The 110,989-nt window shown below is 36.6% G+C and overlaps 2 protein-coding genes and 1 non-coding gene across 6 annotated transcripts in view; 2 read left to right on the plus strand and 1 right to left on the minus strand.

The window, feature by feature from the left end:
• The window catches only part of LOC120634549 (inhibin beta B chain), a 21,043-nt gene extending 11,002 nt beyond the window's left edge, over positions 1-10,041 (plus strand). The window contains exons 2-5 of the mRNA XM_039905240.1: positions 7,082-7,188; positions 8,274-8,492; positions 9,160-9,435; positions 9,824-10,041. Coding sequence (XP_039761174.1) covers positions 7,082-7,188; positions 8,274-8,492; positions 9,160-9,435; positions 9,824-9,979 — 758 coding nt within the window. The 3' untranslated portion in view covers positions 9,980-10,041. The remainder of the gene's footprint in view (positions 1-7,081; positions 7,189-8,273; positions 8,493-9,159; positions 9,436-9,823) is intronic.
• A 10,263-nt stretch (positions 10,042-20,304) lies between these two features.
• Positions 20,305-101,834, minus strand: LOC120634474 (chloride channel protein 2). Of its 4 annotated transcripts, none has more exons than XM_039905089.1 (24): positions 68,419-68,499; positions 51,768-51,930; positions 49,476-49,598; positions 47,973-48,101; positions 47,266-47,399; positions 46,651-46,807; positions 43,890-43,978; positions 42,073-42,194; positions 40,437-40,538; positions 40,151-40,253; positions 38,985-39,113; positions 37,811-37,973; positions 37,155-37,246; positions 35,671-35,809; positions 32,290-32,393; positions 31,100-31,303; positions 29,096-29,189; positions 28,485-28,635; positions 26,338-26,461; positions 24,394-24,510; positions 22,948-23,043; positions 22,606-22,692; positions 21,708-21,871; positions 20,305-20,534 (listed from the first exon to the last, which is right to left on the minus strand). In XM_039905089.1, the coding sequence occupies exons 1-23, from the start codon at positions 68,497-68,499 to the stop codon at positions 21,716-21,718; spliced, it is 2,859 nt and encodes a 952-aa protein (XP_039761023.1). In that variant the 3' UTR covers positions 20,305-20,534; positions 21,708-21,715. The 4 variants fall into 4 exon arrangements, with proteins under 4 accessions (XP_039761023.1, XP_039761022.1, XP_039761024.1 ...); XM_039905088.1 differs by having other exon boundaries at positions 21,687-21,871; XM_039905090.1 differs by lacking the exons at positions 20,305-20,534; positions 68,419-68,499 and adding an exon at positions 101,379-101,834 and having other exon boundaries at positions 21,716-21,871.
• Positions 33,734-33,815, plus strand: Trnas-gcu. The gene has a single exon. It is a non-coding gene; the product is annotated as a tRNA-Ser (tRNA).
• Positions 101,835-110,989: the final 9,155 nt, after the last annotated feature.

Genomic DNA, 110,989 nt, shown 5'->3' on the forward strand with positions numbered 1-110,989 from the left:
TTTAAGACCGATTAGACATTTAAACACAACTTTGTGTCTTATGTGTACTATACTATAGTACACATCAGAAGCTACTCCAGTCATTACCCATTCGCGTCTCTTATCACTTATCAACAAGAAATTTATGAGTAAATTTGGCCAGTATCAGCAATTAAGTACAAAGTTGTTTCAGAGCAATTACCTATTAAGTTTATAAATAAACATGATTAAGTTTTTCAGGCGTGTGAATTGCGTGCTATGTAGACCTTTAATATATTTTTTTTAATTAGACTAGCGGTCCCCCGCTACTTCGTCCGCGTATGAGGCAACCTTAGAAGTAAAACATATGCGGACTTTTTTTTCAAACTTTAAAAGAGGAACAATTCATGTTATATTTATTTATTTATTTATTCCTTAAGAGGACTAACAACATGCATATTACACACACACACATCACCATGTAAACTTAAATTGGTGAGTTTTTGCCCAAAAGCTGTGGATGAGTCATCGATGCCAGGTACCTTTTTTTATGACTCTACTCTTGTTTTGGCGTTACTGCAACAGTTAATACATTGCAGACATTGGAAGCTCTCAAAAGAGTATTTTCCCGTTTTTGCAACACTTTTCATTGATACTCCACTCTTATTGGTTTTAGAGTGATGTTATATAGCTTATAGCCTTCCTTGATAAATGGACTATCCAACACAAAAGATTTTTCCAATTTGAACCAGTAGTTCATTAGATAGGCGCGTTTTACGAAATAAACTATTTGTCTTTATAATATTGGTATACATTTCGAACTTTAATGAATCGAAATGTATAAAAATCGATATCTACGCGGCATCATAATGGAACGCTAAGTCGCTTAGCAGCATGTCTTTTTCGTTAGGGCGGTAACTGGCTGGCCACGAGAAAAGCAAAAAATAAATAAATTCAAAATTCATTTATTTCAAGTAGGCCTATTTTATAAGCACTTTTGAAACGTTAAGTCAGTCTGTTTGTTGTTAATCTACCACCGGTTCGGAATACAGATTTTACTGAGAAGAGCCGCCAAGAAACTCAGCAGATTGCTCTTTTCAACATCATTTTATAGTTTAACAATCTTTAGAATTTTTCTCTTTTTTGAGAGATGGAGTGAGAAGTGGAGTGAAGAGCAGAGTTCCAGCTTCCAAGCAGCCTTGTCGTTAAACCTTTCAGACACGATTTATTAAAAGATTTAAATTACAGGTGTAAGAGATGATGGCAGAGACCAAAAAGCGATCTCTTCAAAGGCAAACTTGGCCGTCAGATTTCCATCTACGACGCTTGACCACCTCAATTTAATATATATGCGACGCAACCTGACCTCACTACGCTTCTCTCCCTCACACTATCACATATACACATAGCAGATATACTATGTTATCTTACTTTGCAATTATTATCACGCGCTCACAACGTGGATTGCCTCAAGCAGCTAGGTACTATATGTTTACAACTGTAAGACCATTTTTACACAACGTTATACATAAATAAGGAAATGTGTAATTTATTACTCTGATAGTGGCTACCTATCTAGTATAATTATATTTAGTTTATCATTTATTGTAGCTTCAGAAATGCGTGCCATGGCAAAATAGCAATGTTCGATTTCTGAGCTATCAAAGGTTTGGAGTAACAGAACTATATACTAAACTAAACTTATTTTATTCAACTAAAATTTAGCCCTAGTAATTATTGACAGCCGACTGGCGCAGTGGGCAGCGATCCTGCTTTCTGAGTCCATGGCCGTGGTTTCGATTCCCACAACTGGAAAATGTTTGTGTGATGAACATGATTGTTTTTCAGTGTCTGGGCGTTTATCTGTATATTATAAGTATTTATGTGTATTCTATCCATTAAAATATTCAACTGCTATCTTAGTACCCGTAACAAAAGCTACGCTTACTTTGGGGCTAGATTGCGATGTGTGTATTGTCGTAGTGTATTTATTTATTTATTGATGGTCTCAGCAGATGGCCCACCTGAGGATAAGTTGAAACCGCCGCCTATAAACACAGCAACACTTCACAGGGTACGCAAGGAGCACGTCCTGCCACATGCCGCCCTGTGTCTATTAATTTGAGGCGTAGGTATTAGGCCTCACGTGCCCAATGACAACGGAAACTACGTCTTTCAGACCGGAACACAGTAGATCAATAATGCTGCTTAGCGGCAGAAATAATCATTGCGATAGCAGGTACTTCCCCGGACGAGCTCTGTCACAAAAACCTATACTACTACTAAAATTCCGGTTGATATCTTTGGGATGTCTCTAAAAAATTTCAAAGTTTGTATTAAGCGACAGCTTACAGAAAAGTTCTGTTATAATATAGAGGATTAAGTAAACGATAAAATAGTTTGGTTGTGAATATTTGCTCTAACCATGTTGCTTATCAAATATTTTCAAATGACAATGTGAGATGGTGATAACAAAAATAACACCCGGCTAAGTTTGTTGTGGCCTTCTTCTAAACCAGGGCGCTTTTGGAACCCTTGTAGCTTTAGTTTTAAGTTTACGAATGTAGTCGTCGCCATCACTACTCACTGCTATGTACACATTTTGTTTATAATCAACGCATCAAAAGTGCCATCTATGTGCCTATTTTAATAAAGAAGAAGCCTTAACCATAGCCACGAAGCTTTCGGCCAGACCACACCAGAGAGAATTCTGAAATAACAAATTAATAAATGGTCCATGCCCGGGATTGAACGCGGTCATCCACTTATGAGGCTGCAGTGATCATCACTGCGCCAGAGGGGTCGTCTAAATCCAAAATTCATTAATTTCAGTCTGTTTGTAGTGACTCTACCAAATTTCAATTTCAAATATCATACCGTAAAACCGGTGGTAGAGTGACTACAGCATAGACAGACTTGACGTTTCGAAAGTGCTTATAAACTTGGCCAACACCAAGACACGAACAGCCAAGTATAAGTTGCGTGATATGAACAAATATTGGAAGCACACCCAAAAATATTCAAACATTATTAGTTGGGTTCGAGAAATGGAACTCACAAGATAAAAAAATTATTACATATATATTTGTTTCATTTGTTACAGTTAACAAACTGTAAAATGATGTTGAAAAAGAGCAACCTGCTGAGTTTCTTGCCGGCTCTTTTCGGTGGAATCTGCCTTTTAAACTGGTGGTACAGTCACTACAAACAGAATGACTTGACATTTTCACTTGACTTGACAGTTTTTTCCTGGGATTAATAATTTTGGTGAAAAGCTGTAAAGCACAGCGATGATAAGAGTATTTTTCAAGATTATTCAACTTCTATTTCTCTAAAAGTATTGAGTTAAGTTGAGTGCAAGGCTTTTTTTAGTTTATTACATCTCGTCAGAGGAAGTTACCGTTAGAGTTAGAGTTAGAGCAAAAGTATTGCTGTGTTGAAACCCCGCGCTACGGAAAACCCCGTGCGCTAATCGTCCTTTTTAGTGTCCTGACAAACAGCATAGAGTTAGTTATAAGGCATTTTAGTTTTGGAAAAACATCAAAATATTATATATATATGTATATATATATATTAGATTTATATTCTAATGTAATGTTTATATCTTATTTATTGCACCACTTATTCCTTTCCAAGAATTTTTCCTTAATCGCCTTTTGTTGCCTGGAAGAAATCGCTATGTAGCGATAAGGCCACCAAATTCTACTCTCTTGGTCTATATGTATATCTCTGTAACTACTTTTTTCTTTAGTGTACAATAAAATTGTATTCATTAATTCATTGTAGCGGGCTAACCTATTAGGAAGTGTGGTAGTCAAACCCCTAATCGGTTTCAACGCGACATCGCATCGGAACACTAAATCACTGGTAACTAGCCACCGTAAAAGCCTTCCACTAGGCCAGACCAGAGAAAATTCAGAAATTATCAATTCCCAATTGCTCCTTCAGGGAATCGAACCCGAGACTTCCTACTAAAATTGACTGCTTTTATTATTTCGAGATCGATATTCTTTATTTTGAAAGCAGTAAATATTAAATAATTAAAAAGAAAAAATGTTTTTGTTATTTTAATTTTTCAATAGATTCAGTTTAGTGAAGCGATATCACTAGATTCGACCACACTCCTGATTTCTTCATTCCCCTGCGACTTTTTGATCCAAATACACTAATCACGTGTGATCCCAGTGATTCTTATTAACATTTATCAGCTGCGGGTTAAAGGCTACAGTTAGTCAGTATTTGGGGATCACCATGATTTGATGATAACTATTGTTTTTAAAAACCCGGGCAATAGGTAAAACTGCTTTCTGCGAAGTGATAAATGTTCCAAGATTTTCATGCGAAAAATCCATAGGCGGTGAGGGTGAACCTGATTGTTGGCGTGGCGATACACGCCGCCGTGGCGGCGCGCGACGCTTCGCCACGCTATATGTACCTACGTAGTCCATACGTACTAGTGTGTATAGTGTATACAGTATTATGAAAATTAAGCTCAATTAGATACACTTTACGAAAATCAGGATAATCTGTTTGGTGTAATTTATAATTTCCGCAATCCTAATACTCTACACCAAACAGATTTTCGGCAATGTACCCTCTACGCATGTTTCTCTCCGAAACCGGAGCATCATCAGGTCATTAGGAGTACAATTATTCATTGTAAAGTCAACATCCCCTTAACTTAATTTTACTTTTGCATGTGGCGTTAGGGCTGTATCTGATTTCTTTCAGTAGAAACTATGGCATCGGTTTACTCAAAAACTATTAGCGTTCCGGTTTCAGAGATCAGTCTCGGATACAGTAAATAATGTACCTGTGAATAAAGTACCAGCTCAAAGCTTTAGATTCGGTGAATCGTCGCGCCAGGAGATTTATAGGTGACAAATCGATAACACAGGCTAAACTATATAGTCTCCAGGACAATCGCAATGTTGCCTGTTTATCGGTTTTTTACAGGATATACTTCTGTGAGTGTGCTCAGGAACTTCACAATCTTGTTCCTCCTTCCCCGTTCTACCAGCGAGACGTCGTGAGCGGTGGCATCTTTATGTGGTTGAAATTCCATCAACACGCGCGAAGCGGTTTATATCCACGTATCTGATACGTATGGAATACACCATATACCTACGATGTGGAACGCCCTCCCGGCAACTGTGTTTCCTGTCACGTATAACTTGAGTACGTTCAAGGCAAGAGTGAATGGGCTTTTTCTAGTCAAGCGTGCTCCAACCTCATCGTAATTTGTCGACTAGAGCTGGCCTATCGTTAAAAAAAAATAAAAACTTCCGAAGCCTATGAAGTATTATTTCGGTTTCCTTTTACACGTTTGCATAAAGCAGCAAATATAAATATCTGTAGAGGTACTCGTGGTTATCTCATCGCCGGCCTTTGGGGTCGCTCCTTGCCCTAATTAGTGCGCGGTCACTCCAATTAGCATACTATGAGCCCCTCTGGCTCAGTGGTCTGCGCAGCGGAATAAATAGACTGGTGCTTTCATTATTTTCATAATGTTCAGCATAGAACTACCACGCTGCTTAAACGTGGGCTGTTGGGCTGGGGATTTCAAGCGGGGAGCAAATTTCATTGACATAAAGCTAACCTTGCTATATCCCCAACCCAACTCCAATCGGAAAATTCAGAAATTATGAATCCACGAGTTGCACATTCCGAGGTTTTATCCAGGGAGTTCCCACTCACAGAAATAAGAACATACAGAAACCGTGAACACGACTAGCGGGTAAACTAAGCTCGGCTGCCTACGCAGTCAGAAAAATTAGACATATTAATGACGTTGAAATAGCTAGGCTTGTTTATTTTGCGTACTTTCCATAGTGTAGTCTTATGGAATCAAAGCAAGAAGTAGAAGAAGTGAACTATATTTATATTGCAGAAAAGAGCTGTACGATCAATATATAAACTTAAATCACGCGAATCCCTCCGTGAGAAATTTAAAGAAATAGGCCTACTTACTGTAGCTTCACAATATATTTATAATAATATACTGCTGAGTTTCTTGCCGGGTTCTTCTACCAGGGCACAGGTCTCCTCCCACAATGAGAAAGGGTTAAGGCCGTAGTCCATCACGCTGGCCCAGTGCGGATTGGTGGACTTCACACACCTTTAAGAACATTATGGAGAACTCTCAGGTATGCAGCATTCGTCACGATGTTTTCCTTTATTGTTGAAGTAAGTGATATTTTAATTACTTAAAACGCACATAACTTAGAAAAGTTGGAGTTGCGTGCTGGGATTCGAACTCGCGCCCCAGAAAGTGAAGCAGAAGTCCTACCCATTGGGCTATCATCGCTTCGTTCTAAAGGTTTATCATAAAATAAAAGTTTTTGAGCTAGCAACATTCCGCGGGCATGAAGTGAGACGTGCGCGGGGCGTTTTCACTGTTTTTGGACACATTGCACTGCATGCAACAATGGCTCAACGAGGGTTCTGTATGTTCTTAGAGTACGCTACAAGAACACCCAAACCCGGAAGTTAAAAAAAAAGTTAAAAACATTTCCTAATTAGCTATCATGGTACACACTGGCCGACATCCCAAGTCCCAATAAACAAGGTTCATCGATATGACCGCTCAGAAGTCAAGACATATCGCTAATTAACTCGTTTATTTTTATATTTTTGAGAAACTACGTTTCAATTTAACCATGTTTTTAACCTAATCTGTGTTGACACCGGAGTGGCACAATCATCATCTATTTTAAGATGCCAATTAATTAATTATAATTACAATATGATAGTTGATGTAGCGGTGATAGCTCAGTGGTAACTACTTCGGCTTCATTGTTGAGGGACCGAGTTCGATTACCAGGACGAACCTTTTTTGAGGTTATTTGCGTTTAAGTAATTAAAATATCACTTGCTTCAACGGTGAAGGAAAACATCGTGAGGAAACCTGCCTGTCTGAGAGTTCTCCATAATGTTCTCAAAGGTGTGTGAAGTCCATATGATGACAATATGATACCGATACATAGCTTAAAGAATTCAAAACAACCCATACCTAACGTTATTTATGTATCAATGCCTTTTTTTGTTCTATTATTGGTAATAACTACATTAGTTAGCTTAAAGCGCCACACAGTATTGTAAAATGTATATTTTATTGTCGTAGGAGAATGCCTGACATCGGGAAGGTATCCTTTCACGTGCCTCCAGTTCGAGCTGCCTCCAGACGTAGAACCTGAAGAAGTCACGGTTGTGGAGCTCTGGTTCTTTAAGGTAAGTTCATTACACAGTGTACTATCCGGAACTTCTGCACCCCTAGTAGGTCTTTTGACATTTGACTAATTCGATCATTAATCTCAGAGCATAGGGCACTTTTTAGTAGAAAAAGATTTTGACTGGTATTAAAAAAAAGCGGTCGATTGGTAAAGTCAAAGTCAAAGTCAAAAATATCTTTATTCAAGTAGGCCCATAGGTGGCACTTTTGATGCGTACATAAGAATTGCACGGTAGTGAGATGATGGCGATAACCACATTCGTTAACTTAAAACTAAAGCTACGAGGGTTCCAAACGCGTCCTGGTCTGCGTCCTGGAGAAGAAGCCCACAACAAACTTAGCCGGGTGTTTTTTTTTGTTATCATAGAAGAGCAACCTGGTTAGAGCAACAATTCACACCCAAGCTTTTGTATCGATAACGTAGTCCTTTTTACTATAATAGGACTTTTCTATAAGCTTACGTTTAATACAAACTTTGAACTTTTTACGAAACATCTCCAAGATGTCAATGGGTAGTTTATTGTAGAATTGTATGCAATTTCCTTTAAACGAATTCTGAATTTTATGTTACCTAGTTTATTGCACTGTAAGTTTATTCTTTATTCTATTTAGTATGAAGACAGTTATGAAGAATCGCTAAAATATTGAACTTATTTAATGATATGTGATTAATGTATTCTGAAAAACGTATTTTTATTTATATGCTAAGCGAGATTGGTATTTTTTTTCAATAAATAAAACTGCAAAGACAGTTTGCAACGCCGAATTCAACATCATGACGTCACTTCTATATAAACGAAAATCTCTGCGAAAATCGGTCAGTGAAACTGTAACTGTAATAACTGTTTTCTTGGCAATACAAATAGCACACCCCATCAATCCACACTGGGCCAGCTTGGTGGGCTACGGCCTAAATCCTTCCCATTGTGGATAGAGACCTGTGCTCTGTAGTGGGCCGCTAATTGGTTGATATGATTATGATGATGACTACTAATACTTAACTATACAATCGGCTTATTATACCACTCAAAATACCTGTCAAAGCGCCATCATAACAATCTCAGAAAACGTTTTACTTCCCCAGGAGCGCGACCCTCTCGACGAGTACAACCAAACGTTCGTGATCTCGGAGGCGGCGCACTGGGACCGGCAGCAGCAGTTCAAGAAGACCAAGCCCATCGCCATCAAGGAGACGGACACCGGGGAGGGCTGGGTGCGCGTGGAGCTGGCGTGGGCGGTGCGCGTGTGGCTGGAGGGGCGGGAGCGATTGCACACGCTGCATGTGGCGTGCCGGACATGTCAGGTGAGGCCGAGAACAACAATGATAATAATAATATAAATGTATTTTTAAGCATTGTTAAGAATAAAAAAAAAAATTAAAAAGCATAAATGATAGAAATATAACAATGTTAATTTCCAAAAGAAATCTTAAGTCTAAACAATATAGTATAAGGTTTTTTTTTATTTTATAGGATGGGGCATCCATGAAATCTAAAATAATTATTTTACTTCTGAAACTTCAAGGAATTCATTTAGAAATTCACTCAGAATTAGAAAGCTATAGTCCACCACGCTGGCCAAATGCAGATTGGTAGACTTTACACGCCTCAGTGGACATTATGGGGAACTCTTACGTTTTCTTTAAGCGTTTCAAACGCACGTATCTCGAAAAGTAAGAGGTTCGTGCCGGAGCTCAGATTCGATTGCCTGAAAGAAAGACCGACATCCTAGTAATAAAATTGTATTAACATTTCTTCTTCCACGAACAATAGCAGAGAAGTAGTAGAAATGATTTCAAACTTCTTCTTCCTAAAAATCAATGGAAAAAGCTTATAATGATCAAACGAATGTAGAATATTATATAAAACTTATAGCATCTCCCCTTTTGGGTCTCCTACAGGTTAAATAAATCTGCCTTAAGCTCCCATTTTGTAAACCCACCTGGTTAGCTGACCTGACTCTTTCCACAGCTTCGCCGAGCCCCGCTCTCCTTCCACGAGAAGCACCGCCCGTTCCTCGTGCTGTACACAAAGTACGCGGGCAAGCGCCGTCGAGGCCGAACCCTGGAATGCAGCGCCACAACCAACGAATGCTGTCGGGAGCCTCTGTACGTCAGCTTCAGGGACCTGGGCTGGGACGACTGGATCATCAGGCCTTCGGGCTATCACGCCTACTTCTGCAAGGGCAGTTGTGCGCCGATATCGGCGGTCTCGCAGGCGGACAGCTACCATCATAATATTATAAGAGTAAGTGTCAGTAACTTTGAAAAGGCTTTTGGGATCATCCAATGAAGACTAGTCGCCAAGTTAGCAAATTCGTTCAGACGAGGATTCATGGTCTACTTTTCCAAGTGAGTGCCACATAGTCCTCATCCTTTGTTATCATGCCGTTTCCCGCTACATAGTTCTTCTGGCCACTGGGTTGGATTAATTCAGAACTGCGCTTACTGTTACGGAGCCTTCTATCCAGAAAACATCTGCTTCAACAATTTATTTATTCTTTATAATTATTATAGCTGATATTTTATCAGCTAGAATCTACACTTACGAGATAATTTATTTCCTCGCCTTTTTCCTATCCCTTTTTTAGCTACTTACTCCAGTAAAAAGCTTACATTTTTTTCTTTTCTTCCAGAAATACTTCTACACAGTGGAGAGGCGGGCGGAGTTCAAGCCGTGCTGTGCTCCCACCACCTTCAGCTCGCTCCAACTGCTATATATGGACTCTAACAACACGGTTACGCAAAAAACTCTGCCCAACATGGTGGTGGAGTCTTGTGGGTGCATGTGAGAGTGCAATAATCTGACTAGAATGTGACTTAAGTTATTACAAGCTGTTGCATTATTTTAACGTATTTTCCGTACAGTGTTCTTGAATAAGTAAACATATTACTTTTTTAATTTATTTTAGAATTTCTTTATATATAAGTAGATATATTAAAAGTTGTATAGCCTATTTATGTTTAGTACGTAAGTAACATATTCATCAACGCATTCGATCAATGCATTAATTTAATATGTTACTATCGTAATTGTAAACGCACTGGATCAATGACAGAAAGTAAAAAGGAAAAATTAACAACAAACAATTGACAATGAGGAAAATTTGCGTTGGTACCTACCCAAGCTGTGTTTATTTTTCTTTTTTTTGTGTTGAAAAGAATTATTTAAGAAACGTGCACTGCTTGTATGTGCAAACTTCTTAGACATTTATTTGTAGATTTGCCAATAAATTATTTTGCTGAACAAAGATATACTTGTAGAATTTGTGCTTGCAATTAATTCCTTTGTAATGCAAATATAAGTCTGAGAGGGATTGATTGGAAACCGAATGGCAGCTGTTGCTTAAAATGTGATAAGTAATGTTTTTATGTTGTAGAAAATGGTGCCGGCTTAAATCAATAGTGTATCTGATGTGCACTTGTCCCCAGTGGCGTGCACTGGGTTTCTTACCAGGGTATGCAAACATCAGGAAAATTGCATAAAACGGCAAAAATCCTCCTCCTATACGAGTTATATATCAATTTTAGGGTAGGCAGTGCTTCTGTGCATGTATGAAATGCACGCCACTGCTTGTCCCATACAAAATTAGAAAGCAAAAGTGCCCCTTGATTTTCTTGTACGTCTTATTATTGTAGTCTTAAGCTTGTGTAGGTTCTTATTTAAAATGATTTGTTACGTCACTATCGTCTATTCTGACGTTACGTTCACATTGTTTTATTATAACCAGCAAGCAAACGAAACAGGGCTCTTGAATCACAGGTGACAAACTTATTGACGACTGACTAGCATCTGGTATATATATACTAGATGCTAGTCAGTGATATATATATATATATATATATATTAATGATCGAAACCGCTACCAGACCGATAAGCACCAACACAAATATCATCCATATTTGTGTTGACATTAGGCTGGACTCCCAAAATTCAACATGCCTATTCTATATCAAGGGCACAATAATTCAAATTTTTATAAAACAAATACTGATTCTTATTTACTACTGTTCCGCCAGTGCTTGATTTCAAAATGCACTCATTTGATCGTTCAAAATAAAAATCTTTTAGACTGACCTTAATGTTTCGACAATAGCGAAATTAGAGTCGTAAAATTACCGTCTTTCAGTGAATATGAAATTTCATTAAGAAGTATGGAATGTATCTACGAAATAATTTATTTAAAACGTATTTTGCTTTGTATTTATTTTAAGTATATCGATTCGATAGATAGGTATATACCTGTTAGATGGAAACTTTCCTATGACTATTCGCATCAACATAAAGGACATGCTTCTAAAGGTGGCTTAAATCCAATGGGAGAAGATTAACACACGCACACACATGCGAGTTCAGCGTTTATACCGCAAACAGCCAACGAATGTCGGAAATCCAAATTCGTATCTTTTGGTTGGTGCTCGTTGTTCATCAAAAGGCACCAACCAAAAGATTATGCACGTATGCACCATTCTTAGGTTTATAATTATAATAATACTAGCTATTGCCCGCAACTTCGTCTGCGTTTGATTTTGTTTTTAAAGTATTCAGTATCACTAAGCCTTAAATGAGTATAGTAGTATATATATATATATAACATGTGACTGTCAATTAATTATAGACAAATAATTTGCAATAAAATAAAATTGCGACTATAATTAAAGATCTAAGCTATCCTATCTCTTAAGTTGGACCAGAATGCTCACGGTGTGCCAATTTAATTTAAAATCGGTTAAGTAGTTTAGGAGTCCATCGCGGACAAACATCGTGACAGGAGATTTATATATATTAAGATTATAGTCATAAATAGATATAGTTAGGTTTATTCGAAAATGGGTGATAAGTGTCTACTTAAGTTATAAATGTGATATTGTTGTTTCGATATTGTGTTATAGATTTAATTAAGTGTGTTATGATGTAGGTATTTATGTAGGTTACTTTAGAATACTGTAACGCGCATTTATGTAATTTAGCTCTTTGAGATAACTTTAATATTTAAGGCGTTTTTCTTTCCTTATTATATTGTTTAAATTATGTGTATACCTTCAAAAAAATATAATTAAGTTCCATTCCAGTTAAACCATACATATATATGTATGTGCGGAATTGCCTGTCGCGTTCGCTATATTAGAAAAATGCTTTTGCTATAATCTACTACCTAGTTTAAAGGAAAATAATTATAATAGGTACGTGACCTAAGTATTTTCCTTTAAGCTATGTACTAGATTTATGGTGCAAAATTTTCACGTTTAGTCCGCCCGGTCGTTATGTAATATGTCAATGGTATTTAAACAAGATAATTTAATAAGGAAGGATAAGTATTGATAAATAAAATATTATGGGCTGATTTTTAAATCCTTGAATAAGTTATAGTCGATTTTCTTAAGAGAAATTAGGATATCGTCAAATTATTTTTGCAATTATTAAAAAAATCAGCCTTTATAAGTAATTTAAGTATTTTGGTACGCACTTAAAATGTAGGGTACTTTAAAAAATTGAAGTTTTTACTCATTTTGCATTTGAAACTGATTTAGCTTTTATCAGCGACTTCATCGATTTCTTTTCGCGCGTTTAAAGAAGTCAAATACAATCTCGCGTTTTTAAATAACACTATGCAAACAAGCACATCGTTCCGCTGCTCCGTTGCTGCATTAAATAGGGGTAAACCAACGAAACGCTTCATCATTTATAATAATAATTACCCATGATTATTTATGAAATATCCCTACTAATATTGTAAATGTGAATGTAAGTTTGTTCGTTACGCTTTCACACAAAAACTGCTGATCTTCATGAAACTTTTTATGCATATTCTTGGAGGTATTAGAAATTATATATATAGTATAATTTTCATTTCGTAAGAAAAAAAAATGTTTGTGAAATAAGCTCAAAATCACATATGACTATAGGTGTAGACTATGTAGCAGTACGCTGCCTCCCAAAATTACGCGGGCGAAGCCGCAGGGCACTTCTAGTAATTATATAAAGTTAATATGACTATAAACAAAAGTACCTAAGTGATAAATCATTTAACCGCCTAATTAAGAAGTTGTGATAAGCTTTGGTCATTGAGCGTCTTGAACTTAAAGCGAGAGGACTTTGCTCCGCCTGTATCTTTAATAGTCTTTATAGTTCCAGTAATATAATTGGTTGTATATTTTGTACTTATAAAATTACGACGAAATATTTTTCATCGACGTTTCTGATACGTACCGCAAAGGCGTGTAAATCTGCCAGCTTGTGTTTTCCTGCCACGTGTAGGTACTCCATAGATTTAATTAAGAGTTGTGCTGAATGTTCGGCCGAATATTCGTATTCAGTACATTCGGCATTTTTTTTCATGTTCGTATTCGGCACAATTTCCAAATATTTAAATTATTGTTAATATTTATTAAATAACATTTTTTTAAACAATAAGGTTAACTAATCACTAAATAAGTGTGGTTTATTCCGAAAGTTGTACAGAGTTTTTTGTAAATGAAAGAAACACTACTTTTCGAATCAATATGTAGTAGCAAAATAAAAATTAATAGCCTATTACAGTCCCACTGCTGGACTAAGGACCTCTCCCAGCGGAAGGGTTTTGATCAGACGAGTTGATGATCGCAGTAGGTAGTAGTAGCACAGAGCACTCGGCTGGCTCCTTTCCGTTATATTCCCTTTGTCGCCTCGTACGATATCTGCGGAAAGACGTAGGGTGGTGACTACTGTACTCTGATCTGCCCTCAGCACACAACCCCCTCTAGTAGTCTGATAAAAAAAAAGTTCTCACAATATTAGTTGGTTAGACTGAATCTGCCTTCCAAACCGGTAGTCACTACTAACAGACACACGATTCAAAAGAGCTTTGATTGAAATTAAAAATTAGAATTTATTGAAACAATAATCCACATAAGCCAATACGCACACACATACACGCGTATATGCTATTTCCAGTCACACAATTAGTTAGGGTTGTAATTTTTTTTTTTGTTTACTTTATTAGGAAAACTGAAGGAGGGAAGTTAAGGGTAGGGTATGTTTTTAAATTATAATCTTTATCTTTAAAGGTACAAAATATTTGTGAAAGAATTTTTGAAATCAAATGAGTATAGTTTCGGAGACTACATCTTAAATCCAAACTTACAAACGTCACTTACTTCTTTATTTTATTAGCGTAGACCCAAGTTTTTATTTTGGGGGCTATATCACCAGGGTTTGTTTCCTTCTGAAATTACAGTATCCTTCATTAAAGTGTGTATCGAAAGCGTTTTAGTATGATAAATTATCAAATATCAATATTCATAAGTAATTACTAGTAAATTAAATTAAAATTAGATATAAGGTGTTTTCGTTTTTGTAAATATATGTTAAGAAATGAGTTACGATTAGGTCTTTTAGGTATATAAGCCAAAATACCTCGTAAATTAAGTAGGTACCTAAAATCATAAACTTAAAAAAAAAATAATAGAACCTCTTTTTCTTTCCATTTTCTTTGAGTTATTAACTCATATACCTACCATTTACCATGAATTTTTTGATATAGAGGTAGGTAGATACTCATTTTTTGTTTTCGTGAAATGCAAAATTCTGTTCATATCTGTAACATTATTTTATTTACAATTACTCGGACCAATTTATTTTATTTACAAATTGAAGTACAATTTTACCATTTAATATCATCCTCTATTCTTAAAATTTTAGGGTAGTTTTTCAAGAACATGCGTAAAGAAGTATTTATTTAAACTATTTGAATCGAACAAAACAATTCTGTTGTGTCTAAAGAAACTAGTTGGTTCTAGAGTCTAGAATAGCAAAGTAGGTACTAGATTGATCTTAATTATTTGAAGCTGTTTATTGCGGTCAGCATAACTTGCGCTATTAAAGAATAGGTTCAGAAAAAGCGGCCGATGTCGTGCGGTCTCATTCTCGCACCCGTATATTGTGTGAAAGAGGCAGCATGATATCTGCCGCCTTTTATAAATCTATTCTTTATTAGCGCGGGTTATACCTCCTTAGATTCTGCCTGTGGACCCAACTTAGTCGAAATATTATCATATTTCCATACTATACCTGTCTTATCTGTCTATCAGACTAAGGCAGTTTCAGTGATAGCGTCAATATTCTACATCCAAGCATCCAAACTTAAAAACGATTGTAAAATATCAATGTAATACAGACCTTGTTGCTTTTTACGTTTAGACTTGAAATACAATAAGACATGCTATTTCGCTAATGCGAACATACATATTGCGCAGGTCCGTAGCAACCAATAAAAAAAAAGTAAAAGGTAAAATATGCTGTGTTATGATTGGCTGAAATATTTATGTATGTGTTTATAAACTGGTAATACTGGTAAGTTAATCAAAGTAGTATTGCTTGTAAATATGTAACTATATAATTTGCTTTATTTTTCTCAATTTTGTCGTACTTAAATTAAAACAGTTTTTTAAAGGTTCACCGGACACTGCTTGAGTATTATCATTATTGAATAATAATAATTATAGCTTTCAACGCAGGCTAAATAAAATGTTCATTTCGTTAGAAACTATTTGTCTTTTATTTCGAACAATTCCTTCTATTAAGGAGCTTTTTTATCCCACGAGTTTTTTTTTTGTGTTCGTGGCAAGTTATTAAAATTCATAGAATTATTTAATTTTAAAAATGGATGCGCCCAAACTGGTTGTACATTTATTTTAAATATTATATTATTTTTTTATTTAACATCTTGTAGAGCGGCCACTTACTAGAAATAACTATATAATTTATGGATATGGAACTATTATTATTATTATTACTACTATAAGACAAATTAATGAAAGATGACATAAACATGATGATAGTGATACATTTAAAATTTCGGAATACCATTAGTTTTATTTGATAAAATGTACCTCATAAATTCTCTGTACAGATATATATACCTATTTATGTAAAAGGTTGTTAATCGTAACGTATTATATGTATACGTAATATCACGCTCCACGTATCCCAACTGTGTGGTCCCAACACGAGTGGTAAAATCGGAGTTCAGATTAAATAGGTCCTGCTGTATATAAAAAGGGGTTATAAGAAAAAAAACATAAAAGTTAAACGCACAACACATTTATTAAATAATAATATTTATTTATCAATAATAGGTATAATGTATAAGCAACAGATCAAAATAGAATGCACTAACGCCTCAAAAGTTCGTACGCGTCAAATACACATTTAAATAGCTACCTTACTATCACTTGACATCTTCCATCAATGGAAAATGTGTCATTAAAAAAAAACATTTATCCTTTAAATCGACAAAGTATTCATTATCGGTCTTCGATGGAACACGGCAGTACGCAGTGGCGTGCATACAGGATATGCACTAAGCGTGCATATGATACAAAATGAAAAAAAACTCGTAGTGGAGATTTTCTTGATTTTATTTCATTTCCATTCCCAGTGCATGCACGCCACTGGCGGTACGTTACGTTCGCATCGTTGGATCCAATCATTGGATTGCCGACCAACGTTTGCTACGAAGGAATAAGACAGAGTAACCAGAGTAAAATAAGTGTTCATAACTTTAAATCCACTGCTGCCCAATGCGAGATTAACCACCTACGTTGTACGTTTCCTTATGCTATCGCGTGAAAGTTAAATACAATTAACAAGTAATTGAAAAGCGCCATCTAGCGGAAATACTGTTTCCCAGTATTGTGAATAATGATTCTATACAAATCGTAGCTAACTTTCACATGATCGAATAAATAAACGGTGGTATTGAAACTAGTCAGTCGTATACACAGAAATACAAGTTAGTAAGACAAGGCAAGGTAAAACTGAAAAAAAGTTTAACAAATCTGACACTTTAACGATTTTAAGGAAACAGACCCCGAATATAGGTAAAGGTGTTTAAAACAATACAAAGTATAAATAATTTCATCAAAGTCAAACTAATTTAAAAAAATGACTATAACAATTATGCAATTTACAGTTTTCGAACTTTGTTTTCGTCATCCAAAAACATAAAAAAATGCAAACTACAAATTAAATATTATATATTTATTACATTAAAATCAATCTAAGGTGAATCGCCTAATTCTCACGAGTAAATAAGTATTTATGGAACAGTTAATAAATTTACCTATAATATAATGAAGCGAAAATAACATAGGTATTTTCTTACTTAAAAATATAGCCGCTTTCTATTAATGTTTTAAACTTAAACTAAAACTATTTTTGGTCTACATTGATTTAAAAATCAAAGTGAAAATAAAGTAAATATAAAAAATTTGCATCGTTTAGCATCAAGGCACGGTCACTGGTCGTTATGCATCAAGGCATGCTCAGAATGCATCAAGGCATGCTCAGAATGCATAAAGGCATGCCCAGAATGCTGCAGCTTTTTGAATGACCCTGCTGATATGCTAAGTCTCTCACTCGTCAACTCGTCTGGACTCAATGGGACGGGATAGTTAAATCCTTAAAAATGGATCTAGCATGCAAAATGTTCAAACTAAAAAGTTTATAACTAAGTGACACAATATTTATATAATAAGTATATTAAGTTTTAGGGTGATTTTTTTACGATTTTATAGCTTGACAATTCACCTTAAATATGTTGACAATTCTTAAAGCATCAAACTCAGTTCAAACTATTTTCGTAAATATAGGATTTAGTACAGATAGTAAATTTTAAGTTTAAATCTTGAAATCTATAAAAATAAGTACCTATAAAAATTATTAAACCGTGATTTACTAGTACTTATTTATAGCAAAGATTTACTTATATTTCACAAACAGGAGTAGTCGGTGGCCACCTATTCCACTAAACTCAAACAACGACTGTTATAAATGGCATAGTGCAAAATTATCACGAATGGTCTGAACTTTTTATGTTAACCTCCGTTTCGTAAAAGCGGTGGCTACAAGCTAGGTTAAAAATTATGAAGAATTGTTACGAGCATATTAACCTATGCCCTGAGTGGTAATCAGCTAACATCAAAACTTATTTTGCAAGAATTGCGGAACAAATGTACCAAGTTTGATGCTAAAGAGAATTTAAATATTACCGTTAAAAGTTGAAAACATCACAGAGTTCGGGCCCTTGGCTAAAAAGTTGCCTCAACAATTTGCAAATAAATCTTATTACTAGAAACGTTATTATAAATAATAAAATAGTCAAGCGTGACGCTGTTGAGTAAATTCACAGTTTAGTTATCATTCAGTTCTGGGCAGAGTCGAGCACGTTGTTGAACATAACTTTGCAAGTTCTTCATTTCGGTGATCGAGAATTGACAATAGTATAAGGCATGTTTGAATATTTCAACATTGTACCAGCAATTCTTTCAGCAAGATTGCGAGCTAAGAATGACCATCCATAAATAGTCGCGTTGTTTCCATTTAACTGTTGAAAATTAATTAAACAGCTATTGTCATCAATAAATTTAGCTTGCACAGGTTTTAATTTTAAAGTTTGTTTTGTTTAAAATTTAATTATTTGAAAATGTCATAACATTGTCATGCAATGCCACTAAAACATGCTGTGCCACTTTTAAAATAAAACAGTGTTCCATATAAATAGACAGATGAACGTGTAAACTCCAGTATATGGCACACGATGGACCGTTTCAGAACTGTATGATTCCTAACCCATCTTTAAATGGAATGGCACATTTGTGTTTGTTTTTTTCCCACATTCCTTCAATGTCTTTTAGACTTGGCAGGTTTTGGTTTTTTTAAAAAATAACTTTTAAATAGTTATATACTTACAAACTAGTTTTTTTCATAATTTTGGAATGATTTCATCGATCACAAGCCTTCGATTTTTGGAAAAATATAGTACTGTTAGGTTTTTTTTATTGAAATACATATTTTTTTAAATTTCCTAGCATTGCGTCGTCCATCACATTTAAAATTGCTGTGAAGCCAAATGATTTATTAAAAGCCGGGATTCCAATTACAATTTTATGTTTTAAGTTTGTTTATTTGAAAAACCAAACAGCATCATATTTTTTGAAAGAATTTGGAGTATTTCACATTATTTTATATAAATAAACGTCTAATACGTACACAACCTTTGTGACCTTGAACAATTCAAGATGGCGATTTGTCGTAATAAAAACTTGTTTCTTACTAGCCTACAATAGTTCGACAATAAATAAAAGGATCATAATTAATAAATACAGTCCAGTCAGTGAACAATGTCAGAAAATATTTCGGAGAGTTAAAGGAATATTATGTTATTAAACAGAGATTTAAAAAAATATAGAACCCTAATTCGGCCATTATTGAATGCAGTGCATTGTGTCCAAAAACAGTGAAAACGCCTTGCTCACGTATCACACCTGCGGAATGTTGCTAGCTCACAAACTTTTTCCCATTTATGTATGTACAAACGTTTAGAAAACTAGAGGTAAAATTATTACATTCCTTTCACTACTTGGTATGAAGTGACTAAACTAAAGTGGAGAGGTTTTTGATGCTTCAATATAAGTCGTCTACACGGTTTCTGTATATTCTTAATTCTATGCTATTAAAGTATGCTATGCTATTAAAAAATAGGCTTTACAGCGCAAATTACTTTCCACGTGGCAGAGTTTGGCAGTACGCCAAACATGCGCGTCATCAAATTGTTTAATACCTCTCCATCTTCTTTTCTACACGTTATCTTTCTTTTTCCTCATGTAAAGAAAGATGCCAAAACATAACGCATCATTAAAATTTCCCTATTCATTTATTCTTGTTGATTTTTTTTAATTTTTCGTCTAAACATTTCTTCTATAGAGAAGATTTGAAATTTTAGAATAAAACAATATTGACTCATTATTCCCCTTGCAGTTAAGATGTCAACTCGGACTCACTATAAAGATAAAAAAACTTGTATTTTACATCAATCCATACATACGTTATTCATAAAAACCCTATATTTTGTAAGGTAACACTCATTTTTAATATCTTATTATGAAAATTAAGCTTAATTTGCTATACTCCGCGATAAGCAGGAGCTTATGGTGTAATTTATTATTTCAGATCTTCGGCATCCCTCTACGGACGTTTCGCTCCGAAATCGGAGCATTTTCAGATGTTGACTTAACAATGAATATTTGTTAAGGATTTGACTTAAGCTTAATTTTATAATAAATCATGGAATTCTGTAAAGTCTTCTATCCAATATATATAATCCCTTTTTACTGACTGGACCTATAATAGATTTATTTATAAATATAGGAAGTTCATTTTGAAACTCGATAGAGTTTAAATTTGTGACTAATATTAAAATACTGTATTCATTAGCTTTCGCAGTATCACGTGATTTTTGAGAGCACCAGCTGCGCGTCTTCAATCTTCTCATTTCTTACTGTATAGTTCGTATTTTGCTATCGAATCTGCAATAAAAAAAACTTGTATTGCGTCTTTGTAAATATAACAGCACAGGCGGGATACAAAAATTGATATCCCCCGATTATATCCACCGACTAGGGATAAAATTTACCCGCCTAACTCGGTAAATTGGTCGGAGATTGGATAAATCTGTGGGAAAAGATACACATTTTGTCCTTTCTTAGCTTACTCAACCCTGGCCACATGAAGTAAGAGATAGACTTAGAGGGCCTATGTTATATACGTGGCATAACGACGGAATAGCTATACAGTGTTCATTGTCCATAGTTTGCAAGGTTCGTGACTATTCCGACATCATATCATGTTTATCTCAATCAGCGGGCTATGGTGAGAGCTATGGTAGCAGTATCTCTGCGTGATCGAATCAGAAATGAGAAGATCCGTAGAAGAACTATTTACCGACATAGCCCCACCAGTAACAAAGCTGAAGTTTCAATGGCAAACTGATGGACGTCGGTGACCCAAGGTGCTGGAATGGCGCCGGACTAGAAAACGCAGCGTTGTTCGGCCCCCATCGAGGTGGTCACACGAAGTTAAGCGAGTCGCTGGAAACAAGCGGCCCAGAATCGTAGATTTTGGAACTCCCTATGAAATATCTATGACAGTAGCAGTGGACGTCCATTCGTTGGCTAGGGGAGTAAGGGGGAGACTAGTACCAATCAGCCTCCCCTAAGTAACCACCGAGTAATGACGGTATAACCATTCTATAAAAGCTGGTACAAAATCCACCGACCAAATTACTAGCCAGCCTAGTAACCTTATTTTTCTAACTTTATAGTAATAATTGATGGGCCAAGTACTTGGCCTACCTGGTGGTAAGAGCATTCCTGTACATGCCGCTCTGGTGTCCATAAACCTGAGGCGTAGGTGCCTCATGTGCCTAAAATTACACCGGCAACCACGCCCTTCAGAACGGAACACAGTATTGCATAATCCACTACTACCAACAAATTAATGTCATCCATAACTGAGAATACAAATAAACAAACATACAAAAAAAACTAAGTTTTAGGACATTGTTGTTACACACACACATGTGTTTTAATATTGGCAATAAACTAACTATCCCAGAATCTTGCATAGAGGATTTAAAGTTTAAGGGTAGATAAAAAAAATTAAAAGTACATGTTAGTTACTTTTCTGTGATGTGGACTCACTCTGTGGGTCAGTGGGTGGTGAGTTTGTCTGTGTCCTTCTCGGACGGCGGCGCGGGCTCGGAGCGCGGCACCTTGATGAGCATGGGCGACGGCAGCGACGGGGGCTCCGGCCGCGTCAGCGGAGTCAGGGCTCCGGAGTTCACGTCCTCTATAGCTTTGCGCAGCTGGAGGGAAATGCCTTCTCAATCAATCCTACTTTTGGATAAAAATCGAATGCTGCTGGTTTTTCAGAGCTGGAGCAGGAGATAAAAATGATATCCCAGCTGTCTAAAGCACGGGAACAGGGAATAGGAGAAGTTTATTATTACACATGGAGTATTTGGATCTTATTTCCACTTGGGTGCAAATGCTCTGAGAGTTAATTAAGCTGTGGGAGAAGATAATTTTTTATGCCCTGCCCATGCGAGGAACACATCCTGAAAAGTGCTGCCCGGTGTCCATCAACGTGAGGCGTAGGTGTTAAGCCACATGTGCCCGCAACCACACCCTTCAGGCCGGAACACAGCATTGCGAAATTGCTGCTTAGCGGCAGAAATAAGCATGTTGGCACTTCCCCGGACGAGTTCTATCACAAAAAGCTAGAAATTGTTTTTGGGCCGGAGAGTGGCTTAGGCTACTTTTTATCCAAGAAAAATGCAAGCAAGAATAACTTTGCTTTTTTCCAGGCGTATCTTCCCACAGGAATGATGCATTTTCAGGGATAAAAATCAGCCTATGTCACTCTCCGGCCCATTAACTATATCTATGCAATAATCACATCAATAGAGCCATCAATCGCCCTAGAGCCTAAACGACAAGCCGTTTAGGGCTTGCCATAGAAATATACATGCATTCATAACACTCGAAAAAAATAACCCTCCTTACGTCGTTGGGTCAGACCAATTCACTACCGACTCACCTCTTTCAGAGACACCACCCCAATAAGTCTTCCTATGGCGGTCACGTAGGCACGGCTCACCCCCAGCGTGGAGAATAGCGAATGTACCTAAAAGTCATCATAGTTATATTATCAATTACTTCTTTAATGTGGAGACCTTATTTTATTTATTTATTTATATTATTATTCGAACGCATATAATAGTCTTTATTTCAGGAATAGCCCATACTTATTTATACATTTAAAAATTAGAAAATAAAGATCTAACAAAATAAAATAATTAAAAACCATCAATTAAATATTAAATAAATAATTTAAGCAATTAATAAAATGTATTTTCTATACAGATAATATAGATATTACCTTGAGTAGTGATGTTCGCTCGACTAGCTGGAAGGGCGCGGGGTCGATGTGACAGATGTATAATGTTTCGTCTTCGTACTCCGAATCATCGTGTAGCTGTAATACAAGATCATTTTATAAAACATGACACCGATGAAAAATGTTATACCAACTAAAATTAAATACTTTTTTGAAATGAATACATAAATCGAGCTTGAATAGGCATGATGACATATTCTGAAAAACTGCCCTATGTAGTTCGGAAGTATGTGCAATAAACAGAATTGAAAACATATAGAAATTGGGTATACGACTAATATTGAAGCATCAACAACCACTCCACTTTAGTAGTGTTTCTCGAACAGGCGGGAATTTATAATTTCTGAATTCATTTATCACACTATGGGGCCCATAAGAAGGCTCAGAGTCACTCAGCGGGCGATGGACAGAGCTATGCTACGAGTATATTTACGTGATCACATCAGAAATTAGGAGATCTGTAGGAGAACTAGAGTTATTTAATATACTATACATAAAACTCATAGTTCGTTTAAAGCAAATTGCATACAATTCTACAATAAACTACCAATTGACATCTTGGAGATGTCTCTTAAAAAGTTCAAAGTTTGTATTAAACGTAAGCTTATAGAAAAGTCCTATTATAGTATAAAGGACTACGTAATCGATAAAAAAGCTCGGGTGTGAATGATTGCTCTAACCAGGTTGCTCTTCTAATAATTTTAAATGTCATTGTGAGATGGTGATAACAAAAAAAAAACACCAGGCTAAGTTTGTTGTGGGCTTCTTCTTAGACCAGGACGCGTTTGGAACCCTCACAGCTTTAGATTTAAGTTTACGAATGTGGTTATCGCCATCATCTCACTACCGTGTATTTCTTATTTACGCATCAAAAGTGCCACCTATGGTCCTACTTGAATAAAGATATTTTTGACTTTGAGTTTGACTTTGTTACCGACTTAGCTGAACGAGTCGCGAAGCTGAAGTGGCAATGGGCAGGGCACATAGCTTGGAGAACCGATGGACGTTGGGGTCTTTAGGTGCTTGCTTAATGGCGACCCCGCGCCATTAACCCGCGTTTTAGCAGGTGGACACGTTAGTTATAACGCTGTCAGGAGATATAATCGGGGAATATAAATTTTGTCTCCCGCCTGTGCTAGCCCTGCTGGTGAGATTGCAGTCTAACTTGTAGTAGAATAAAAAAAACCTCTAATGTTCTAAACATTTATCATAAATGGAGAAAATAGGAGAAAATGGGAAAAGTTGAGCAAGTGTGAGCTAGCAATATGACGCGAGCGTAAAGTGAGACGCGCGCGGAGCATTTTTACTATTTCTAAAGCACAAAGCACTGCATGCAAAAATGGCTGAACTTGGGTTCTGTATGTACTTCCAGGGTTAGCTTGTAGTGAAATAAAAAGAGACGTGCAATAACAACTGGAAAAAACATACTAATTCTCGTTTTCTCGCGATTTGCAGCATCCGGTCGAAGTCGATCTCTTTGGCCATTTCGAGTTGCTCCCACGCCTTTTGGTCTTCAGGCGACATGTCGCATACACGCTCGCGCGGCTGGAAACGAAAATACGGAAAAATAATTTCAAATAACCTACTCACGTCTCAGCAGATTTGCGTTTAGTATCTCTGAACCAAAGTTTTTATACGATATTACACAACGTGTTAATGAAAACCGAAATTATACTTCACAGGCTATAGAGGTACATTATGTACTGTCTTTGAGACTTATCTGTGAAACCAAAAACCTATTAGTTTTGAGTAAACCACTGCCATAGTTTTTACTGAAAGAAACACGTGCAAAATTAGGCAATATAATTAGGTTAGTTTCCTCCGGGAAATGGGATGAAAAATTTTATCTATTTTACTTCATAGCTCCGTTAAATTTGAACCGAGATTAACAATTATACTATAAAACATGTATTGTCTAATTTTAATGAAGATCTGATAAATATTGTCGGCAATAAAGGACATAACTCTTCACAAATAACAGCAAATAGCAAGGCATATGGGATAACTATCGAATACATGCGTACCATACTACTTAATATAAGGTTGCTTGGAAGCATCCGGCTCCGCTTTCATCTCTCATAAGATAGAAAAATGAATGTTAAAATGTAAAATGTAAATTTTTGATGTTGGAAAAGAGCAACTGCTGAGTTTCTTGCCGGCTTCTTCTCGGTAGAATCTGCCTTCCGAACCGGTGGTAGAGTCACTACAAACAGACAGATTTGACGTTTCAAAAGTGCTTATATTAGGCTTACTTGAAATAAATGAATTTAGAATTTAGAATTTTTTGAATTTAATATTGTGTAGTTGATTATAGATGTATTTATGTATATGTCGGAGATTAAAATTAAAGTGATTATTATTAAGAACGCCATCTGTTATAAAATAGTTGTACTACACAAAATTGTGAAGCGCCGTCTATGTGCGAACTCAGGTATTGTTTGTTCTAGTTTATTTAATCGCTCAATTGACTTCGACATTCAAATTAATCACTCAATTGGCTTCAATCGTTCGGTTGAGTTTGACATTCAAACCTGGGTGGGGTTGGTGTGGCGGGGGTTGACGATTCGTTTTAGAGTAGGGCTGGTGCCCGGTGGACAGTTGTTGTTGAGAGCTTAGTGGAGCATGGTCTCTAGTCACACCGCCGCGCCAAACCCATCGTTCGCTACATAGTGCTATTTACCTAGTTATTTACAAAGTGTTTAAAAGTGATATCTGTGTGAACTACAGTGTGTTAATTATTATTCGAAGTGGAAATATTGTGTGCAATAAATCATGTGATTAGCTTCTCGCGTTTATTTGCCCGAGTACCCACAATTATGCAATCGGATCAAGAAGAAGAACTCGCCCACGATAATGAGTTGCCACCGCGGCCTCCGTTATATATATCAAAATCTAAAATAATGACAAATTAGTAACACAGTATACCACGTACAATAATAGTAGGTGATGATGATGTCCTCCATGACGTATCCGTCAACGGCGACACCTTGACTTTATCGTCTCGAGTGTGCACGGATATGACTAGCGTAGCCAAATTTAGTTTAAAAGATTCGATTGCACGACCCGCAGTAAAGTTGACCGCTGTTATTATAACTATACGTATAGGAAGGCTTAGGTCTAATTTTTTTGTTGTAGCGCTTTGAGTCAATGTGCTCTAGACGTTTCATTTCGAAGGTTTTACATTTTTCACTTATCAGTTTGCGCCATGTAGACCTCTGCGTGGCAATTCGCTCCCAATTGCTCCATAGTATATTGCATGATGTTAGATTGCGTTTTAGAACATCCTTAAAGCGCAAGTACTGACCACCAGAACCTAACCCTGAACCGGAACCTGATTGATTTAACTGAACTAACTGAAATGTAAATACTTACCAATTGCACCTTCTTATTGATGGAGGGGCTCCGAGGCAAGCCGCCCAACTGCTCAGTGAGGCCGCTCTCCACGTCGGGCAGCAGAGTCGAGCGCTTGAAGATGGCTTCGAATGCTGCACGTATCCTGGAAAAAGAGACATTTTTTTTAACTTCCCGCTAAGAACATTAAATATGTTCAAAAAGTTTCACCCCGTTTGTCGAAAATCGATGTCGACGTTTTGAAAAGCTTTCCGGACTATTACCGCGATGGTGTCATCGTGTCTGTATGCATGTGTGGGTGTGTGCGTGTTTGTGTGCGAGCGCGCGCACGTTTGTGTGTGTGTGTGTGTATGTAAACCTCTCATAACTTTTGAACGGCTTGATCGATTGGATCGCGATTGACGGCATTCGAAAGGACTTCACTAAACTTAGATTTTCTACAATTTCTATATTTACGTCAGATCTATTCGGACCGAAATTTATGAGAAATTATAAAAAAGCAATGTGTCATCTCTTGTTTCAAACGTGTATCATTGTAATATAGACCTTTGGAAAATAGTTTTGAAACTGCAACTTTCTACATGTTGTTAGTACGGCAGGGCCACTTATACTTACTTGATGGAACTACATTTATGGATAACTATAACACAAATAAAGTTGCTATAAGACTGATGTAAAAGGGATATACGAATTTTTGGGCATCGACGGTAAGAGAGCCGTAGCTTAATTGGAAAAAGCGCTCAGGCCGCCATTGCCAGAGAGTTGCAGGTTCAAATCCCGTCGGTTCCGAAAATTTTTATATACATTTTAAATTTGTAGGTAGATAAAAACACTAATTAAAATAATAAAAGTCCTTGAGAATATTATGAAGAACTCTTAGTCATGGAAGTTTTCTCACAATATTTAATTTACGTGTGATATTTGAATTGCTTATAAAAGTAAGGGATGCTAAAGTTCTAACCAGGCTATCCTAATCTACATATATTAAAAAAGGAAAAGAGTTTGTGCTTAGATCAATAAAATTAACTAATTATGCTGGTGAAAAATGTAGCACTTGTAGTAATTTATTTATAAATATATATATAAATAAATATATTACGACAACACACACACATCGCCATCTAGCCCCAAAGTAAGCGTAGCTTGTGTTATGGGTGCTAAGATGACTGATGAATATTTGTTTTTATGAATAATATACATAAATACTTTTGAAATACATATAAACACCCAGACACTGAAAAACAATCCTGTTCATCACACAAACATCTTCCAGATGTGGGAATCGAACCCACGGCCTTGGACTCAGAAAGCAGGGTCGCTGCAAACTACGCCAATCTGCCGTTATTTAAATAACTTACTTCAAATATTTTGCTGCTTTTTCAATTCTATATGTTCAGCTTTTTTAATTTACAAGTGGAAATTTATAAATTATGTAAAAAGTTATAAGAATTTATAGTTCTCATTTAATGTTTAATGTCATCTTTTATTTATCACCATCACATCAACCTATTAACGGGCCACTACGGAGCACGGGTCTCCTCTTGCTACAATGAGAAGAGGTCATAAACTGGGCTAACTTGAAATAAATGAATTTTGAATGTTTTTGTAATTTATTTATTAATTTCTACATCTTGTTAGTACGGCAGGGCCACTTATACTAACTTGATGGAACTACATTTATGGATAACTATAACACAAATAAAGCTTTGATAGCGCATTGGGTAGGAGCTCGACTTCACTTTCGGGGGGCCGAGTTCGAATCCCAGCACGCACCTCTAACTTTTCTAAGTTATGTGCGTTTGAAGCAATTAAAATATCACTTGCATCAACGGTGAAGGAAAACATCGACAGAAAACCCACATGCCTGAGTTCCCCATAATGTTCTCAAAGGCGTGTGAAGTCCGCCAATCCGCACTGGGCCAGCGTGGTGGACTACGGCCGTAACCCTTCTCATTGTGGGAGGAAACCCGTGCTCTGTAAGCCCACAACAGGGCACGGGTTAATGGGTTGACATGATGATGACGATATCTTTCAAGATGAACTATACAGATAATTCGCTACTAAGCGATAAGGCCGCCTTTTGTAATCTTCTTCTGTATTAGTATTTCTATTGTTTTTTTTTAGCTCAGCACCTCAATAAGCTAAGGATGGTGATGATGAAGAAGTACCTGGTCTCCGCGCCGGTGACGGTGGTGTACACCGAAGGGTGCAGCGCCACGGGGGTCTGGGGCCCGCTGCCGGGCGACACCAACCCGCGCGTGAGGGTGAACGAGTTGGTCTTTTTCAGGATAGACTTCGGACGGAACAGTTGGCCTGGGGCTGGAATTTAGGAAGCAGGTATTTCTCATCAAAATCCATTTATTGCAACTAGGCCAACTTATTAGGCGCTTTTGAAACGTCTAGTCTGTCTGTTTGTTATGCCTCTAGCACCGGTTCGGAAGGCAGATTTTGCAGAGATAAAGTTTTTTTTGATGAAGTCGTGATTTGAAACGCGATGAAAAGAAATACATTTGATAAAGAAACAAACACAAGTGTAAACGATTAGTCAGCGAGAGAATGAGATATAATACACTACACATTTTATTTTTGTTACCATGGTAACTGAATAATGTCTAATCTAATATCTTAAATTAAAATATTAAATATTTTTTAAGCAAGACTAGAAATAATAAACCTAACATTTATTCTCCGGATAATCCACATTCATCTCAATCTCTTTGGGTTGGTATGAAGGGGCGTATTAAGAAATTGAATAATGGAGAAATGGGTACGTCGTTACCTGGTATGAGCCCGCCCTGGTCTTGCGTGGTCAGTGAGCTGCCCCGGGTCATCCCACTGCCGGGGACCTGTAGCATGTCCGGAGCTGGCGTTACCTGGAACGATAAGGTATAGGTTGATGCAGTGGCGTGCACTTCATGAATGCACAAAAGCTCTGCCTACCCTAAAATTTTTGTATAACTCAAAAAAGCGAAGGAGTTTTTCCATTTTGTGGCAGCTTCCTTCTTTCTGCATATCCTGGTCAAAAACCGTGCACGCCACTGGGTTGATGTATAGTATCTTAAGATTATCATTTATATTAAGGAAGAAGAAGGAATTATGACGAACTCCCCTGGCGCAACGGTGAGCGCTACGAATCTAAGTAAGATGTCCCGGGTACGATTCCCGGCAGGGGCAATTCGGGAACTTATAAGTTCTGAATTTTCTCTGGTCTGGTCTGGTTGGAGACTTTGGCCGTGGCTAGTTACCCCGTGGCAGTTAGTTAGTGATGTTGCGTAGAAACCTATTAGGGGTATGATCTACTCTATATACCATACTCCCTAAGCCATACCGGTTAGCCCGCTTCCATCTTAGATTGCATAATCATTTACCACCAGGTGTGATTGCAGTCAGCTTGTAGTGAAATAAAAAATTTAAAAATATCCAGTACTTCAGCCAGGGCCACAATGCCAGCGTATTGTATACCTGTCACTTTATAAGGTACGCTTCGCCTAGCGTAGGTACTATGCGCGTGTCGGTCTTTTATCTTCAGTAGGGTTGTCATAAGTAAACACTAAGAATGTTTTGAATTCGTTTGTATGGAAAAATAATGCTTCTATTGATTTCATAGTTCTACAGCCTGATTCCTTTTGAATTATACTGCTTCCCTCAACATTATTTCGTACTTCGGTTACACGTTGTATATTAAAAACGCACATAACTCCGAAACGTCAGATATCGGATCGACTCGGTCCTCGTTAAAAAGCCGAAGCTCCAACCTAAACTCAAAAGCCTCGTAATTTCCATTCAATACCATATTAGAACTAATCTCGGCCACTACTGGTTAATAACTAGGATAAGTAGATTGTATGAGGAATTGAATGCTAAAAGTGAGTTTATTGATTTGATTAAGGATACACTAGGATAATTTAAAACTAAAATTATTCAAATGTTTGGCGCTTCGCTAGAAGGTGACTCGTTATTTGATGATTCTTTCTTCTTCGTTTTAAAATATTAATATTGGTTTTATAAGTTTCCATTTCAGCTTAAACTGTATATATATATATATATATATATATAATTTAAGTCTACTTTGGGACCGTGGGGGTCCGGAGGCACGAGCTTTTTCTAAAGATTTATGGAAAAGGGTTTTCGAGTTTACCGGTGATCCTAGCGCGGGCAGGCGCCATCTTAGGAACTGTGCCTCGCTGCGGTGGTTTCGAGGACGTTTTAGATTTTATTTAGTTTTAAATAGTTTATTTTAGGTTATATTTATATTTTAAAGAAAGTATATTACTATAATAAAGTTTAAAATTCTTAAAAATATATAGATATATGTATCTATATATATATTTATTTATTTATTTATTTATAAAGGACAACCAACAGTAGATACATTAAAACATGCTTTTTTTTTTGGAATGAGTCACATAGTAAATGTTCAACTATTTACAGGTTATCACAGCATGCATTAAAATGTAAAAAAGTCATTCTTATAAATTATTTACAATTAATTATTAGTCAGTTAATATAAACCTTTAAAAGTATAAAAGTATAAATATTTAAAGCTAAATTACAATAAAAAACTTAATCAATTATTAAAATAAAATATATATATATATATATATATATATATATACATATATCTTTTATTGTTGCTTGTGCCGTATTTGAGGTAGTTTAATTCTTTCATATAAATTCCTGTATTTAATTAAGGTATCGTACATACTACCCAGTGCATGCTTAAACAAAAATATTATCGACGGAAAACTTGGCTCAACCTGCTGATTACTGAAGCCCCGCTCACCTCGAATCTGGAAGGCCGCCGAGTCCTACGTTTCTCCTCGTCCCTCCGCCTCGCCTCCGCCTCCCGCTGCCACAGCGCCGCCACCTGCAGGCGCCGGGAGCGGCCCACCTGCTGCTCGATCCCCCGCACCAGCTCCCAGCGGTGGATGGAGCCCAGCAGGACCATGGACGCCGGGCTGTCCACTAGTGGGAAGCTCTTGATTGCCTGGCGAACGGAACATTTGTTGAACTTTATTACAACAATCATAGTGGATAGAAGCAGGCGTTACTTAGTGGAAATCCCCCAAAGTAATAGCTTGTGTTATGGGTACTGAGGCGACTGATGAATATTTATACGAAAAATACAAATAAATACAATACACATAAACCCGTGACCTTTGGTCCTTGGCATTACTGCCACGGTGCTGCGGCACAGAGCTGAGTAGGTGACCCGAAGACCACAACGAAGCAACATACGCCTAAATTATTATATATTTTTTTCTTTTTCTCTGTCCTCTTGTTGCAGTATTTTGTAATTTATTTATTGTTGTTTTTAAATATTTATTATTATTATTTTATTATTAAATACTTATAACACAGATAAACACCTAGACAATAAATAACATTCGTGTTCATCACACAAACATTTTCTATTTTTGTGGGAACCGAACCCACAGTCTTGAGCTCAGAAAGCAGGATCGCTGTCGTCCACAACATTGTACGTTCCCGGTGGTCATGTGCCTGCAAATTGTAGTGGACTTGTGTGTGTCATGATTTTAAATATATTATTAAGTTTGTCTGGTTTCAAATATATTAAGATGTTATTGTAATTTTAAAATAATTAAGTAAGTAGTTTGATTAAAAATATTTGTATATTGACTTTTAAAAATAAAAGGATTTCGTCTGAGTTCGCGTGGCCTGTTCGGTATTCATTCGGGTCAGTGCTGGGGATTTGAGAGACCGAGCGGAGAACGCGATGTTCGAAGCGACTTCCTTATTTTTAAAACACTTTGATTGGAACTTCGGAACCGAGAGGTGGTGTTAAAGAGTTGTATATTAATTTAGCTTGTCTGTAAAGTGAACTAAAATATATATTATTTACTGGTATTGGATAAGGTGTTTTCATTTTATGTGGAATAAAGAATTAAAAAAAAAATCCAGTAGACCAGCCAGGGCTACAAGGCCAGCGTAAAATATCAGGTCCAGTGGTACCTTATTCTCTTTGAGGATGTCCTTCAACTGCTGGAATGTCATCCTATTCCAAATGTACTTGACGTCACGCACCATGAAATCTTCCACGCAGATGTCGTACATGCCTGCAACAAAACATCAGTTCTGGTCATCAACTTCATCATCATCCTCAACCGAAAGTTGAATCTTATAAATTATTAGTGTAGACTCTGCACACTGCTTCAATAATATATTTTGTTAATGGCTTAACGAGAGCACACGCGTGTTGAGTCAAATTAAATCTTATGGTTATCTTTGCCAGTAGCACACTACACATACAAGTATCTATAGCTGCTGTGTTACGAAAGTGGTTTTTGTGAATAAAGTACCTATACTCTTTTATATTTTTAGTGACAGATCGACAGACTGGTGACAGAGCTCGAAAAAAAAAATTAAAAAATGTTTTACTTTATTTTACATAAGTTGTGTAATAATGTAAACAGGTGTATTAAAGAAAGAGAGAGATTATTAAAAGAGATTATTTTTAAATACATAATAAGACAAGAAAGAAAAAATAGAATAATGCCCGTTTCCACAAAACCGAGGCAATGATTGAGGCAAAGTCTATAGAAAAAAACCGTTTCACCAACTCTTACGTGATGATTGGTGAACGGTTGATGCATGCCTAGGATTCCCCTTAGATTACGTGTTACTTATTTAAGCATTGCCTTGTTCGTCGTTGGTGAAAACGGGTATAAGTTTATTTATCGTGGTCTTAAGTTCCGTTTTCTAACTTTAAATTAAAACTTTTCTAATAGAGTATACAAGTTTCTATAACTACGAGAAAATTGAACTTTACATTAACTTCAAATTACAACGATCATATAAAACAGTTTTATTTTAAAAATACAGCTTATTGGATAATAGAGGCCAAAAAAAGAATTAACTATTGTATAACAAAACGTCAACAATACTAAAAAAAATACTGTATTGGATAGAGGCGTTACTATGCGGAATTCCATGAGATACTTTTCGCGGAGTAGATAGCAAATTAAGCTAAATTGTCATAAAATAATATTGGTTTAAATTAAGGGCATATAGTTTCCATCCGTACCATATAGGCATGGGGACTTTCCGAAACTACAAAGGATCAATGGAACTAATTATTTAAATCGAGCTATGAACTAATGAAATAATATTACTTTTTTGTAGTATAATTTTCTCCTGCCTATGCTAGCCGTGCTGAGGCAATAAATTCAAATACCGAATTCATGTACCATTCCGATACAGTTATAAAATATCCTGCGTTTGCGCATATGTTTTATTACTAGGTAAACCTATAAATCCAGTTTTTAATCTATTTATTTAACGATTTATCATCATCTATGGCGAATTCATGGTTGGCATAAGTTTTTATTGTACAGATAATGGGTAAAGGTGCTATGTTTAAAGCATGTGTAGATATGTTTTCGTTGTTTATCCACACGACGAGGTGGCCGAGTGGTTAAGGCGTTGGACTGCTAATCCAATGTGCTCTGCACGCGTGGGTTCGAATCCCATCCTCGTCGGAAACATTTTATTTTTATATTTTAATAAATATAAAATCGAAAATGATTACTTTAAATGACAGGTAGGTATAATAAAACATTTTGCGGTAATTTATTTTTAATTTCAATATTTTAAATGAGAAAATTTGTTTGTTTGTCCTTCCTTCATAGAAGTACGAAGAGTAAAATAGGCTACTTTTTTCAAACCGTTCCCATGGGATTTGCAAAAGAACCGTAATAAACGAGGACAGCTAGTTACACTATAAACAAGAAAATATAAATATTCGTACTATTAGTTATTATAATTCTCTTAAAAGAAGGCTTCTGCGATATATTGATACCAATTTGTTTCTTACCAAAATAAACTATTTTTTTTTATTTTATTTTTATAATGTAATTTTACACATACATAATGCAATTTTATTGGAATATCGGTAGATTATTGCTGCATTACTGCAGCGGTCAGCAAAAAAGCCAGGAATGGAAATAAAAACTAAACGGAACCTAGGCAGAACTTTCTATTTAAATATACAATTGTATACAATAACTTTTCAAAATACATGACATCGAACAACAAATATTTTCCCGCGTCAAAGTGTTAGTTTTTTTTTCTTTGTTCTAAACAGTTTTCTATTTATTTGCCAAGCCAGTTCGAAATTCAAATAAAAAAATGATAAGATACCTCCTTGCATACCTACTTCGTCGGGGATCCCTCCTGCATCGGGGTTAAAGACCATTTTTTACCGACTTCCAAAAGAAGGAATATTTTAATTTAAAAAAAATTAGATGTAGACGTAATGTAGAAAATCACTAGGAAAAGGGAACGGTAAGCAAAATGTAGTATTTTTTTATTTTACTTCACACAGACTTAAAAATGTTGTAGAATATATTTATTTCTTGCTTTTTAGTTTGACGTCGGTTTTATTTCGTCAAAAAACTTATATATTACACGACAGATGTTATTTATTTGGGTACTAAGCCACAAAACGTTTAGATTTTGCTACAACTTTCGCCGGTCGCTGCTCGCATGTATTTGGCCAGTACGGTACAGTATTAACACTTATTATATAATTGCAACATTTATATATTTATAATGTAATTTATAGTATTTCTGATTTTTTTAATATAATCATAATTTTGCTGCTTTTGTCACTTTTATGGGAATAAATATTTATTTGTTTAAATATCTTTATTTATCTATTTCATTTGCCGTATCGTCACTCGGGTCTCAGCTGAACATCAACGGCATGCACCTAAAATGCATGGCAAATGCTGAGCTGTACACCCTTTCTGTCTGGTGTTACACACAGACATTGTCACTATTGTTAGCTTTTATTAAAATAAGATGTTAATTTTATTGAAACTTTTGAAACATTACGTAAGTTGTATAAAATAAAAGTACTTCTTGTTAAAAATTTAGTTTAAAATTATAAATATTGTTCAAACTTCCGTAAAAATATGTTTAATTTAACTTGTAGATTTTCAAAGAGATGTTTAACGATTTTCATATTTTTAAATCCTTAGTAGCTCAATTTTGACTTCCGGTAATTATGATAAAATAATGTGATTAATCAAAATGAATACTCTTTTAAAATTTCATTTTGGTTTCTTAAAAGAGAGGGAATCAGTCTTCATTGAGCTGCTAAGCTAGTTGGTAGTGTTGTGGTGTAAGAAGAAATTAATAAATATATCTGCAGCCGAATAAGTGTTTTTAATACTATGTTGTTACTATATTATTATAAGATGTACTTTTTGTAACACTTAACATCAACAAATGTATTTTCTTTTTTTCTTTACAGCAATTTCGATGTATCTCAAAAAAGGTTGGCCAAATAATGCTCATCATGTTTAAGAAAAAAAAAATGTATATGCTTACGGCTGGCTGACGACAGCAGATCCGGCAGATAAGGCAGTTTCTTGATGAGTATGATGCTATCGAAGCACGAAGGCTGCAGGAGTGCTGCCGTGGCGTTTGCCGCCAGCACCGCCGCCATGATGGGCAGCAAGTGGGTCACCTGGACGCCATAGCACCAACATTGAATGAAGAGGTAAACTTTTAAGAGGCAGAGAAGATTACAGATTGCTACGTGCTATGGTTCCAAGATTTGTTACAAATTCAAAATTCATTTATTTCAAGTAGGCCTAATTATTAAGCACTTATGAAACGTCAAGTCTGTTTGAAGTGACTCTACCACCGGTTCGGAAGGCAGATTCCACTGAGAAGAGCCAGCAGATTGCTCTTTTCCAACATCATTTTAAAGTTTAACAATCTTTAGAATTTTTCTGTTTTGTGAGAGATGGGAGCGGAGTGGCCTGCTTCCCAGCAGCCATGTCGTTAAGGAATTCATCAATCGCGTAGTAACCACAATTTACGTGTTTTAATATATTGTTTAAACTTAGGTAAAGGTAGATCTAATATTACCTTCGGTATCATGTTATAAAAGCATATACCCATTCCCACAAAGGATTTCTGTACTTACAAGAACAGGGAAAAGGGAAAACAACACTTATCGCGCTGAGTTTTTCTCTAAAATAATATTTATATAGTTATTTAAGTGCCTAATAAAGTGATAGTCAAATATTTCTTTATTCAAATAGGCACATAGATGGCACTTTTGGTTCGTTGATAACATACTAAATGTGTACATAACAGTGAGTAGTAATGGCGATAACTTCATTCGTAAACTTAAAACTAAAGTAACGAGGGTTCCAAACACGCCCTGTTCCAAACTTAGCCGGGTGTTCTTTTTGTTATCACCATCTCACATTGTCATTTAAAAATATTTAAGAAGCAACCTGGTTATAGCAATTGTTCACACCCAACCTTTTTTAACGTTTACGTAATCCTTTATACTATAATAGGACTTTTCTATAAGCTTTCGCTAAATTCACACTTTGAGCTTTTTTAGAGACTAATAACTAATTGGCTTTAAGCTTTGTCCATAATCATGCTTCTGAAGAAAGTTTAAACGTCAATATTATACCAATCATCTTGTAATGTGTTTTAAGGTTTTTTTTCAATGCTATGTGCACTTGTGATGTGTGTGTATTTGTGTGTGTGTTAAAAAGGTGTAAAATGTATGTTGTTAGTGTTCTTCATAAATAAATAAATTAAATTAATAAAGAACAATTTTTTTTTTATTCCACTACAAGTAAGCCCTTGACAGCATTCTCACCTGGTGGTAAGTGATGATGCAGTCTAAGATCGCAGCGGGCTAACCTGTTGAGTATGGTTGTCATACCCCTAATTGGTTTCCATGCAACATCGCACCGGAACACTAAATCGCTTAGCGGCACGTCTTTGTCGGTAGAGTATACTAGCCATGTATATAGACGTAGTGATAACGCTTGCCCACTGACCTGTCCGGTCATCTCGATGCAGATGACGATGGTGGACACCGTGTGCGTCACGGCGCCCGTGAACGCCGCCGCGCCCACCGTCGCGTACCCGCCTGCCACCCACAATAAAGCGTTACGGTCATTTTGACGTGACGCCGACGAAAAAAAAATCCTGCATGTCCGGCGCACGTCCCGCCGATACCAGAACCAAAGGTAAGTGTTCTTTCAAACTCGTTGGATTGTGGACAGGTACTTGGGATATTAAATATTTTACCAAATATTTTTTCGTGGTTAACTATTAACACGTTAAACCACCAGACCAAAGAGAATTCAGAAATTACACACTTACTTCATTATGCTGGGGATCGAGTCCGTGACCTCGCCCTTATAAGACCACAGACGTTCATTTATTTGATACTAGCGGTCACACACGACTTCGTCCGCGGAAAGTGCACTTTAAAAGACAGTCATATTTTTATTGGAGAACATACATAATTTTTGCGAAACTTTAACCGTTTACGCAGCGCACGCCGCGAAAGCTCTTAAAAGAAAGAAAAAACCCGGTTTTGAAACGTTCTTCATTAGTGCTATACTCCTTTTGGTCTTAACGTGATGATATATAGGCTATAGCCTTTCTTTTTTTTTTTTTTATAAAGGGTTTAGTCTACAACACAGACCTGGCAAAATTTTCTGTATATGCCCTCCATAGGCCACGCCCAGTGGACAGAAGTAGTGCATGACTTCTCCCGTGAACCTGCCAAGCGACGCGCCCATCTTGAAAGCCGGCACGAAAATACCGGCCGGTACCGGCAGCGTACACGCTACCATGCTCAGGAAAAACTGAAAAATAAATAATAGTATAAAAAAATATTTTTTTATTAAAATGTTGTTACCTTAACTCGGAGGAAATATGAATTTTATAATTTTGGAAGTATGAATGTCGCATACTGATGAACTGTGATAGTGGGTACGGTATCGGAGGAACCCATTTGGATCTCTGAAAAACACATCTAGCTATTCAGAGTTATGTGTGCTTTAAATGTGTACAATTAAACATCACTTTGCTTTAACGGTAAAGGAAAACCTGCATGCCTGAGAGTTCTCCATAATTTTCTCAAAGGCTTATGAAGTCGACCATCAATAAAACTCTTATGGATGTATTTATGTAAATGTAGAAAAAAACATTAGAGTTTATCAATGCTTTCAATTGAATTTAATTCAAAAGGTTTTTAGGTTTCTATTTTTATTCTCACTAGATTTAATTTAAGTGTATGGTTCTCGCTCCAGAGATGGGCGATAATAAATGCGACTCAGTCTTGCACTATAGCAGTATTATCGAATTTGGGTTTCATGATACATATAACCTTATGTTCGCTTTATTTTGTACTATTTTTAATTTACGGTGTAACTGTTAATTGAAAGAAACTTATTATTATTATTAAATCTGGACTGGGCCAGCGTGGTGAACTACGGCCTAAACCCTTCTCATTCTGACAGGAGACCCATGTCCTATAGTGAGCCGGTAAAGAGTCGATAATGATTGATTGATATGGTGAACTACGGCCTAAACCCTTCTCATTCTGACAGGAGACCCATGTCCTATAGTGAGCCGGTAAAGAGTCGATAATGATTGATTGATATGGTGAACTACGGCCTAAACCCTTCTCATTCTGACAGGAGACCCATGTCCTATAGTGAGCCGGTAAAGAGTCGATAATGATTGATTGATATGGTGAACTACGGCCTAAACCCTTCTCATTCTGACAGGAGACCCATGTCCTATAGTGAGCCGGTAAAGAGTCGATAATGATTGATTGATACTAAAATGAAGATTTGACCTTTGATACTCACGATAGAAAAGAAGTATATGACGAGACAGCCGAAGTGGTCGACTTCAGGTGTCCGCCAGTGGTCCACAATGGCGGCCTGCTCCGCCGACAGCGTGTCCGACCACGTGAAGTTAGCGAAGAGCGACAGCACCTGTTCAGAGATAGTGTTTACATTGGTTACATACAACGAGCTGTGGGCTCCTTCACTATTATGTGGGATGTCGTCACGCGGATGTAATACAAGATATTATTGTATATAAAAATACGTAACATTTTTTTTAAAATTTTTATAGTTTGAATAGTCAAATTACAATTAGTAAACACATAATAATAATTACAAACTATGATTAATATTTACAAAATATATAAATATTGGTAATAAATATAGGTATATTAAATCACAAAAATCTAAATCTAAATTCATTTATTTAAAGTAGGCCTAATCTATAAGCACTTATTAAACGTCAAGTTAGTCTATTTGTAGTGACTCACAAAAAATCATAATCGAAGCTATACTCTGTGTTCATACATTATTGAGCATAAGTAGGAACATTGTGTTCGTATCCTCATTACTATCCACTATGCATTATTTTGAATTGCATTTCGGAATAAGTAGTCGAGCAAAATTTTAGAGATATTTATTGAAACGCTAGACCGACTTTACGGCTTCTATGGTAGACCGCCATTCTTAGTACCTATAACACCAGCTACGCTTACTTTGGGGCTAGATGGCGATGTTTGTATTGTCGTGGTATATATTTATACTAGCGGACCCCAGCGCCATCTGTCGGGCTGATTTGTGAATCTAAACCATCCACTCAAACTCATACCAAAATATTCATTTAAATCGGTCCAGCCGTTTAGGAGTAGTTCAGTGACATACCCACGCACACAAGAAATATATATATTAAGATAATATCCTACTATGGATGGATGGATGGATGGATAGATGGATGGATGGATGTTTGTTACTTTTTTACGCAAAAACTACTGAACCAATTTGACTGAATTTTGAAATCGAGATAGATTTTGCCCTGGATTAACACATAGGCTTTTTATCCCGGGAAAGTGTAGGGTTCCCGCAGGATTCATGAAAAACCAAAAAAACCGCGTTCGAAGCCGCGGGCAACAGCTGGTTTAATGATAAAAATGATGATGAGGATGCTGATGATGTAAGGAACGCCATACCTGCTCCTGGTTGCCCAGGTCGGCCGCCATGTATTTGCCGATACCGGGCGGGAACAGAATCGACATCACCGCCAGAGTCATGAAGCCCGGGTAGATGAAGCGGCTGAAGAAAAACATTTATACTATTAGAATTTCATTTTTTTTTTAATTTATTTCAAGGCTATTGTAATAGACCCAGTCAGTGGATCCCAACATCCATCGGTCTTGTACATGCATTCCGCCCATTGCCTTGGCTGTAGCACTTTTTCACCTATGTGGGGTAGACGGATGTTGGCATAGTGCTTACTTCTTCTGCAGGAAGTTGCTCAGCACTTTGGTGTTCCGCATGAACAGCACGTACTGGCGGTGTAGGAACACCCACAGCGCGGCCATGAGACCACACACGATGCTGGAAACAAACGTTATTTTTTTAAAGTTATACTTCTTTTGGCGCATTAGGGAAAAATGATGAGAGTGAATTTTTATGATTCGCGCGCACCGTCACGAAAAACCGACACCCTGAAGTTAGCTATAGTCAACATTTTAGTTTGTCAAAAAAGTTACCAATAAAGTACGAATAAAGACATCTACGTATGAGGGAATGAGAACTGACAACTGTATTCACGATACGTATTTATTTGTGTTATTTAAATAAACTTTATTTAACTAGATAATGCGTTATAATACAACTTTCGATTTTTTCTATTGTTAGTGTCGTTTTTTCTACAAACGTAGAATAAGGCGGAAGATAAAATTCTTAAAAAAGATTTTTGTCTTGTTACGCCAAAGAAGTGTAACTTCCAACACTGAAATAATATAAAATAGTTGAATTTTAATTTATTCATTTGTCGGTAAATTTATCATAAATTTCATTTGTCTTTCCTTCACACCCTGATTAAGCAATCAACTTGATTTTTGGCATAGAGTAGGGTGAAAGTGCGGAGAGTAATATAGGGGACTGTAACCAAGTGAAACTAACGGTTGCCACGGGATTCGTACCAAAAAAAAATGTGTGAGCTGTCACGGAACGCCTGGCAGATGTGAAACATTGAAACTGTTTTATATAAGTTACTAGCTGTTGCCCGCGACTTCGTCTGCGGTTGATTTTGTTTTTAAATTATTCAGTATCGCTAATCCTTAAATGAGTATAGTAGTTATATATATGTATAACATGTGACTGTCAATTAATTATAGACAAATAATTTGCAATAAAATAAAATTGCGACTATAATTAAAGATCTAAGCTATCCTATCTCTTAAGTTGGAGCAGACTGCTCACGGTGTGCCAATTAAATTTAAAATCGGTTAAGTAGTTTAGGAGTCCATCGCGGACAAACATCGTGACAGGAGATTTATATATATTAAGATATACAAAAAAGAACAGATTACTATATATCGTACTGAATACATAAAGCATTACAGATTTGTGCAATAAAATAATGAATATTAATAAAATTATTTAATTATTATTAAAAACAAATTAAAATGACATTGCGACAACTCAACTTCTTATCGTTCATATATATTCCATCATATAGCGTGGCGATGCGTCGAAAATCAGGTTTACCCTCCGCCTATAGATGTTTCACATAAAAAAAACAACCAAATAGATAAACCACTCCTTTTTGTAAGTCGGTTAATAATGAAGAATTCAATCATATAGCGTGGCGAAGCGTCGCCACGGCCTGTGTCGCCACGCCAAAATTCAGGTTTACCCTCCGCCCAGTGGCGTGCATTGGGTTTCTTACCAGGCTATGCATACAGCCGAAATATTGCATAAAATGGCAAAAATCCTCCTCTTATACGAGGAATATATAAACTTTAGGGTAGGCTGTGCTTTTGTGCATGTATGAAGTGCACGCCACTGCCTCCGCCTATAGATGTTTCACATCATAAAAAAAAGCGTGCGACAGCCAGTAAGTAGTAATGTTATATGTCCTTACCCTAGAAGCACAAACACGGCGAACTCCTGGGGGTCGAAGGGGAAGTCCTGCGGCAGGTTGGTCGGGAATAGCGGCTTCACCGTCGGCATGGCGCCCGACCACACCGACAGCAGCCGGAACATCTGACATTATTAAAACAATACTTTTTATACCATGAAAATTATGCTTAAGATAGATAGATAGATAGAAAGTGCAATAAGCACATTCAGTAAAAAAACAAATTTAACAAAACAAAAGGTAAGTAAATATATATGCGCAAAGGCCCACGATACAGGTCGCCTAGTGTGGGGTCCACAGGTTAAAGTCAAAGTCAAAGTCAAAAATATCTTTATTCAAGTAGGTGGTGGTGGCACTTTGATGCGTACATAAGAATTACACGGTAGTGAGATGATGGCGATAACCACATTAGTTAACTTAAAACTAAAGCTACGAGGGTTCCAAACGCGTCCTGGTCTAAGAAGAAGCCCACAACAAACTTAGCCGGGTGTTTTTTTTTGTTATCACCATCTCACAATGTCATTTTAAATTATTAGAAGAGCAACCTGGTTAGAGCAATAATTTACACCCAAGCTTTTTTATCGTTTACGTAGTCCTTTATACTATAATAGGACTTTTCTATAAGCTTACGTTTAATACAAACTTTAAACTTTTTAAGAGACATCTCCAAGATGTCAATTGGTAGTTTATTGTAGAATTGTATGCAATTTCCTTTAAACGAATTATGAATTTTATGTAACCTAGTATATTGCACTGTAAGTTTATTCTTACTTCTAATGTTTAAATTATTGCAGTCACATTTTTTCTTAAATTTAGAAATGTTTTTATGAACGTACATTAAATTGTCAAATATGTACTGACTATACACTGTCATTATTTTAAAATCTTTAAATTTATCTCTCAATGACTCTGTCGGACCCATTTTGTAGATAGAACGAACAGTCCTCTTCTGCAGCACGAAAATAGTGCTAATATCAGCAGCATTACCCCAAAGTAAAATTCCATATGACATATGGTTATCAATAATAAGAGGCAAATATCAATATAATGTGCATTCAGCTTTCAAATATGTTTACCAATTTATGTGAAATAAAAAAATAAAAAAATGCGGTATATCGCTTGAAGCGATCTCCTCCAGACAACCTTTGGTCGATGAAGCACGTGTGGTACGGAAAACGGGATACGTACTGCTGATTCTACTGATAATTGATATACATTACATGTACTTTACATAATATAATAACAAATCACATATATAGCTAATTCTAAAGTTTAACCACCTTAACCTTAAAAGAAATAGCTAAATATGCTATACTCCGCGAGGAGCAGGAGAATCTGTATTGTGTAATTTATAATTTCAGATCTTCGGCAAAGTACCCTCTACGCAGGTTTCGCTCCTCAGGAGATGTTGACTTTACAATGAATAATTGTAAATATTATATTAAATTTATTGTATATATTCTATTATATTTTTATATTATATTTGCTATAGTGTACGTATATGAAGTAAGTATATTTAATTTAATTTATTATTATTGATCTATTTTTGTAATTTATTATTTAAGTATAATTTTGTGTACACCCTAACGCTTCTTATAACTCTCTTAATACTTTCATGCCATAAATAATTAGATCAGCTCAGTTTTGAATGAGAAAACAGAAATATACGAAAAGCCGTTCTCGAAAAAAAGTCTGTCTGAGCTGTTGTCCCTATCGCACTTTACGTTTGAAGTGTTTGTTGTCTCCATCGCACTTTACGTTGTAGCTAAACCATCGTCTTAATACCAAGTCGCAAAAACAGTTTGATAGCTTTTACTCACAATAGCACTGCAACAAGCAGCGAAGAATCCTCGCCAATAGTTCCGGACTGCGAAGTATGTGGTCGTTACCTCGATGGAGAAAAGAACGCCTGCAAATAACGAAAAATATTGAATAGAAGCAGGCAAATTTATTAGTGTTTTTACCTACACTTGGAGAAATTATCCATTTTTAGAAATTTAAAAAGCATAAAAAAATTAGTGCAACCGACAGGATTTGAACCTGCGACTCTCTGGCAATCGCGGCCTGAGCGCTTTTCAAAAATTCAAAATTCAAAATTTCTTTATTCATGTAGGCCTATCACAGGCACTTATGAAGCGTTCATACATAATTGTTTACATAATTGTAACGGGATGGTGATAACTTCGTTCGCCAACTTAAATCTAAAGCTACGAGGGTTCCAAACGCGCCCTGGTCTAAGAAGAGCCCACAACAAACTTAGCCGGGTAAATTTATTTTTTTGTTATCACCATCTTCCAGTAAATTTAAATTAAGCTATGAAGCTAGAGCAATTCACACCCAAGCTTTTTTATCGTTTAAATAATCCTTAATGTTATAATAGGATTTTTCTGTAAGCTTACGTTTTATATAAACTTTGAACTTATTGAGAGACAACTCAAAGATTTCATTTGGTAATTTGTTATAAAATAATATACAATTGCCCTTGAATGAATTTGCAATTTTGTGTAGCCTAGTAAACTGCACAACGAGTTTATTTTTGCTTCTAATATTTATATTGTTACAGTGCATTTTCTTTTTAAATTTTGATATATTTTTATGGACATAGATTAAATTTTCATATATTTAACTTTTTCCAACTAAGCTACGGCTCTCCTACCATCGATGCCGAAATTATTATACGACTTTTTACATCATTCATGGCTCAGAGTCACTCAGCGGGCGATGGAGAGAGCTATGCTAGGAGTATCTCTACGTGATCAAATCATAAAAGACGAGATCCGCAAAAGAACTAGAGTGACCGACATAGCTCAGCGAACCGCGAAGCTGAAGTGGCAATGGGCAAAGCACATAGCTCGGAGAACCGATGGACGTTGGGGTATTAAGGTGCTGGAGTGGCGACCCCGCACCGGTAAACGTAGCGTTGGACCCCAACGAGGTGGGCAGATGACATCAGGCGAGTCGCTGGGAGCCGCTGGAGGGAAACGGCCGAGGATCGTGTATTGTGGAACTCCCTACAAAAGACCTATGTCCAGCTGTGGACGTCGATTGGTTGAGATGATGATGATGATGATGACGTGTTTAAATAATAAAAAATATAAGTACTAAATTGAAATATGGAACTATTTATATATTGTCCATCACAATGGAACAGTTTATTAATTAAACGCAATAATTTTAACAGCATCCAGAAGTTTCCAGATGCTACCACGACGGGTACTAGGTTTAATTGATGCATATCTGCTCATTTGCGATTGTCGTTAAATATATTGTATTCAGGAGGTTTAATTGCGATACGCCCGTAATAGATGATTGTGATAACGTACAAGTTTATGTTGCACTGATTTGCGATGGTTTCTAAAAGTTTCTGTAAGTGCTTTGCTTTAGGTTTCGTTCTTTGTAATGCAACAGCTGCAGCTCTAGCTAGCGTTTTTCACCCGCATTTAGTTTTTTACAAATCCCGTGGGAACCGTTGTTTTTTTCCGGGATAAAAAGTAGCCTATATTAAGAGTAAAACCCTTTTAACTAACTCTATGCTAAAAATGAAGTTGATTAGTTGCAAAGTAATAAAAGACAAGTAAACAAACAAAAAAATAAGCAAAAACACTTTCGCATTTGTTCAATTAAGTGAGGATAATTGATTAAGAACCTTTGTTTAGCTAACAGTCAATGATTTGATGATGATGTATCAAGAAGTTTTTATAAGTGAGAAAAAAAAGCCATCGAAAACAGTGAGATGTCTTCACTGCTAGCTATATCAATATATATTTTTTTATTGTTGTTCAAATTAAATTAAATTGTTACAAACATTTTCCAATAACATCAGCCATCCTCTTAGAAACTTTGCGTTTATGGTGAGAATGGCGAGTTCGCAAGTATATATATACATATATGTAATTGCAACAGATATAAACGGAGCTTTTAAAAATAAGTAAATATTAATGTGGTGATGGGAATCTAATCCATCATCACATCAAACGATTACCCGCTCACTACAGGGCACGGGTCTCCTGTTAAAATGAGAAGGGGTTAAAGCCCACCACGCTGGTCTAGTGCGGATTGGTGGACCCTACACACATTTGGTTTTCATGGAGAACTCTCACGTATGCACGTTTCCTCACGATGTTTTCCTTCACCGTTGAAGCAAGTGATATTTTAATTGCTTAAAACGCACATAACTTAGAAAAGTTAGAGGTGGCGTGCTGGGATTCGAATGATGCCCCTGAAAGTGAACTCGAAGTCCTACCCATTGGGCTATAACCGCTTCTAATTGGTATGCAGATAAACATAACAAAAGTAGCGGAATTTCATATACTTTAGAAGCTCACTGTTCATTTGTGTTTTTTTCACTGTTCATGTTCATTACATTGTTCTTCATTATCTTATGATAATGAGTAATAGCGGTAATAACCGCTTCAGAGCATAATACCAGATTCGCAACATGGCGAAATAACTGATTTTGTATAGATAACCTAGGTAGCATAGGGATAGCTGCAAAACATAAAACTAATGATCATTTTGGTGATGAAAATGATAAAGGCCATAGTGATGATGATGAAGTAATATTTAGAAATAAATCATCACCTCCAACTGGAGCGGCGAAACACGAAGCGACGCCCACAGCGCAAGCGGCTGCCAACATTTCAGTAGTTCGCGATTCATTGCTGTAGATACCTTGGAAGGTTGTCACGAGTTTGGAGAGCAAAGTGGCTACCATAGATGCTATGTGTACTGAAGGACCCTGGAAAAGTATGTATCTTGAACTAGCTGAATATATATATGTAGGTATGTAAAAACAGCGTTATGATTTCAGTTGAGCACGAATTAACCTATCGGATGAGTTAAATAAGTGGCTAAGAAGATGATCAATTATGAAAGATTTAAAGGTGACTTAGAAGACCATGTTGAGATTAGGAGCACATATAGCTACATCTACCAGCCAGCATTCAACATTTAATAGAAATAAATATAAAACTGTAACAAATATAATAAAAAAAAAATTCAGCCCAATACATTTTCGAAATAGTACATCTGGATTAATACTATATCGCTTAAAGTAGTGTTATTTTAATATCCTTGACTCTCTTGTTACAAAATCAGAATCCTTATTTTAGAAGTTACAAGATTTTCACGTAATACGAGAAAACAAATAATTAAGCAATCAGAGTAGACTCTCAGTTCTTTCGTCTTTAAAATTACCTCTTTTCCAAGCGGCAGACCAGATCCTAGAGTAGCAGTGAGGCCAATGAGTTTTGATATTAAAGCACGAAATGTCAGATATTCTTTCAGGTGAACTCCTCTTAATATTGTCTTCATTTCTGGTATACCGGAACCTAAAAATGGATGGTCATAAAAATATGAATCAAGTTTTTACCATCCGATTTCATCGTTTGTTTTGAGTGTTTATACTTCTAACTAATAATCAACCCTGTAGATATTGCGCGACTAACGCACCCAACGTACTAACGTACCCAAACGTAAAAAACTTTCAAATGTATACTTGTAGGTAAAGAATTAGACAATCTGTAAAACTTTTAGCGACGCTACCAAACACTCGACTTAAACAGTATATTGTACATATGTGTATATTATTGACTAAATTAAATTTTTAAGACTGTACAGGAGAGCACTGACAAGTATGGTGTAGGTGTTTCTCTAGGGCCGCAATTGTTCGTTGTATTCGCTATTAACAAAAGTCATTTTTTTTGTATTTTAAAAGTGAAAGTGAAATACATTTAATTACATACTAAATTAGGTATTTAAAGACACAGAGACACAATACAGTTCATCTAAGATTGCCACTCTGAAGTAGTGAACATATTATCAGAACTAGAACATCAGGGCTCAGACACGACACGTAACGAGAACTGTACATGTTTAAAATAATGAAATGCAAAAACACTTACCTATACTCTGAGCGGCCACTATATGGACAAATCCAGCGGCAAATAGGATAAGACATACTGGGAGAGAAACCCATGCTACGTATTGACTAAAAGTAGACGTGGCTAAATCTTTGTACATCCACATTCGAGCTGAAAAATAAAAGAAATACTAAAATAAAGGAAATACTATAGCACAGGTGTAGAAACAAGTTATTTAAAATGTAAAAAAAAAGTTTTAACGTAATTAAATCATAATTACCAATGGGAACAATGAAAGTTGACTTTAAGGTACCGTTTATAATTTACCGATACAAACTTACTTGTTCATCCTACAGTCGGCATGTAAACATAAAACGTTATTGTTAAATATAAAGTGTTATGTAAATTGAATAAGTATCGGTTAAATATTGCAAGGTAGATTTTAATGTTTAAATTCTTGCTGATTACGTGGACATGTATTACCGCTATTATTCAACAGATGCAAATATTATGTGCACGATTTATTTATGCATAAGACATAACTTTAAAGGATGGAAATGAACAAATGAGCAATACAAAAGAGCTCAACGTATTTGTGCCACTGTTACTGGTATCTTTTCAAGTGCATACTTACTTGCGGGACGTTTGTTTATATGTTAATTTAAGTATAATTTTTATTAGTGTTTTTGCCTACACTGGAGGAATTATCAATTTTATAAATTTAAAATGCATACAAAAATATTCGGAGCCGATCAATCAATCAATCAATAAATTTTTTATTTTGCTTGAATATGGTAGGTACATGCAACATGTTTACATAGGTGTTAATTAAAATTTATAAGCATCACATATCCTGCCAAGATTGGCGTGCAAAAATTATTCGTTAATGATTATATCAATTTTCTACATTAAATAACAAGTCACATTTAAATAATTAATTAAAAGTAAAACACAAAAAAAAAAAGAAAATGAAAATATCAGATATTATCTTGAATAAAAAATAAAAAATTAATACTCAATAAATACCGACTGTTTTATATGCATTTTAAATTTATCATCAGAAGCCTATAACCTGCTGGAGTGTGGACCTGCCCACTGCTGGACTAAAAGCCTCTCCCAACGCCGGTATGCGCATAATCAGCACGCTTGGCAGACGGGTTGTCGTCTCGTGCGACACTCGCGGGAATAGGAGGAGTGGTGACAACGGTATTCTCATTTGCCTTCACCACACAGTATTTCATTTTTTTTATTAATTTAAGTATACCTATATGCGATTGTGTAAGAGCTGTGATAGCCTAGTGGGTAAGGTTTCAGCTTTGAAGAACCGGGGCTTTTGGAGCTATGTGGAATTGAATTAAACGAAATAATATCACTTGACTAACAGTGGCGTGCACATCATACATGCACAAAAGCATTGCCTACCCCAAATTTTTTAATACAATTCGTACAAGAGGAGGATTTTTGCCGTTTTATGCAATAATCCTGCTCAATGCATACCCTGGTAAGAAATCCAGTGCACGCCACTGCTTGTATGGTAATACTTACCATTATTGCAGACAGCAATCCCCTTGTCCATGGCAAAGTTGAGTATGGCCATGATGATGCCCAGCAGAGCCAGGAACACCCAATCCTCTCCCAGCCGCGCGAACGTATGCCTCCACACGTAACCTAATAAACTTTATATCATTGAATAAGCTTTGTATCAGAATATAATAACATCATTGGGAGCACTTGAGCATTGTCCGGGAAACGACGGCCGCCATGCTTATCTCTGAAGCCAAGAAGCATTGCTATGTTCCGCTCCTAAAGACGGGGTTGCCGGTGTACTTTTTTTTTTAAATTTCACTACAAGTTGGCCCTTATTTGCAATATCACCTGTAAGTGATGATGCAGTCTAAGATGGTAGCGGGCTAACCTGTAAGGGAGTGTGGTAGACATACCGCTGCACGGCTAGCATTGGCAGGAGACAATTATTTCCCCGGGGAAAGGATAAAAATTTATCTTCTCCCACAGCTTTATCAACTCTCAGAGCACTAGTGAAATAATATCCAAATAATACATATTAGTAATAATAAACGGGGGTAAAAGTCTCCTACTCCATATTCTGTTGCTTTAGCAGGTGGACACAGTAATAATTGCACAGACAAAACCCTCGGTTTCCCCAAATAGGTCACCGAACTGTAACCAGGATACAGATGCGATTTGATATACATCTGGTCCCGACAGGGCCTTGTAGAAACTGCCATGCAACTACTTAGTAACGGGGTTAAAATTCTCCTACGCCATATTCCGTTGCTTTAGCAGTTGGACACTTTAATTATATCCCTAGTCAGGTGATATAATCGTGGGATATAATTTTTGTCTCTTGTCCGTGCTAGCCCCGCTGATCGGTTTCGACACGACATCGCACCGTAGCACAAAATCGCTTAGCGGCACGTGTTTGTCGGTAGGGTGGTAACTAGCCACGGCCAAAGTCAACACCAGACCAGCACGGGAAATTCAGGATTCCCGCTGCCGGGATTCGAACCCGGGACCTCCTACTTAAATTCACAGCGCTCTCCGTTGCACCAGGGAGGTCGTCAAGGCAAGTACACTATCCTTTAGAAGGCAGTAGGGGTTTTTAGTCGGTAGAAGTCCGAACTATCCATGAGGATTCTCCCCTCCTAATTATAAAAAGCGAGGTCACTTTACACTTTACAGTCGTTTATGCCCTGTAAAAGTCGCTCTGTACGCGATCATTTTCCACTTACTATCATCCCTATCCCTACTAATATTATAAATGTCAATGTAAGTTTGTTTGTTACGCTTTCACGCAAAAACTACTCAACCGATCCTCATGAAACTTTGTACACATATTCTTGGGAGTGTTAGAAGTAATATAGGTTACTTTTTATACCGACATTAGTGTTTGACGATTTTACACCATAACTCCGACCAATTATAACCGATTTCAATAATTATTTTTGTACTATAGAGGTTATAATATGTGTTTAATCTTGTCCAAACTTTGGTTGGAGATAGAGGGCAGAAATCTTCAGCGAACAGCAGCAAACCCCTCATTTAAGGCTTAGCGATACTGAATGCTTTAATTTTTTTAGATCTACAACTAAATTTAATGCCACATCAAAAAACAAAATCAAACGCAGACCAAGTGGGGGGCAACAGCTAGTATGATATAAAATATAACTATAAAATAACCTGATTGGGATGATACAGAATTCAGATATTACCATCGAAAGAGCAATTATTACCGTACTGTAATAAAAACGACGATTATGTTTTTTGTTTGTTTGTGCGTTTTAAGTAATTAAAATATCACTTCAACGTTGAAGGAAAACATCGTAAGGAAACCTGCAGGCTTTTGAGTTCTGTATAATGTTCTCAAGGGTGTGTGGAGTCCACCAATCCGCAACAGACCAGCGAGGTGTGCTATGGCCTTAACCCCTTCTTATTGTGGGAGGCTTACTGTAGTAGGCCGGTAATGGGTTGATATGATACGATGTACAAATCAACACACTACTTCCGTTGGTAGTTAAGAACTTCCATGAGATGTAATCACTTATGCACTAAAAATGTTTACTCATTGAGAATTAAATCAAGCTCCAAAGGGGCTGGCTATTTTTGATAAAGTTTTGACCATGAGATGTAATCACTTATGCACTAAAAATGTGTACAGTGTGTCATTGAGAATAAAATCAAGTAGTTCCAAAGGGGCTGGCTATTTTTGATAAAGTTTTGAAACTTAACCTTTCAGTTTAATATAAGGTGTAAAGAAATGTCCTTCTATAAACCTTCCAAATTTTTCCGAAATACGAATAACTGTAATTTTCAACTTACCTAATACCTTAAAAAATTTCCCTCTAGGTCGATGTTTGCCCGTCGCTTCTAGCTCCTTCTGCCTGAGTTTGTCGTCTTTCCGTCTTCTTTTCCTTAACCTTCTGAGTCTTCTGGCCTCTTCTCTCGCTGCTTCACTAAGGTCGCGTTGATAGCGACCATACATCTGGAGAAGCCAAGAAAAATTGTCTTCAAATCAAGATATCGTTATTTATTCTTTTAATTTCTAGAATTTGTAACAAATAAATCTTCCTACGACTACACTAATATTATAAATTAATTAAAAAAAATTAAAAATTTGCATGAATGTTTGTTACCGAGGCAGCAGTGGCGTGCATAGAGGGTACGCACAGGGTATGCAGACGATATAAAATTAAGAAAATCTCCAGTACGAGTTAAAAAAAACTTAAGGAAAGGCATTGTAAGAGTTATAAAAAGCCTACCCTTAAGTATTTATTAATCGTACTTCATTTTATATTATCTGCATATATACTGGTACGGCTAGCATGGGCAGGAGACAATGAAAGGATAAAAATGTATCTTCTCCCACAGCTTTATCAACTCTCAGAGCAAGTGGAAATAATATACAAATAATGTAGGCGTTTTTTATCCCGAACAAATGTACGGTGCCAATACGAAAACAACTGTACCCTACAGTTGTTTCCGTTTTTCACAGTGCAAGATATCGACATGCTTTTGCATAGTGAAAGTTCAGGGGAATTCACATTAACGCAGAACGCAGTCAGGAAAAGTAACGGCATATTCTTAATAACTTCATTAACAAATAGATAAATTTAAAATTGGAAAACCCCGACTTAAAATAAAGTCCACTTTCTTCTACTAATCAAGCGCTTTTATTTGAAACCCATATTGTGGGAAATGCGAAAAAATATGAATGTAATTAAACATAGCTAAGAAAACTCCCTACTAATTTGCCTTTCGAAGAAAAAAAAGCAAAATCAAATTCGAAATATACAGGCACACACGCACACACAAACACACAGTTACGTCAAACTTTAATCCCCCGTTGTAATTGCGTCAGGGGTGAAAATAAATGGGTGTGGCTTTATTGGATTTTTATTGCACGTTTGCTTTTCATCTTATCGCTAGAATTTTCAATTGCCTAATTAAGTTAGAAGAAATTATTTTGCTTTTTATTTTATTGTCAACTAGCGTACCCAGCCCGCTTCACCGGGCTAGATTTGCTTTATTTTAATTAGACAAAAAACTTACATCATTAAATTTTTAATTTAAGTCTCATAATATATTAAATCATTTATTTCTCTCCGTATTCATTCTCTTCTCGAGAAAATTTATAAATTCCCAAATTGCCCCACTTAAATTCACAGCGCTCACCGTTGCGCCAGGAAGGTCGTCACATGTTAAATGATATTCCCTACCAAGACTCTCCTTCCTTTTTTTATAATTTCTTCTGGGTCCATTTGTATTTAGTAATCCATTTCCTTTTGATTTATAGTTAAACGTTTAGTCACGACACTTATTGTTTTCTTAATACTACTATTTAGGACAAATAGATTATATGTTCACAGTTATTTATTTGTCCTAAATAGTAGTTTTTTTTTTTTTAATTTTATCACATAATTTTACCAGCATCTTTAACAACCACAAGTAATGGTTTTTTTAAAGGTATAATAAATATCACTTCAATTATATACTTATTGTGCAGTAACTGCTACTGTTCCTTAATATCATAATATAACAAGAAAAAAAATTAAATCTACATTAAGTATAATTTTCTTTAATGCTTGTGTGTGACTAAGTTCTTACTCTAACCACAGTTAAATCGTTAAACTAGCCTTGAATACAGTCTCTGTTTGCTATAGATAACCCGATAATCTCAGACATGTTTATCAAAGGTAAACATTTAGAAGCCTATGCAATTATTTATATGCAAACTAGTATCTAGAGTGAAATTGCAACTGCATATTGTGTTCGTTTGTATATTGTATGTGTCTTGATCACAAGACTAATGCCTAGGCATCGACTAAATGAAATACCTAATGATTTAGGCGTTACCTATAGAAAAATTCGTTTCAAATTCCTTATCGTCATATCAACCAAAGTGCACTGCTGGACAAGTCTTTTGTAGGGAGTTCCAAATTCCACGGTTTTATGGCGCTTGGATCCAGCTTCTATCTGCGACGCGCTTAATGTCGTCTGTCCACCTCGTGGGGGGTCGACCCCGTGGCAACGCCGCTAGATGGGCGCCTACGGCTACTACTTGAACCGCCTCCCGGCCCCGCTGCCCTCACCCAGCGCGTCCTGGCAAAAACAAGTCCTCGCTGAGGAGGGCTTTCAGCGACCCCAGCAAAGCTGTCATTAAGGAATCATTGAACTTGAAGAAGCGAAGGAATTCCAAATCTGTATGTTAATATGTCGGTAACTCTAGAGAAAACGGGCGTAAGTATTATAAGATGTGGTTTTAATAAAACTGCCATACGCCGTAACGCAACCATCTTTGAGTGCATCACTTACCACCAATGCAATCTTACAGCACTCAAGAGCTAACTTGTAGTGGTATAAAAAAAAAAGTACTGAGAAAAGTTCTCATTTATGCATATATATATTATTACATTAATTATTTTATTTAATTACTAGCTGTTGCCCGCGACTTCGTCTGCGTTTGATTTTGTTTTTTTATGTGGCATTCAATTTAGTTCTAGTTCTTAAAAAAATTAAAGTATTCAGGATCGCTAAGCCTTCTCTATGAGGGGTTTGCTGCTGTCCGCTGAGGAGTTCTGTCCTCTATCTCCATCCATAGTTTGGGCAAATTAAAAACATATTATTATCTCTATAGTACAAAAATAATTATTTAAATCGGTTATAATTTGTCGGAGTTATGGTGTACAATCGTCAAACACTTTCATCCCCTCTCCCAAAGGAACCGAGCTTAATGTCGGGATAAAAAGTATCTTATATTACTTCTAACACTTTCAAGAATAAGTGTATAAAGTTTCATGAGGATCGGTTAAGCAGTTTGCGCCTGAAAGCGTAACAAACAAACTTACATTGACATTTATAATATTATGAGGGATTTATGTATTTTTTATACAATTGCGATTTCCCGTCTCTCATTGCCTTATTCCACTAGTTAAGGTAGCCTGTAGAAGAGATCACTTTTAGTGATAAGGCCGCCTTTTGCACATAATTAATGTTAAATTAAGTGTTCCTGTGTGTTTCCTTTATTATGCAATAAAGTTGTTCAAATAAATAAAAGTTTCTCTGTACTGAACATGGCTGGGAAAATCCCGATAAAATTGTACTGTCCCGATGCTACCAGGGTAGCAGGACGCGCAGCCCACGTCTACTCTGCATACGGCCAGCTTCTCGCGTGAGCTTGTGTTGCTGGAGTGAAATCCGCCGAACGGCTGGTTTCGTCTACCAACCAAGCATAGAAACAAGTCCAGGAACCGTAAAAGAGAAATAAGAGTGGCCGATGCATGTTAAATATGGTATCTTCAGTATTCACGATTACTAACATAGTCAATATTCCATGGACACATAATTATTACAGAACTTGAATGCCCGTATTAGCTACCGATTCCCAACCGCCTATAATGCCTATTCTTTTATTGAGTACAATAAAAAGAGAATCGGCATTTTTGAGACAAGCACGCGTAAAACATTAGAAGTAAGAATAAACTTACAGTGCAATATACTAGGTTACATAAAATTCATAATTCGTTTTAAGGAAATTGCATACAATTCTACAATAAACTACCAATTGTCATCTTGGAGATGTCTCTTAAAAAGTTCAGTTTGTATTAAACGTAAGCTTATAGAAAAGTCCTATTATAGTATAAAGGACTACGTAAACGATAAAAAAACTTGGGTGTAAATTATTGCTCTAACCAGGTTGCTCTTCTAATAATTTAAAATGATATTGTGAGATGGTGATAACAAAAAAAAACACCCGGCTAAGTTTGTTGTGGGCTTTTTCTTAGACTAGGACGCGTTTGGAACCCTCGTAGCTTTAGTTTTAAGTTTACGAATGTGGTTATCGCCATCATCTCACTACCGTGTAATTCTTATGTACGCATCAAAAGTGCCACCTATGGGCCTACTTGAATAAAGATATTTTTGACTATGACGTAGGCGTAGGCTAGCACCTATACTAAAAAAAAACTCCATTATTAAGTACGTCATAACACACACATATTGAACGCCGTGACCTTGGAATATCGTAGTTCAATGAACCCCTAGTCGGTTGATACCAGGCATCACACCGACACGCTTAATGGACTAATGTCATATCTTCTAGCAGTAGGGAAATTAGCGACGGCGAAATCTCCATCAGACCAGACCTGAACCGACCAACAAATCTAGAAGCTAGCAGAGTTTACACCTAAGTGAAAAAACTGACGTAATTTGTTCAATCTGTCCCGTGATAAAAAATAGCCATTAGACCTACATATTACTATTGAATTGAAGCCTACCTATAAAAGTTCAAAATCATTGCAGCAGTTGCAGCACGGCACGGGTTTCCTCCCACGGGGGGTTTAGGCGAGGGGGGGATAAGAAGGGGTTAAGGCCGTAGTCCACCATGCAGGACCATAGCGGATTGGTGGACTCCACACATCTTTGAGAACATTATGGAGGCATGCCTCACGATGTTTTCCTTCACTGTTAAAACGCACATAACTAAGAAAAGTTACAGGTCCGTGGCGGGAATGGAACTCGGCTCCCCAAAAGTGAAGTCCTACCCGCTGGGATAAAGACATTGTAATAACTTAAAATTACGGGATGTACTGGAGGGATTTACGTCTATGTAAGTATCCGCGGGGCCAATATAACATTACATCGCGACCCCAAGCTAACGCGGGTGAAACCGCGAGCAGCAGTTAGTATTAATGTTTACATTATATTTGTTAAGTGCGGAAATAATTTAACTTTAGATATCTAGAACTTAATATTATGTGCCAGACATTTTTAGCAAATTAATTATACAAATAATAATAAATACTAATTTAATATAAAAGGCATTCACTTGGAAATCTCAGGCAATCACTTGAAATTTCATTTTGCTTATAGTAATATATAAAGCTGAAGAGTTTGTTTGTTTACTTGAACGCGACGATCTCAGGAACCACTGGTACGATTTAAAAAAATATTTCTATATTTCTAAAGAGAAATCAATAAATAGAATAATAGAGAAGAATATCAAAAAAATATAATTATTAGCGCGTATAAATAATAATAAGCATATAATATTTATACGGATAAATTGAGAACCTGCTATTTGTAATTTAAAGGTTGTCAACAAGGGGTCTGGAAATGCGAATTAGCGCCTTCTGAATTCGATGCTCCGATGATGCTTCGATGAATTGTGGTTTATAAAAAAAATTGAAGTAAAAGCTATGCTGCCTGTTTAGATGATGGTCTTATTCATTATTTGGAAACAGTAATATAAGAAAATACCGTACCCATAGAAAAACTAATAACTAAAGGCAGGGTTAAGTTAAAGTATGACAAAGTTGTTCCCCCTTAAAGTTATAAAAGAAAATCCGCAAAAAAGGTTGATTTATACGCGGACGAAGTCGTTAGGGACCGCTAGTTTGTTTAATGGCTGACCTAAAAAGTTTTCAATGCTCTAAAGGTGTTAACACCTGACATGTTGATTAGCACAAATTCGAGTGCTCAGTGTCGTAGGTTTCGTCACAATATTGTGCAACCAGTGGCGTGCACTTCATACATGCGCAAAAGCACTGCTTACCATTAAATTGATTATAACTCGTATAGGAGGAGGATTTTTGCCATTTTCCTGCCTTATGCGTACCCTGGTAAGAAACCCAGTGTACGCCACTGTGTGCAACGATATGCTTATTTGCTACTTCTCTATCCAACATTCGATCCCGCCTTGGTAACCGTCTGGTACTCCCATTTTGTTAAACGAAGTTTTTAATTTTTTTCACCTTTAAGGCAATATTAAGACGGCCGATTGGCGCAGTGGGCAGCGACCCTGCTATCTGAGTCCAAGGCCGTGGGTTCGATTCCCACAACTGGAAAATGTCGTAATATATTAATTATTTATTTCTTTATAAAAAGCCTAAGCCCCTTGTATTTATAATTCGTACTGGGGAATTTCTTCATTATATGTCATCTGCTTACCCTGTGCATACCCTCTATGCATGCCAATGAAATGTTATAGGCAGTGTGCCTATAACATTTCATTGCTGGACTAATGGCGGGTTTTATAAATTTAAAATGCATATAAAAAATTTCGTAACCGACAGGATTTGATCGAAACTGCAACGTTTCCTACTAGATGACGCCACAGTCGCTATAAGACTGATGTGAAAGGCATATACTAATTTCGGCATCGATGGTAGGGTAGAGCCGTAGCTTAATTGGAGAAAGCGCCCAGGCCGGGATTGCCAGAGAATCGCAGGTTCAAATCCTGTCGGTTCCGAAATTTTTTATATGCATTTTAAATTTATAAAATTAATAATTCCTCCAACTGTAGGTAAAAACACTTATAAAATTTATAAAGGCGGGTTTGTCACTACCTATACACGCGCTGGCCAGACGGGCTGGTGATCGCAGTACATGGTAGTAGTAGCACAGAGGACGCTGCTGTCCGCTCTCCATTATATTCTTTTAGTCGCCTCGTACGACACCCGCGGGAATATTAGGGGTAAAGGTAAAAAACAATATGATCCATATAAATTATCATTGGAAATTAGCCATAGCGACGCGTAGCCGGTTCTAGCTAATTACATACCATAATTATTAAGTAGATAGCAAATATTTTCCCCAAATCCAACGCAAGGTGAAACGGTAACTGTTTGACTTGCGACAGTTATCTCGCCGCGCTAATCTCCGCTTAGTCTCTGGGTACACAAGGATGTTGCCATGTTAACAAAGCCGCGTTCTTGGCAAAGGCCGTATATTATCCAGGCCTGCAATAAAGCAATTTACGGCCGGGTAATATTGGAAAGACGAGGTGAGACCAAGTAGGCACTTCCGAAGTGATTATAAAAAAAAAAGAAAAAAAACTTCATTTTCAAAAATATTACAACAAATTGCTAGACTTAGACTATGAAATACTTCTTGTTTTGTTTAACAAAGGACTAAGCCACATGTGCCGAAACCACGCCCTTTAGAACGGAACACAGCAATGCTTTCGTGGCAGAAATAAGCGTGGCGGTAGTACTTCCCCGGACGAGCTGTCACAGAACGCCCTACTACGGTATGTATATACCGAAGATAAATTCCTACGTGGATAAAAACATCATCATCATCAAAGCTCTACAGCCCTGGGTGGGCCTTGACTTGGTCAAGCATATTTCTCCATTTGAGGCGGTCAAAAGCTGCTTCTTTCCAGCTCCGAACTCCCAGAACCCTCATATCCCTCCCAACTCCATCACTCCACCGACCCCTAGTCGTCCTCGGCCTCTACGCCCCTACAAAGTGCCCTCCATCTACCTCTTTGTGGCTTTCGCGCCTTCCATGTGTTGCACATGCCCTGCCCATTGCATTATTAACAGTTTAATAGTCATGACAACATTTGGTCCTTTAAAAAGTTCGTATAGTTCATGATTAAACCGAATGCGCCAAAAACCATTATCCTGCATAGCACCAAACACTATGTGGGTAAAAACATTTCCCTAAAAAATACCTCCCTAATTATACGCTTATTAAAATTCGTAGCCGAGCGCAACCTCTCATACACACATAAATAATATGCAAGGCTGAGCAATGAACGCACGTTCGCTGAATTCGTAGCTACATTTTCCCCTATTTGTCTTGCAATTTGCGCATCCATTTCGCATTATCCTATAGCTTAATATGTTTTATTCATAATCAATATATGCCGAGCTATTGTTTATGATCGGTTAAAGGTAAATGGTCGTTAAGTTATTCATTACAGCTTCAGAGGGGATCGATGATTTTCCAATCGACCTTTAGAAGGTTTCTTTTACTTCATCAACGTTTTCTTTTATTCATTACAGTTTTCACAAATTAGCCCTTGACTGCAATCTCACTTGGTGGTAAGTGATGACGCAGTCTAAGGGTGGCCGGAATTTAATAATTATAATCCAATATTGCTAATATTTTTTGGGACAGACGACGGGTGAACGTGCTCGTTAAAGTAGGCCTAGTTTATAAGCACTTTTGAAACGTCACACCAGTCTGTTTGTAGTGACTCTATCACCGGTTCAGAAGGCAGATTCCACTGAGTCCAACATCATTTTATAGTTTAACAATCTTTAGAATTTTTCTGTTTTGTCAGAGATGAGAGCGTAGTCGCCTGCTTACAAGCAGCCTTGTCGTTAAGGAATTCATCAACCGTGTAGTAACCACGATTGTTGTGGTTAAATGTGTTTTAATATATTGTTTAAACTTAGGTACAGGTAGATCTAATATCACCATCGGTATCATGTTATAAAAGCATATACCGATCCCCACAAAGGATTTTTGTACTTTTCTCAGACGATATGCAGATATCACTAATTTATGTCCGTTTCTAGTAAGTCGATTGTTTATATCGATTGTTTAGGATGCAGAAATGTTTAGGTCGTAGTAAATATTATGGTGAAATCTCCAGGGATCGTACTCGGTCCTCCCGGAGGCCGAAATTATTACCGCCTCTGTACCAAAGAGTACATGTAAATAATTTTCTGATATAATTAGAGCGGCTATACAAATCATGAATTCGCGATGTAGCATGACGTCACTAATAAGGAATAAATTGCACAAGAGCAAATAAAACGTGAACTGGTAATTATTACTAGCAAATCGAACAATGTTGTCTAGACTAATCGCAGACTGCCGCAAGAACCGCACGTTTTTTTACTCACAATTATTATAAACAGCCTATAATAGCCCCCTACAAGACTTAAGGCCTCTCCAAAACCTCTCGGTGTTCTCCCACAATCATCACGTAGAGCAGACGGATTGGTGATCGCAGTATATATGGTAGTAGTAGCACAGCTGTATTCCGATCTGCCGTCACCACACAGGTCGACACGGCTGAACGATATGCGAAGCTAAATTGGCAATAGGCGGGGTACGCACGGAGGACCGATGGACATTCGGGTCATTGGAAAGCGCAGGGTTGGTAGGCTCCCAACAAGGAAAGACAAGCGACATAGATCGTGTAAACTCTTTGTGTCCCTCGATAGACCTATGAGTGAGAGTACGGGATTCACTTGTATATTCACCGCACTCTCGCCAAGGTTTTGGCCCCCAATGCATGGCGGGTCCCGTCGTCGAGGGCCTGGTCGCTGCCGAATCCTCTAGGTAGGTGCACGGTACACGGCACGCCGCCTTCTCAGGCAGTCAATAGTCGAGTGACAAGCTTCCGAAGTCGCTCCCCTGCCAGGTAGGCCGAAGTGTTAACCACTAGGCCATCAACGCAGTGGGATGAATATGTGCAACCGCAAAATGATTATATATTTACGTGGTGATCAATGGGTGCATACGTGCCGCGTGAGACCCTCGTTATCACGGCCAGTAATTATACCTATCAGTAATTAGATAATTAAGATATAAAGAACCATTTTACATAATATAAGTGGTCACTTCTCTCGGTTTTACACACGTTGAATTCAAAGAGGTTCTATGGCGACGAAGACGGTCTATTTTTAAATTCAATTCAATTCTTTTATTTGTATAAAACATCATAGGTTTATATGTTTAGTCAAAATCTATGACATGCAAATCTTAATTTGCATTATTTATTTATACAATAACTCAAAAAATCATCAAAATTTGTCGACTGAATATAATAAAACTTTCATTAATTTTACTGTATAGAATAATAAATTTATAATCATGGAAAGTCAATTAAAAATAAAATATAAATTAATTTAGTACCTAAATAAATTTGGCTTAGATTTCAAAAATTGATTCTGTAGAATTGTTGTGATTTGAAACTCGATGCTACAAAAACGCGTCACGATGAAGAAGGAAATACTTAAATGTATGGGAGATAATTAGACAGAACTATTTTAGTTAACATGGAAATTATTGAATACCCTTGCTGCAGCGGTGAAGGAAAACATTGTGTGGAAACCTGCATGCCTTTTCCAAAGCAATGGTCATAATGGTCATGATACTCTATATCAATCTTAATTTATCGTAGCCTACTTTTCAGAGTTTACACTACAGCCGTGTTGAAGACAGGTTTCTTTTTATAGTAGGTATCTAATAGTTAACGAACTAGTCTCCCTACACGGATAAAATTAACGTGGCCACCTGCCAATATTACCCCCGTTTATTAGTGGGCAGATGAACGAATGACTGAATGAATGATAATGAATTCACTTTTATTGTACACCAAAGAAAAAAGTAGTCACAGAGATAATACTAAAGACCAAGAGGGTACAATTTGGTTGCCTTATCGCTATGTAGCGATTTCTTCCAGGGCACCAAAGGGGGATGTTATTTGGATGTTATTTCTACCTGGGCGCTATTGTTCGGGGAGTTGATAAAGCTGTGGGAGCCGATAAAATTTTGTCCTTTCCCCTAGGAGAAAATCGTCTTCTGCCCATGCTAGCCAAGCTGATGGTAAAAGTGGCTTTTAGAGCATGAACCCACCACGTTGTTCCATTGCTGATTGGTGGGCTTACTTATGTGGCAAGTTAATGATAATAACCGGAACCGACGTAAGTTTGCTCTCCGAGACAAGATTGTTGACAACCATTTCCTCACTCCGGGCTGGTACTGTACAATTATTTAACAGAAAAACCCAGGTTTTGGCTCGACTCGGGATTATAACCCAGGACTTCGTGATCCGTAGCTAAATATGCTAAACTCTTAGGCAGTTAAAATTAGTTAAGCAGCCTTAATTGGCACAAAGTAGTAAACCTATCCCTTCGCGAAGCAGGAAGGCTTAACACCTGAGCCGTCTCGCCATTAGACAATTCACGCGATAGGCATCCCGTGGGAGGAAAGGATATACGGTAGGATGAGGTAAATTTAATAATTGCCCACTCAATTGTTGTGACTTGGCCCTGTGTAAACTACTCCAACGATAAACGAGGTTTTTGCACTGGTACATGAGAAATTTGTCGCTAGCCAGAGTTCTTTTTATAAAGAGTTCTTCGTTTTCCTTGCAAAGGATTCAAGTAAAGTTCATTATAAGAATTTTTATCAAAAACCCCAGTTTTCAAGTTAAAATTCACCCTTGTAGTGAATTATACGAAATTTTGTTTATCGGTTTGTTTTCTTATAAAAAAATACCCAAAGAATCATTCAAAACTAAAATTAGCTACAAAATACTCGATGTATCTCAGTCTATCTCAGTCGTTGATCTCATTGGTTAAATAATAAGACAAAAGTGTGGTCTGAAAGTGTAAAGAAATGCTATTTAATATAAAAATTTATTTATTAATAATAAAAAGCTATTTATATTTCTTTTTTAAAAGTTTTATTAGTAGGTACCTACTTCAAGAAAACAATAAACTGACAAATCGATAATGACGTTTTAAGTTGCGTTCAGAAATGAAATTAATGCTCGTTAACATGTTCCGGCCATTACACACGAAACATTTTTTTAACACTTTTGTCTCTTTAAGCAAGCAATAAAGTAAAACCCTTTAATATTTATGAAAAACAAACTCAAAAAACCGACTTCTGCTAAAAATTTAATATTTAAATGGCTTGTGATACTTATTTTGAGGTCGAGCGATCATTCACTCCAAAATACATAAACAAAATTTGTATGCATTCGAGGAATGTTTATTTTGTAGTAGGTAGTGAATGCTTTAACCAAATTGCTACGTTTTCATAGAGGACAATAATTCCTTAGGATGAAGCTTAATGTTCATTGGAATTATCTCTATAGTATATATTCTCTTCAGCTTTATACTTAGCTATACTTTACATCTCATAAGAAGAAGTTTGTTGGTTTGTTCACGAACGCGATGATCTCAGGAACGAATGGTCCGATTTGAAAAATTATTTCAGTGTTGGATAGCCCATTTATCGAGGAAGGCTTTAGGCTAAAAATTAATAGCGCATTTCTTAAAAATGCTAATCTATTAGGTAAATATAATTAATATCTTGCACATAATATGAGGTCACATATCATTATGTAATATTTTAAAGTTCAGTAATTGTTAAGACTAAGGCTTACAATTCTACATCCTAATCCAAAAATTGCTCTTAACGATAACATGGACTTCCGCAAAGTAACGACTAACTAATCCAATATTTAAAATAATTGCTTTAATTTGTGTGTAGGCAAAGAGAATACAAACACTATATGTAGGCATAGGTATTAGGAAGACAGACAGACGGTGGTTAACAACCAGACATCGCGTGCTGTGGTACCATCAATGCCAAGATCGACAATCAAGCTCGCTGCCACTTTAAGCGTACCCCAAATAGGAGCGGTAAGCGACTCAAACTATAGACAGAGACAGCTTGAAGAATAGGAGATATTTATGAAATATATTTTATATCCAGAGCTAACGGAATCTAGTCAGCCCCTTGAAAAAGTGAGGCTATTTTGAAATGGATTTTCAAGTTAGGGCTGTCAATTAAGGTGACTCTTCAAGTCACCTAAATTGACAGCCCTAGCTTTTCGTAATCCGCGTTACGTGCTGGCCACGGGAAAAATCGCGTCGCGCTAACTATTTTGTTCAATGCGCACTACAATATGGGTGCGGCGGTTGCGCAACCGCCATGGCATATTTCCATACATTTGTTTCACTATGCTTGGTGCCTTTTTATAAGTTTCTGTCACTAATTGCTTCGCTGTTCGTGCCGCGCGATCATTCAAACACCGCCAATTTCTTGTGTAAGCACGTTAGTGTAAACCATTGTATGCAGCGGGCTTATCGCCTCCGCTTTTGTTTTGAGGCACGCTTTACCCGCTACCTGGATAACCAGCTATATTATGTGCATGGTATATTACATAGAATTTAAAATAATGACAGTGCACTTTACGTATGTCCATAAAATCATTACAAAATTTAAGAAAAAAAGCGATTGTAATACAAACGTAGAAAATTGGCTTCAAACAAAAATGCTCAAACTTCTTTATGTGGGCTAGTAACCATTATCAACATCATCATCATCACGGGTCATCATCAAAATGAGAGGGACTAGCCGTTAGGCCGTAGCCCACCACGCTTGGCAAGTGCGGATTGGTAGACTCCACACGCCCTTGAGAACAAAAGGGAGAACTCTTAGGCATACAGGTTTCTCACGATGTTTTCCTTCACCGAAGCCGTGCTTTTTGTGTCATAACATTACTAGCGTAGAGTTCTATTCTATCATAATGTCTGGCTCATTTTTGTAAGAAGTCCGGAATTTGAATACTGTAGATTTTGTATTCGCTGCTAAATGACACACAAACGAACACGCTCTAGCATTATTAACATTAGAACCTAAGAATAGTGTGTGTCCGGAGTATTCGATTAGATTGACCGACAGACAGCGGTTAACCTCCAGACATCGCGTGCTGTACCATCACTGCCAAGATCGGCATCAAGTTCTCTGCCACGTTAGCAAGTAAGGCAGCCATTATTTTTCCTCTTACGTTATTAGTATCTATGACTAAATTCGACATTAGGTCATTTATTCTTACGAATATTTAAGTATTTATATTTATATATTTATTTATTAGGAAGCTGACGTGTATACAACCTATCTTTAATATATGGACACATTTAACAATTGTTTTATAATGTTATACACTCCACTAGCATGCATAACACCAGACACTTTTTGTTTACAACCAAATTTTGTGATATTTAGCCGCTAAACAAAAGAAAAAAAAATGAAAATAAAAAACCATAAAAGAGTTACTTACATAATAGAAAGAAAAAGAAAATAACTAAAAAAAAATGATCAACTATCATGCCGTACTTTAAAAAGTTTGTTGACCTCTTTTTTGCAACACGGGGCGGAGTGTCGAAAAATATCCAAGCCAGCGCTTCCAACCAATAAGTTGTAGGTAACAACTATTACACACAAGGGAGCGGATCTGCCTCGATTTGATCTAGTTTAGTATGTTATAGTAATATTAGTTTGTTATTTTTTATATTAAATATTTTTCTGTGTGAAATCTGGATTAGTATTTATCATCATCATCATATCAACCCATTATAAACCCACTACAGAGCACGGGTTTCCTCTCACAATGAGAAGGGGTAACAGCCGTAGCCCACCATACTGGCCCAGTTTTGGTGAATAGTGTGTAATTAGTGTGTAATTATTTGTAAGTATACATGTATGTATAATATAAATACACCCCACCGTTCGTTTTCCCTTGCTAATCCTAAAGCAACCTGGAAGAGATCGCTACTGAGTGATAAGGCTTCTAATTTAAGTTTCTTCTTTTTGTTGTATCCAAATAAAGTGTAAAAATAAATAAAATAAAATGGTGTTTGCCTAAAACGTGCCTCAAACAACAAAACATCAATTTAAACCTTATACACGCAAATAAACCTCAATCGAGAAGCGGCGATAGCGTATTGGTAAGGACTTCGTTCTAATTTCGGAGGGACCGAGTTGATCGCCGCCGCGCATGACTAAATTTTAGAGATAATCTTAATACCTAAAATTTCTAAGTTATCCCATGAATGCATTCTCACCTAATGTTAGTGAGCTACGGCCGGAGCGGGACGGAAGTCCCGCCCGACAATAGATATATATATATTTATACATAGTAACGAAGTATTTTAAAATGTGCCTGATGATATTTGGAAAGAATTTTGCCAAATAATGGTTAAATACATTATATTATACAAGACTACTTGATAACAGTCATGTGACATTAGCGTACAGTCAGTAATCAAGTCAGCTATTTGTTTATTTGTATTCGATACGTTCTGTTTGTATTCGGCCACTGGGCCGGACGTGAGCTAATACGATCCGACTCCACATAACTTTGAGAACATTATGTAGAACTCTCAGGCAAGCAGATTTTCTCACGATTTTTTCCTTCACCGTTGAAGCAAGTCATTTTAATTACTTCAAACGCACATAACATAGAAAAGTTAAAGGTGCTGAGATTCGAACTCGCCCCCCCGAAAGTGAAGTCGAGCTATTACCCACTGCGCTATCACACCTTATTACAGATGTTAATGTATTATACATGGCTCGATAGCAGGTGGTGCACCACGCACCGCATGCAAAATCAAAATCTTTTAACAGAATTAGTAGGTGTTATTAGAAGTTAATTAAGCGCCCGCTAACGTGAGAACAAACAAACAGTCAATCATGTAGCCAAACAAGGTCTACGAAATTATTCCACCATCAAAGATGTTTGTCTATATAGATATAGATAAAGGATTAGAGGTACTATTAGGTACTTAAAATCTGTAGCTAATAGTTAAGAGTGTACAAACTACCGATTTTTCAGGATTTCTAACAATATGGATATAGTCACTGTTGCTTGCGGCTTCTTAGGTTAGTAAATAATCCCATAGATACAGATTTTTTATTTAAGCCTTATTCATTGTAGGTAACTTTTACAACTACATTTTATTAATGTAGAGTTTTTTTATATAGACTATTTTATTATATTTTATTCTATTATTACTTTTTGTTTGTAAGAGGCGACGATAGCGAAGTGGGTAGGAGCTCGACTTCACTTTCGGGGGTCTGAGTTCGAATCCCAGCACGCACCTCTTCTAAGTTATGAGTGTATTAAGTAGTTAAAATATCACGGAGGAGATCGTAGCCCTGTAGTAGGCCGGTAATAGGTCGATAGGATGGCAACATACAAATAGGTAACAACCCAGAAACTGAAAAATATTCATGTTCATCACACCAACATTTTCCAGTTGTGGGAATCGAACCCAAGGCCTCCGACTCAGAAAGCTGGGTCGCGGCCCACTGCGCCAGTCGGCCGTCAAATTTTAAATTAATTTTATTTTGATGAAGTATGTATGAAAAAATAGCAAGATTGGTTTTGCTGCTATGCCCTTTATACGGCTTAACAATTTTTTAACAAAGCTTGGACAATAACTCTGTGCTTTTCCGGGATACAAAGAATGCCATGTCGGTCTCCAGTAGGGCTAACGTGCGTGCGTAGAGATAATTATCTCTACCCGTTACCAGCATTTTAACACAGCCATGGACGAGATAATGGGTAGACATAATTTTTCCGGGTTAGCGCTACAGGATGCAAGCTATTCTGTGCCAAATTTCCTCAAGAATTGTGAAGGGTATATATATTTTTTTAATTTGTGTAATGTTTGTTTGTGTATTCTTATGTAGTTTGTGGTTTATAATAATTTAACTCCGCCTATTTTTTCTCGCTCTTGTTGTCCTAATACTAAGGTTGCCTGGCAGAGATAGCTTTTTCTTATTTTTTCTACTTTTACTTTGTATTTTACACTATAACCTAAAACCTTCTTAAATATGTAACAGCTTTAAAACGTGAATTTTGCAAATAGAGATATTCTATTCTATTTTAAGCGATAACTCCGCCTTTTGTATTCTACTCCAGTATTTGTGTTTTCTTTTCGTAACTGTGTAATGTCGTACAAATAAAGAGTTTAAATAGAGGTTGAGCCGAAAACTATCTATGTATAAATAGACAGACTGATACACTTTCGCAATAAATATTATCAATGGCAAACTACCGTCCCGAGGCCCTACTACGATTTCTTCTTACCAATTATAATTTTCGTTACTAAAAAAACTTAGTTCAGAAGACTTTTAAACTTACCAGTGTCCCCAAATAACTATGCCCGATCTCCTCCTCCGAAGTGTCCCCGGACACGAGGCACTGTTTTTTCCTCCACTTCATATTAACTATTTTTTGGCACTTTCTATATTTATTAATTATGACTTAATAGGTATATACCTAATATATTTTAAGGATATTCTTAACTCTATTATTTATGTTTCGAAAGCATTTCGTTTTTTTCATTTAGAGCTCTGCAAATTTATACTTAGCCAGATGACTAAGCAAAATATAATCCATATTGAAATAAATGTTTCTATCGGCACAATCTTAATTAAATATTTGAAATAAAATCTTAGTAGGTTAAAACTTCCTAGAATACGCTGCATTTGCATTTCTCAAAGCTACGAGGGTGTAGCTTGAAGTTCAGTTAAAAGACCTTTCGTTTCTTTGACTTAGGATCCGCGTTTTTGCCCAGTTTTCATAACGTATTAGGAATGTGTTCTATTGCAGACAAAAACTTGAAAATAAACACTAACCTGTATTCATATTACGTCAGTGAAAATAAACGATTAGTTTTAAAAAAAAAAGCTGTCGATTTCTTTTTAGACCGATTATCGAATTACGAAGTTTATCGTTGTTTTAAAACAATTTTAATCCTTATTTTTAGATGTTAAATGAAACTGCTTTATGTTTTGGGCGAGATCCCAAATTTTTAAGGTAGCCATTTAATTTGTCTCTAACACCTCACAAGTCACTAACACACTCAAAAATAAGTAGGAATATTTTAAAAGTGTAATCAGCATATAATATATATTCAATTAAGATTGTCTTTTATCGTTTTATATTTTGAAGGATTAATAATTAATTTAATTTGAAGGTAATATATAACGCAATGGATATACAAATATGTTGCTCAGTTGATCTAGATTTGTTTAAGGACTGATTAGTGGATCCATTTATTTGCATAACTTTTTATTTCTAAAAGCCTTGTACTAATTTTAAAAACTCATTTATGACAAGATTTGTTTATTAAATTTTGAAGCAATTAAAACGTAAATACATTTTTGTTTGTATCAATTGTGAATGAATATTTTGTGCTTCAAGTGGCTTTCAGTAGCGAATAAATTTGCAACTATGTTCTTCTAACTTTGATAAACTGAATACGTCTGAGTAACCCTATCGTTTTGTTGTATTAAGGGACAGCAGCAATCACGGTTATTTTGCTGTAATTTTGTAAAGAATTCCGATGTGTGTCTCCGAAACTCTTCCTCAGATCTATACAAGATTTAAATTGATCTTCAGGAATAAACCCCTTCCAAAAAAAAATTGCCTTTTAGTGCCCAAAAAAAAATAACAACCGAATTATATATAATAATAACGTTTTAAGTACTTTTTTTCGTTGGAAGTTATAATATGTTTATTGTTAGTTCATATTTTATTTATACAAAAACTATCATCGATCGATATGTTCAAAATGTCACTTCACTACTAATCACCTGTATGTTTAGATTTTTAAATTAGTTATTAATTAAATTAATTATCTAAAACTTCGAAACCAGAACCGCGATTTATTAATGAACTTTTTTTTGTTTTTTTATTACACTTTGTTATATTTGGTTTTTTTTTTTGGTATTTTTCAATCTGCTTCTCACACCTCGGCCGCGGAGAGCCCGTTCAGGTAGACTGACCTAATGATGAGCGCGAACCCGCGCTGAAAACTCTGAAACCTAAGCCGCGGGCACACCACACTAATTTAGCTAACTAATTTTCCTGCTTTACGTAAGTAGGTATATCCAATACGGATGCTCTCAGTAATCTTAAACAAGGTACTTAGTTTACAGCGGCGGCGTTTTGTTGCTTTTTTATCAGTAACTAGCTGTTCTCCGTGGTTTTACGGTACCTTATGTTATGATATTATCAGTTGTTTTCTTGGAATAAAAAGTAGCCTTTGTTACAATCCGTCCCTTCAACTAAGCCTTTGTGAAAAATCTAGTTGAATGGTTGCTTAGCAAGGGCACAAAGGAAGGACAGACAAAAAAGCATCCTTTGGCAATTGTAAGGATATTTGTAAGGATTAGAACCGCTTACTCACACACTACTTACCACTTGACCTCAGCGACGGAAAACGTGTGATTTAGCGCTAATATAATACGAACTTGTCTCGGAAATGCGTAGTAATGATGATTGAATATCATGCCTAGAAGTGTACTTATTAACAAAGCGGGATGAAAAGCCAAAAATTTAAGAGGAAAGTATAGGCAGGATACTCCATACAAATGTATTCTCCTATTTCCTCCATGGATTACCTGTATGTAATTCCTCCATGTGTACCTTTTTCTTGGAAAGCTATACAACGTGTGACAGAATTACGAAAATATATTTAGGGGTGCTTTAGTATATTTCACAAGGAATCACCGTGTAAAAATATTAAATCAAAAGAAGCAAATTTTTTTCCATACCTATGACAACCCTATTGACGTTACAAGACCGACACGTGCATAGTACCCGCTAAGCCGTGCGTACCTAATAATGTGAGAGTCATATGATTTTATTTTTGCATGTGATTTTAGGGCTGTTTGATTTTTTTCTGTAAAAATAATGGCAGTGGTTTACTTTACTGTTTATTTGCTATACTCCGCGAAAAGCAGGAGAATCTATATGGTTTAGTTTATCATTTCTTCAATCCTTATACTCCACACAAAACAGATATTCGGTAGACGTGTAAACGTGTAACATTATTAAACGTGTAATATGTACTGTACTGTACGTGTACTCGTAAACGTTACGAGTACTCGTTTCGTTCCGAAACCGAAGCATCCTCAGGAGATGTTGACTTTACAATGAATAATTGTTAAGGAAGTGTGTTACAGAAAGCAGGGTCGTTGCCCACTGCGCCTATCGGCCGCCAATACATAACATGACATACTTAATATAAAGAAGAAGATCTATCTTAATCTTAGAAGATATTTCATTGTGCCTACAGCTTTACATGTTTGTCATTGCTTTAAGATATTATATAAATTCTCTCAACATACTATCTATATCTGTTATACCTATTAAAATAAGCCAACTGAATTTGTGTTATCCCATTTCATGCTGTATAAAGCATCCTAGAAAACTCCTTGCATGAACAGAACTAGGTAAAAATAGTAAACAGTTGATGACTTGTATTTTTTTTTTGTTTTAATTTAAGTAAAAGATATTCTACTTAGTGATCGAATAAAAACGATTATTGCGTGGTGAGGACTGCGGATTCTGCTTCGCTTTCGTGGGACCGAGTTCGATTCCCGGCACGATGCTGTTAACTTTTCGGAGTTATGTGCGTTTTCTATTGAAGCAATTAAAATATCACTTGTTTTAACGGTAAAGGAAAATATCGTGGAAAAATCTGCGTGCCGGAGAGTTCTCCATGACGTTTTGAAAGACGTGTGAAGTGCATAAATACACTCTAAGCTACGTGGTGAACTACTGGGGTATGGGTACTGATAAAAAGACTCTATGCAAAGTCCAAAATCAGTTCATCTTCAGCGTAGGTGAAGAGAAGCCCGAACAATCGAACAACCAAACAAAAAGTTCTAAAAAAGTTTTTTTTATATTTTGAGTATTCCACTACAAGTTAGCCCTTAACTGCAAACTCACCTGTGATTATGTATTCTAAGATGTTAGCGGTAGTCATACTATTAATCAGTGTCTACGCGAAATCGCACGGAAACACAAAATAGCTTAGCGGCACGTCTTTGTCGTTGGAGTAGTAACTAGCCACGGCCGAAGCCTCCCACCAGACCTGACCTGAGGGCATTCAAAAATTATAAATTCCCAAATGCACCTGTCGGGAATCGAACCCGGACCTCCTGTTTAAATATCATTGCGCCAGGCAGGTCGTTATTGTGCTAGGAATAAAGCTTCCGTTCAAATCAAATCATCCTTACCAATATTATACATGCGAAAGTGTCCTTGTTTGTCTGTTCATCCTTTTTTCCCACTCTAACTAAGCACCAAACCAATTTTACTTTTAGAAGGCCGGAGATCATCATAGGTTACTTTCCAGGGAAACAAACGGTTCCCGATTCATTTTATAAAAAAAAAAAAAAAACCGTAATAAACGCGGACAACAGCTAGAATGAATGATAATAAAATTCAGTTATTTTAAAATACAAACATACATACGCATCTATTTTATTTGTTTGTACATATCACATGTTTGCGTTCACGTTAGCGCGTCCCCCAGCATCGATAACTTTAATGTTAATCGAATCTATTTGCAACACTAATTGGATGATAATTGTCGATACCCGAATATTTGCACGTGAGAATTTGTGAAAATAACTGACGGCTACAGCTTATACACGGACAAACTGTTCCACGTCGCATTTTAGACTCGACCTTTCTCATTTCTTCGCAGTCACCGGTAGTCACTCCGTGGACCTAAACGGCAAAAGACCGTGGCTTTTGGAACTCCCTACAGAATACCAATGTCCATCAGTGGACGTCCATTGGTTGACATGATGATGATAATCATGAGGTCATCATCTCTCTGGCGGTGAGTGCTGCGGTATTAAGTGGGATATCACGGGTTCAATCCCAGACAGGGGCAATTTGGGAATTTAAAATTTTAGAATTTTCTCTGGTCTGGGCTGGTGAGATCCTTTGGCCGTGGGTGGTTACCATCCCACTGACAAAGACGTGCCGCTAAGCATTGTAGCGTTCCGGTACGATGTTGTGTAGAAACCGATAAGGTTTAACATAACTGCCACCCCAAACAGGGTAGCCAGTTAACATCTTCAACTGCAAGCACCTACAGAGGTGGAGCGCGATGTCGGTGTTATTTAAGGTAGCTATCCTATTAAACTAGGACAATATCGAAGGTGATATTACCTCATGCCTTTAACTAACAAGATAGTTTATGACCAGCTGAAAATCGTGTTGCCAGAGATGAAGTATAGCTCCAAAACTTAGTTGCTAACTATGGGTCTCATAATTTGGGCGATGAAGAGAGCTCGGAGTATCTATCTCTACGGAACACGTGAAGTGGCAATGGGCGGGGCATATAGCTTGGAGAACCGATGGACGTTGGAGCTCCAAAGTGCTGAGATGGCGACCTCGCACTGATGAGCACAGCGTTGATAGACTCCCACGAGGTTGACGGATGGCATCGATCTAATCGCAGGGACCTCGCTGGACCGTGGTATTTCAAACTCCCTAAAAAAGAATGTGTCCAACAGTTGCAGTCTATTGGTTGACATGATGAACATGATTATGAACTACTATATACTAACTTGACATGAACTTAAAACATGAAGTGACACGACATATCGTAACACATCGCATTGCTGCGGAAATAGGCACGACCGTGAATACTGCGCGTATCCACTGCACTTGAAATAAGGCTACGTGTACACAGAAAACGTTTTCCCTTTTTTTTTTTTTCGAACAGCGATTAGCGAGCTTACATACCAGGCGGGCTGGCCTTGGTTCTACGCTCTACCAGGAATGATTTTTTTTTTTTTTTTTTTTTTTATTTATATAAATAAATAAATAAATAAATATACTACGACAATACACACATCGCCACCTAGCCCCAAAGTAAGCGTAGCTTGTGTTATGGGTACTAAGATGACTGATGAATATTTTTATGAATTATATATACATAAATACTTAGAAAATACATATAAACACCCAGACACTGAAAAACACTTAATGCTCATCACACAAACATTTTCCAGTTGTGGGAATCAAACCCACGGCCTTGAACTCAGAAAGCAGGGTCGCTGCCCACTGCGCCAGTCGGCCGTCAAAGTCAGTTCGATCCTAACGTTAGAGGAAGCTTAGTGATCGCCGGCCTAAGAGCGTTTTTTTCTAGTTATAATTGACATATCGTCAGAGAAAAGTACAGAAATCCTTTGTGGGGATGGGTATAAGTAAGTAATAAGTACACCGCCAAAATAAGCTTCAGACCGAAAAACCGCATTGCAACAATACTGATTAGCGGCAGAAATAAGCACGCAAGCATTTCCTGGTCGAGCTCTGTCACAAAAAGCTTTACTACTACTACTAAAAACTAATATCCTATTACAAAGGCATATAGTACTTTCACTAATGGTAAAATAATACAAGATTTATTTCCATATCAACATTGTCATCAACCCGGCCCAATACAGGATCTCAATTTAGAATGAGAAGAGTTTAGGCTGTAGTCCGCGACGCTGGCCGAGTGCGGATTGGTAGACTTCACACGCGTCAGAGAATATTACGGAGGCATGCATGTTTCCTCAATATGTTTTCCTTCGACATTTAAGAAAGTAATATTTAAGTAATTGCTAAAGTTAAAAATGCACACAACTTTTCTTAGTTATGTGCGTTTTAATTAATTGAAAATATCACTTGTTTTTCAACGGTGAAGGCAAACATCCTCCTGCCTCCATCCTGCATGCCTGAGAGTTCTACATAATCCGCACTGGGCCAACGTTGTGGACTACGGCCTTAACCCCTTAATTGTGGGAGGAGACCCGTGCCCGTAGTGAGCCGGTAATGGATTGATATGATGATGATTTAGTTTTAATTATTTTAAATGCAAGTCGCCCACCCGCGTTTGTTTGGAAAAGTTATCGTGGGAAAACCAACATTTAGTACTAGACCTTATTCGATTACTTAGCATGAATGCTATGGCAATATGATCTCTATAACAAGAGTAATAAGGAGTCCAGATGAAGTATATAATCTAGATCTCTAGGGAATAATGTACGCTATTGAATCCGCAATCCTTGGAATTAATTACAGAGCGATTGTTCATAGTAAAATAGTTAAAACGATAGTATTGGGTAATTGGAGTGAGAAGATTGATTTACTAACGCTTATCTACGGTTCTTTGATATTTCTTAAAGTTCCACGTCCCATGACATTATAATTTATCATGACGTCACGAAAGAATAACCAAGAAAAATTCAAATTCAAAATAAAATATATTCCATGGCCGTCTCCAGGATGCGAACTATTTCTATTCTAAATTTCATTTCGATAAGTTAAGAGGTCACAAATAAAAATGTAAAGCAAGCATAGGTAGCAAATGCAATTTCTTTAAATAGAGAAGTCTATTAAACAGCACCTTTTCAGGGAAAATATCTCCAGTATCTGTGTACATACATGTGTACCATAGTAAGAAACAAAAATCAAACAAACAGCCACCCTATTGGTATTTTTTTTTTTATTAAATAATTTGTAACATTAGTGAGGATAAACTGTTGCCCGTGACTTACGTTTGTTTCGGATAAAAATCAAAGCTGAAGTTAGCCCTTGACTGCAAATCACCTGGTGCGGGCTAACGTGTCAGGGAGAATGGCAGTTACGTTTACCCCATACCCCTATAATCGGTTTCTACGCGACATCATACCGGAACGCTAAATCACATAGTGGCACGTCTTTGTCAGTGGGGCGGTAACTAGCCACGGCCGAAGCCTCCTTACAGACCAGAGCAGAGAAAAAAATCAGAAATAATCAATTCCCAAATCTCCCCTGCCGGGAATCAAACCCAGGAACTCCAACCTAAAACCTCAGCGGTCACCGCTGCGCCAGGGAGGTCCCCAAAAAGACTCCCTCCCTCCCTCTCACAGTCCGAAGGGACGACAGAACCGCCACTACTGGATAGAGATCAGGCGCTTACCGACAGCTTAACGTGCTATCTGAGGCACGAGTGTATCACCACCAACCAAACTTTAGGCTGCTACTGAGAATATTTTGATTGAAAAACCCAATATTAATCACTGGCCAACCCGGGGATTGAACCCAAGACCTAGTATTCTGCAGTCGAACATGCTCACCACTTGATCATCACGCTTAGCAGATATGATAAACCACAAGCCTGTGAAGTATATGAACACTCTGGCCATAATTATCATAAGTGGTTATTATCAAACACTTGATCTAGTAACTTGCGGTTGCACTTTATAATGATAATCACTGGATAACCTAAGTACCTATTATGTAACTAGTAAATGCAACTGCCTTATTAATTTTATATTTTTCATAAGTTTTATCACCTACACTAGGATTTATCAATTTTATACATTTTAAATGCATTATAAAGTTTTCGGAACCGACAGGATTAGAACCTGCGACTCTCTGGCGATCTCGGCCTGAGTGCTTTGACCTACTAGATGGCGCTACAGCCGCTTTAAGAATGATATAAATGCATATACTAATTTCGGCATTGGCAGAAGAGGAGCCGTAGCTTAGTGGTTAAAGCGGTCAGGCCGCGATTGTCAAACAGTCGCAGGTTCCTATCCCAAAGCTGGGCGCAAACCCCCCCGCCATTTAGAAGAGGGGTAGCTCTACCAATGGAGGTTTATTTAAAATTTATAAAACTGTTTAATTTATATCCCAAAGCTGGGCGCAAACCTTTACCGTCATTATCAGCCCATTGCTGACCCTACATGGTACGGAATGAGAAGAATGAGAAAGGTTTAGGTCGTTGTCCACCAAGCTGGCCAAGTGCGGATTGGTGGACTTTGAACGCCTTTGAGAACATTATGGAGACCACTCAGGCATGCAGGTTACACACGATGTTTTCCTTCATCGTTAAAGCAAGTGATATTTAATTCCTTAAAACGCATATAACTTACTAGCTGTTGCCCGCGACTTCGTCTGCTTTTTATTTTGTTTTTTGATGTGGCATTAAATTTAGTTGTGGTTCCAACACAAATTCAAGTAATCCGTATCACTAAGCCTTAAATGAGCCATAAATGAGGCTGCTGTCCGCTGACGAGTTCTGTCCTCTATCTCCAACCACAGTTTTGGCACAATTAAACACATATTATAACCTCTACAGTATAAAAATAATTATTTAAATCGGTTATAATTTGTCGGAGTTATGGTGTAAAATCATCAAAGACTTTCATCCCCTCTCCCATAGGAACCGAGCTTAATGTCGGGATAAAAAGTACCCTATATTACTTCTAACACTTCCAAGAATGTGTGTACATAGTTTCATGAGGATTGGTTAAGCGTAACAAACAAACTTACATTGACATTTATAATATTAGTAGGATAGGATAGGACAGGATAGTAGGAAGTAGGATAGGATAGGATAAGATAGGATTAGTAGAATAACTAAAAAACGTAAAGAAATAAAAATTATAAAGAACAACCATCTTTTTTTTAAAAAATAAAATAAAATTAATATTATATTTTAAACTATGTATATAATCGACATTTTCTGTATTGTTAATTGTAGCTGTAAGTTTTCCTGCGCAGTAAAATAAATAAAATAAAATAAATAATAAACTAAAAAACGTCTGTAACTAATGAGTGCAAGCGAAATCGATGTAGCGAAAGACGACACAGATGTTAGAAGCAGTACAATACTAGTAATGAACAGTACATCTGCCTTATATATCTGAGAGATACTCTTACGATATCCACGTTAGCGTAAAGCCGCCATGTTATATGGAGAACCCGGGGAAACCAAACATCCGAAAACAAGTCAAAACCAACTCACGTTACTAAAAAGTTGAGAATCTTCTCACAACTTTTCGTCATTACTGTTAGTGTAAAAGCAATCCTAACTGTGTAGGGGAAGTTGAAATTAGCTTACTGTGATTCTGTGTTTCTTACACCGTGCATAGAGCACGCCGCCAGAGCGATTACCGCACGCGAAGGAGCAGACATAATGGACAATTGTCTTGCGAGGGGAGACACCGATTATGTCCGCTCTGAGACACGAAACATTTATGGTCCCCTAGTATGTGATTTGGACTTAAGAAACCAAAAGGAGAGATATACCTATCTTTATCTGCACAACTATCAAGTTGTACTATTTTAATAAACTGTCTCTGTATCTCAATCAATTTTCAAAATTAAATATTTCCAGGATTTCATGAAATGTTAGTACGCTTTTGGCATAACAGGTGTCTCATTTACTATTTAAAACTACAGCCATTCCAGCACGACTAGGTAATAGAGTTAATTAAACAATTTTTGCTCTTACAGGAACTCGTATTACATAGAATCCATGCTTTTTTCAGCGATAAAAAGTAGCCTACGTCGCTCTCCAATGCTTAAATAATTTCTTTACTTCTATTCTTTACTCGACTGCTGTGTGATCGATCGACTTGGAATAATTATGCGCCAGTTGTATACTAGTTGTTTGACGGCCGTCTGGCGCATTGGGCAGCGACCCTGCTTTCTGAGTCAAAGGCCGTGGGTTCGATTCCCACAACTTTAAAATGTTGGTGTGGTGAACATGAATGTTTTTCAGTGTCTGGGTGTTTATCCGTATATTACCTATAAGTATTTATGTATATATTATTCATAAAAATATTCATCAGGCATCTTAGTACCCATAACACATGCTACGCTTACTTTGGGGCTAGATGGCGATGTGTGTATTCTCGTAAAAAAATGCCAGATCTGGCCAGCATGGTGATTATTGGAAAACCCGCCTTTACCCAGCTTTAGCCAACCAGTAGAAGGCAGATTCTACCGAGAAGTAGGCAAGAAAATCAACAGTCGCTCTTTTCCAACATCAAAAATTTACAACTTGTGAGAGATGAAAGCGGAACCGGATTCTTCCAAGCAATCTTGTCATCAAGAAATTCATCAATTGCATAGTAACCTCGCTGCAATAAGTGCGCTTTAACATATTCTTTAAACTTATGCGTTGGCAAGTCCAAAGTTACCTTAGGAATCATATTAAAAGCGTATACTCAATCCACAAAAGACTCCTGTACCTATCGCAGACGATATGCACATGACACTAATTTATTACCATTTCTTGTAAGTCGACTGTTTATATCCACTTTTACTTTATGTTCTATCGAAGTTAGTATTAGTTGTGATTTTTTTTTTGCGACTGGTATCTAGTTGTTGCACAAAGTAAGATTTATACAAAAATGTACTTATTTACTTTTAAGTTCTTGTAAAATGTATACTCGTAGTCGGTTTTTTTCTTGTTTTCTCTTGTAGTGTACAGATTTGTGTACGGACAAATTAGCAAGCATTACATTATTTGTCTTAAAAATACACAATTATAGTACCAAAATCGACCTTGAGCCTTTAACGAGACGCCTGAAATTCCGATAATTATTCACCTTGACACCTACATTGGTAGGTACCAATATTGGACGTGAGATCGTTTGAACCAATTTACGCAATCATTATGTACCAATACTTCAGATATTGGTCATTATTATTTGTATTTTTTTAATTACAATCACGCCAGAGTTCATCAAGAGTAATGAAGTACTAATTTTAGTTTTATTCACAGAACACATTTTAATTCATATCAATCACAAATTAACTAATGTCCGTAAAGATTTAATCGCGGTCATGCAGTTTTCTGAATCCCATAGGCTGAATTATTTTGCAATATAAAATGTTATCTGTGAAAATAATATTTCAAGCCCGTGAAAGAAATTCGCTGATATAACCATTCATATTCAAATTGGTGTGTTAAGTTATTGAAATATATATAGGTATTGAAATTCTTTAAATAATAGCTACGGGAAGTTAAAACATTTTGACAAAATGAAATTATATAAAAAGTTTTCATTCGCTTGATTAAAAGAAGAAGAAGAAAGAAGAAACACTTGCACGTATAACGTAGCTACAGGAAAAGAGAAAGGCGGCCTTATTGCTGCAAGCAATCTCTTACAGGCAACCTTTGTAGATAGGACTTACATTAAGAGAACGAGATAGTGCAAAGTGTAGTTGATTGTAGTGAATCTTACTAAAGTACCCACAACACAAGCTACGCATACTTTGGGGCTAGATGGCGATGTGTGTATTGTCGTAGTATATTTATTTATTATTTATAAGAGCTATGATAGCTAGCTATACCTATGAAACATTATCCGAAAAGAAATAGTAACCTCTGATTCTGCCTAAAAACCTACTATTTCATGTAACAAGTGAGGATAATAATCTCACAATCTTACCGCAAATCCGCTGCAGTAGTCTTTCCTCACGGCCGCATGCGAGTGACGTCACAAACATTTATGACGTCAAAACATTAACAGAACGTAAGTAGTCCGTGCGTTAAACAAGAATGCGTTGTACTTTTAAAATACAATAAAGTTCACCTCGCTTTTTCTAATGCTAATGATAAAAGTACATGGAAACACTCCAAGAAAATAAAAACGCGTTTTAATTAGCCCCTTTTGTTATTATTTTTATTATTATTGACCAAATAACTTTATTTATACGTTTCCTTTTTTGATACGAAGCCGTCGGTCGACGGTACGGTACTTTTAGGAAGAAGTTGACTCATTAATATGTGTTACAGTAATTTTATAAAGTGGGTAATAAACCAAACTTTTGATAAATATAAATTCATATTTTCCAGATATTTTATTCAATTGATTAGGATTTTACAAATAACTTCATAATAAATAGATAGTTTTCAAGAAATTACATTGTGCTGGTGGGTATCCCTATCCCTACTAATATTATAAATGTCAATGTAAGTTTGTTTGTTACGCTTTCACGCAAAAACCACTTAACCGATCCTCATGAAACAATTGTACACATATTTTTGGAAGGGTTAGAAGTAATATAGGATACTTTTTATCCCGACATTAAGCTCGGTTCCTCTGGGATAGGGGATGAAAGTGTTTGACGATTTTACACCATAACTCCGACAAATTATAACCAATTTAAATAATCATTTTTGTACTATAGAAATTGTAATTTTGCCATATTTGTGTAGATCTGATGAATGTGGTTGGAGATAGAGGACAGAACTCCTTTTTTTGATATAAATACGACTACATTATCGATACACTGCAGTCCTGCATAGACTCGAACGATGCAAAGATACGTCCCGGTGTCTTAGTCGTTTATCATATGTATTGACGGCCAATTGGCGGAGTTTAAAGCGACCCTGCATTCTGAGTCCGTATTCCCTGACCCTGCATTCGGACTAAATATAAAGTGTCCTTAGGCAGTAATGAACATCATTAAGTAGCTCCGGTGAGAGTGGCATGTTCAGAATTGGACAAACCCTCCATAAAAATTAAAAAAAAAAAAAATTTAAATATCACTTGCTTTCGTCTGCATTCCTGAAAGTTCTCAATGTTGCTCTTAGTCTAAGGCCGTGGGTTCGATACCTACTACTGTAAAATGCTTGTGTGATGAGCATGAGCATATAAACTATTCTACTATATTTATATCCTTTCTGTGGTCGCTGTCAAGCTGACATGTCCTAAAATCAGCTGTTCCTGTTTTAATTTTAATTTTTAGCTTAAGATATTCATTTAACTGTGTTTATTAAGCGTAAAACGTGCCGATTTACTTTTATTCATAACAATAAATCAGTGTATAAAGTCCAAACAACTCAGTGACCACGAAACCAAAAAAAATCTAACTGACAGCCCGGGGTTGTCGTTCGATTACTGAAGAGAATTCGAAATCCAACGGCTAATGACGTTGGATTTACGTCCATGGAATTATCCTGGGGAGTATTGCTTTCATTTTGTCATATTATTATAGCATAGTAATTACATCCGAGTTAGTATAACCATTGCTCCCTACACTTAATTTGGTACATTCTCGTAAATCACGAGACACGTCCTTCCTCACACTTTAAAGACAAAGCCGTTCTCTCTTTACTTGACTGATAAGTGGAAGTGAAGTAGAAGAATAATTTGAAGTCTCAGACAACATTCACGTTACACAAATACATATAGGTTCAAACTGCCATAGTAGATACCTTAAATACCTGCAACAATAATTAGTTTTCTTACAGCTATTGAAATAGAACTTTAGTATTTCATTTTTATTTAGTTAATTACTATAATATAACTTTGTTAATTATTATAACCTGTTTACTTTAATAACCTAATTATATCTATCTTTCTTTTTCCTTACTCTTGTAGGTCATCTATTTTCCTTTTCTTACATAAACTATTTGGTGTGTTGCAGGGACAAGTTTTATAAAATGGCACGTCCAATGCAAACAAGAAGGGCGGCTGCTATGGAAGACCAATTAAAACTAAAAAATGCCCTGCGTGAACTAAAGTCACTAAAACAACTGAATACTCAATTACTAAAGGAACAAGATGATAATGAACTCGAACTGAGAGCAATTATTGTCAAGAACTCCCAACTGAAGACCGAACTGGCAGACCTAAACAGTGCTCATACTGTGATCTTAGAGGAGCGTGACCAACTACAGGTTGTGGTTAGCTCATTCAATCAGTGCATAGCAACATATGATGAGGCTCTGGAAAAAATTTCTATGTTGGAGGGTGAACTAAGCAGTGCACATAAAACTATTAATGACCTTCAGGCTCAATTAAGTAGTGCTGAAATGGTATCCACAAATAATTTATATGATGAGCTGCTTGCTTCATCCTCTACTGAACCAATGTGCATCGATCTGACTTGTGACAGCCCTTATGTCCAAAAAATGAAGCCACAACATATTCATCCATATCTAAATAGTCACAATAAATTAAAAAAATATATAAAAATTGGTAAAATTATCAAAAAAACTCAAAATCTAATTAAAAACCAGCAAGCAAGTACCAAAAACCTGGCATTAAGGAAAGAAAGGGTATTATTATTGAATAAGTTAAAAAGCTATTGTTTCTCACTTCAAAAAACAACAGCAAAATATGATACAGATGTCCAAAACTTGAATGATCAAATTAAACAGTTGGAAGATTCCTTGACAACTGTCACTTCCAAATATGAGCTGTCACAAAAGCAGATCCATGAGCAAATCCAGGCAGCTGATGAGTTGTTAGCCCTAGGAACGTATAATATGGCTCGTTTTGAGTCTTTAACAAATAAATGTCAATGTACTCATGACATACCTATACCTAGTCAAGACTGTAGTAATATATTCACTGACAATTTGGATATTTGCCCAGAGAGGTCTGGAAATGCAACACATGTTCCTGTATCCTTAAATTCTACTTTATCTGCTAAACCTAAAAAACAAAGTATAGTAATATCTGACAAAATAGGTAGAGGTTTAGGTCCTATTATGAATTGTTACCTAAACCACTCAGTGACAAATATATGTTCACCGGGGGCTAGTTTTGATTGTGTCATTAATAGCCTAAATGAAAAAAATCTAGATAGGCATACAAATGTTGTCTTATTGTTAGGGGACAGTTTAAATGTCAAAAAGCATCAGATTATAAGATGCATTGAAAAATTACTGCTTTTAAATAACAAAACTAAATGTAAGTTTGTAATGTGTGCCTTTCCTTATTGTGGCACTCTAAACTCAAAACAAAATGAACATATTTATAAATTAAACTTATTAATCTATAATTTGACATACCGTCATAGCGACGCAATTTTTTATTTTGACATTAATAAATTCACGTCATCATTTGTAATGACAAGAGATAAATTGTATCTGCCTAAAAAGTGTAAGCAGCAGATAGCGTTTTTACTAGCTTATAATTTAAATGATACTGTTACAACTGTTGTAACAAAGTCTATTGACACTTTTACAAATTGTACTTCAAGTACTTCTATTTCTATTACTGACCCTAGTACTTGCGCTAGTACTATTAAGAAATTTAATAATGATTTAAACTAGTTAATAAGACAACGGAGGAGCTCTGCCATATGAACATTGTACACCAAAATATACAGAGCTTCACCGGCAAAGAATTAGAAATAGAGCTGTTTGTGGAGAAACTCAATGTACATATTTTGTGTATAACTGAGCACTGGCTCACTGGTACACAAGTAGCAGTAAACATCGATAACTTTATATTGTCAAGTGCGTTCTTCAGAAGGACTGCAATTCACGGTGGATCTTTAATTTTTGTACGTAATAATATAATTTGTAAAGAACGAAAAGACATAGTTGGTCTTTCTGTTGAACGGATTGCAGAACTGTCTTGTGTGGAGCTGGAGCGATTTATAATAGTGAGTGTATACCGACCCCCTTCAGGTGATTTTAGCGATTTCGAGAATGTCATGGAGGATGTACTAAAGCGTTTGTGTCTTTCTACTAAAAAAGTAATTGTATGTGGCGATTTCAATGTCGACATTTTACTAGAAAATGCAACAACTGCTAGATTGCTTAACTTATTTAAATGTTTTAATTTGTGTCACACTTTTAGTGAACCTACTAGAGTAACTGCAACTTCAGCATCCTGCTTAGATAATATTTTTTTCAATTGTGACATTTTAGATAAAAGAATAATTAATAATTTAAGGTCAGATCATTGTGGTCAACTTATTACTGTTTTAAATACTATCAATAAAAGCAGACAAATTATAAAGTGTAGGCCAATAACTAAGACTAAATTAATGCGATTTAAACGTGAAATTACTGCGAAAATCCCTGGTATTGCGTGCGAACATTTTCATCCGGACAGTCTTTATAGTGCACTATTTAATACTATAAACAACGAATTTAATAGAGTATTCAACTTTAAGCACATCAATGTCAGTAATAAATTAAAATTTAGTGACTGGGCTACTGTAGGTATATATAAAAGTAGGGAGAAGTTGTATGAGCTGTATGATGAAAAACAATTTAATCATACTCCAACTTTCGTAGAACACGTAAAAAAATACTCTAAAATATTTAAGAATGTTTGCACTAATGCGAAATCGCTACACATTAAATATAGTATAATGAAATCTGATAACAAAATACAAACAACCTGGAAAATAGTTAATTACGAGTCAGGAAAAACTAAATCTCGTGATGTGGATTTTGAACTTATTGTTGATAACAATAAAGTGACGTCTGACAGGGAGGTTGCTAATACTTTCGAAAACTTCTTTCAGAATGTTCCCATTTTGTTAACAGATTCTCTAAGCTCTTCACCAATAGCAGCTCAGCGTATATTGAGAGATAATGTTAAAGAGTGCAATGTTTTATTTAATTTTAAACATATATCTGCAATAGATATTGTAAAGAATTTCAGGTTATTAAAGTTGAAAAAAACCGGTGATCTGTGGGGTATGTCGGTGATGGTCATTTCTAACATTATTGACGTTATTGCCCCTTATCTAGCTGTAATTTTTAATGAATGTGTTGATATGGGTATTTTTCCGAACCTAATGAAATGTAGTAAATTAATACCCCTTTTTAAATCCGGTCATAAAAATGACCTTAACAATTACAGGCCTATTTCAATCTTGCCAACTCTTAGTAAGGTCTTTGAAAAAATTATACTTTATCAACTTTTAAATCATTTTAATGTAAATAACTTACTTCATCCGGAGCAGTACGGCTTCACTAAAGGTCGTAGTACAACGGATGCAGGCGCAAGACTCATAAAGCATATTTACGATGCCTGGGAACGTTCGCAGAATGCCATTGGTGTTTTCTGTGATCTGTCCAAAGCATTCGATTGCGTTGAACAATAAACGTTGTTATTAAAACTAAGCCACTATGGCATCAAAAACGTTGCACTCAATTTAATTGCCTCTTATCTAAGTGATAGAGTTCAAAGGGTATGCGTAAAAGACATAAAGTCTAAGGGATCATCTGCCTTAATGGATGTCCCACAAGGCTCAATTTTGGGTCCCTTATTGTTTCTGGTGTATATAAATGATCTGCCACACCATGTCAGGGGCACTTGTGAGATTGTACTGTTTGCAGATGATACATCTCTCATTTTTAAGACTGATAGAAACAAAGATAATTTTGACGACGTAAACCGTGCTTTGTCACATGTGTCAGACTGGTTTACTGTTAATAACTTACTTTTAAATGCAAAAAAAACTAAGTGTTTGGAATTTGTTTTGCCTAACGTAAAAAAAATTGATAAAAACATCATAATAAATGGAGAAACACTTGAAATAGAAAACTCCACTGTTTTTCTAGGAGTGACCTTAGATTGTAAGCTACAGTGGGGTACCCATATAGAAAGCCTAGCGAGTAAACTCAGCTCGGCTGCATATGCAATCAGGAAAATTAGACAGCTTACCGATGTTGAAACAGCTAGGCTTGTTTATTTCGCATACTTTCACAGTATTATGTCCTATGGGATCTTGCTGTGGGGAAAAGCTGCAGATATTGAAAGTATATTTATACTACAGAAAAGAGCCGTACGATCAATATATAAACTTGGATCACGCGAATCGCTTCGTGAAAAATTTAAACAAATAGGTATTCTTACAGTAGCTTCGCAATACATTTATAGTAATATAGTCTTTGTGAGGCAAAATATTACTCTTTATAAATCAAAAGCTGAAATTAACAATCGACTTACCAGAAACGGTCATAAATTAGTGATATCTGCATATCGTCTGCGAAAGGTGCAGAACTCCTTTGTGGGGTTGAGTATACGCTTTTACAACATGATTCCTAAGGAAATTCTTGACCTACCAATGCATACATTTAAAAAATGTGTAAAAACGCATCTAGTACAGCGAGGTTACTATACATTTGATGAATTCCTCAATGACAAGGTAGAATGGAAGCAGCCAGCCTCGCTCTCATCTCCCGCAAGATAGCAAAATGATTGTAAATGTTGATGTTGGAAAAGAGCAACTACTGAGTTTCTTGCCGGCTCTTCTCGGTAGAATCTGCTTTCCGAACCGGTGGTAGAGTCACACAAACATGCATACTTGACGTTTCAAAAGTGCTTATAAAGTAGGCCTACTTGAAATAAATGAATTTGAATTTGAATTTGAAACACCCAGAGATTATTCTCAGTATTTATGTATATTACTCATAAAAATTCAGTCGTCTTAGTTCCCATAACCAAAGCTATGCTTACTTTGAGGCTAGATGGCGATGTGTATATTGTCGTAGTATATCTATTTATTTATTTATTTATTAGTCTCCAAGGAAAATAGCTGCGTTATTCAAACATAGCGAAATTAAGAGGACAATGCATAATGTATTTCGCTACGGAATTCCAATAAAGTACTTACGCCGCTCTCATTTCAAGCATATGTTCGATAAAGTCAATAAAGCGTACGAAGCGTACCTACGAAGTAATTTACGATAGGCTACCGTAACTCGACCAGCTGATAACGAGCGATACGAGCATTTGACTCTTGATGTTTTCTTATTTTAATAATACTTCTTTTTGGCGTGTTATGAAAATCGGAGATAAATAATAAATGAATATACCACGGCACACAATATAATACACACACAGAATATAATACACACTTCGCCATCTAGCCCCAAAGTAAGCGTAGCTTGTGTACTAAGATAACTGATGAGTATTTTATGAATAATAAGCATTAATACGTATAACATAAAGATAAACACCTAGACTCTGAAAAACAGTCATATTCATCATACAAACATTTTCCAGCGGTGGAAATCGAACCCCCGGTCTTGGACTTAGAAAGCAGGGTCGGTGCCCACTGAGCCAGTCGCTTCTTGATTGGGTGAGATGAGCGTTTGGAACCCTCCTAACTTTAGGTTTAAGTTAAATAATGTATATCACCTTCACCTCACAATAATGAAACATTATGTTATGTATGAACGCTTCATAAGTGTCAGTGTCTACATGAATAAAGAGTTAATTTGTATTTGGAGCTGCGACAGCCTACTTCGGGCTTCGGCTTTCCTTTCCTTGCGGGAGGACCGAACTCAATCCCCGAAACGCACCTCTTTTTCTTTCACAACTTTTCGGAGTAATGTGCGTTTTTAATTAGAGCAATTAAATATCACTTGCTTTTTTCATCTGCATTTTTGAAAGTTCTCAATAATAGACGGCCGACTGGCGCAGTTGGCAGCGACCCTGCTTTCTGAGTCCAAGGCCGTGGGTTCGATTCCCACAACTGGAAAATGTTTGTATGATGAATATGACTGTTTTTCAGAGTCTAGGTGTTTATCTTTATGTTATACGTATTAATGCTTATTATTCATAAAATACTCATCAGTTATCTTAGTACACAAGCTACGCTTACTTTGGGGCTAGATGGCGAAGTGTGTATTGTCGTAGTAAAAAAAAAAAAAAAAAAGGTTCTAAAGGACGTGTGAAGTCTGCCAATTCGCATTGTGCCAGCGTTGTGGGCTATAACAACCGAAGCCCTTCTCATTCTGAGAGGAGAGCTATGCTCTGTAGTGGGCTGGAAAACTGTGATGATGATGATGATAACTTAAGGCGAGTGCTTTAGCGACTCTGCAGAGAGATTTTGGAACTATTCGTGCGATATTATAGTGCACAAATGTGTGCGCAAACAAAGGTGCACTCTCCTTTCTCTCACTCTCGTAGCCCGATGGGACGGCAGCTCCGACACGACCGGAGAGAGATCAGGTGCATGACCGAGAGCTTAAAAGTGCTTTCCGAAATACCAATTTCAAAACTCTCAGGCATGCATTCCTCACTATGTTTTCCTTCACCGTTGAAGCAGCATTTTAATTATTTAAAACGCACATAACTTAGAAAAGTTAGAGTTTGCGTGCTGGGATTCGAACTCGTCCCCTGTCGAAGTTGGGCTCGTACCCAATGCGCTATAACCGCTTCCGTTAAAGATATAGTATAAGGTAAATGAGAGGAATGCGCAATTCTAATTTCAAATAACCCTACATGAGTAACGTCTCACTAAATGTTGAGTGTCACGATCGTTTAAGAAGCAACCTAATTCCATAAGTCCTATTTATAGTCATTTTCCTACTGGTGTTTATAAATAGCTGCTATACTAATTGGGTTTATTGCTTGGATATTCTATACGATTTCGTTGTTTCATTGTAACAATTGTTACCTTTAGTACGTGATTTGCAAACTCGTATATATAGAAATATCGTAAGCTTACTGAAAATTCCTATTATAATGTTAAGGATTACTTAAACGATAAAAAAGCTCAGGTGAGAATTGCTCTAACTTCAGACTTAATATAAACTAGCTGACCCGTGCAACTTCGTCTGCACCAAATCGGTTATTACCGGGAAACACGAATAATATGACATTTTCTAAAAGTGAATCCTAGCTAGATCCATTTATCGCCCCCGAAACCCCCTGTATACTAAATTTCATGAAAATCGTGGAGCCGATTCCGAGATTGCAATTATATACATATACACAACGTTTAAAGATATATGATTTACTGTGAGATGGTGATAACAAAAAAAAAATACTCGGCTAAGTTCGTTATGGGCTCGTGGTATATGAATGGTCAATAATCTGAGCTATGCAGACGATATGGTCTTGCTGAGGCTCTTGTCTGTAATCTCACCTAATAGCTCACGCCGTCTAAGATGGTAGCAGACTAACCTGTTAGCCATAGTGTTAAATCCATACCCCCAATCGGTTTCAACAGTATTGTGGTTTCGGTTGTGTGGCAACTAGCCAACGCCCGAAGCCAGATTCAGTACAGAGAACATAAGGAGGTAATCGAATTTTTTCGATATTCGAAAACGAATATGATTGTCGAGTGAATCTTACGCTAGGGGTAGTGACGGAGGTCGCTGTGGCCTAATTGCGAATGCGCAAATCAGTCGATTGGTGATTTAAACAACGCGAATTTGACCCAACTACTTCCATAACTACAGACGGGAGGACTGGACTTACTTACTCATTCTTCCTCGGCCTTAAACATCCCACTCCTGGGCATAGGCCGCCTCTCTCATAGGAGACAGTTCTATAGGATGAACCCACCACGCAACTCGAAGGCGGATTGGTGGGCTGCAACTCCTATTATCTTCTGATAATAGGAGTTGACCAGGGAGGTGGTTTAGTTAGTTTTCCGCGGGGACCACGTTCTTATCTCTAATGAAAATCCTAGCTAGTATGGATTCTTGCCGTGTGATCCCGTGGGTGTCGTACGAAGCGATTAAAGGAATATTAGCGGAGAACAGACAGCAGCGTCCTCTGTGCAACTACTACTATCTACTGCGATCACCAGCTCGTCTTGCCTAGCGTGGTGATATGGGCTAACCTTTCCGTTGGGAGAGGCCATTGGTCCAGCAGACTGCTATAGACTATTGATATGTACGTACCTACTAGATTCGAATGTTCAGAGATCTTCCCCTAGGCATAAACGGGGATTTCCCAGGTTCATCCCTTGGAATACGTATCTTGTTACCAGTGACGTGCACTTCATACATGCACAAAAGCACTGCCTACCCAAATTATTTTATATAGCTCGTATTGGAGGGGAATTTTCAAAGGCGTGTGGAGTCCACCAATCCGCACTTGGCCAGCGTGGCGGACTACGGCCTTACCCTTTCTCATTGTGGGAGGAGATCCGTGCTCTGTAGTGGGCCGGTAATAGGAGGTAACAGACAAGAAATCTGTTAAAAATCGCAATAAACGCGGACGAAGCAATATAGGAAATGAGTGGCCTGTCACACCATGACATTGACTTTCATAGATAATCTCGCCATATCAAATCCGCTATCTCCGGCTTATATCACACCAGCATACCTGATACCTTATCTGGTAACGCGGTCATGTGGCTTTGGTTGACTATACGTCAAAGCCTATCAGATAATGCTACATTTGCACATGCTATTTTTATCATTTATTTTTATATACTCAGTAATAATTCACGGACCTAGCAGATGGCTTCGCAGGGCATGCACGGAGCACGTCCTGCGACATGCTACCCTGTGTCCATAAGCCTGAGGCGTAGGTGTTAAGACTCTCTTCTTCGTCGTTTACTTCATTACTGAAGGTCGTGTCCGGATTCAAGTCCATCGTAGCGATTTTTACTACAGCCTTCCATCCTGTTCTATCCTCGGCCTTTTTGATAGCTTCTGTGACAGGGAGGCCTGTGAGCGACTTTACCTGGTCAGACCAGCGACGAGGTGATCGGCCACGTGGTCTTTTACCCTACACCTTACCTACAAGTATTAACTTATCCATATTACTGGGCAGGCAATATATAAAGAATTCTGATAAGTGGACAAAGATAGTGACAGAATGGGTGCCACGTAATGGGAAAAGAAAAAGAGGTAGACCAAAGAGACGCTGGGCGGATGTACTCGTGCAGGCGACTACTACCGTAACCGTACCTAAAGGAAAAACTTAAACAGATACCTAACTACAACTATATACATATTATTTCTAAGTAATTTAAATTTGTTAGTGTAGATGCTATAAATTGCATGAAACGTGAGCTTATAGAAAGAATCCTATTATTAAATTTACTATGACAAAATGTTTTTTTTTTTTTTTAATTTAAAGAACTTAAAAGATCACCTGATATAACGGTGAAGGAAAACGTCGTAAGGAAATCTGACTTAAAGCTCCCCATAACGTTCTTAAAGGTGTGTAAAGTCTACCAATCCGCTACCAAATGGTCAACCTGGTGGACTATGGCCTAAACCCTCTCATTCTGAAAAGAGACCCGTGTAGTGGGACGGCTATGTGTGTGTGTGTGTCATCATTATGACAAAAACTGATCAAGAAAACTGAAAAAGCTTATTCTAAAAAAATTACCCGGCTTGGTTTCCTGCGGACGCCTCTCAGAACATGTGCGTTTGGAACCCTCGTAGCTTTAGTTTTAAGTTAACGAATGTAGTTATTGAATATATGACCTATTTGAATAAAGAAATGTTAATTTTGTAAAAAGATTTTTCAACCCAGCAAAACATAATTCTTTCCTGTTTTAAATACTAGTATGTATATTATACGTTTTTCTGTATTTACCGTAGCTAATTTACATAGTAACAAGATTTTTCCCTATCCCATAATGAAAAATGTGCGCACCATGCCACAAATAAAAAACTGTATTTCCCCATCAAACAAGTTATAACATATTCGTAAGAGAATTTATAAGATTGTGCAATAACTATGGTTTAACCTACCCGTATAGTTAAGCATTAGGACTAAGTATTTATAAACCTCACGTTTTACCAAACCACCAGGGTTTTCGCCTTTTATGTGCGTTATAAGCAATTAAAAATATCACTTGCTTCAAAGGTGAAGGAAAACATCGTGAGGAAACCTGCCTGCCTGAGTTCTCCAAAATGTTTAACGTAACGGCCTTTACCCCTTCTCATTCTGGGAGACCCGTGCCCCAAGTGCCGTGCATAGAGGATATGCACGGGGTATGTAGATGATATAAAATGAAGAAAATCTCCAGTACGCACACTTTAACAGTATTTCGTAATTACGTTACACAAAGTATAAAGTAGGCCTACTTGAAAGAAATGCCTGTAAAATCAAGTCAAATCATTCTCTATTTCTGCGTTGAAGAAGGATAAACTAATAAGCAATACATATTTTTTTTCTTCATATATTGTTCTTTTTATTCTACAATGCAAGTTAATCCTAATAGATTTAATTTAATTGAATGACATTAGTTAGTTTAATTATTTTATGTACATAGGCTACTGGTTGATTGAATATGAACAACCTTTAGTATTTAAATAATATTAGGAATAGAAGGTTGAACATTAAGTTGTTTACTGTTTAGCAAACAGTGTAATTTAAAACATATTACTCGCAATCAGTACAAGAGTTTTATTGAACTGATTGATTGACTGTCCTTTGATTAGTACCGAGCTCCATCTCAGAAGGGATGTATATCAGATCATTACTATGAAGTTAATATAATTAATAATTATAAGTATAAACATAGTAGTTTTACCCACGAGAATATTATTATCGCTAAGCCAAAACACTGTGCATTACCACTCAATTAAATATGTGAACTTCGATAAAATACACCTTCCTATCATTGAGAAAAACAGTGAACAAAATTCAGTTCTTTTGAGTAGTAGGCAAACGCGTACCTAATTTGTAATGCTTCATATTGGACTTTGATGTGGCAGATCAAAGCGCACTTAGCCGGTATTTTGTGTGTATGTGTGTCTTTTTGTGTGTGGATGTGGGTTTGTTTGTGGGTGTGTTCTTTTGTGTATATATAACCAATAAACCAAAAAACAAGTTCAGTGCATTTTTTTAAATAAAAACAACCATATATACAAAATATAAAACTTTCCTCGCACGTTTCGTTCGTCCATGTTTACTTAACAATGCAAATGATCAGTTTTTTAAAGCATCATTCGTCGGCAAACAATTCAATTAATTAAATCGGGACCACGATAAATCGCACTAAGCCAAACTGTACACCGATGACTACATTCAGGCGAAAACCTAGAATAGGCAAACTTTTTAGAGCAGAGCCTACATAATTAGCCTAGATATTAGTGGAAAGTCACTAATTGTACGTATTAGAGGTACGTATTGTCTGTTTGTACGGATTAAGATAAAGTGGATTAACGTGGCTTATTAGTGCTCTAGTCTATTTGGTGTGATAAAACATTTGTGTTTTGGATACCATAGCAAATTAATTACGGTTCTTTAATAATTATAATCTAGAAACGATACTTCATAACCTAGAAAGATAGTCTTGTGGCGGTCTCCACATTATCCGACTACATGGCGCGACAAAGATCCTACAACGCGCGAGTTATGTGTCCACATATAATGTCCATATATACAACTTCCAAAAAAATTTATTAGAACAATACACACACCGCCCTCTAGCCCTAAAGTAAGCATAGCTTGTGATATAAGTAATAAGATAGCTAAGGAATATTTTTATGAATATACTAGCGTACACAGGCCACTTCGCCGGGCTAGATTTTGCTTTATTTTATTAAAACAAAAAACTTACATCATTAAATTTTTTAATTCAAGTCTCATAATATATTAAATCATTTATTTCTCTCCGTATTCATACTTCACGCGGGTGAAGATCATTATCTACACCCGTGTACACCCAACAATAGAATATCATCATAGTAAATAAAAGCTGTATTTGACAGTTCAAAAATAGGATTGCTCTGATCGTCACCAAACTTTACAGAATTACTCGCCAGGTCAATCCGGAGATTCCCTGAGTTTCATTGAAATCGGTCCAGCCGTTTCGGAGCCTATACGGAACATACCTTCTCTTTCGATCATACTTTCTCTTTTATATATATAGATATACAGATAAACACACAGACACTGAAAAGCATGCATGTTCATCACACATTTTCCAGTTGTGGGAATCGAACCCACGGCCTTGGAGTCAGAAAGCGTGGTAGTTGCCCACTGCGCTATCTTGCTGTCAAATGGCAGATAGAAGATCTTCCTATAGTAATAATTTATTTATTTGTTTAAACTTTTAACGTAAAACTGAACTTAGACCTAATATATACAGTTATCTTTAATTTCTAAACAATTTATTTTTGTATAAATAAATAGGTCGGGACCTATTTACAGTCTCTCAGCCTTTCAATGTATAAGAGTGTTTCAGTTGTAATATTTTTTTTTTTATCTATAGACTAGCGCTAGACTGTAGTCACATCTGATGGTAAGTGATGAGAAAGCCTAAGATAGAGCGCGCTTGCCTAGAAGCCTATTCACTATTAATTTTCAAGGAATCCATATTACAGATATGGAAGACAAGGATGCTGAAAGGGCATTCCAGTGGGCCCAAATATTCGATATATTTCGATGTTCTATTTTGTTTAGATTTGCTTTATGTTTCTACCGGTCTCAAGGATCGGAATTGGAACAAACAAACAAACCTCTTTAGGTAGATCGATTTATAACTAATATTCATTAGATAACGTTTATCTAGTTGAAGTAGTTATTAGTGCAGATAAAATATACATTAGGAAATGAGACACGAGCCTTGGATGCCTGATCAATGCAATGTCGAGGAAAAAAAATGCATTAACTCATTGCCTCTCAAGAAAATACTAGGAAACTACAGTGTACTTAGTTGCGATACATTGGTTTTATTTTAAGCATTTGCGTAGATCCCACTTCTGATGTGAACGCGTTTTTCATACGAGCTGTAGTGGCAGGCAAGTCAAGTCAAATATTTCCTTTTCAACATACATGGCACTTTTGATGTGTCCATTATATTCAAAACAAGCGGTCCCTCGCTACTTTGACCGCGTATAAGTCAATCTTAAACAGGCAAGCTCTTCAGCTTTATATACTTGTATAAGATATGTTTATAGAAGTGAGATGATGACGATAACTACATTGATAAACTTAAAACTAAAGCTACGAGGGTTCCAAACGTGCCCCGATCTAAGCAGAAGCCCGCAACAAACTTAGCCGGGTCGGGCAATTCAGAAAACTGATCAAACAAAATCAGAGTTTGATGTTGCAGGTATAAAATTTAATATCTTCTTAAATAAGGTCGCACAAAAAGAGACAAAGACAGAAAGACAAACGAAAAAATTTCAAAAGGTCTTTTTGTCATGCTATTGTTGAAATATTCATAGATTAATAAGAGGCAGTTATTTAACAATCAAAGAGCGGGCGCGGTAGTTTTTGAATCATCTTTGGAGCTCTCATTAGACAACAGGGATAGCACAGGCAGGAGACAAAAATTAAATCCTGCGATTATATCCCCTGATATCATTAAGGCGGATAAGAGGGGATATAATTAAAGAGGCCACATAGTGGCCACTACTGGCCGTGGCTAAAGCACGGGAACATGGAATAGGTGAAGTTTACCCCGTTTATTATTATTTGGTTATTAATTCCACTTGTTCACCAATGCTCTGAGAGTTAAGATAATTTTTATTGTTGCCTGCCCATGCTAGCCGTGCTGTTGTTTTAAGAGTAAGTGCAGGGGATAAACGCAGCGTTGGTGGGCCCCCAACGAGGTGGACAGACGGCATCAAACAAATCGCTGGAAACAAGCGACCCAGGACCGTGGATTTTATAACTCCCTACAAAAGTCCTATGTCCAGCAGTGGACGTGATAGACTTCTCTAGGTTGATGAAATATTTCTCTGAAATCTAGAGAAGTTCTTGAGAGATACCTATCTAAGATAAATACATATTTCTATCAATACTGTATTACAATGCTACAGTGCGGTAATAATACATAATAGTTAATATTATTCAAACAATTTTCACAGATTTGACAAACACATTAAGGAGCATGCCAAATTGCCTTTGGCGACAATAACATTCAAAAATTAACTGTGAACAAATCACCATGAAATGTAAGCTAGATTAAATAAACCGTATAGTATAACCATACTCCTATATTCTAAATGGGAAAATGGGTGTCAGCTCATATGTTCGTTGTACCTAGGTTTGGTTCAACAATTGCAACGTACGGACGATATTTAGCAGCGATATTTCTCATCCTGTTTGTACTCGTGAGGATTTAGCCCTGCTGATTTTCTTCAGTATGCAAGCTATCGTGTAAACCGTTCGTTTCCCTGAGATGAAACGTAGCCAATGTTAATCTCCTTCCATTTCAACTCACTATATGTCGATATGTTAATAGCAATGAGATGATGGCGATAACTACATTGATGAACTTAAAACTAAAGCTACGAGGGTTCCAAACGTGCCCCTATCTACGAAGAAGCCCACAACAGATTTAGCCGGGGAAAACAAACTTAGCCGAGTCGGTCAATCCAGAAAACTGACAACAAAATCAGAGGATAGCAACAATTTATGTTGCAGCTATATAATTTTTATTATCTTTTGAGCTCTCATTGGACAACAGGGCTATAGCACAGCATGGAAACAAAAACTATATCCTACGATTATATCCACTGACAGGGGATATAATTAACGTGGCCACCTGCTAAAGCACGGTAACATGGAATAGGTGAAGTTTACCCCCGTTTATTAAATCGTTAGAAACGTAGCCAAATTTTACTCTCCGTCCATTTCAACTCACTGTCAAATGCCCAAAATCATGTTGTTAAGGAAGGACAATAAAACACACATTAATGTATTTAGACTACCGATCGGCGCAGTGGACAGCGACCTTGCTTTCTGAGTCTAAGTCTGTGCGTTCGATTCCCACAACTGAAAAATGTTAGTGAAAAGAACATGAAGTCTAGGTGTTTAACTGTATATATTATAAGTCTTCTTAGAGCCATAACATAAGCTACGCTTCATTTGGGGCTAGATGTCGATGTGTGTATTGTAAAAAAAATGTTTAAAGCATATTATAACATCAGTATGCATAGAACTACAGAATACTTTTTATCTATGGTTCCACAGCAATATCGATAATTAGCAAAAATTTGCATATAAATAGCATTCATCCTGGAGAATGATATAACCCGCTTATAACCCGCTATTATTTTGGCCCGGGAAAATAAACAGTAGTAAAACCGAAACGAACAAAAGAAGTTGCGGGCTACAATTTATTACATATATACAATATACATGTATAATAATGGTTGTGGAAATCCTGACTAGAAACTTAAATTAATGTCTATCACTAGACGTCCACCGGTTAATACTACCCAACCACAATAGACTATGATGTCATAGTATTATATGTCTTTACTAGCGGGTGCGGCAGCTTCGTCTGCCTAGACATGGGCGCACAACGTACCGTACCGCGGTTTCCGAGCGACGCGACATGCCGCTAAGCGATTTATGCGATGTTGCGTAGAGACCGATTACCTCTAATCTAATTATCTAAGGTATGAGTTGAACATAAATCTCTTACCCCATATCAGTTAGCCCGCTACTATCTTAGACTGCATCATCACTTACTAGGTTAGATTGCAGTTGAGGGCTAACTTGTATTGGAATTAATTGATAACCCTAATATTGTGGAATTTTAAAACGGTGTAACACGTTTATTACTTTATTTTTTTCTGTAACCTAACATATATATTTTCGTTTTGTAAAATATGGACAAAAATTAAGTTCTCCTCATCCTCCTCTCCTCCAGACAACCTTTGGTTGCTACAAGGCCAAGCGATAAGGCCGCCTTTACACATATTTTGTTTTAACGTTTGTTTTGTTAACCAAGCTTTCTATATGTGACTTTCTATCTTTAATTTCTTTCTTCAAATACATCCCGTATTTTTGAACAAAAATAAAAAAAAATAATGGGATTTAAGATTAAGACTATTATAGAAACTTTCTTCCCATGTTTAAGAGTACAATTAAAAAACATATTTTTTTAGGTCATACAATATTCTCTTCTCTTATTTTAAATATCCCCATTCCTAGTTGGGAATGTAAATTGTCAGTCAATCTGGACAAAGCCTTTCATATTTATAGAAGATTAAACATGTAGTATCATGTGACTAGTGAAGTAGCTAAGCAATAATTTAGCAAAATTTATGTAAATTGCGTTAGTTACACTATAATTCAACTCAATTATTATTTTGATGAGTTTTCAAACACAAAACTATTACATTTGCATTTAAATGTCCTAATTCGTTTCATATGCACAGTAAGCAAATCACAAGTCCATTGTTACATAACTAGGTGTCATATAAAAGTCTGGCCTGGCTTACTGATCTATTAGACGGAGTCCAAACAGCATCACTTACATATCGACATTAAATACTAATTTTAAGAGTAAAGTTAAAATATTATATTTTATTATTTATCAAAAAAGAGTTTGTCAACCGACTTCAAAAATTCGGTTCCCAATTTCACTGTACGATTTATTTTTTTTGTATATTCGTTACGCGATTAGGTACTCCGACGATTATTATAAACCGATTTTGACGATTTTTTTTTGATTGATATGTTATTCCGCAGCGGTTCGATTTGGTGAGGGTCTATTGGGGGCATCCCGGAAAAATCGAGAGAACTCTTTAAATATTATAGGCACACCATTTGAGCATTTTTTTAGGTAGGATTTCTTTCGAAAGTACTATTTGGCAGTGGCGTGCACAGGGTTTTTGATCAGGGTGTGTATAAAGAAGGAAAATGCCATAAAATGGAAAAATCCTTCGCATTTAGGAATTATACAAAAATCTTAGGGTAGGCAGAGCTTTTGTGCATGTATGAAGTGCACGGCACTGCTATTTGGGCAAGTGAGACTGAAGACGACCACGGATTGCCAACTGATCTATACAATAATAAGAATTACACGGGTTGTGCTTCGATTAAAGTATTATATAGTAGGTAAGAAATTTATGCTCCTCACAATAAAGGAGCTGATGGTGAAGTGCCGTGGGAACTCATCAACTAACCCCACTCTCGGCTAACCCCGGCTTCGGGAAAGCAAAATTTTGTCACTTAAGTAAATATATAATTGCATTCCTACCCACAAAAAAAAGCGTGAAAAGATTTTTCTTTTGACATATATGTCTATTTCTTGCTTTCAAAGTCGCATTTCTAGTCGCGTCACAAAGTCGGATTTTTTTGTCAACTTTGTTTTCTATGTATTTTTAATGTGTTTGTTATTTGAGATACTAATTGAATGACTTGGTTTTTTTTTTGGTTGATATCTAGGAAATCTGATGTTTAAGAAAAGATTTCTTATCAATTGTTCTCAGTACCCAACTTTGGATTAATCCAAATTTTATGTGCAATGGTTTTGGCACCCAAATCAAAAAGGTGGATATTAGGTAAGCCATGCCCCATACTAAAATATTTAAATGCCTTGGTGATTATAAATCTTTATTACACAACTACAAATTGGGGAAATTAAAGTAGAATAGGGAGCACTTAAATAAGTAGCATGCAGATTGATTCGCAACAGTGGACGTGCAACATATTCAGCTGGACATGTCAAGCTTCCTGCAGCATTGCAAATTTTTAATCCAATAAGATTGAACGGAGTCCGGAGAGTTCAATGGACAGCAATACTGTTTTTTCTACAGTAGAAATTATATTTATATAAGTTCTAGTTTTTTTTTTTTTTTTTAACTAATATTTTGTTATTTTGCATTATTCTTACTTAAATCACAAGATATTATATTGAGTTATGAACTTTGCAACTCATTAAATGTTATCCAATATTGCTTGATAGTGCATTAATTAGTAGGTACATATCTAACTTACCAAGTTAACAGTTATTTATAAACATTATACTTATGTATGCTATTTACTAGCAATTCTGTATTCCAATTCTGTATGTTTCTGATGTGCTTTTTCTACAGTAAAATAGCCTAGAAATAGCCCTTGGTAGTTGTATTCCTAACTTATTGGAAAGTTCAATCAAAATTTAGTTTTCTAGCAAAGCCTTTTGGCCCTCTTAAACTTAGCCAAGTCAATTCAAACAATAGCCTGGCTAAACAGGCTGACAAATGAAGTTAAAGAATAGTCAATTTTGCTAACTTTTGTTGAAATTTAAAATGCTTTTTCAAAGAAAAAGTTATTAGAATATATAATTTAATAATTCCCTCTGGTTGTTTTTAACAAACTTACAATCTACATATAGTTTTTCAATTTATATGTCCTCTTCGAATTGGTGAATGAATAATTGGTGTCTGCCAGGGTAGGCTTTCAGTTACATTAGTAAGGTATATGATAAAAGAACATCCTATATCTGGGGAATATTATAATTTTTTTAGACGTGTGGTGTTTGAATATCAAAATATCAACCTTCCTCTTCCTAAGGACATTGTACAAGGCAACTAAATATTAAGGAAATGGGCAGCAGCATGATTCTTGGCCCTACTATTACCAACCTGTCCGTTCAGTACGGTGATTATAGGCAAACCCTCCCATTTGGAGAGGCCTTTGGTCCAGCAGTGGACTGTTATAGACTATTAATGATAGCCTTTTATGTGTGGAGTGCACTACTGTTTTGTTGTTATTAGCATAAGTTTCAATATTGACCTGATTTATATCTATTGTAACTTTCCTTTGTCTTAAATTTTAATACGTAGAACAGAGTTTTATGATCTATTGTAACTTCACTAACTAATTTGGAACCTAGCCAATTATATAATTTTAGTTATGATTGATAGTCTATTGTGCTATGTTGACCCCAACACATAAGATTACCATGTAAAGCCAAACAACCCAAATACAGTGCAAAATTTGCATTATAAATTGAGTAAGCATAAAAATATCACTATTCAAATTACGTTAAACTGATAGCTGAAGTTAACTTTTTAGTCGTACTTACTGAATTGGAACAAATTTGCAAAAAAATATAATCATCAACTTACTGTTGCGATAGTTTTATCTCTAAAAATACAATGATCAAATCAGTTTGCGACCTGTTTTTAATTTTATTTATTATTGAATAAGCAGAAATAAAACGCGATTTGTATAACACATATAAATATCATTAGATTAAGTATACAATTGTTAGCCCAACCCTGCAGATGGTTCCCTACGTAGAAACGTTTTCTAGATGGAAAAGAAAGTCTAAACTTTCGAGTTTTATTTCGCAAACTTATCTTAGTAGGTACTTACCAAAGTATTCTGGTACCCCAATCCCGACTCGTCGTCAGAGGTTTCGGCTTCCTTCTTAGACTCCTTCATAGTTGTCAGTTTATCACAAATCAAAATAAATTAAACTCCCAAAACAAAACAACGCGAAAATTTACACTTTGCAAAATGTTTGCAAATCGAAGCCGGAGTCGTTCACGACGGTCCACTTTTTTTTTAAATAACAACGGGCTTTGACTTACGATGTCCGTTCAGTAACCACCTCCTTCATGGTCCGGAGTATCACACGATTATTTTGTAATTGAATAAACGCGATTTAATGCAAATTGCGCGTGAGCCAACAGGAAATGTCTACAGCACAACGCGCGTTCAAATTATATCTCGTCCAATGACCGACTGGGAAGTGCGAGTTGTCAGTTGACAATCTTAACGTGACACTTGTATTGCCGCCTGTCAAATATTTACCGACCGCTGGGCGCTGTGTCAACTCCATTGCATTCAAAGTAAGCAGAATGACCATGAACTAGAACTGGCGGCTTATCAAAATCTACTGATTACGATCTCTTATAATCTGTTCATATCAATGAGACAACTTAAATAGGTGGGTACACATAAGACGAAATAAAATTGATTTATAGAATTAACCATTGTAAGGACGTAACTTCGATCTGAGGCACGACAACAAAGTTATCGTACCTAATTTGAACGCAACTAGGTATTTGTTTTCCGGACAGGTTTTCCGCGTTCGATTTGAAATATAGCTACGGAGCTAATCCTGCTTCTAGGTAGGTAGCAGATTTTTTTATCAATTCGTGTGGTAGGTACCTACCTAAAAAAGTAAGTTTTATTTAAAACGTGATCCATTTTGTGCTAGATAAGATAAATTGACGTTTGGAAAATGTTTAGGCAAAAGAATCTCAAATCTCCATATCCTTATGTGTACAGTCAAAACTAAATTTGTAATTGACAGTAATACTTAATAGTAATTATGTATTGAGAGAGTTATTTATTCAAGAGAAATTTTAACAGAGGCGTAAAAGTGAGTGCCTACCTATTCGTTTAATTTTAACTAGTCCCGAAATTGCCACTAGCTCTTTAGCTATTATAAAAGTGTGCGAAGTGGATTTTATTTTATTGTTTTGTCTATTAGATTAGATTATACGTTTACATACAAAAGAGTTCTAGGATGTCGTTGCGGTCCACCTTATCTTATTAGTATGATTTTGTTATCGATCGGTAATCTGTAAAATATTCCTTTCAGAGTCCATGTCCGATAATTTTTTTAGCTGTTTTGGAATTAACATTTCATAACATTTTCTAGTTGATAACAATTGTATTCACAGACATATAAAATGAATTCTCCAAGTGTATTTTCCAACAAACGTATATCCCTTGCGAATAAATGAATAAATATACTAAGACAATACATCGCCACCTAGTTCCAAAGTAAGCGTAGCTTGTGTTATGGATACGAAGACTATTGAATATTTTTTTAATGAATAATATACATAAATACTTATAATAAATAGATAAACACCCAGACACTGAAAACATTTATGTTCATCACTCTAAGATTTTCCAGTTGTGGGAATAGAACCCACCGCCTTGGACTCAGAAAGCAGGGTCGCTGCACACTGCGCCAATCGGCCGTCAAATTCCTATTGTGTTGGGGGCCAGCGATGTATTCATACTATTTCCGTCATTCCACCAGATTCCAGCACATTCAAGGAGGCGTCGAAGCTAGAGCTAATAGTAGTAGGAGAGGATTCGATATAAGGCTTTGAAAGGAATCAAACTCAAACGAAAGTTTTCTAGCCACAGGTCTCAACTGATAAGAATCCCTAGATCTAAACAAGTTATACCTATCAACCGACCTGGCACTGCGGATATTTTTTGATTGCAAGGAACGTCCCAAGTAACGAATGCATCGTTATTTGGCAAAGAAATATTATGAAAATTCAGTTTAATTTGTTATACCTACTTACTCCGCGAAAAGCAGGAGAATCTGTAAGATGTAATTAACAATTATTCATTGTTAAGTCAACATCTCCTGAGGACGCTCCGGTTTCGGAGCAAAACGTGCGTAGAGGTTACATTGCCCAAGATCTGTTTGGTGTGGAGTATAAGGATTAAAGAAATTATAAATTACACCATACAGATTCTCCTGCTTTTCGTGGAGTATAGAAAATAAAGCTTAATTTTAATAATATATCATGGAATTCCGTAAAGCAACGCCTGCTTCTATCCAATAAGATAAGAGAAATTCACAGAATAGAAAAATAGGTAATACCTCTTTTCAGTTCGTATACCTAATTGCGTAAAATCGTTCACTAAGTTTTGCTTCAAAAATCATCATAATTAGCATTTAATTAACGCGGGTGAGAAGCGTATAATTTTAATTAAGGTATACGTATATGCCTAGCATAAGCGTCAGATTTTGTAAGATTTTGTTTTAAGATGGGTTAAATAGTTGAATTGTTTGAAATCACGTCCACGTGACGTTTAAATTTATGATCAATCAAAAGACTTGGCGATTGAGGTTGATTGAATACAATACAATTGTGTATCTACCCCAATTCGTATGACTTTTGCGTGGTATTCGGATATACAAACTAAGTCTGAACAAAACAGGCGAACGACAACCTTTCTTAAGAACGCTGTCTTTACGAGATATATTTTAAGTTCTAGAGAAAAGTTGTACAGCTTGATCAGACCTACAACAACATATTTTATGTAACAAAGATTTTTATTTATATTATTACTCTTAATTTGTACACCACATGAAGTAAAAGAAATATACAAGAAAAATGAAACATAAAAATAGAAGCAGAATACAAAAGGCGGCCTTATCGCTTAGTAACGATCTCTGCCAGGCAACCTTAACAGAGGAGAACAAATATACTGTATTTAATTTAAAAAAAAAAACGCTATTTCCCCGTTTGTCACCGGGGCGGGTCGCTAGTCATTGATGAAAAGACTAGCGATCAAAATATAATAAAAACTTGATTGTTACACATTTTCATCGGACTTTAGCGAACCATTAAGCCATTCCACACGGCTCTCACAACTCGAGTTAAAGCCATAAATACAGAGGGCATAACAATGGCACTGATAAGTAACGGCGTGTAAAACAAATGTTATTCATGCCATTGTTTCAGTGGTCAGCCATTATTTAACGCTCCGGCGTGTTATACATATTATACGGTGTGCACCTAGCATCCAAAAGATGGTGGCTAAGCTATAATATGGTACATCGCGTAACTTTATGTTTTAAGTCATGTGCAGTGTCAATCATCAGTCGCAGCCTTTTAACGTTCCATACCTCTTAGCAGAGAGACTCCCCACGCTTCTTCGTTGGGCTTAAGGGATTATGATCACAAGTAAGCGATAATAACCGGGACCGACGGTTTAACTTGCTCTCCGAGGCATGGGGTTGATAACGACAATTTCCTAACTCAAGGCTGGTACTGAAATCTTTAACAGAAACTTCTTGGCCCGATCCAGAAACTCGTGATCCGAAGTTGAACATGATAACAAGACAGGTGCTCTCAACTATCATGTACCTGGAAATCGCGGAGGTGTTAAGTCTCGTTACACCGGTAACCACGTCCTTTAGACCGCAAGACAGCGCTGCTGCTTGGTAGAAGAAATAAGCATGGCTGTAGTACTGCCCCGGACGAGTTGTGTCACAACAAGCTTTACTACAACAAATGGTTCTCAATTAGGGGTAATTTGGGGATTCAAATGAGCGAAACGGAACGGGCGCACCCTACCGTCTACATTGTCAGGCCCTACACGGTGAGACCTACTTGTGGGAGGCCCAGCAACCAGCCAGCGGACGATGACGGCTAGGGGCGCTCCGTGGACATCTGCAGGGCTAGCACGGGCAGGAGACAAAAATTATATCCTCCGATAATATCCCCTGACAAGGGATAAAATTAACGTGTCCACCTGCTAAAGCACGGGAACAGGGAATAGGAGAAGTTTACCCCCGTTTATTTTTACACCTATATTATTTGCACTTGTGCGCCAGTGCTCTGAGAGTTGATAAAGCTGAGGAAGAAGATACATTTTCATCTTTTCCCCGGGGAGATAGTTGTCTCCTGCCCATGCTAGCCGTGCTGGGGGTTTATATCCGCACGAACGGCTTCCCATGTTTCTGCCTTTACAAAGCTGAAAAGAGCAACTACTGAGTTTCTTGCCGGCTCTTCTCGGTAGAATCTGCTTTAAGAACTGGTGGTACAGTCATTACAAACAGACATACTTGATGTTTCGAAGTGCTTACAAAGGCCTACTTGAAATTAAAAAAAAAAAAACTTGGTCGCATAGATGACACATGCTCCACCTACTAAATACAATTAAACGCTCGTTTTGTTATCAGAATGCAAAACAAATGAAACAACACTTTTAAAACGTATCATATATTTCTGACGTTATCAACTGAAATAAATATTGAAGAGAGATAACATTTTTAACTTAAACGCGAAACAGGTACGTTATACCAGTAGCTAGAAGTATCACAATACATATCGATGCTAAAACGGTTGTACACAAAACTTGAATTTAACCTGCTAAGACGAGCTGGCTGAAAACGGTAAGAGGCGTAAGTATACCGTAGGTGTAGATAGGTAAGGAAGTTTATCACCAAACTAATGACAGGCCTGCCTTGTAGCACGCGTATATATATATCCCTGAATATATATCCCGGTTTCGGCATCGTTCAGGGTGTGGAGGACAATGGGACTCGCCATACATTGGGGGGCCATAACCTTGACGAGAATGCGGAAAATACGCATGTGAAACCCGTACTCTCCCCTATGGGTCCGTCGAGTGACACACAGAGTTTTCAGTCGGTGCAAGTCCCACACAAATACTCCGTTTACCCCAACGGAGTGGAATGCGTCAGGCATTTTTCAGTTAATATATATATGTAAAAGAAAGCAAAAATGCATCGCTAGATCGCCTGACAAACTTGTAACTTGCTTAAGTTGACAAGACAGTACCCTTGGTAATGGTGGCGAGACTTTTTTCCTAAAAACAATGGGAACTTCCACCATGATTGACTCCAACAATACTAAGAAAGCAGGTCGAAAAGAGCCCATACATAATATAATGATTTGAAAATTTTCCTTCCCGCACCTGTCACCCGGGTAAGGCAAATTAGCCTCGAGGCCCTTAACTTGGCCAAGCCTCGCTTTGGGGGGAACCTCTTTACACTAATAGGTATTCTACAACGATAGAATGTGTAAAAAATATCCTCCATCATAAAAGTTATTATATTATTCAATTTAGTTTATGGCAAGTTTACATTATTCCAGCTACAGTCGTTGGGTTGGCATAGTCGCTAAACAGTGGGAGGTCACGTTGAGAGCTAATTTTAGATACTTATTACAATTTCTAAGCGACACAAGATCTTTTAAGTGCTAAACTACAAACAAAGACGTGCAAAGCGAATATCACATCGTCATGGTGTTGCGTAGAATGGGTTCAATAAACTAAATGGGTTATACCTATTGATGGGGAAGTATTATTTATAGACCGTTTATAAATTTCTGACCTCCAACAGCTATAAACAATCTTTACAAACTTCGTTTAACAATTATTTATTTCGCATGCATGAAGCTAAATATATAGTTTTTTTCGACTTTCGGTGTAACTGGAATTTCATTTGTACAAAGTCGAATATAGAACTTTTGTTAGTCTAACCCGGCTAGCACTTCATGGAATCACTTGATCCAGCCACTAGAATAATGTGCCAAGGTCATAAATTCAAGTATTGTGCACTTAACATTATCGATGTAGCACTTTACTTTTTGATTCTTAATTCAACTGAAAATACGGCAAAAAACTATTACAGAGTAATATATATATGTAAAAGAAAGCAAAAATGCATCGCTAGATCGCCTGACAAACTTGTAACTTGCTTAAGTTGACAAGACAGTACCCTTGGTAATGGTGGCGAGACTTTTTTCCTAAAAACAATGGGAACTTCCACCATGATTGACTCCAACAATACTAAGAAAGCAGGTCGAAAAGAGCCCATACATAATATAATGATTTGAAAATTTTCCTTCCCGCACCTGTCACCCGGGTAAGGCAAATTAGCCTCGAGGCCCTTAACTTGGCCAAGCCTCGCTTTGGGGGGAACCTCTTTACACTAATAGGTATTCTACAACGATAGAATGTGTAAAAAATATCCTCCATCATAAAAGTTATTATATTATTCAATTTAGTTTATGGCAAGTTTACATTATTCCAGCTACAGTCGTTGGGTTGGCATAGTCGCTAAACAGTGGGAGGTCACGTTGAGAGCTAATTTTAGATACTTATTACAATTTCTAAGCGACACAAGATCTTTTAAGTGCTAAACTACAAACAAAGACGTGCAAAGCGAATATCACATCGTCATGGTGTTGCGTAGAATGGGTTCAATAAACTAAATGGGTTATACCTATTGATGGGGAAGTATTATTTATAGACCGTTTATAAATTTCTGACCTCCAACAGCTATAAACAATCTTTACAAACTTCGTTTAACAATTATTTATTTCGCATGCATGAAGCTAAATATATAGTTTTTTTCGACTTTCGGTGTAACTGGAATTTCATTTGTACAAAGTCGAATATAGAACTTTTGTTAGTCTAACCCGGCTAGCACTTCATGGAATCACTTGATCCAGCCACTAGAATAATGTGCCAAGGTCATAAATTCAAGTATTGTGCACTTAACATTATCGATGTAGCACTTTACTTTTTGATTCTTAATTCAACTGAAAATACGGCAAAAAACTATTACAGAGTCTATTTTAATAGAGATTTACCTAAGTACCAACCGTGAAGAACAGAATTAATTGCTTAGTCTATTTGCGTTCTTATGTACAAGTCTCAGCAATCCTAACTCTATAAGAATTGACTTTTGTCTTAATATACAAATGGGTCTACATTTTTCTTCTTCGCGGTATAACTTCACCGTATGACTTTTATTATTAACGAGCACAACTTAAATATTAGAAGCCTTATTAATGAACGTTGCATAGGTGCTAATTCACCATTATCAAACCATTTATACAAGGCACGGGTCTCCTCACAGAATGAGAAGGAATTAGGCTGAAATCCACGACGCTGGTCAATTGGACGCTGGCGGTTTGGTACTGCACACGCCTTTGCGAACATTATTGGCATAACCCTTCGGGGGCATTTAAATATTACCTAAGTAGATTTATTACAATTATTTACTCCCCCTTGTCAGATAAAGTAAGCAAAGCTCACCCACCCTGCTTACATAAACATTGGTATATGCATTTTTCTTTTAATTTGTGGTTTGCTTGTAGCAACCCACACATTAAAGAATAATATTACGAACAAAAAAAAACTACTGCGCACATTATTATCATCTAGACCCCCCCCCCCCCCCCATACAGTGCTTACGTATTTCTTGAATGACCCCTTAGGCATGCGGGTTTCCTAACGATGGTTGCCACAGTTTACTCAGAAAAGTTACAGGTAACTGTAACTTTGCTTGGGATTGAACTCGGTTCGGTTTCACTAGGCTATCGCAGCCTACTTAAACATTGATTTCTCTTTTACTGACGGTAATAAGACATTTGAAAGAAGAAGACAAAACATTGTGTTATATAATGGCTTAACAACATTTATTAGTAAGAGAGTACCTAAGTAAATTTGCGAATTACTGTAGTACACAAATCTCTGGCCTTCATTATCCATTTTTCACAATTCACCATAATTCTTAGCCTAGTCCAACTGCTGGGATTCGTTTCAGGGATATAATTACTTAAAAGATTATTTATGATCACCTGTAGGTGTCACATAATAACTGGGACCTCACGTGCTCGCCCAGGCACGGAGTTACGCAGCGTAACTCTAACTTTCTAACTCTAGGCTCGTGCTGAGAACATAATTTTTAACCGGCTCCACCCGGAAATTGGGCCGAGTGCCTCGAAATCCGTAGCCAACGTGCCGAGGCAGACCAAGAAAAACTATATTTCCAAATCTAAATTTTAGCTAACCTATCCCTGCACAGGCTACTGTTGAAGCAAAGCACTACTTTTACTCCAGTTAATTTAATTTAGAGATTTGTGTACAAAACCAAATAAGCACCATTATAATATAATAGTAAATCACAAAAATAGATTTAATGAGATACTTAAGTAACTAACAAGATAATAATCTATCAGGCCCCTGATTTCGCATGGTATTCAAATTATAATGACGCACATATTTCGTATTTGTGACGTAAATTTTGACAACTCTCCCTAGCTGTTGACAAAACTATGAATCTTTACGTCACATATTTTGGTATTAAAATTTTAATGAAGCACATATTTCGTATTTTTGAAGAAAAGACAATAAGACAATTTAGCTGTAGACAAGACAATAAATCTTTGGTGGTAAAATGTTTTGCGTTCCGTATATTAATACGTAACTAAATGGTAACAAGATCAACATTCCAATCTTAACAGATCGACCTCAAAGCAGCTCAAAGCAGCAGCAGAGAGGTTTCCCGGGTCCATGTCTAAATGTTGGCCCAAAATGTGTTATAATTTAAATACAATGCAGAAGCAGGGTCAAGCAGGACTGTTTTTTTATTTCGGTGTATATGAAATTGAGCTAAACACTCATGGAAAGTTGCCATTAATATCCGACAAACTACTATACTAAACTCAATTTCGGCAATGGAGATTACGCAGAGCTTAACAGTTACGAGTATTTAATGCCAACTTTTCATAACATTACATTAACAGCAATACTATAAAATAGAAAGTTATTTTTGCGTTTACCAACAAATCCTAAACTATACAAAATTGGCAGCTCTTAACCAGTGCTGTCCATTAAAACCGGGAGCAGAAGGAAAAGGATTACCGGACTTTTGGACCCGTAAATTTAGTTTAGTTTAGAAATTGTGTACAACTGAACTTTCTCCAGACACCATCTTAAGTAATAAAACTAAAAGAAAACAAACATGGCACAACAATAATAAATATTTGAGTAAAACTATTAACAGAATACAGACATTTTATACTTATAGATCAAATATGAAAGCTAACCGCCGGTTTCTATAACGCAGTTCATTAACGAAATTAGCAAATCGACTTAGTGATCGATGATAATTTCCAAGTTTACTTACCAAAATGGCGATTAGTTAACAACAGATTTGAAACTTAAATGCCACGTCTAAAAATAGTGCTGTCCTTTTCCATAAAGAACAAAGTGACTTAAAGACTTTTGTTGTTGAAAAAAGTTTGAATCAATATCGTTCTAGTACGATATAACCCATCTTTACAGGCACTTTTGAAAATTAATACAAATCAGATTTTTTAAAATTAAAACCTTCAAGAAACTCATCACAATTGCTTTTTATAAATCACTTTTAATTTAAATCATTCAATCTATAACGTTGATAATCTTCTTTGTTAAATAAATGTCACAGTTATCATTTAATTTTTTCGATCGTTATGTGGTTTTGCGATGGTGGCCGTTTCAATAAATCGACCCCAAATCAAAACTGATTACCTATTCGCAATGGCTACATTATATAGTGTTTGTCGTACGCTGACTTTATCAGCTTTACAGAAACTGGGGTTCCAAATAACACATTGATGATTAAATAAAATGTA

Source organism: Pararge aegeria, chromosome 24, assembly GCF_905163445.1.
Source record: "Pararge aegeria chromosome 24, ilParAegt1.1, whole genome shotgun sequence".
Taxonomy (NCBI): domain Eukaryota; kingdom Metazoa; phylum Arthropoda; class Insecta; order Lepidoptera; family Nymphalidae; genus Pararge; species Pararge aegeria.

Excerpts from the sequence above, each read along its gene's own strand:
- LOC120634474 (XM_039905089.1), bottom strand. The coding sequence starts at position 68,499 with ATGAAGTGGAGGAAAAAACAGTGCCTCGTGTCCGGGGACACTTCGGAG. Across the intron at positions 43,979-46,650 it reads TTTCGCCGCTCCAGTTGGAG|GCGTTCTTTTCTCCATCGAG; the intron begins GTGATGATTTAT and ends CGTTATTTGCAG. Across the intron at positions 40,539-42,072 it reads GCCGTGTTTGTGCTTCTAGG|CATCGTGTGTGGTCTCATGG; the intron begins GTAAGGACATAT and ends GTTTGTTTCCAG.